At 44.7% G+C, this 107,346-nt stretch overlaps 1 protein-coding gene and 1 long non-coding RNA gene across 2 annotated transcripts; both read right to left on the reverse strand.

Annotated features, from left to right (window-relative positions):
• Positions 1 to 15,455: 15,455 nt before the first annotated feature.
• CLIC4 (chloride intracellular channel 4) lies at positions 15,456 to 78,541 on the reverse strand. The gene is made up of 6 exons (XM_047871564.1): positions 78,292 to 78,541; positions 45,286 to 45,395; positions 34,573 to 34,698; positions 28,507 to 28,613; positions 19,710 to 19,891; positions 15,456 to 18,980 (listed from the first exon to the last, which is right to left on the reverse strand). The coding sequence occupies exons 1-6, from the start codon at positions 78,361 to 78,363 to the stop codon at positions 18,816 to 18,818; spliced, it is 762 nt and encodes a 253-aa protein (XP_047727520.1). The 5' UTR covers positions 78,364 to 78,541; the 3' UTR covers positions 15,456 to 18,815.
• Positions 78,542 to 87,103: 8,562 nt separating this feature from the next.
• On the reverse strand, positions 87,104 to 94,697 carry LOC125173340 (uncharacterized). Its single transcript, XR_007155000.1, has 3 exons — positions 94,582 to 94,697; positions 94,152 to 94,262; positions 87,104 to 87,193 (listed from the first exon to the last, which is right to left on the reverse strand). It is a non-coding gene; the product is annotated as an uncharacterized LOC125173340 (long non-coding RNA).
• Between the last annotated feature and the right edge of the window lie 12,649 nt (positions 94,698 to 107,346).

The following is a 107,346-nucleotide window of genomic DNA, read 5'->3' on the forward strand; positions in this document are numbered from 1 at the left end:
CGTTAGAGCCACTCAGAAGCCAGCGCCGAGAAGGGCGGACCATCACCGTCTCTGACCCCCGGAGGAGCTCAGATGCGCAGCTCGTGACACCCGCACCCCCGCACCCTCAGGATCCTCCTCTTGGAGTAAGAGACTCTAGAGAAGGATGTTCCCTGCTGCATTTTGCATAGTCAAAAAAAAAAAAAAAAAAAAGGAAATCGCGTAACCGTCCACGAGTAGCGGATCAGAGGCATATAAACTGAACAGCTGCGTACCTGGGGTCACGGACGTGATCGTACGTCTATGACGTTCGGGTGAAAAAGCAAGTTGACGAGCAACACGTATGATCTGTTGCTCTTAAAAGAAAACTCTAGATATATATGATCACTGTGTACGTCTAGAGAATGATCTGGAGGGTGGCCCGCTGAACTGTTCGCGGTGGTTACTTCTGGAGAGTGAGAGTAGGTAAAGGAAGGGAAACTTTCACTTTCGGGTCAAACGCATCTGCATTTTTGGGATCTGTCCACAATTCTAAAGAGCACGTCTCGGGGCACTTGGAGCATTTCGAGAAGCATAACAACAATGTCCAGCACTCACGGGCACCTACTACGCCTCATGCACTGTTCTCAGGTCTTCATGCCTGTTAACCCACTTACCCCGCACACATTATTCTTATCATCTTTCCAATTTAGAGACCAGGGAGGCACAGAGCAGTTAAGCAGCCTGCCCAAGGTCACACAGCCAGTAAGTGGGGGAGCTGGGACTTGAACCTGAGCAAGTGCCACAAGCCGACTATATCCCCCTCGGAGGCGTATCTTCATGCCTTCTTTGAAACCCTCGCAAAGCTCTCAGGGGGCCTCCTTGCCCGACTCCGGTAGTCCAAGAGCAGCCGAGGAAGCTGACCCACGAGGGCCCCGGCACTAACACCATCTGGGGCTGGTCGGAGGTCCGTCCTCTTCTAAGAGGGAGGCAGTGAGGGCACCAGAGGAATAAAGAGGATGCACTCGGTGTAAAATCCTGCGATCTCCGAAGCCGTCTCTCTTTCACACGTACCTCTGGTGCCACACAATATTCGTCTTGAAAACCAAGGCCCTGCTGCTCCTTTGACAGATGAGGAAACTGAGGCTCAGAGCCAGGAAGAGCCCAAAGTCGGGATGAGTTTTGGCCAGGGCCTTTTAGCGGAAGGGGGGAGAATAAAGACCAATCCCGTCCTCCAGGGGCTCCCGGTCTTGCTCTCCGTGGATGGTGAGGACCGAGTCTTGAGTCCCGTGGGCCTCACCTGGGCGGCAAAAGGTGAGCCGCCTCCAGGAAGGCAGCTGGAACCCGATGGCTCCCGCCCCCCGCCCCCGCCCCCATCCTCAGCATCGTTGGGGCCTGGACAGAGGTGTCACAGTGCCCCCGAGCCACACCTTAGAATTCTGAGAATAAGAAGTGACCCAACACCCCGGAGGAGACACGCCCAGATGTTAGCAGGGGCAGATCTGGGGCGTGAAATTGCGGGTAATGTTTATTTCCTTCTTTGTACTTTCCCACGGTTTCCAAATTTTTATTTGGTGACCGTGTATCACTGTGATCATTCGAAAAAAAATGCTGTACTCTCTCTCTCTCTCTCTCTCTCTCTCTCTCCCCAGGAGAAACCGAGGACAAATCACAGCACATACTTCCATGTGTGACCCTTGCTAGAGAACCAGCATTCGTGGATGGCCCACTCTGCAGGGTGCTGGGACTGCTACGTCCCTTTAATATCCACAACCACTCTGGGAGTCGGCTGTCAGGACCCCCATTTGACAGGTGGCTATCCCGAGGCACATGATGGTCCACGACGCATTTCACAACCCAGGTGCCTCTCCGGGCACCGTTGTACCGTAACGCACAACGGTGACCAATGGCTAGCATTTGCCATTCCCTTGATGACGGAAGAACATTTTGTGTTCCGCATGCACTGTTTTGTCTGGCGTCACGCACGCCTAATGTAGATAAAGCTACAGCGGACTCAGGCTCCCCTTTGGCTGCCAGCAGCCCTGAAAACTGGAGCCACCCTTTCGGAAGCAATAGATGACGATGGGTCAAGAGCCCCAAGCACGTTAAGGTCCTCTGACTCGGGAGTTCCTTTCCCAGGGACGGGTTTCTAAAAGGGCTTCAGCGGGAAGAGGAACCTGGGTGCCTAAAGAGCTTTGTGTCCATATTAACGGCAATAAGCAAACCACTTACAGCACAACGATGTTTCAGAAGACGCCATAGGACCTGACCTTCTGCAGGGGGCAAATAGAGTAGCCATAGGTGGCAGCAAACCCCCCCCCAAAAGGCCCCACAAAGGCCCCTGCCTCCTCGTCGTCACTTGCGAAGTCCCCTCTCCCACCGAGCAGGGCTGACGTGGTAACGGAGAGGATATTGTGGCAGTGACCACAGGTGGCTTTCAGGGAGAGGCCGTGAAACACGTTGCAGTTTCAACCTCAGTCTCGCGATCGATCACTCACTCCGGGGGGGAAGCCGGGCATCGCGTCATGAAGAAACCCAAGCCCCGGTCGAGCCCTCAGACGATACAGCTGCCCACCTCAGGACCGCCCAGCTAAGCGGCTCCCAAAATTCTTAGCCCGCAGAAACGACGAGAGAGGAAGGGTTGCTGCTGGGTGTCCGCGAAGCTGGAGAGATCCTGGCCAGGCAAAGGATATCAGATCTCATTGTCTTCTCAGCCCTTTGACCTTTCCCCGAAACCCTTCCATGGAATGGTTTGATCACGAAAAAATAAAAATAAAAATAAAAATAAGTAAGTATAGGTTGTCACTTGACGTCACTGGGTTTTGAGATAACTTGTCCCACAACAGTGAAAAAACAATACCCCATGCAGGGAGCCAGAGGGGCTTGGTCGGTTAAGCGTCCGACTTCGGCTCAGGTCATGATCTCACGGTTCATGAGTTTGAGTCCGCATTGGGCTCTGCGCTGACAGCGTGGAGGCCGCTTTGGATCCTCTGTCTCCCTCTCTCTCTGCCCCTCCCCAGCTTGTGCTCTCTCTTTCTCTCTCTCTCTCTCTCAAAAATAAATAAACATTTAAAAAATTTTTAAAAGCAACAATGCCCCATGCAGTGGAATACCAGGCAGCAATGAACGTGAACCAGTCGGCTACAAACAACAATACGGGTGAATTTCACAATGTTGAGCAAAAGAAGCCAGATAGCAGAGGACATTCTTTGTGATTTCATTGATACGAAGGTCAAAAACATTCAAAAACGGGGCACCTGGCTGGCTCAGTCAGTGGAGTATGCTACTCGATCTCGGGGTCGTGAGTTTGATTCGCCAAGTCGGGTATAGAGATTACTTAAAAATAAATAAATAAAACTTAAAAAAAAAAACAGTCAAAATTAATCTATGCTATCAGAGTAGTGGTTCTCTTTGAGAGAGGGAGGGAGGTTAGTGACTGGGGGTCACTAGGAGGGGGTCCCCAGGTGCTGAAAGCAGTCTACTTCTCCATCTGGGATGGTTTTTTAGTTCAGATTATAAGTGTGGTTAGTTTGCAAAATTTCATCAGGCTGTCCATTCGTGATTTGTGTACTAGTCTGTATGTACCCTATATTTCAATACAAAAATGTTTTTTTTAATTTTTTTTAATGTTTATTTTTGAGAGAGAGACAGAGTGCGAGTCTGGGAGGGGCAGAGAGAGAGGGAAACACAGAATCCGAAGCAGGCTCCAGGCTCTGAGCTGTCAGCACAGAGCCTGACACGGGGCTTGAACCCATGAACCGTGAGGCCATGACCTGAGCTGAAATCAAACACTTATTGGGGCGCCTGGGTGGCTCAGTTGGTTGAGTGTCCGACTTTGCCTCAGGTCATGATCTCACAGTTCGTGGGTTTGAGCCCTGCGTCGGGCTCTGTGCTGACTGCTTGGAGCCTGGAGCCTGCTTCCAATTCTGGGTCTCCCTGTCTCTCTGCCCCTCCCCTGCTCAGGCTCGCTCGCTCACTCTCTCTCTCTCTCAAAAATAAAGAAACATTAAAAAAAAAAAAATACAAAACACTTAACTTATTGAGCCACCCAGGCGCCTCAATACAAAAATGTTTTAAAATGATCATTTTAGGGGCGCTGGGTGGCTCAGTCGGTTGAGCATCCGACTTCGGCTCAGGTCACGATCTCACAGTTCGTGAGTTCGAGCCCCGCGTCGGACGATGTGCTGGCAGCATGGAGCCTGCTTGGGGTTCCCTTTCTCTCTCCCTCTCTCTCTCTGCCCCTCCCCCACTCGCGCAGTTTCTGTCTCTGTCAAAATAAATACATAAACCTGAAATGCACTGTATAAAATCTCTGAGCAGGCTCTATTCAGAGAAAAGGGCAGAACCCTAGGGGAGCCTGTACAGTTATCTTCATCCCACAGCACGCACATGCCTCGGAAGGCAGGGTGGAAAGGAAAGGAAACGTTTGTGTTGGGAAGCAGGGACCCTGGGCCATCGTCAAATCTTCAACTATTTCATTTAAGAATGCATTATACTGTGGTGTCAAAGGAATGAACTACAAGGCCAAGTGGTAAAACAATTTTCCGCAGGGTGTCTAAGCAGACACTAAAATACAATCCTCTAAGGAGTAAGCTTTTCAGTCACCAAAAATCCGGCCACCCAGAAGAGCTCCTTCCCAGAGATTATACAAATCGTTCGAGCGCGGTTTCTCTAAGCAGAATCGGTTATTACAACTACCGTGTTAATGAAAGGCAGAAAAGCGGAGGCCTACTCGCAAGGTTCGTGGCCCAGCGGGGATTGGCGGGGAGTCTCGCCAAGAGGAGAGAGGAGGAGAGAGGAGGAGAGGGAAGGAGTCGACGACATGCTGGGCAAACAGAGCAGGAAGTATCACTTTGCTGTGATGTAAGGAAATAACTGCCTCCGGCGGGCCCGGGGGATCCTCCCAGGGCTGATAGCAGCAGAATCAGAACCGAAACATCACCCTCAAATCCCAAAATGGCTGCAGACTCACAAGAAAGTAGGCGAGAGTCCTCAAGTTTCACTGAGCTGTGAACTTCGGGCTTGGCGTAATAGCTTTCCAGGACGGGTCACCTCCCAGCTCAGAACTGTCAGTGGCTCCCCTGCCTGTGACCCTACCGCACAGCCCTAACACGGGTCCTTGGTCCGGCCCCAAACCACAAGTCCGGTCCAGGCACCCACGAATGGGTCACCTCTGGCCTCCAGGCCAAGCCCCCTGGTATCCCTCACCTGGGAACTGCCCTGTACATGGGAAGGGCTGTCTAAGCTTCAAAGCTGTGGAAGAAACCACAGAGGAAATGTCTGACAGATCCGTGCTACAAAAAACAACAACAACAACAAAAAATTCTGGTGTGATTAAAAAATATAAGCACAATTAAAAGACAAGCGACTAGAGGGAATATTTGCAGCGAATACCACAGACAGATGGTTAGAACCCTTAATTTATGAAGAACCCACATAAATCAATAAAAACAAACACAAAGACACTCATGGATAAAAAGGCAAAGGGCATAATAAGAAGCAAGTGGCCCATAAACGCTGGGAGGGGGGATAAAAGGACGCTCAATCTATCTAAAGGCCTAAGAAATGCAATTAGCAGTAAGATACCATTAAGTGAGCCAAGACACTGTCCCCTCCTAGCTGGAGCACAGAGATGGCATTAGCCCCGGTGTTGGGGGTCGGGGGGTATAAACTGCTGAGATATTCCCTGCAAGCCACTGGGTGATATCTATCAAAAGCCTGAGAGGCGCCTGGGTGGCTCAGTCAGTTGAGCGTCTGACTTCGGCTCAGGTCATGATCTCACAGTTTGTGGGTTCAAGCCCCGCGTCGGGCTCTGCGCTGACAGCTCAGAGCCTGGAGCCTGCTTCAGATTCTGTGTCTCCCCCTCTCTCTGCCCCTCCCCTGCTCACGCTCTGTGTCTCTCTGTCTCTCAATAATAAATAAATGTTAAAAAGAAGTTTTTTTAAAAAGCCTGAAAAAATGGTCCTCCTCTTTGTCCATATGTATGTTTTTAAACCACGTCCTTAGAAACTTCCCAGAAAATAACTTGCTCATATGCATCGATCCTCTGGAGATGGTCATACTTTTGGTTCACATCTCTGATTATTTCCCCCAAAACGTAGAAGCTGAAATACAGTCAGAGATGTACGTACAGAGATACCCACGGCGATGTAAATGTGTAATAACGGAAAGCTGGAAACAACCTCGACACCCTACCAGTCGGGGAATAAGTGAGTCAATTATGATGCATCCGTGTGACGGAAAGCATTGGGCAAATAGCCTTATAATGATTGAGCGTTCCAGATGATGCGGGAAATGCTTCTGATATGATAGATTTGTGATGGAAAGTAAGCTGTAAAATTCTTAAAGAAAAAAAAAAAATCCTGACCAATTGGTGGGAAAACACACCATGAATGGGTTGCCTCTGGTGGTGAATTTGGGGGAAATTTGTGTATGTGCTTCTCTACTTTTCTCTGTACTTTCCAAAATTTCTACAGCGAGCAGAATTACTTTGATAATCATTTGAACAGTTAAAAACCTTTTATAAACGTATTTGCTATACTATTGATTTTCCTGGCGAAAATCAATTTTCCCTTTACAAATCAGAACAAGGTAGGCTCAATAAATAGGCAGGAGTGAACGAATGAATAGTGCTTTTAAGTCTCTTGTGAATAGTTTCTCACCTTCTGCTTTTATTGCCTGGTTATTTGTGTTTATGTCTTTTCTCCCCTGTGGTCCTGGAAGCTCCTGGAAGGCAGAAATCACGTGTCTCCATTTATTCACCATCAGCCAGTGCCTTGCGCCCAGGAGGCACTTCAGTTATTTTTTTTTAATGAATGGGGCATCTCATACACTTAAGCGTGTTTTAACAGAAGATAAAGATTCTGGATCCCGATAATTTATTTGTTAAAACCCATTTCTTGTGAAGTCAGGGAACTCCCTGAGAACCAAGCAGAGGGGATCAAGATGTGTTTCTAGGGGCGCCTGGGTGGCTCAGTCGGTTAAGCGTCTGACTTCGGCTCAGGTCATGGTCTCACCGTTTGTGAGTTCGAGCCCCGCATTAGGCCCTGTGCTGACAGCTCAGAGCCTGGAACCTGCTTCCGATTCTGTGTCTCCCTCTGTCTCTGCCCTGCCCCCATCCACGCTCTCTCTGTGTCTCTCAAAAAAAAAAAAAAAAAAAATGAATAAACGTTAAGAAAAAATGTTTTAGAAAACTTACCCAAAAAAAGATGTGTTTCTAGAGGCAACTCTGGGTCTGCCTGGTAGTCACCACCTTGTCGAGACCTGAGAACACTGTCCTAGAGGTCCCCACCCTGCAACTAAGTAACTAAGGAGCGGGGCACGACCCTCATCCTTGGTTCCTTCATTGATGAGCCAAGGGTGCTGGAGTATGTCCAGGTTGCCCTCACCATCATCTTCGGAAAAGCATCTGATAATGAAAGTTGAGTCAGAATATCAAGTTGAAAGGTATCTTTAGAATACGGCAAGAGTTTGGGTTTTTGTTTTGTTTTTTTTTAATCAGGGTGCTGGGGGTGGGGGGGAGCTCAGGGGCTGAGCATCCAGTCCTCGACTTTGGCTCAAAATCTTTCAGCTCTGTCAGCACAAAGCCTGCTTGGGGTTCTCTCTCTCCCTCTCTCTGCCCCTCCCCGCCCCCAAAACAATAAACTTTTTCTCAAAAGGCTCTTTTGATAATCAGTGAGTGGGGCTTCCCTCCAGTTTATTTACATTTTTATCTTTCGGTCCAATTTGAAAAATAGTTACCATAGGCAACCTTAGGAGTCTGCTAAGGACCGTAGGGGTCTTGGAGCATCTGTAGAGACGAGGACCGACTTCTCTGCAGTCAACTGTTTAAGAGAATGACATGACCTCGTAGACCTAACGGTGTTTCCAGGGAAGGGAAGGCGGAGGTACCCAGGCCTTTTCGCCTCCTGCGGCTCCCTTGGTGGGGAAACTCCCGTTCTTCCTCAGCAGGACGATTTTGCTGGCTTACAGTGACCTCTGCAGGCAGCGGGCAGTTGCACGCCTATTTCTGAGCCGAGGAGGTGGAGAGGCCAGGCCCCTTTTGCTCTCCGGGGAGGCCCCCAGAGTCCCGCCTCACCCTCTGTCTTTTTCACAGACAACAAAGCGCCAGTGCACTGGGCACTTAAGAGTTGGAACCTCTCAGCTCCGCGTGCTCGGCGCCCACCCGACTGTGCTCCGGGGGCTGGAGCCGGGCGTGGTACAGCCGCGAACCTTCTGGATCCCACTGGAGAAGTCCACCTAGGGGAACTCTGGGCGGCTCCATCGCCGGGCCAAGAAATCAGCCTTCCCGAGGCCCCACCTGAGCCCCTCCCAACGCAGGGGAAGTGACAGCATCGAACTGAGCGCTGTAGATAAATCTCGGAACCAGATGGCCTCTATCACATTCCTGGACATGTGACCTTGAGCAAATAATTGAACCTTTCTATGCTGAAGTTATCTTACCAAAAAAAAAAAAAAAAAAAAAAAAGTGGGGGGGGGGTTATTAATCACCCCTACCTCAATAGATTGTTGACAAGATTCAAAGATTCGAAACGCTTATTTATGAATAAATATATACATTTATACGTACATTCGGGATAAGCTTTAACACAGCAAACGGGCACCTAGTGTTGAAGGAAAATTATTTACTCTCACTTGAGGATGTCCGAGGAAGAAGAATCGCTTGAAAAAACCGAAGCACGCCCATTCTTCCTGTATGAGACACAGAATCAGAAACGTCGCCGGCTGTCCCTCGTTTTCCCGAAGGACGACCCCCGCGGCTCTCCTCACTGGAGGCCACTCCTCCGGCCGGGGACGGAATTTCTCCGGGCGGGCCTGGAACCCTGCACCCCCTCCCGGGGACGACGACGCCCTGGGGCTCTCAGCGCGGCCCCTCCTCCGGGGAGCCTGCCCCGCGCCCCCGCCCCGCGGCCGCACGGTCCCCTGCGCCGTCCCCTGCACCGCCACCTGGCGGCTCGCGGAGCCGCGTCCCCGCGCGGCGGGGAGGGGGGAGGGGGCCCCCCAGGACCGGCCGTGGCAGCATCGCTGGGTCCCCCCGCCGCACCCGCCTGCACCCGCACCTGCTGCGGTCGTGGCCGAGGCGCTCCCTGCAGCCTCCCGCCTGCCGGCCGACCGCCAAGGGCGCGCGAAGGGCTGGGGTGCGCGGAGATCGCGCGCTCGCGGGCTCTGCCCCCGCGGGGAGCGGAAGCCCTCGGGCCGCCTGACTTGCAAGCGGGGTGTCCCCCTCCCCGGGGTGCGAGCGGGGCGGGGGGTGGGGGGGGCGGCGCTGCAGGTTAGAGCGGCCGTTCGGCACAGGAAGGAGGGGCGGAGGCCGGAGGTGCCTTCACGGCGCGCAGCAGCCGGGACAGATCTGATAAAGAGGAAGGAAGCCAGCGACGCGGCGGAGCCGAGCTGCCAGCTCCCCAAACTGACGCGGGTCTGCAGCTGCCGGGCGGTTTGCAGCCCGGGGAGCGACGGCAAGGGGGCCTGCGCCCCCTGCTGGTCCTTCTAGATCAGCACCCAACGGGCGCCCCGAAAGCCAGCAAGGGCAAGGCTAATGTTGCCTCCAGCACGAGGCAGTAAGCCTTCCCGGGAGAGGCAGGGCCTGTCGGGCCGGGGCCCTCGACCCTCTGCTCCTCGCCGGAGACCTGCCCCAGAGAACAGACAAGAATAGATTTGCTCCTGCTGGAGCTCTGCTGACCTGGCAACCCAATTACCTTGGCTGGCGGGACTCGGGGAGCCAAGTCGACGCTAATAAAAGCAGGAACACTTGTACAGATTGCAGCTCACAATCCGCCTATTGCTACGTTCCTTGGGCTCTAATTCTGGCTCTGTGACTTAATAGCTGTGTGACCTTGAGCAACTCTCTTAACTTCCCTGTGCATCAATTTCTTCATCCACAAAATGGGAATCATAGTCTCCATGTCATAGGATTGTTAGGGAGACTAAGTGAGTGTATGTAAAGTGGTTAGAATAGTTCCTGGCACATAATAGGCACATATGTTTGTTAATTTTTTTTTAAATTTCAGTGCAGGTTTTGGTCTTACTTTGCACTTGCTATCACTGGGATTCTCCTGCTTTCAGTCATGTCTACTTTAATTCTGCTGTGGTCAGAGCACATACTTTGGAGGATTTCTTTGAAATTCGTTGAGACTTGCTTTATAGGCCAGCATATGGTCTACTTTGCTGAAAGCAAAGTACTCGAAAAGCAAGTACTTGAAAAGAATGCGCGTTCTGCAGTTGTTGGATATAGGGTTCCAATGTCAGTCAAGTCAAGTTGGTTAACTGAGTTATTCAAATTCCTTATTGAGTGGGGTGGGAGGTTCTGTTCTTCTATCAGTTATGAGAGAGCTATGATGAAAATCTTTGATTGTGATGGTGCATTTGTCTATTTCTTCCTTTTAGCTTAGTTAACTTTTGCTGTATGTATTTAAGACTGTGTTGTTAGATGCATACAAGTTTAGGACTTTGTATCTTCCGAGTAAATAAGCCTTTCATTATAAAAGGATACCCTAAATGTCCTGTATTATAAAATGTCCTTCTTCGGCTCTAGTAATACTTTCTGCCTCAAAGCCTGCTTTGTATGATAAATGCTTATGTCTGCTTTCTTTTGATTAATGTGTCGACAGATTGACTGTTCCACCCTTTATTTTCAACCTTTCTGTATCCTTACAGTGGGTTTCTTGTACGTGTCAAATATTGGGTTTTGACTTTGTTTTTAATCATTCAACACTGACTTTTTTTTTTTTAATGTTTATTTTTGAGAGAGAGAGAGCATTAGCAGCGGAGGGGCAGAGAGATGGAGACAGAGGAACACTTCCCACTTTCTGATTTTTAATGATTGTTTAGTGCACTTATATTTAATATAATTACTCATGGTATATGGTTTACAGCTAACCTTTTTCTATTTTTTCAATTTGTCCGATCCTTTATTCCTTTAGTCCTCTTGTCCTTTTGTTGGGATTCATTGGCTTTTTTAAAAATTCCTTTCCCCTTGAATCTTAGATGTTTATTCTTGTAATTATCGTAATAGCTACCCTAGGCATTATAAAACTTATCTATGGTTTTGTAGTTTTCTTAAATCAGTATTTAATGTAAGGATCCTACAAGTACTTAACTCCACTTTCCTACTACACCTCCATCGATGTTATATATTTATAATATATAACCAGCTATATGCTGCACGTTATCTATTTTACTTCATTACATTTTACTTCCGTAAGCCAGTTATATGTCCCATAAAATATGCTTCTGCAGAATATAGATATGTAAATGTTTACTTCCACAGAAATAAAATATACGACAGTGCGTATCTGCAAGACGTTGTTGTTAAGTAGTCAATATTCTTTTCCATTTGCCTACAGAGTTTACCATTTCCATTGCTTATTCCTCCTTCTGGTTCTGTGCCTCAGTCTGGGGGTCATTTGCCTTTGGGCTGAAGTACTTCTTTCAGTATCTTTGGTAGCATTGGTCTGCTGTTGCCAAATTCTCTCGGCTTTTGTCTCTGTGAAAATGCCTTTTGACTTAGCTTTTGAGAATACTTTCACGAAAGTATGGAATTCTCCGTTGGTAGGGTTTCCTTTCCTTTCCTTTTCTTTTCAGCAGTTTGAAGATTCCCCTTTCTTCTGGCTTCCAACATCTCTGCTGAGAAGTCAGCTATTAGTTTCATTGTGACTCCTTCAAAGGTTATGGGTCATTTCTCTCTGGCTGTCTTCAGGCTTTTCTGCCTTTGGTTTTCAGCAGTTTGACTAGTATTCTATGTTGTGGTCTCTTTGTTTTGATTCCTTATGGGGTTTGCTGAGGCTAATGAATCTGTGGGTTGATGTCAACAAGTCTGGAGAGTTCTCAGCCATTATTTCACCCAATATTGCTTCTACCCCATTCCCTGTGACTTCAATTACACCTATCTTTAGATTGTGTTCTCTCTCGTGTTCTTTCCTTGTAGATTTGTTTTTGCATTCTTTTTACTGCCTTGCTTCAGTTTTGGTTTTTTTTTTTTCTGTTGACCTACCTTTGAGCACTAATCGTGTCTTCTGCTGTGTTTATCCTATTGTTTAAACCCATAAAATAAATTCTTAATTTCAGATTTGTGTTTTTTAGCTTAAAAAAAACCCGTGTTATTGAAGCATAATTTATAGGCTGTAGAATTCCCCCATTTTAGGTGAACAAAACTAAATGGTTTATACAAAAATTCTTTTTTTCAGGGTGCCCGGGTGGCTCAGTCGGTTAAGCGTCCAACTCTCGATTTCAGCTCAGGTCATGATCTCCTTGTTTCATGGATGGGTTCAAGCCCATCGTCGGGCTCTGCGCTGGCACCACAGGGCCTGCTTGGGATTCTCGCTCTCCCTCTCTCTGCCCCTCCCTGCTCACTCTCTCTTTCCCTCTCACAATAAACAAACAAAACTTATTTTCATTTTTTTTCCTTTTCCCTTTTAAGAATACATTTTGGATGACATTTAAATTGTTCTTTTTAAAAATTTTTTAACGTTTTATTTACTTTTGAGACAGGGAGAGACAGAGCATGAACAGGGGAGGGTCAGAGAGAGGGAGACACAGAATCTGAAACAGGCTCCAGGCTCTGAGCGGTCAGCACAGAGCCCGACGCGGGGCTCGAACTCACGGACCGCGAGATCGTGACCTGAGCCAAAGTCTGCGGCTTAACGGACTGAGCCACCCAGGTGCCCCTTAAATTGTTAACTTTAATTCAAACACAAAAGAAAGCCAAGTGACTAACTCTGGCAACAAAGCTGCCAAAACGCTGATTATCCAAAACTTCAGCATGGCAGAGCTGCCTCCATGCACTTTAAAAAAATTGAGATATAACTTACATACCACAAAGTCCACGCTTTTATTTTTTTTTTTTAATTTTTTTTTCAACGTTTTTTATTTATTTTTGGGACAGAGAGAGACAGAGCATGAATGGGGGAGGGACAGAGAGAGAGGGAGACACAGAATCGGAAACAGGCTCCAGGCTCCGAGCCATCAGCCCAGAGCCTGACGCGGGGCTCGAACTCACGGACCGCGAGATCGTGACCTGGCTGAAGTCGGACGCTTAACCGACTGCGCCACCCAGGCGCCCCAAGTCCACGCTTTTAAAGTACACAATTCGGTGGTTTTTTTATATTTTAGTATTCACAAAGTTGAACAACCATCACCATCATTTAGTTTTGGAACACTTTTATCACTCAAGAAAGAACACCAGACCTGCCAGCAGTCCCTCCCCATTGTCTCCTCCCCCAACTCCCGGCAACCCAGTAAGATTTCCCTCTTCTGGACATTTTGCATAAATACGTGGCCTTTTGTGATTGGGCTCTTTCACTGAGCATAATGTTTTCAAGCTTCATTCACGTTGTGCCTTGTATCTGTATTTTTTAATGGCTGCATAGTATTCCAGCACATGAACACATAGATATATAGAGATCTACAGGTTTGGGTTTGTTGTTTTTTAACCATTCGTCTGATGATATCTGGGTTGTTTCCGTTTGGGGGCTATTATAACTGACATGAGCATCCATGTACAAGATGTGCAGTTTTAATTTTCCTGGCTAGGAAACCTAGGAGTGAAATTGCTGGGTCATATGGTTGCTCTATGTTTAACTTTTTGAAGAACCACCAGGCTGTTTTCCAATGCAGCTACACCATTCTATGTTCCCATCAGCAATGTATGAGAGTTGTAATTCCTCCACCTCATCGCCAACACTTAATAATTGTCTGTCTTCTTGATTATAGCCACACTAGAGGCTATTTTTTGTGGTTCTAATTTACACTTCCACAATGACTAATATTAAGCTTCTTCCGTGTGTTTATTGGCCATCTTTGTATCTTCTTTAAAGAGAGGTCTATTCACATCCTTGCTCTTTTATTATTATAAGAATTCTTTATATATTGTGGACATTAGACCCTTATCTATAATCCATATTTGGAATAGTTCCATCATCTTAAAGATCCCTTATGTTTGTTTGCAATTCCCATTCCCACCCCCAGTGCCAGGCAACCATTACGTTCCTGTGTTTTGAGTAAACCCCTCCAGCTAATGAAATGTTGTCTCCTAAATATGGTGGGATTGTGGGAGATCTCATTCTGCCTTTTGGAAGCCCTGGGCTTAGCTTCTAGCATGCCCTGGACAGCTCTGGAGTTCAGCAAGTGTCCTGTGAGAAATCCAGTCATGTATTTGGGGTACCTCAGGTTTCCAGTGTGCCCTGTAGACAAGAGCCTTGTGATTTTCATTTCCCCAGAAGAACCCCTCTGCATGGGCCAAACCCAGTCCTCAGTCCCAGGCCCAGAATCAGCAAATGCCCCCAGGGAAGAAAATTACCAGACCATCAGTTCACCTCAGAAGGGCTTCCTCCTCTGAAATTCCAATTCATTTAGTTCGTCTTGCTTCCACAGTTTTCTGATGTTTAAAAGTATTATTTTGGTGTTTTTACTAGTTGTAGTATGAATGTTGTGTTGTCGTGACCTACTATAACCTACCCATCAATTACTGTAAGCTTTTAAGTCTTTATATCTTATCAGGCAAGTCTACTAGGCTACCTTCCCTTTTCCATGTATTGGCTATTTGAGGGGCATTAATTCTTCCATATGAATTTTTAAAAATCCATTTATCCAGTTTACACACACACACACACACACACACACACACACACACAGTTGGGATTTTGTGGGAAAATATACTGAATTTATAAATTACTTGAGACTGAATTGAAACTCAAAGACTCTTAAGCTCCCTATCCATGAACATGGTATACCTATCCATTGAGCAGGTTTCTATTAGGTCCTTTGATAATATTTTGCACTTTTCTTCATAAAGAATTGCACATTTTGATCCTAAATAGCTTATAGTTTATCTTTTAAAACAGTTTTATTTTTTGGAATAGGTAATATATTTGCTACAAATTTCTCAAAACTCAAAAAAGTATACACTGACAATTTCCTACCAATTTTCCTGTCACCCAGGTTTTTCCAGAATTGTCACTCAGTGTTACTAGTTTATTAATTTTAATATGGTTAATACTGGTATATAGTAATTATATTTCTTCATTATTGTATCTAGTAAGCTGGCTTAATTTTCTTATTTCTAACAGGTTATTATGGATTTCCTTTATGTGTATGTATCATCTGCAAAGAGCAGCCATTTGGTCACTTCTTTTTCATCCCCTGTTCTTTCTACTGATTTTACTGCACCGGCTAGAATGTTTCTAATAAAATAGCTGTAGAAAGTAGCTGGATAATAGCCATGATAAAAGGCAACCTATGTATGAAATTTGCTATAGGTTCTTAGATGGCTTCACCAGGTTAAACTTTTTTTTTTTTTTTGCCGCTGGTCCTATTTTGCTAAGAATGAGAATTATGAAAGTTCTTATCAAATTATTTTATCCACCTACTGAGAGGACTATATTTTTTCCCCCTTTAATCTATTAAATGTGCCGAATCACCCACTCATGGAAAAAAGTAGTCTCAAGTAAAACACTTTTACCCCAGGTTACTATTTATTTTCATGAGGGGGGGAAAAAAGAACCTTTTATGATAGTGAAAATATACTTTATTTTTTTAATACAATAGCTGCCAGCAATATACTGGTTCTAGAGAGAAAAGAAAATACAAGCATTCTATAATAAGCTTTCATTTGCCTTTTCAAGTAATTCTAAAGAAAATATTCCAATTCTGTTCAACATTATGACTTGGGGAGTTGAAATTTTTTCCATGATAAAAATATAATTTTGACGGCTCCAATCTTGATCATTTGTAAAGGATGGAATAAAAAAAGCCCATACAGTGTATCAATAATGAATACTTCCCTCTCAGAATCAAATACTGACTATAACCAGTATAAGAAAATGGTTAATCAATAAACTTGATGAAATGTGTATCAAAATGTTCATGAAAAAATACATTGCTATTTCTTCCCATTTTTTTACCTTGCAGATATTTTCTAAATGGAGATTTTAAATGTACAGAAATAAAAGCTATCTACATAACTCTGGAGAGATTCAAAACTCAACAGAAGTTAAAATGCCTAAACTCTAGAGTTGATCAACTTAGTGTAAGAATGTCAGAAGTCTCTTAATTGCATACAGATTGCTCAAGAATTTAAACATAAATTGTGTAAGCTGAGTTACCAAGAAATCAAATCTTATATGATTTTCATCACAAAAGCCAACAATCCTAATAAAAGATAGAAGGCTAGAGAATATCTGCATCTACATTAAAAAAAAAAAAAAAAAAAGGAAGTTATATCTGCTGAAATAAAGAGCTTTCCAACTGTTAAACACAAAAATGTCTCAGAATTCCTTGGAAAACAGAGTTTCCATTCAGAATCTAATCTTGTTGAAGGGGAAGGTAAGAAGTTTAAATGAAGGCGGAAATGATTCAGTAGTTGTAGACATAAATATCAGATGATCCACATTATGTCAAATCATACACTAATTGCCATGAAAACTTTTATGTCCTAATATCTCCCAATATCTTAAGCTATGACCTTTCCACAAGTACAAAATGGGATTAAAAAAAATGTTCTAGGATTATTCTCTTTACTAGCTTTTTGTCCATTTGCCAATCTCAATTTTATCTATCTTCCCTGATAAAGTAGTAAGGTCTTTCTACATCAAAATCAGAAGAGAGAAACCTGCCTTCCTTAGGTATCCAGAGGGATAGCCAAGTATAATCGTGGGATAGATTTTTAAAAGACACTGAAGAGAATAAATATCGAAAGTGGAAATACTTCACAACTGAGTTTCAGAATGTGTTTTCCATCGCTCTACTTTGAGGAATGTGCCGCTGTCCTCATTACCCTCTCCTCTGCACCGAGGCCACCATTCACTTGGAAGAACAGACCCCCTTCTCTTGAATCTTTTTCACACTTCAGGCTACGAGGCCCGGCTCAGTATCACCTGAATGCCAACTTACCACTTAGAAAGTAGGTGAGAAGTGGCAGTGTGCTTCCCGGTGCAGATGCGACATTTTCACCCACTGAGGCCATAGAACCTCTCAATGATAACCTGAGTGCTCTTCTTGGAACCAGGTAAGTCATCATCCAATATTTAATTATAAAAAGGTGGGTGCCCAAACTTTCGATCACCAATAAGGCGTTCTAAGAAAGGTAAGGCAAAGAAACTTCCCTGAGCCGAACGGAGACAATATGGAGCTCATCCTTCTATACCAAGCAATTACTGATAAAAATGCAGTACATTTATAAAAATCAGGCTGCTTCCATAACACCAGTGCTTACTGAATGTTACCACATCAAAGTGGGGGGAAACACCGCCACTTTAAAGCAATAATATACTTGAATTTCCAAAAACAGCCTCTGAGAAATAGCACTTCTTAAACAAGTTATGTATAAAAAATTACCAAAAGCGTATTCGAGTCACAGCGATGGTCTCTGGAGCAGTATTTATAAAGTACGTTTTTAAAAAATGAATAAATACATAGCAGACTTTTTGTTTTATTTTTGCCAAGTTCATCCTCCCCTGTCAGAGCACAGACCATCCCTCGTTTAGGACTTCAATCTAAAAAACAAGCACGCAGAGTGCTATCCCCCAGGGCGGCTTTAGAAAAATGTAATTGAAAGACGTACAATGACTGAGATTAGGCAAAACTCGGTAAATGCGTTCTCACCATCACAACTACAATTTAGTCCCAAAGGAGCGAACCATCCTCCAACCCAAAGTTTAACAGTAAACGGGAGTGGAATGGGAAAGCTCGTAACGTGTGTTTTATCTTGTTTTTAATATAGGGTGGAAAGTGCATTGTTTAGATGATCCACATTAATTAAATATGTTTCAGAAACAAAATTCTACTTGCCATTTTGACAAACCCACCCGACATTCCTTCGGTTAATATCTGTGAGGGTTAATCGTTACAAATCGTTGCACTGCGACAGCAAAATCAACTAGAGATCAGTTTATGTAGTGTTGCTCAAAAGATCTACAGACAGCAAGGTCTATGCTTACCTAAAAAGGAGCTTTTTAAATAAAGGAGGAAAGCAATATGGTTCCAAATGAATGGCACTGGGCAAAATACATACCAAAAAAAAAAAAAAAAAAAAAAAATCACACACACAAAAAAAACCAAAACAGAAAAAAAAAAAAACCACAAAAAAACCCCACCACACATTTAGACAGAAGAGCAGGTGCCCACTGGTTTTTCTCATATGGACTTGAGGAAGACCTTGAGAATTATCATCTCTCTCTCTCTCTCTCTCTAAACTTTTAGCTTCTACATAGTGTCAGATGTTACAACTGGTTTGAGGGATAAATGCTTTCGGGCAAAAGTAAAAACCCACGTACAAAATGAAACGGCAAAGTTTGCAGTGACTTTCTGTGGAAGGCTCTCTTCACTGGTGGGAGCACACCCGGGACAGATTATCCCGAAACTGACGGATACGGCGGTGTTCTGATATGGTGGCGATCCCTTCATATACGAAATACTCTAAAATTCCAAACATACATAAATATTCCTTGTACCACGCATTGTGCACCAGCTGGGGGCTGACTGAGGAGGTCACGGTTACTATGTTCACACATCAACACTCAAAGTTCCGCCGTCTACACAAAGTGAACAGACACAACAGTGAGGGTTCCGGAAGGATGGCAAACGACCTCTAAAGTGAAAAGAGCGTGATGGAGTGTCCCCAAATGGGGGGCAGGGGAAGGGGTAGGGGCAGGAAGGGGAGGCAGGGTGAAGAATTTTAACATAATACTGCTTAGGAGTGTGTACTTAAAGACAGCTACTATACCTGGTCTATCCTTGATCCTAATCCTGAATAACTGCATGTTCATGCAAAATAAGATTTCTACTTTATAGGAACAGGAGCAGTCTGTTAGGAAAAGCATGTTCTTAGGGGAAGACGTGCAGTCATCTCTCTCATAAGTGATAGTTTAATTGGTGAGTCTTTTGGCTACGTCGCTATATGCTATTTCAACCTCCTTGTCACTGGGACAGGTATTGGTAAACTCATCCCTGCTATAAGCGTTAGTTAGGTATCTCCAGATGCCAGCCATCCCTTTTGGAATATCAAAGTTGCGATATTTTTTGGCCACCACCTGAAAACACAAAGAGATCGAAAGTGAACATTTATTTTCCATGACTTATACACCAGACATATCTCCAGTTTGGGGACAAACTAATTCCAACAATCTCTGAGAACTGCTTCTATTGGAGAAGAAGTCACCTTCATCCTAACTAGAGTTTTAAATAATGACAGGACTACACATGACATCAAAACTTCAGTAGTGTCACAGTGACCGTAAACGCCTGCTCTGGGGATCCAGGGAGGAGACAGCCAAGTGTCATTGCTCGATAAATACCTTAAAGTGCACATGCTATTTTAGATGTCCGTTTTCCTTGGTCTTGACCTTTACTGCACAACTAGTGCTTACTCCTATTCTAGTTAGCACAATGTCTTACACAAGAAATGCTCACTCAGTAAATATTTTTTGCTTTGTACCAGATGATCACAGAACAGAATTTGACAATGTAAGTTTGTGTAGCAAACTCCAATTCCAAGTTACCTGCTACCTTTTTTAATTTTTATGCAGTCATAGGAAAAAATATTCTTCTTTCTCATATGCCTCAATTTTAAGACACAATTTTCCATTTAATTAACTCTATGGCATTTCAACCGTTGCCTAAATAGCATTAATTTCTACTGTTCGGGGGTTCCTGGTCATATACAGAAGATCGAGGAAATTTCACACACAAAGAAAGCGCTATCTCAATAAACAGAGAAGAGCCCCCTAACTGCAAAGTGACACCACATCCCATAGACCTACCTTGACAATGTGCAGTTTGGGAAGCAGGTTGCAGTCAGCTAATGTCATTTCATTGCCATCCAGAAATTTGCGTGTAGAAAACTTAATGTCCTCCATACTGTTCTCATCAATTTCATCAGGGAGGGGAGAGTTCAGATATTCATCCAGTTTCTGCAGGGTTTTCAAGAGACCCCTCTCCAATGCTGAAAGAAAGATGGGGATACTGTAAGAAGGAAAACCACCCGAGCCCCAAAATAGAAGCGTTACTCTTCCAGCCCGTAACTACTTTATCAAATGCTTACGCTGACACGAAGCACTGTCGAACTAGACAGACAAGGTTCCTGCTCTCCTGGAGCTTATTTACGTGGGGCCAGTATGAGACAAACAAATACATTTGTTCAGATAAATACAGAAACAAGCGGGACAGTTTCAGAAACCAGAATCCGTAAAACTTAATAACTAAGCGCCCCACTTACAAACACACTGTGGCCCAACACAGTTGAGGTTTAAACCAGAAAAGTGAGTGAGAAAAGGCAAAACCTATTAATTCAAATCTAGGGAATAAAATCTTGCTACAATGGAGATTCTTGCCCTGAATTTCAACGCCTGCTTCCCCAGGAATATTTCGATTTATCACCAAGAAACGTGTTAAGAAACTCCAATACAGACAATCCAAGCAGAAAACCCGAAGTTTTTGCACTGTCATGTAACACACAAGAAGCCAAGAATAGCACGTTTTATAATAACATGGAAAACACAGAGGTCAGATTAGTGAGTTCAATTTATACTGAATCAGGGGGCTCTTTAGCCAAGTAGATTAAGATGCTATGATTGTTATAATTCAGAAATTAAGTGAGACAGAGCCACCCCTGTATACCTGATCAAGGTTAAGGACCTTCAGCAGAGGGGGTGGGAATGTCACCGGAGAGGACTGTGGAATAACACAGACAGGTTTCCTATTATCCCTTCTTATCCTCTGCCTTCCCAATCTACCTTCACCCCCCCCCCCCCCCCAACCCTGAATGGACGAGCTCACACTGATGACTACAGTGCTTGGCCATAAAAGAAAGTTAAATACCCTGAGGTGACAATCAATACGGTTGTATAAGTTTGAATAAACTTGGTTCCATTAGAGAAAAAGACCAAGTTTTCATATGCTACATATTAGGTATTTCACCAGCAACATAAATATGTCCTAACCCAAAACGTCTTCTTCCACATTAGTCCCACCCACTCATCCCTTGGTCCCTTCCTAGCAGTCCAGATAAAAGATGTCAGTCTTAGCTGGATAAAAGGGGCTGTAGACATAAAAAGGAATAAATGGATTTTAGAGGTACTTAGGAGATAAAAACCAACAAAGCTTGGAAACAAAACTGTACATCGAGAAAGGACAGACGGGTGCCTGAGAGGCTCAGCCGGTTAAGCATCCAACTTCGGCTCAGGTCATGATTTCGCAGTCAGTGGGTTCGGGCCCCATGTCGGGCTCTGTGCAGAGAGCTCGGAGCCTGGAGCCTGCTTCACATTCTGTCAGCCAGATGCGGGGCTCAAACTCAGGGACCATGACATCATGCCCTGAGCTGAACTCACGGACCGTGACATCATGAGCTGAGCCGAAATCGGATGCTTAACCAACTGAGCCACCCAGGCGCCCAACACTTAAAAAAAACTTTTAATAAATAAATAAACATTTTTTTAAGTTACTTTATTTTGTTTTTTAACGTTTTATTTATTTTTGAGACAGGGAGAGACAGAGCATGAACAGGGGAGGGGCAGAGAGAGGGAGACACAGAATCAGAAGCAGGCTCCAGGCTCCGAGCTGTCAGCACAGAGCCCGACGCAGGGCTCAAACTCACGGACCGCGAGATCATGACCTGAGCCGAAGTCAGACGCTCAACTGACTGAGCCACCCAGGTGCCTCAAAGTTACTTTAAAGTCAGTATCTGACAACTGCATACCTTGTAGTTTTTAATATGTTTTTTTTTTATACTCTACCTGAAACGTTTTCTTTTTTAATATATAATTTATCACCAAGTTAGCTAACATACAGGGTATAGATACAGTATGCTCTTGGCTTCGGGAGTAGATTCTCAGGATTCATCACTTACATACACACTCAGTGTTCATCCCAACAAGTGCCTTCTTCAGTGCCCATCACCCATTTTTTTAATATGCTTTTTAAAAATATATATTAGTTATGCTCAGTATTTTAATATGAGCATTGTTAGATTTTTTAGAACTGTTAAATTTTTTTTTTCAACATTTATTTATTTTTGGGACGGAGAGAGACAGAGCATGAACGGGGGAGGGGCAGAGAGAGAGGGAGACACAGGATCGGAAACAGGCTCCAGGCTCCGAGCCATCAGCCCAGAGCCTGACGCGGGGCTCGAACTCCCGGACCGCGAGATCGTGACCTGGCTGAAGTCGGACGCTTAACCGACTGCGCCACCCAGGTGCCCCTAGAACTGTTAAATTTTTTAATTCGGGGCTGGTTTATATTAAACTAATAGTCTACTAAATCCTGAACTCCTTCCTTCTAATTCTTGTTATTCAATTAATACGTTATTCTTGTTTCCCCAACCACACTATTTTTTCTTTGAAGGTGAAGTCCGTGTCTTATGCTTCTGTATATCGTCTAAAATTTATGGCACTCTAGTCAAGCACAAATTAAATGCCTGTTCAACATCTGCCCCAGACTGAGAAAGGCTAACAACGAAGTATAAAAGTTTAGAGTTTCTTAAATGTCTGGAGAGGGTTCAAAAGGAAATCATGTGAAAATATAGAATAGATACTTTTACAGTCAGACAAGTGGAGATATTTGTATCTATTACATCTTTGTGGGAAGCTGAAAACAGAGGCAGGAACTGCGTATTGCTAGGAACATTAGAGCCATTTTAAGATGCAAAGAAGAAACGGTAAAAATTTTTTACTTAGGTAAATATCAAATTGGAATGTATGTATGTCAAATGATAGGGGACAAGCTCCAGAACAAAGAACTACCTATTTTATTAATAAAAGGTCACTCCAGCCATAGCCGGAATGAAGTTAGTTTATTTCTTAGAGCAAACAGTTAAGCAGGACGGCACTAGAACCCAGTAAAATAAAGTTGAGGAGTTAGCAGAACTCAATTGCAACCATGGAAGTGACAAGGAATTAAGCCATTTAAAAATAGATCAAAAATACAAAGGCAATTAATATAACTTTTTGATTACATCCAAGTTATCACCATGCACACAGTCATCTGAAATGTCAAATTTATAAATTAACAAGAGAATGAAATGTGAGAAATAGGCGGGTTATAACGTGAGGAGTCCAGGGCTTGATGGAAAAGTTTTCACGGTTATACTTAAAAGGGCTGGGGACGGGCCAGCAGAATCTCAGGACGGTAAAAAAATAAAAATAAAAATAAAAAACAAAGATTCAATATGCTTCCTATCAAAATCAATGAATACAGAATAAATACACATTAGATACAATGACTTGTTCTTTGATGGGTTTATAGTGAACAGAGTCACCGCCTCTATGGAGGAGAATACTGCCTGAATTCAAACACTGAAACAATGTCTCCAATGGCACTTGAGGGGAATGACAAGTCTGGGCAAGTCTATGATCTCCAAGCTACTCTAAATTCATCCTTTTCCTGAACTGGTTTTCAAATGTATCCAACAGAAAAATAAAATATCCTAAATCTACAATATTTGGAACATAATGCTTATCGTCCCAGAGATAATAAGGCACAGACTACACTTAAGAACCTAGCCAAACATTACAATTACTATTCTTTCCATCCTTTTGGACTTAGTAAAGCATCCACAATGAAGTTGAACTGCTGGACCTCATTAGAATGTGATTATTCATTGAGAATCTCAGAAAAAAGGGTATAGTAATGAAAACAAAGAATGCTGAATTACTTTGATTCCATTTTTTATGAGACAACACAAGGAAGCCCAACAAAACAAAGAAAAACAGAGTTGCTGAGAGGTACTACAGAGCACCATTCAATAAATATAATGAAATTTTGAAGACAAACCACGAAGGAATCTAAAGTTAAGAGAAAGAAAACGTCAACATTAACCACTAGAAGGCAATAGCAAGCCATGAGAAAGTAGCTCTTGTCTTAGCACTGTTACTCTCTGATACCCCTGCTGTGGTAATTCTGGTATCTCTACGAAGGTATTTCAAAAGCTCTCCAAAAAAAATCAGTACTTAATTACAATAGAGGCCATACAATTAGTTTTAAATTAATTCTGAAAATCGAAACACCCTTTCTTGCCTATGAAAATATAGCAAAAATTTTCACACACACACACACACACACACACACACACACACACACACACGCACGCACACATGCCAGGGTCAGAAGTGTGGGGAAATGAATACTCTCACACTAGTGAGAATATAAACTGGTGCGGACTTTTGAGGAACAAAACCTTCTGACCTATTTAGAATGTAGCACAAGGACACTGTGACTGGCATCACTGTTTGTCATAATAAAAAACAAAACAAAAAACTTGAGACAATCTATATGACTGTCAACAGGGAAATAATTAAACAAAAATCCTTATTATGGAACACATTAAGCAACATTTCTAAAAACTGAGGTAGATCTATGATCTCCAAGCTACTCTAGATTCATCCTTTTCTTGAACTGGTTTTCAAATGTATTCAACAGAAAAATAAAATATCCTAAATTTACAACACTTGAAACATAACGCTTGTTATGTTTTTTGATATGGGAAGACTTCTACAACATAATATGTGAAAAAGACAATAGCAGAATGTAAAACACACATAAATACATACTCATATACAATGTTTGCAAAATTACATAGAAAAAAGGATGAATACTAACTGTTGGGGAAGAATTTATATAAGGTTATTAAGAAGGACAATGAAATTCCATTAAATTTATTTCTAAACTATTGTAACTTTTTTAGTAAGCATACATTACTCAATCACTGTATAATTTGAATGAGTAAATGCAAGGCAGAAAGCATGAAATGTAACACGATCATGCTAATTTCAATAAAGGGTAACTGACACAAACAATTTTTAAAGGCCAAGTAGAAAATAGGGAGTGGTAATGAGTATTTAAAGATGATTAGATCTATAATTCGGTTACACAGTTACAATGGTAAACAACCACCCTCTGATTCCAAACACTTCTGGGGGGGGGGGGGGCACAGCCAAGGAAGAGGGGAGGAAAGATGAATTTTGAATAAAAAGGAACTAATTAGAACTTACAGGGATCCCTTGCCTCCATTTAAAAATAGGAATTTGGGGCGCCTGGGTGGCGCAGTCGGTTAAGCGTCCGACTTCAGCCAGGTCACGATCTCTCGGTCCGGGAGTTCGAGCCCCGAGTCGGGCTCTGGGCTGATGGCTCAGAGCCTGGAACCTGTTTCCGATTCTGTGTCTCCCTCTCTCTCTGCCCCTCCCCCGTTCACGCTCTGTCTCTCTCTGTCCCAAAAATAAATAAACGTTGGAAAAAAAAAAATAAAAAAAAAATAAAAATAGGAATTTGGACACTATGAAATATGCCTCAGAACATATAATGGCGGGTTTCATCACTGCCAATTCATTGAGCTCTTAAGAATATTATAAATATCAGGGTGCCTGGGTGGTTCAGTCAGTTAAGCGGCTCTTGATTTCGGCTCGGGTCACGATCTCACAGTTAGTGAGATCAAGCCCTGCATCAGGCTCTGCGCTGACAGTTCCAAGCCTGCTCGGGATTCTCTCTCTCCCTCTCTCAAAATAAACATTAAAAAAAAAAAAGAGAGACTATTATAAGTACCAACACCCTAATAAATTACCTATTAAACAGTTACATTTGGGAACTTAATAATTTATATAAATTAATGAAATCCCAGAACTGAAGAAAAAAAAAGTGGATCTGCCCAAGTCCTACCTAATTCATTCCCATGAGAGGAATGACTATTAACTTCTTTTAATGCTTCAAAAGATTACACAAATCTTCTCCCAATCAACTTGGACATGTTACCAAAAGAATTAACCTTTCTCTCACTTCCTTCCTTCCTTCTTCCTTGCTCCCTTCCTCCCTCTCTCCAGACCTACCATATTTCCCTTTATTGTATTCTTTAAACCCTATTTGTTTATTTTCTACCCAATCTAAGTGCTGACCCTTCTCGTTCACTGGCCCAATACTGCAGTGTCTAGACATCTAATCCCTCACTTAGAATTAGGTCTTAAAATGTCTTAAAAATGTTCAAACATACTGAGTTTTGTAAAATACTTAATAGGCTGGTAAAACTAATCAAAACCTTGCCTACCCCGATTTACTGTGTAAAAATGACAAATTCATCTCCACGTAAGCAGTTTATAGTTTGGGGGAAGAAGGAGAAGCACTAATTTCTTAGGCTTATTTAAGGCATTTTATTGCACTAAACAGACAGATAAGACATCTGAAACATGTATACACACACACACACACACACACACACACACACACACACACACTCAGTAAGCTCCATAGTAATTTGGAATACTGTTTTCTAAAGTCCCAGGGCAGTGACAGGCCCTATGGGGGAAGGTTGCTTGGCAACTGGAATTCTTATTTACCAATAGGTAATTTAATATAAAGCCTTCTAAGTTATGCACTGTCTGATCCATTATGTTGTTTGTTCTTAGTGGTTACAATTCTAAGGACAGTAAGTGTAGGTGGCTACTTAAGACAGTAACAAATTGATAGGAAAAAATAGAATACAAAGTTATACTTAAGTGAGTCACTTTCTCCCCTGTTCTCTCCCCTCCATCCCATCCCCCAAAGCAATTGTTTGGCATGTGCGTGCGTGTGCGTGCGTGTGTGTGTGTGTGTGTGTGTGTGTGTGTTTAAGCAAATTTATTTTTTCCCCTTTCCTCCCCACCAAGTGTCAAAAGAAATTCAACCACCCTCCAGTTTCCAAAGGCTACGTGGAGAAATAAAAACATTATGAATTTAACTCTGAGAGTTCAAAGAAATGTGGGCAAGAGCATCTGCATATAAAAGGGCAGTTTCACGGAAAGAAGAGTCACCTGGATAAAGGAAGGGGACAACAGAAGATACTGTGTGTGGACAGGAGGGGATCCAATGTAACTGTTTACTTAGTATCTAAAAGGCTTAGACTGAAACATCCATCAGAAAAAAAGCCAGTTACTTAGGAAAAGTGCTCCCAAACCCAAGGCAATTACTGGAACACATTTAATAGCTACAAGCCAGGGCTGGACACTAAGACTGTTCCCTCCCTCCCTTTGTAGGAAAACATCGCATGCAGTGAATATTATCCCAGAAACCATTGAAATTCAATACTAAATTGTAAACTGCTGCAATTTTAAAATTTAATAATAATAATTTTTTAAAAAGCCTGAATAGCTTGGAACTCTGCCTACTGAAATAACATCAGAAAATTAGCAAGTGTTTCAACTTTTTAAAAGATGTTTATTCTTGCTTAACCAGCACTGTTATTTCCCCCCTTTGGTGTTCTTGTTCATTTGTAGCCATAAACTTCTACCCAAAAGAACCACACCCGGGCTACCAAACTGTCTAAAACTGCGATGGATTCAAGTGTCTTTAGGAGCTGGCGTTTTGGGTATTGTGATTACTTTTAATTAATAAACACTAACGTTCTCTCCACAGAGTTTTATCCAGACAGAACGATGCTGGATGCTTTGACGCTTCTCAAAGAGAAGAAAAAGAAAAATTACTGAATGGTGTAGTTAAGACAAGGTTCATTAAATGGGCCCTCTTTCAAAAAGACCTCCCTTCCCCATATATAGTTTCGGTAAATGAAATAAGATAGTGTCCTTCAATAAATAAAAGAAGGAATTTGGGGGCACCTGGGTGACTCAGTCGGTTAAGCGTCTGACTTCGGCTCAGGTCATGATCTCACGGTCCGTTGAGTTCGAGCCCCGCCTCGGGCTCTGTGCTGACAGCTCAGAGCCTGGACCCTGTTTCAGATTCTGTGTCTCCCCCTCTCTCTGACCCTCCCCCGTTCATGCTCTGTCTCTCTCTGTCTCAAAAATAAATAACGCTAAAAAAATAAAAATAAATAATAATAAAAGAAGGAACTTATATCTGTACTACCCTAAACAATACTCACCGTGAAAATATGACTTAAAACTAAAATCCTATTTCCGGATGCAAGAAATTAGGAATTATACTCCCCAGTATAAATGCCCTCTTAAGAGTCCCTCCCAAAATTGCTCTTTAAGGATAATTATCATAGAGGCGCCTGGCTGGCTCAGTGGCAAGAGCACGTAACTCTTGATCTCAGGGTCATGAGTTCAAGCCCCATGCTGGGTATGGAGCCTACTTAAAAAAATTTTTTAAAGTAAAAATTAAAAAAAATTTAAAAAGGACAAGTATCACAAAAATCCATCCAGGCTGACTTTAGGCTGCCAGCACCCAAGAATAAACAAAAGATTTAGCAATAATTTAAATGAAGTTAAATCAGTCTATTCCAAACCACCACAACCACAGAATCCATGGTTTCTGATGCACCGTTAAGTCTTTGCATAGTTCCCCTTCATGGTAACTTCTCAGAAGACTGCGAAAACAATTTGTTCAATAAACATTTTATCACACATCCACTATATGGCAGGCACTGTACCACTAGCCCCAGACAGGAAAACGACAACCTCTAATCAACTTGGAAAGCCAGTTTTTAATACTTAATGGGACTATCTGGACTCCAAAGTAACCATTTATAATCACCGTATATCGGGATTTTTCGGATTTATTCGAGGGGGGTTTTTGGTTTGTTTATCTGCAGTGGTAATCCAATCGTCTGTGGGGTTGTTTTGTTTTGTTTTTTTTTTTTTTTACCTTCATTAGCCTCTGGCCTTGAATTCTTGATATATGCAGAGAATTTGGCAAAGATGTCCATTCCAGCAGTATTTGATTCTGGGTGTTTTGGTGAAAGCTTCAAGTACCTGGCGGGAAAAGGTGATAAAGGATTAGAAAGGTCCTCCAGAGATCTGTTAGCGCTGAGTTCTCTCAATCCACAAACCATCGTGCTAGCAGTTACTAGACATCTTCTAACAGTTATGACTCTAAGAAATGCCATCATCTGTTTTCTATGGTATTTTTAAGACGTGTTTTTTCCTTAGGAAACAAAGCTCTGCACAGTGTTTTTGTTCGCATATTAATATTCTTGGCAAGCAAAGGGCATCCGCGCTCACTTCCATTTTATAAATTAGAACGCTGGGGAAACAGTCTGCTTGCTCGGAGGTGGGTGCCAAGCCAATGCGGGTCTTAGAAAGAGAGCTCCAGAGCAGCACTGTCCAAAAGAACTTTCTGTAATGAAGGAAGTATTCTATATCTGAACTTCCCAGTAGGGTGGCCGCTAGTGATGTGTGGCTGGCTATCTGGACAGGAATTTCAAGAAACCAGTGTTACGTCAAGTTAAAAAGTCCCCTCCTCCGCTTGCGCCAGCCACATTTTAACTACGGAGCTTTCTCAAAACAGAGATGCCAACCAGATTCTTGGTGTGTGCCCTGCCCTGAACCACCCCATGCAGCAGTGCCAGAGAATCCCAACAGCGGGAAAGATCAGGCATTTTGGTCAAGACAAAAACAGCAGGAAGCGGACCACTCACTTCAATCCCACGCTTGGGATTTTCCAAAACCTTCCCTGTATTAGACATTGTAAGGGTGGCACTGGGCAACAGGAAGAGAAGTTGCCCGTAATTTTGCTAACAAGTGTTCTGTTGTGTTGTTACAAAGTTGGTCTACTTTGACATGACACATAGCTTTAAACACACACACACACACACACACACACACACACACACACACACACAGAGATGTGTATTTTGCATATTTAAATCCCAAACACACATACTCAGTGTCCATTTCTTGCTCAAATTGGAAAATACATGTGAAAAGGCTCAGCTCCTCCCTCTTCCCTTGGGCGGAGTCGCACGCACACAGGGAGTTGGCGGCCACAGGAATTCAGACCATCAGCACCCCAGTAGGAAGACAGATTCATCTCCTCAAAGGCCCTGCCAAATTTCCCTGGAAAGTGGGCCTGGGGGAGTAAGACTTTGGAAAAAATCTGACATGAAACTACGAACTTCGGTTTCCTCAGATATTGTAGGATGTGGTCTTTCCACTTCTTTAAAATTAAAAATGAAGGTGAGGTATTTTTAGGTAGAAATTTAATTTACTTGCAAGCTATAGTTTCTGGTTAGCTTTTATATTCATATTTTTTTACATCTGCGATTCTGAAATCAAGGACAGGTACATCTAAAAATCTGGACAGAGGACTACATGGGTAAGGAGATTATAAAGTATCTACTGAATACTCACAGGCTCCATTTGTCTTTCATTTTATTAACTCTCAATTGTGAAGCTTAAAGATTTCTCTTATAAACAGAAATATTTACAGAACAAATTCTTCAATGAACGATGAATTTCATACAGTATAATGTATACTACATTAATAATATATAATAATTTTTTTTTCCCCTCTTAACTATAGAAAACCTTACCCTCTCTTTCTCTCTCTCTTTTTTTGCCCCCGGCTTTGGGCTGAAAGAGTTAATTCCAGGTTCACCTCCCTGAAGTCCCCTCGAGTATAAAAACAACAGCCTCCAGTTTAAATGTTTTTACTACCTGTAATACAGTAACTTCATTGATTCATTCCAAACAAAAAATAGCGCAAGGAACCTACGTGCCTCTTCAATACATCTATGTTTTCCTCTAGCCAAGTTTCCATAATTATTCTTCTTTACCCCACCCAATATTTAGCTGTACCTACTTTTTCTAATAAAGTTCACTTCCTAATTCTCAAAATAAGAGGCGTGGAGGTAGGCTTAAATTGTAGATCATTTACATATTCATTACTCACATATATTCATTTATTCTCATTATTATGGGCCTGCACTGTCAGGCATTATTCTAGGTGTAGGGGATATTATGATGAGCGCACAGAGGCATATTTACTAAAGACCTATTTTAATTAACAGGGAAGAATGAAGAAGGATTTGCAATCAGCATATCCTTAACCATATGAAAACAGATGCTATTATGATTCTTAAAAAATAAAAACTGTCCTCTAAAGCAGGTTAGGCATACCCTACTCTTCTCCAAGACAAACCATTAAATTTGTACTATTTAATCGATAGAATACTTACAAGAGACCACCTCAAATTCTCATTTTGCCTAAAAGAAAATTCTATTCCAGAAAGCTTACATTCTTGGTCCCCAAATCCCTAGACTAGTTAAAAGTATTGCCAAACTAAAACCCAGGTTTCCTGTCTCCAAGTATTGTTTTTGCTTTTGTTTTAGGACAGATTGGGGTCTCTGAAAGATAAAGCAAATTCTAAACCAGGAGGTCCAAAATCAGTTGCCAGTTCATTTTGCATTTCCTCAAATACTGGATTTTAACAATTCATCATTATTCACTTTCCCAAACAGCTTGATAAAGCAAAACTTCGACTGAGAACCTTCATTTCAACATTTAACAAAAAGGAAGGCAAGTAATTAACAAAAGGCTACCTGTCAGCAACACCACGGGGATGAGCATCCAGGGTACAAAGACTTTCAGATCAGTCCTTTATTCTGTATTACATCACAGACTGTGAATGGTAAGACTAGCTAAGAATACTCCCATCCTTTTAGGAAAGATCTCAGGCATTTGCTTTCTCATGTGAATATAAGAATAAAGTCTGAGTATACAACACATTAAATTATCCCTGTAAATTCAACTTTCATTGTATTTCTCACTTTAAAAAAAAAAAAACAACAAAAACAGGATTAGGGGTGCCCGGACAGCTCAGTTGGTTGATCGGCCAACCTCAGCTCAGGCCATGACCTCGACAGTTGTGAGTTCGAGCCCCAGGTCGGTCTCCGTGCTGAGAGCTCAGAGCCTGGAGCCTGCTTCGGATTCTATGTCTCCCTCTCTCTCTGTCCCTCCCCTGCTCTCTCTTGCTCTCTCTCAAAAATATACAAACATTAAAAAAAAAAAAAAAAGGATTAATAACCCTTTACAGAGCTCATCTTCAAAATTATCTAACTTCCCCTATCCTTCTATTTTTTTTTTTAATCAGTAAGTTAGCCAAGTATACCGGTCTGCTTCAGTGAAAACTCCCAAGTTTCAAAGCTTTTTTGAAAGCTTTTTTGGCAAAGTAGTTCCTTAATTCAAGCAAGGGGAATTAGTTATGTATTTATAAATACTTTCCCCAGAGGAAAAGAAAGAGAAAGTTTCTTCTACGTATGCTGGTTACACAGACCAGAAAAAAAAAAAAAAAAATTCTTGGATTTAAGCTCTTCACTAGTCTCTAAATTCTAAACAACTCTAGAACAAGCAGTTGCCTGTATTTATATTTGTCATGATCGAATCAGAAGTGCTCGCATAAAAACACTCTGTTCTCAGTACCATCAAATGCCAAAAACATGTTATTAGAAATGCTAGCTTCTGGTCTGCCAGCTTGGGCAACTCCTCTGCCTTTTCTCTTCATCCAGTCTAGAAACACGAAGGCTCTCAATCAGGGAGTGAGGAGGGTCAGCAGTAGTTAAGGACTAAAGACCTTCTTGTCCTTGAGGGGAAAGGCAGTGAGCCAGGGCAGTCCCTGAACGCCCTAGAACACCACAGGAAGGGAAAGGGATGCCCGTGGTGGTCCGGGAAAGAACTTCCTTCCTCCTCCTGCTCATCTTCCAGAAACAATTGTGCCCAACAGAGACTCTGCTGTTCATCAGCACCTCACAGTAGGGGCCGCGGGGCCCAGTAAGGGGAAGCCCCTGCCCATCCAAACGTGCTTTTCAAATGCATATACATAAAAACTCATCATGGGGCGCCTGGGTGGCGCAGTCGGTTAAGCGTCCGACTTCAGCCAGGTCACGATCTCGCGGTCCGGGAGTTCGAGCCCGCGTCGGGCTCTGTGCTGACAGCTCAGAGCCTGGAGCCTGCTTTGGATCCTGTGTCTCCCCCTCTCTCTGCCCCTCCCCTGCTCGCACTCTGCCTCTGTCTCTCAAAAATTAAATAAACATTGAAAAAAATAAAAAAATTTAAAAAAAGAAACTCTTCAGAATATAAACTACAGCATAAAAACAAGGAATATAATGGGAATAAGGCATGGGGATTAAAGAGTACACTTAGGGGGCCCCTGGGTGGCTCAGGTGGTTAAGTGTCCAACTCTTGATTTCAGCTCAGGTCATGATCTCACACTTGTGAGATCGAGCCCTCTGTTGGGCTCTGTGCCGTGTGAAGCCAACTTGAGATTCTCTCTCTCCCTCTCTCTCTCTCTCCCTTTCTCTCTCCCTCTCTCTCTCCCTTTCTCTCCTCCGCTCACTTGTGCACATGCACGCTCTCACTCTCTTTCTCAAAATAAACATTTCAAAAAAAAAAAAAAAAAGAGTACATTTAGCATGATGAAAAAAAATAAAATGATTTTTAAAAAATACCCTTAGAGAGAATTCAGCACATTGTGAACCTTTTAGGACAGAAAGATCTCCAGATACTTTTTTTTTTCTTTACTGATTTTTTTTAGAAAGTTTTCCAAGTTTTAAATTATTTAAAGTGAAAGAAAAGACCATCTCTGGTTAGAGTATCTCTGTGAACATGCCCAAACAAAATGGAGCTGAAATTTCTGTATATAAAAAGCAAAGTGAAAATGTTTATTTTCCAGGTCTGATTCAAGAAGCTGTGATGTCTCACAGAACACTGAATGCTAAGAAACTTGAGTATTTTTGATATTAGTTCTACTATTATCTATTATCTTAATGTCTGTTCCCTCTGAGAAAGACAACAAGAAGGAATGATGAAAATCGTCGCTACAGTTGTGGAAAGCCTAGACTGCCCATCTCTCTCCTTCGTTCACCTGCAGGATGCCACTTTTTGTTCATTAAAGCTTAAGCCAGGTATTGTCTCTTTTCTAAAGCCTTTCCTGCCTCCACTCACTTCCCTTCACCATGCCACCACCCCCCCTCCATCCATAAGGGACCGCGCTTCCTGAGGGTAGGAACTGTGTCTTACTCACTACTGTATTCGGAGGGCTTTGGCTGTAGCATAAATGAGCGAGTGAGTTCTGAGGAAACAATTGTTTTAGAACCCTCTGACCCAATAATCCCATTCCTGGGAAATTTATCTGGATATGGCGAGTAAAAGTCAGATCAACTAGCAAGAAAGCCCCAGGCCAGAAGAAAAACAGTTCTGTTTTCAGGATGATGGCACCAGAAAAGTCTAAAAGAAATCCATAATGCATTGAACCTACGCCAGGATTATAGTAGGATGCAACACTGCACGTGTGCAATGCAGGTAACTGTCACCACAGTCCATCTGTCCTTTAAGTGTACCTCACATTATAGGAAATATAGTTGAGTACTTCAAAATCATTAACCACGTGGGCTAATGTGCAGGGCCTGGAAATCTATAACGGCTCAAAGAAATACATAAATAAAAACTGAATCCCAGGGACACAGTCTGAAGAGTCAATTCCCTTGGGTGACAGCTTTAGACAGCTGCCTTTAAAATGCCCTGATGAGGAATCCCCCAGCAATGTATTCCACACGCCTGCTTAGCCATTCTGGCTAGGTTCCATCTGAACCTCTCTCTCCATCTCTTCTCCTTCCCAAACTTCTCAGTTTGGGACCACTACCCCTCAAATAACCAGAGCTAACCTAACGTAGCTCCCACGTCTCAAACCCACCTTCAGTGTGTGCTCTTATCTAGGCTTATTGGCCGAGCCAGAAGCCAGTTCTGACAGAAGCCAGTTCTGACCTCTGTGGAGCATGAATTATAATGAATGAAGGGAAGCCCAGCCACTGCACCTTAATGCTTGCTGTAAGAGTTTGACCCCAGGACCATCCAGAGAAAGGGCCCCAAGGGACAGAAAAGACCAAACTTTAAAGAGATGGCAATACTTCCGTGCGCATTTTCTTTGATACTCACTTGGGAGGGCATAAGACTTCTTCGAGAAATTCTTCAATCTTATTTACATCCGTTTTGACTTCATTGTTGAAAGTTATAAATGGTGGGTGGGTCCCAGGAGCCAAGTTCTGCAGGTCAGCAGGCTTCCTGTTGGGCAAAACAGTGGTCAAAACTGGATCATTTTCTACTCTGGGAAGGCAACAATACTTTAAATACTCAGAGTGGTTCTAAATGTTAAAGTATGTAAAAACGAATAAGAAATAGTACTTTTTCCACTAAGTACAACAGCTGCACTGCTCTTCTAAGACGACGCGAACCTTCACAAAGCACAAAATTCATGGTAAGAAAATCAGAAATCTTTGATTTTTAACTAAAAGACAAGTCCCCCATTCTCACTCCAAATTTAACGGAAGTGCTTATTAGAAACAGTGGCAGAGGGGCGCCTGGGTGGCTCAGTCGGTGAAGCGTCCGACTTCGGCTCAGGTCACGACCTCACAGTCTGTGAGTTCGAGCCCCAAGTCTGGCTCTGTTCTGACCGCTTAGAGCCTAGGGCCTGCTTTGGATTCTGTGTCTCCCTCTCTCCCTGCTCCTCCCCCACTCGTGCTCTCTCTCTCTCTCTCTCTCTCTCTCCTTCAAAAATAAATAACATTTCAAAAAAATTTCAAAAAAAGAAAGAAACGGTGGTAGAACTGAGAGAAAACGGTCTCTAGTCTCAACTCTGGCACCCACTCGTGTAGACATGGCGTAAACCATAACCTTTCTAGGTCTTCCTTTTCTTTTTGTAAAACACGGAACAAGAGCAGCTGATTCATACAGCCTTTTCCAACTACAAGATTCCAATTCAGTGCTACCAATCTTCCACTTTCCTAGAAGTCCACTCTCAGCGAGGAAAGAGATCACCAGTCAAAAGGACTTCAGTACGTAAGAGATAGCATAACCAAAAGTAAGATGCAACACAGAAAGGGCAAAACAGGATAGCGAACAGGAAAGGCCTAAAATACGTATTAGATGAGAATTTTGTCCAAATTCATTAAAAAGCCATCAACAAGTCACACAGGTAGGAGTCAAAAGAAATTGATACACGATAGATAAAATAAGTGGACACGTGGAAAAATGTAAAAACAAAACAAAAAACCAATTACCAAAGAAATTCAAGAGGAAACTATGACGACATTTCCTTCCTGTTAATTAGGGAAAACTGAAAATACACAGAACACTGATAAAGACGGCAAAATTGGATACTTACAGCTACTAATACCACAGAACACTGGTACCACCCTATTAAAAATCACAGTGGCTCGCCTGAACCCATCAGCGAATCCTAGAATCAATAATATGACCCAATACAGTGTGATCCTAATGACAAAATGCGGAGCGTACATCACCATCTATGAGGTACCCTTACAAAAAAGTTGACCCTGAATCTAGAATCAAGTCTCTTACGGCAGCTGTCTCTTAAAATGTGGTCTAGGGGACCCTTTCACCAGGTGGTCCATAAAGTCAAAACCATTCTCATAATACTAACACGTCACTTACTTTCTTCACCCTCATTCTTTCATGCCTACAGAGTTATCCATAGACTACCTGGTGTGTGATGTCACAAGGTAACGTATACAGAAACAGATAAGAGAATCCGTCTTGTATTAAGGCAGACATTAGAGATGTACGAAAATGGAAAGCAATGCCACTCTTCTTTTGTTTTGGAAAATACATTTTTTGAGACATATTTTTTGTGATAATAATAGGTTCATGATTGTTCTAACTAGTAAATGTTTTTTAAATTTCTCAGCTTTAATTTCTAATACAGTAAAGTTGACAGATACAACCTACACAATTGAAAGCTCTTTGAGGTCCTCAAATAATTTAAGTGTATAAAGGACTTCTGAGACCAAAAAGTTCATTCGCAGGAAACATGAGGAGCTGCTGAACAAAGTTAAATGATACCACAAAGAAGCCATCAGCCAAATACAGAATTTGGGACGTTCTGCAGTTCAGTGGAATGGATTTCCACCAGTCAATGGCATGAGGGGAAAAAGTCACAAATGGGGGTTGGAAAGGACTGTTGCAGATTAAGAAAAATTTAAAAGACATAACAACCAAATGTAATGAGTAGAATTTGTTTAGATCCTGATTTGAAGAAAGCAGTCAAAGAAAAAAGATACTATGGAGACAACCAGGGAGATCGGATCATATGCTGGGGACTAGATGTGATAATGGCAGTGTGGTTGGGTAAGAGAATGTCCCTACTATTTGGAGACATACAGTGAAGGGTGCAGGGTTGGAATAACAGTGGGATTTGCTTTGAAACTTATTAGAAAAAATAGGGACACAGCAAATGGGTAAAATCTTGATAACTGAGCTGAAGTTGTGGGGAAGTTTATTCTATTCTTCTGTATGTTTGAAAAGTTTCACAATTAAAAAGACAAACCTTAAGAAACTTAAATGTTAAAAAAGCAATATATTGCTTCAAGCAACTTTTCCCCCACATACTATTATAGCCCTTCCCTATCACAAATGCACAGAATTTAAAAGGATATCTTTTGTTTTTAAAGCTCACCCTTTTTTTTTTTTTTAATGTTTATTTGAGAGACAGAGAGACATGGGCCCAAACCCATGAACTGTGAGATCATGACCTGAGCCAAAATCAAGAGTAGAACACTCAACCAACTGAGCCACCCAGCTGCCCCTTAAAGGATGTCTTTTAATGCATCATGAAGGTGAAATACTTTGTCACTGAAAATAATGTTTAAAACAGAGTGTGCCCCAACGTCTCATCCCAGCTTATCAATTTCCCTTGGTCTTATTCATATTCCTTCTCTGTCCCTCTCCTTTTTTTTTCTCCCTACACCCCCATTTAGGTTTAGAAAGCACTTCATCTCCTTCATCTCCTTATGACTACATTCCAAAAACAAAGAGACTTATTAATGTCTGCTTAGTCCAAATTTTCTAACTCCAAGCCCCCTCAACCCAAGCTCTAGAGCCCATGTCCCTTTCAAGCCAAAGAAAAAGAAGACGTATTTTCTATGACTTGTGTAAGAACCGAAGCTCTAAAAGAGGACTTTTAAAAGTCAAAATCTGATTTGATGTGCAATTCTGATTCCTTTCCTGTGCATACTTTGGTCTGAAAAGGTAAAGCTGAGCACAAAATGACTGGAATCACGAAAGCGGAGCAGTCTTCCGGCTGCACACATATTTAAACAGCGGTGGACCCTGTGAGACTCCCGAACTCATGTAAGTATCCAGGTCGGAGCAGGTCCTTTTCCAGGTGTCATTTCTTTGGTTTGTTCAGTTATCCCTTTTCACGCCTCACCCTGACTGACCATCTGTTCATCTGTGATCACCAACGGGCCCGGCAGGTCCACGACCGTGTCACCTTTGGTCTTCAAGCCCCCTCACGTTCCAGCTCACAGCTCACGACTGTTCCCAGCTACCCTCCATTTCCTGCTCAACTCGGGAAGACCCTGTACATTACCAACGGTCCAGAAACCCTAACAGTTCAGGGTTTAAACAATTTATTTTCAAATCTCAACATTTTAAAGTTAAAAAAAAGACTTGTTTTGTTCCCACGTTATAAAACCTATCCATCCGCATTTTTATGACTAGCGGTCGATTAATGCCTAAATGTAAGGTAATAACAACATACGTCTGTGTGTTTCACAAATAATTTTTTCATGAACAGGGTAGAGTTAGACAAAGGGGAAGAAAGGGACTGATGCTTTAAAACAACATGGAGGGAGGGCAGCAAAGTAAGTAACAGCTATTACTTCTATAATAAATTGTAACAGCTTTTAGCTCTCCAAACAAATTTATTAGAGGAGGGACAAAGTTGGCATGGCAGAGAAGAAAGAGCCAAAGACTGAATCAAAAGGATGTGGTTAAAGTCTCAAATTGAATAGTTATGCCATCCATCCACCAGCTATGTGACTAAGGAAATCACGGCCTCTGGATTTCCTCCTCTGCACTGCGGACATAAGCCCTGCTCTGCCTGTGAAGATCAAATCAAATAAGGCCTATGAAAGTGAACTAAACCAAAGTACGCAAAGGAAATCCATGACGGCTTTCAGTAGCACACTAAGCATTCTGCAGGAGATGAGACAGGCGGTTTTTAAACTCTACTTGAGTCTGATGGTTCAGAACCGGTTATGTAGCATTAGCTGACTGGTAATAAGAAATCTGATTAATAGAGGCTTATAAGTAAAGTGAAACCAGGCACGCGACTACCAATTTTCTGTTCATGTTAGGGACTAGTGGATAGTCCGTTTTGTTTCTGCCAAAAGCCTATCTAGATTTTGAAAAACCAAAGGTGACGAAACTATTTTCCAGGATTAAGTGTTGACATGAAGGAGAACCATGTTAGGTCCTTACCCCAAGTGAAAGTAAATTTGAGAAGAAACTTGAATGCCTCTCAACGGAATAGCGGACTTCAAATAAATGTTCAAGTTGCAAACACTGAGGTGACTTAGAAGCTTTATCAGGTCATCAACCAAGCAGAATCTCCCCTGGCACTCCAAGGCCTCAGGTGTTGTTTGACCCACCAGGTTCACCTTACAGATGCTCCACAGAAACTTAACATTTCAGAAGCGCAACGTGACAGACATGAAACTGAAACACAGGCAACGGCTAAACATTTCAGGCCATCCTTGGCTTATTTCATAAAAGCCCTTTAATAAATACTCAACGATTCATTCAAGCCCATTCAAATGTTTTCCTTAAGTGACATCTAGAAAAAGCAAAGTGCATATAATTCGTGCTTTAAGAGCACAAATACTCTTCAATGTTTGAGGTGTCTTTTCTTTTTTTTTTAATGTTACTTATCTGAGTAGTCTTTTTTTTCTTTGTCATAGTAGATGAACAAACATATTCTATTCTCTCCCGTTTTGCTTCTAGATGAAGAAAAGGAAAAATAAAGAGAAACAAACGAATACAAGAGACAGAGGAGGAACCTCATAGGACCTAATACTTTAAGCAACTTAAGTGGCTTAACTTCAATTGAAAGTTAATTCAGTACACTTGCAACAATTGGAGAACACCGGGCAGGTGACTCAGGTCCAGCTGCTTCTTAGAAGATGAGCACAGTATAGTCCTAGGACACTGGAGCCGGTTCTTAAAGGTGACCTATCTGTAACTAGCTGACTCCACTAAACGGAGAAAACAAAAATACTAAGTATGTAGACCTTATATTCTTAATTGAGTTCCTTTTGAAGGTACTGATTTTCAAGACATAAAATTCATCCATACAAATCAAGAGAATATTGAACACTGTATGTATGGCAAGTATGGGGGAAAAAAGTTAACACCAAAAATCCTTGGTTTCAGAACACTGTACTCCTATTAATTATTCTTCTCTATGTTTGCTTTAGTCTAATACTAAAGTCACCAACTGAATGAATGAGTCATGGATTCACCAAAACATACACGCCAAGGTCCCAGTTACTAAGCATTTGCCTATGTGTCCCAGTTCAACCAGTTAAAGGATTTTCTTTTGATTAAATGTGGTATGCTGCTAAACCTTCGTCTACTTTAGTGTCAGTCTGTGGAGCAATCATGTTAAAACAAAACAGCACCCACGAAATGGTTTCAAACCCAACTTCAATAATTCTTAAGAGAGTTCATCAACACAGTTTATAGAGTTGATGCTAAGTTTAGAAGAACATCCACCATTAATCCATTTTTCTAATTCAGCTCTTAACCACCTCAACAGGATTTACCATCTTTGAAGTCATTTTGAAAAAGAACATAAAGACGTGGCAGTGAAGCTCTCTCTCTCTGTATGACTGTCCGTGGCTGTCTCTCTCTCTCCGTATTTCTGACCCTTCCCCCCGCTCAAAACACTACACATGGGGTGTACATATGATTCATAATGCGTTCATGAGACACACATCTTGATTTGTCGTGGTAACAAGGGCTTCGTGTAGTTCAAGTCAACTTTACAAAGGGAAAGAATGGAGTCTGTACCTTCCTGACTGGCCAGTAGCAGGCAATGGATGATTTCTCTAAAAGGCTGGCCCGTTCCATTCCATTTAGTCTCTCTGCATGTGTCATTCACACTGTTGTCACCACCTGGAAACCAAACTGATCTCTCAACTTGCTGAAGACAGTTTATAGAAGGGTAGAATCACAGAGACATGATAACAAAAGCAAACTACCTGAAGAATCTAGAAATCAGATTTTGTTCTGAGTCTATAAATGCCTCTCAAGAATACGCAGAACTATCAGTTTTATAGCTCCGTGGTAACTTGTTAAATGATTACAAAACCGTTAAAGTTTAAACTGTCATAATAATCTTCCAAAACTTTATGCTATTATTATGGCAACTTACAAGTGAGTCTTACACAGTCCCTTATGAATGGTGTATCAGCATGTGAAGCAGAAGGAAATCATTTATGACAATGCAAATGATAGGCAAGTTTCAGAGTTTACGGTGGAAATGGGAAAATGGAAACATGTATTTCCCAGACTTTTTTTTAATAAATTTTTTTAAATGTTTATTTATTTTTGAGAGACAGAGACAGAGCATGAGCAGGGGAGGGGCAGAGAGAGACAGAGACAGAATCTGAAGCAGGCTCCAGGCCCTGAGCTGTCAGCACAGAGCCCGATGCGGGGCTTGAGCTCACAAACCGTGAGATCATGACCTGAGCCAAAGTCGGATGCTTAACCGACTGAACCACCCAGGCGCCCCATATCTCCCATGATTTTTAAAAGCAGTCTTCTCCAATTTATTTATTTTCTCAGAGAACATCACAGAGGAGGGATTTTATTCACTGGTAATATACCACCACTTTGACAACAAAAAGCTAATTTCTAGGGCGCCTGGGTGGCTCAGTTGGTTAAGCGTCTAACTCCTGATTTGGGCTCAGGTCATGATCTCACGGTTCATGAGTTTGAGCCCCACGTCTGACTCCGCTGCTTGGGATTCTCTCCCCCAGCCACTTCCCTGTGTGCTCCTCCCGCACGTGCATCTTCTCTCAAAATAAATAAGTAAACTTAAAAAAAGGTTCATTTCTTAACGTTATCATTTCTCCTCTCATTCCCCAAAACTAGAAAAGCTTACCTAACAAATATGTGACAAAATATGGCCACACTTAGATATATCCAAGTCAGGGTCTCAGCATGTGAACAGGGTGTGTGTGTGTGTGTGTGTGTGTGTGTGTGTATGTGAGAGAGAGAGACAGAGACAGAGACAGAGATAGAGAGACGGGGGATGGGGAGTCTACTGTTGTCATTCTTCCTTCTTTCTCCTCCCCTTGCCTGCCTCTCAGGCTTATCTGTGCTCCAAAGATGCTAATCGTTGATTTAAAATTTTTATAATTAAGTATAATGAAGGTAGCAGAAGTCTTCAAAGATTTTCATCACTGCCACAAACCTGTCCAGCCAGTATGATATAAGACAATGAATTCTATTCAACAGAAGTGTCTGAAAATGGTTTGATGAGTAGTAAAAAGTACCCTGAACAGTGTTGAGGACACAGTAGACACTGGGGAAATCTGATTTTTTCCTTCCTTTTTCCTGAATTTAGAAACAAGGTAACTGACCTCCAGAGAAGACGAGGCATCTTGCCCGAGGTCCCACGGAAATAAGTGACAGGGCTCTCTCTCTACACGGAACCAGGTCTCTATCCCTAATCCATTGCTCCCCATTTGATGACATGTGATAACACCTTTAAATATGCTCCCAATTTTAATATTTTCGTTTCTATTCATCTGAAGATCTTGCTTAAATGGTGGCTGATGTAAAGCCCAAATTCCTTCTGAAGCCTGAGCACTTTTTTTTTTTTTTTAATCTCCAATTCTGCAATACAATTGCAGCATGAACAGAAAATGAGGTTTAGGAATGACTCCCACTAAAGCATTAAGGCAGCACTGGCAGGCAAGCCGAGGGGGATTGTTCTAAGCCTCACAGGGGCTCATGAATACCACCAGCACAGTCATTAACATCAATTGAGATTCAAAGAGAACGTGTCATACACTGCCAGAACGAGAAACTGGCTTGTTCTTATGGATGAAATGTCACGGAACAATAATTTTTTCAGAGCACAGAGTGGGCCCCGAAATAGCTCTCAGTTGAGTCCCACTGCTCTCCACTGGTTTGTGGGGCGGTCGGCAGTCTTCACCGAGGAATTATAGACAATTACCGGGAAAAGCAGGGAAATCAGCACCGTAGGCATTTTCTCCCCCGCAGCTTTTTAGAAACGGTCCTGTCTAAAGTTTTTAAAGTTAAGAACATACTGTGAGAGGTACGTTGTTTTTTGGTTTTTTTTTTTTTACTACAGGATGCTTGATTCCTCCGTGACAACTTCATTTCACAACGATGTTTTGAGCCAGCGTTCACTCTCTTTAAATCTGACTCAAGACTTTAAGTGTCTTAACTCACTGAAAAGGTCTGGAAGGATAAAGACCAAACCTAGATGCGACGGTATCTGTGAAGCGGAAGCTGCTGACCAGGGGCTGGAGGTGGCACGGATTCGTTACCAGGTACTCCTTATATATACATGTATAATTGCCCTTGAGAAGGTTTTGGATGTACTGTAGACCCAAGATTTCTGAAGGAAACTACGAAATACAGGCTCCAGTGTCAAGTGCTGTTGGTTTCACACAAAGCCTAGGAAAGAAACAGACATCTTCTCTGGGGGGTAATACTCACTAATGAGGGAGCCTTGAATCCCTCAATCCTACTTGCCACGTGTCACTTTCCACACGCAGCGTATATTACTCTGAGACACATACACATCCGCAAATATCAATCCACGTACAGAAATAATGCCGTCAAGAGTTTGTACAGGAAGAGTGAAAGAGCCATTATGAGCTCACTTCCTTTCCTGAACCAGACTCCCTTCGTTTATGGCACTGTTGCCGGTCTGTGCCACAATCACGCACTGTGTTGAGCTGCTCAAAGAAGGCTTTTTCGAAGCACGGCCGCCAACTCACTTGCTCCAAGCCAAAAATGGAATAGGAGAAATCCGTGTATTTTAAGACACAGTAAGGGTGTGTGCCTGGTAGCATGGGCTATTTTTAGAAGTTACACTGGGAAACTTGCTTTTTGAATGCATGGGGGGGGGGGGGAACAGTCATAGAAGGGGAACTACTTGAATTATTTCATTCTTCCAACAGCTCTGTCCAATATGAGGTGGCACACCTTTGAAACAGACTATAGTTTTAACTCTTACCGTCCCCAAAGGCTTACCTTACCTCTGCCTTCATATACATAATTAACGGGTTCCTGGACGACTTCCTGGATTATTTTCAGTAAATAAATTTTAAGACTCCAAAATCTCAAATAAGGGCACTGGCAGTAAGTAAGTAAAGAATAAAGTTTAAGCTACCGACCGAAATACAGGGAATGCTAGCCTGGAACTAGAAATGGGATGATAAAAGTCTCGCTTTGTGATGCCCAGAGGGATAACATGCCTGACTTCTGCCACCCATGTTTTTTCCTGGATGCTGTTCGTGACTGATAATGCTTAAAAAAATGAGCAACAAGCCATGTTGTTGCATGTGTGCAAGAGGCATACATTTCCACTGCCCAATCCTAGATTTCCTTTTGTTATAACTGTTCTTAACCCTTGATTTAAATCTCTTCTTTTTGGGGCGCCTGGGGGGCTCAGTCGGTTAAGCGTCGACTTCAGCTCAGGTCATGATCTTGCAGTCTGTGGGTTCGAGTCCCACATTGGGCTCTGTGCTGACAGCTCAGAGCTTGGAGCCTGCTTCGGATTCTGCATCTCCCTCTCTCTGTGCCCCTCCCCCACTTGTGCGCTCGCGCTCTCTCTCTCTCTAAGTAAACATTAAAAAAAAAATTCTTTTTTTTTTTTTTAATTTTTTTTTTTCAACGTTTATTTATTTTTGGGACAGAGAGAGACAGAGCATGAACGGGCAAGGGGCAGAGAGAGAGGGAGACACAGAATCGGAAACAGGCTCCAGGCTCTGAGCCATCAGCCCAGAGCCCGACGCGGGGCTCGAACTCACGGACCTGCGAGATCGTGACCTGGCTGAAGTCGGACGCTTAACCGACTGCGCCACCCAGGCGCCCCCAAAAAAAATTCTTTTTAATAAATAAACCAATCTCTTCTTTTCCCCTAAGTATGAATGTTCTTCACGTCGAGCCTATTTGCTGAGGAAGAACAGAGGGGCTCCTGAACACAAGGAGCCTATTACCTATCAGGGCCCTTCCCAGTCCTCTCTCCACTTGGGCCTGTGGAGGCAGAGTTAGAAACAACTCTTCACCGAGCAAGAATAATCACAGGGCCATGGATAATGGCTCTTATTTCACAATTATATTTAACCAAATGTGGTTAAAATCCTATTACAGACAGTTCCCTGTAAAGGAGAATAAATAAAATAGCCCACAGTCGTATTCGTCCTCCTAACATCCCACTCTTGTCTTGAAGGATCCAGATAATATACACCATGAGTTTAGCACCTTGTAAATGAAGAAGCTGTCTGCTTAGAAAGTTCTTCATAGTTCCACGTTTACACTGGAAAGTCAAAGATCCTGGTGCTGGTCTTGAAGTTAAGAGTAAGGATACAGTAATTTCCTAAAAAGACTGAGTGGCCAGTAAATGCAATTTACTGATATTGTGAGTTATCCATAATACTTACACAAGTTAAATTTGTCCACAAATCAGCTGAACTTTAATAAATGTATTTCCTTTAAAGAGCATATACATACACAGGGAGGGGAGAGGCTCAAACTGAAAACACTATACACTCAAGTTAATTTCCAACCACAACAAAATCTTACCTTTTCAGGTCCACGGTTGTGACACTAAATACAACTCCTTTGAGCCACAGAATCATGAAGAGCCTCTGGGAAAAGGGGCAGTTTCCTATGCTCTCACCATCACTCCCAGCCTAGGAAACAGAAATCAACATCGAAAACCAGGGTCAGAGGGGTGACATTCAAAACAAAAGACTTTCTTCTGACTTATAATCAGGGGTCCAAGAAGATAGCAAAAGTTGCATTACAGAAGGAGTGGAAACTCAGGTTTCTGTTATTTTGCTCTTTCATTTGCCTCCTCTCTTCTTAAAGATGGCCAGTCTACTATAGCACCGTCCTAGAAAATTTTCTGCAAGGGTAGAAATGATCTGAATCACCACTGTTCGACACAGCAGTCGTTTGTGACATATGGCTAAAATGACTGCTTAAAATGTAGCTAGTTTGAGGCTTTTCATTTGCTTTTAATTAACTGTATGAAACGTAAGTCATTTCCTGTTCTATGAGACAGTATTCTTTACAAGGCAACATAAAGAGGGAAATTCACAGGTGTGTCTATTTCCAAAAAGTTAAAATCATCACCAACCCCTCCTCCTTTAAAAAACACTCATTATAAAAATCCCATATCCTGTTTTACATATTCAGGAGCAAGAGAATAACAAGATATCTTCATAATAAGCTATTTGTAATCCTACTTAATGTGAATGGAGCAGCTGATGACTATGACTTCCCCAAGCTCAATGATGAGGTAGAATTTTCCTAAAAATCAGTGGGACAAATCTTTAATTCCATCACATGTGCCCCCAAGTTTACAAAGCAGGGACAGGGGAAGAGGAAACAGGAGGGGGGAAAGAAAGCATACTGGAAGAGAACATTCTAACACTTGCTAGGGAGAAACACAGTCCTCTTCACCACAAAGGGTGGAAAAAGCCAGAAATAACTTTCGACAACTCATTCAAAGATGAATGATTCAAGTACTATTTATTATCCTAAAGTAACTCTCAAAATATTCAGAAGCCATTTCAGTAAAATGCTACATTAGTAAAGTATTCCTAAACTAATGGGGAAATAGGGTGGAGTAAAAAAAAATAATAAAGTCGTTAACCGATTAAACACAACACAACTAACAAAACACACGGGTATAAAAGGAGGATCCCAGAACCCTTCCCTCATCAGCATGGGAGAGTTACAACTAAGCTTGGTTAAAAAATAATAATAATAATAAAAATCATTCTTTTTTTTAATTTTTTTTTTCAACATTTTAATTTATTTTTGGGACAGAGAGAGACAGAGCATGAACGGGGGAGGGGCAGAGAGAGAGGGAGACACAGGATCGGAAACAGGCTCCAGGCTCCGAGCCATCAGCCCAGAGCCTGACGCGGGGCTCGAACTCACGGACCGCGAGATCGTGACCTGGCTGAAGTCGGACGCTTAACCGACTGCGCCACCCAGGCGCCCCTAAAAATCATTCTTTATCAGAAACAAAACATATACAGAATTGTAACCAGACTGACTCATGTTAATTTCTAGTACTGCAACTTGCACAGATCTTGACTTCCTGCAGAAGGTCTAGTTCTTAAACTTTAAGGTGATTAAGAATAACCTAAATAAGGGGCACCTCGGTGGCTCAGTTAAGCATCCAACTCTTGATTTCAGGTCAGGTCACGATCCCAGGGTCGTGGGATTGCACCCCCGTGTCAGGCTCCACACTGAACCTACTTAAGATTCTCTCTTGGGGCTCCTGGGTGGCTCAGACGGTTAAGTGTCCGACTTGGGCTCAGGTTATCATCTCACGGTTTGTGAGCTGGAGCCCGGCATCAGGCTCTCTCCTGATGGTGCAGAGCCTGCTTGGCATTCTCTCTCTTCCTCTCTCTCTGCCCCTCCCCCACTTGTACCTTCTCTCACTCTCAAAATAAATTAAAAAAATTTTTTTTTTCTCTCTCTCCTCTGCCTCTCTCCCCTGCTCTCACACTCTCTCTAAAATGAAATTCAAAACAATAATAATAACCTAAATAAGACAGTTTGGATAGAAGATTTCTGGGCCTGATACCCAGAGATTGTGGACTGTGATTAAGAAGAATGCTTGGGTGGAGCCCAGGAATCCTCATTTTGTTACAGGCACCCAAGGAGATCACACAGCAAAGCACCTGCTAGTCACACTGAGAAACACTGGTGTGGGAAGGGTCAGGTGATATTCCTTGGACAAAGCAGAGTCAGTTCATAAAACTAAGTCATCCAATGATACAATGTAACAAAATGGTACACAAAGCTGCTTTTTTGAGGATGCTGGCTATCCCCACACACAGAGAACACTGATAACATAAAAGTGAGTTTATCACAGATAATAAAAAGTTAAGGTATTCTCTTTCTGTATATGTTGAGGATTAATATTTTTACACAAGGCTGTGGCTTTAGATACTCAAATTTTATTATCATTCTTGTTTTGTTCTGTCTTCCCCTCCTGGTTTTAACATGCTTTTTAGTAACTACAAGAGGGGCGCCTGGCTGGCTCAGTCGGTTAAGCATCCTACTCTTGGTTTCCACTCAGGTCATGAACTTGCAGCTTGCGAGTTTGAGCTCTGCATCGGGCTCTGTGCTGACAGTGCAGAGCCTGCTTGGAATTCTCTCTCTCCTCTCTGCCACTCCCTTGCTCGCTCTCTCTCTCAAAATAAATAAACTTAAATATATAACTACAAGAAAAAGTATACCAAACTTCAGACTTCCTAAAAAAGCAGTATAGTTTGGTAGCCAAAGAACAAGTCTGACTCGCTTTGTCCTATTCCATTTGTTTAATCTACGAAATGAACTATAATTTCCCAAAAAGTCTGCCATAGGAGTGTAAAATTATTAAATTGGTAGAGAAGTTGTAATAAGGATGTTACATAGAGCCACTTGGAAAGACATTCAACCAAAGGCAAGCCGGATGTAAGCAGCGATTGGCTACAGATCAGAAACACCGCACCATAACCCCTATGACAGTCCGCAGAGCATATGCGACAGTAGAGACAGAAGCACCCTGGGACGGGGACGCTGCGTGAAGACCCAGTCAGGACACGAATGCCCCTCTGCCTTCGCGCACTTACCCCCCTCTCGGGCATGTCTAACGCTTGTTATGCATCCCACACGCCTTATACGATTCTCTTATACAAACACAAATAAAAGTATGTGCGCTCTTTAAAGCAGATCTGAAAAACTGCTTTTCATTAACTAAGGCCAAAACTCAGGACAATTCAAATGAGAAATATTGCCAACTACAAGTTTTTCTGAGCTTTTAACAGCATAAGATTGGGAGCTACTAAAAGGATGTTTTCATCAAGTATACATACAGTGAAACTGGAAAAACTCGGATTTCTAGAAGTCACAAGTCAAAGACTTCCTCCTTTAATCCGTGTTGTAATAAAATTCCATTTAAACATTTCAAAAAAATTCATTCAAGTTAAAGGATCAAAATTACACTCTTCAATATGAACTACGTTGAACATAACCTATTGGTACAATGGACTGAGGAGGACATTGTGGTATAGTGGAATGCATTATATGCTGGAGATCAAGATACCTTTATTCCATACCCAGTTCTTTATTATAATAAAAATTAACACATAGGTATATCTAACAATAGCATCTAAGAAAGTATGTTTAAAAAAAAAAAAACTTTGCTTTTTGCTGCTTCTAACAGTACATTCATGATGTTAAAGATAAATAAAAATTGAAACACTACAGAAAGTCAGAGTTCCTCTACCTTTGAAACATTCACTAGTTTGTTCCTTATTCTCCTGAATTTTCATTTTCTATGTACATACTACTTTTCTTTTTCCAATATGTGATCGTTGGGGTGCCTGGGTGACTCAGTCGGTTAAGTGTCTGACTTTGGCTCAGGTCATGATCTCACGGTCTGAGTTCGAGCCCCGCGTCGGGCTCTGGGCTGACGGCTCAGAGCCTGGAGCCTGTTTCCGATTCTGTGTCTCCCTCTCTCTCTGCCCCTCCCCTGTTCATGCTCTGTCTCTCTCTGTCTCAAAAATAAATAAAACGTTTAAAAAAAAAAAAAAAGGAGCAGTTCTGCTTAACTTGCTATCTGGGGCTCCTCTTACACACTCACTATTGCTCACCCTTCCCCCTCCAGGCCTCTGTTGTAATTCCTGAATTGCCTAATACCAGTATTTAATCAGAAACTTCCATATTAACTCCTACATTGCTAAATAGGGGTCAGTGGTAGATGCCATAAATATTTTAATGTTTTACTAATTCAAGGTTAAGGAATGGCTCACTTAGAAAACCTAGTTTAATCAGTTGTTAGCATAGTCATTTTAAAACACCCAAGAAGGCAAGTTTGAACTCCATTCCTCCTTTGTGACTAAGGGACTGGGGGGAGAGGGGGGGCCGCAGGGGGTGACTAGGGTAAGAAAGACCAACTAGGAACTTAAGGTAAACCTGTGCTCCTGACCATTAAATTATTTTCCTTGACATACTTTCTAAGGAATGTATATAACAATATGCTGCTAAAAGAGTAAACTTAAAAACCTTAAGGCTTCATTTACCTTTACTGTGGATTCTACCTAAATTTGCTATCTGAATACACTAAATGGCTTGCTTTGATTTAGATTAACTTAAAAGTCTCAAAACAACATGATAAATGGGCAAAGTCACCTGGTTTCTATTATTCATTTCTTCAGAGATTTTCCTAAACACATGCTAGAACCAAGGTTTAGAGTCCTGAGGTTTAACAAGCCTTCACTCGTCTACAGGGTCTGCAGAGCATGTCAGAAACAGGGTTCAGAATCAGACATCTGGGGCGCCTGGGGGGCTCAGTAGGTTAAGCGTCCGACTGAGGCTCAGGTCACGATCTCGTGGTTCACAGGTTCGAGCCCCACGTCTGGCTTTGTGCTGACAGCTGGGAGGCTGGAGCCTGCTTCCCATTCTGTGTCTCCCTCTCTCTCTGCCCCTCTCCCACTCACACTCTGTGTGTCTCTCTCTCTCTTCAAAAATAAACATTAAAAAAAAAATTTAATAAAATAAATTAAAAGAAAGAATCAGACATCTGGATTTTGAATCCTGACTTCACTACTTATTAGATGTGTAATCTTTAGTAAGTTACTTAACATCTGTGAAACTGGACTTCCTATGCCATGTTATTAGGGGGTCAAGTCTGTTAGGGTACACACAGTTCTTGGCACATGGTGAGAGTTTAGTAAATGTTACTTGACTTTCAAGACACTTCATGCACAGAACTCAAGCCCTAACAACAGGTTTTTAAGTTGGAGCACTTAGTCATTAGAATCTCCAGTCACTTTATTCTTCCAGAAAATGAGAGAGGGAAAAGAATCACAGAACTAAGTCTACAAATAAAGCCAAAGGATACGGAGTGGAACAATTCCTGTACCCCAAGCTCTGGCGATGTAAATAGAGCAGCCAATGGCAGGGCCTGGGAAAGACCTCAGTTGCTACCATTTTCTTGTTCAGTATCACCAACTCCTGAAGTCCACCGTGCAATTTAGAGAAGAACTGATTCGTGTGAAATTACATGAGGATACCCAACTACCAGGGTTAGATGAAACTCCAGGCTAGGCTGAGTTCACATAAAACATTTACCTTACTGAAAATGAACTCTCTACTCTCCCAGAACAAGCTCTTTACATGTATTAAACCTAGTTGATCCTTGCATTCTCTAATTCAGCAGAGGACGGTGGTTAATTGAGAGCCAGACTCACACAAAGCCACCACTTCCTGTGTGACTTTGAAAAAGTGACTCAACCTCTCTGGGCCAGTCTTCCTCGGGCATAAAATGGAAACAATAACAGGACCTACCATTGGGTTGTTGAGGGGAACTGAATGAGATAACACACCAAAGGGCTCAGAACAGCACAACTGCTCTAAAGTAAAGACACTGGGAGGGAGTTATTCACTGCATACCTTTTACACTCTCACATTTTTTGATATTTGTACTATGCACATGAATCTTTCATCTTAAAAAAAAAAAAGAAAAGAAGCAAGGCGGGGTGCCAGGGTGGGGGTGCCAGGGTGGCTCAGTAGGTTAAGTATCCAACTCTTGGTTTCGGCTCAGATCACGATCTCGCAGTTTCCTGAGTTCAATCCCCACACTGGGCTCTGTGCTGGCAGCACGGAGCCTGCTTAGGAGTCTTTCTCTCTCCCTTCCTGTGCATCCCCCACTCACGCTCTCAAAATTAATAAAGAAAGTTTAAAAAAAAAAAAAAAAGGCAAGCAAACAAAAGCCTTCCACCCCAAACATATGAAAATGAAGTAAAGCAAAAGCTACAGAATGAACGTGGAAAAGTTCTGAAGATGAATGACAGAGATGTGACAGAACACACAGGAGCAGCATTCTCACATCTCAGGCTACGGAAAAGCCCACAAGTGCGTTTAAAATGCAGATTTCCAGGCCTCACCTCCAGACATTCAGATTCAGTAGGTCTCTGGTGAGGTCCAGGAATCTGCAATTTTTAACAAGTGTGTCAAGCAATTCAAATTCTGATGCATTTGGTGGGCAGACCACATTTTGGTAAACACTGACCCAGAAGAAAAATGTGCCAAGAAATAAAGACTGGAACGAAGTTTACTCCACAGTTAGACTTTGAATTTGAATTCCTCGTGATGCCTTTTGGACTCTGCTCTTTGTAGGCCAGCAACCTGGTCACTATTTGTTAGAGGCAGTTTGGGTACATAACAGCCGCCTCCCATATTTTAAAGGAATGCTACGCTATCTGGCCTCAAACCAGGGCATATCAAGACTTAAACGAAGCCAACCTAAAGCCCTTTAGAAACCGAAACACTCACATTCAAGAATATTCTTAAAAAAAAAAAAAGTTTATTTATTTATTTTGAGAGAGACAGAGACAGAGAGGGACAAAGAGAGAGGGAGACAGAGAATCCCTAGCACAGAGCTGATGCAGGGCTCAAACTCATGAAACCATGAGATCATGACCTGAGGCAAAACCAAGAGTCAGATGCTTAACCTACTGAGCCACCCAGGTGCCCCAAGAACATTCTTATTTACACAAACTAAGAAGCAGAAGCAAAACAAGGTAACAACAATGTTTCTAAGGGTTTGTCTTACAGCCAAACAATGTCCAGGAAATAATGGTGTCAGGAGTCCTCTATAGATCAAGTCCTTTATGCTGTGGGATGGTTAGATCTGGTTTAAAAGAACTATAATTGTAATTACTATATTACATTACTAGATGATTTGACTTCTCAGGAGGAAAAAAAAAAAAATTCTACTATAATGTTAGGGACAAGGACCAATACCTGAACTGAAAAACAGAATTGGGGATGGGGGGCGCCTGAGTGGCTCAATCAGTTAAGCATCCAACTTTGGCTCAGGTCGTGATCTCGCAGTCCATGAGTTCGAGCCCCGCGTCGGGCTCTGTGCTGACAGCTCAGAGCCTGGAGCCGGCTTTGGATTCTGTGTCTCCCTCTCTCTCTGCCCCTCCCCAACTCATGTGCTCGCACGCACGCGTGCGCTCTCTCTCTCTCTCTCAAAAATAAATAAAAAACACTAAAAGAACAGGTTGGGTTTTCCACTTAGAAGCCATGTAACTTTACACTAGGCAAGTCACTTAACGGCTTTGCCTTTAGTTTTCTCTTGTAACGGGCAGTCCTAGCGTAGGGGTTTGGGGGTGGAGACTGAGTTACAGAAGCTGGAAACTACAAGGTTGTGATACAAGAATATATTCCTACGCTTAGAGAGCACAATGTATGGAACTTCAAGAAAAGGAGCAAATGATAAAGCAAATGGAGTAACATATTAATAGGTAAACCAGGTAAAGGATGGTCTTTGTACTGTTCTTATTCCTGCAACTTGAAAGTTTGAAATTATTTCCAAATTAGTGGTTTTTAAGCTATTCATTTAGTTTCCACTTCTGTCCTAATAGTTTCTAACTATAACTCATTTTTAATGTACCATTTATATATTATCTCCAAGGGTAGATAAAAATCAATCTTTTTAAATTAAATTTTTTTGCTTTTTAATCATTCATCAACCGTACGAGGACCGACACTAAATCCTGGAGATCCGGTGCTGGATAAGAAAAGACTGTCCCTACATTTGTAATACCTATGGTCTACAAAGCTGAATCTGAATAATTTAAGAATGTTAGAACACACTAAAAAATGAAAATCAAAATAGGATACAGTGAAACTCAAAATACATTCCCCAACCTTATCACAACTGAAATAGCACTTCAACATTTTCTCAAAAGTGTCATAAACATCCCCCAATAAATCACGGTTCTGGGAGTTTCAGTTTTATGGGCTTTTGCCATGGCTGCTCCTCTGCGTTGGTGATTCAGCTTTTAACAGGAGACTTGATGTTCTTTTGCTTTAGTCTAAATCACTGAACTGAGAAAGCATTCAAAACTGCACAAAAACATGTCTTTTCACTTTATTCTCAAATACAAAAAAAGGAGGGAGCAGGTAGAAGAATAGACAAATTTATCATACTTTACCATCTAAAATAACCTTCTAAAATTTACAGTTATTACTAAAGTCATCGAGATTCAAAGTTACTTGAAGGCAGTTGGGGGAAATCACCGAAATACACAATTCAGCCCACTGTTTTAGCTACATGTCAGGGTTTAATGATAAATCTTCCTTTTTTAAGCTGCTTCTTCTACCCACAACGATGGAGAGTGAAACCTGTTGAAAGGCAGACAATTCGTTTTCCAGTAGTTTCTAAGGCTATTTATTTCCTTTAGTAAATCACCACATTACGATTCAATTATCCAATGTAGCTGATAGTTTAACTTAAGATAAAAAAAAAAGCCTGTAAACATGTACAATTGTCTTTAAAAATGAGGTCTTTGACACAGTTCTCACTTCTTCCTCAAGATGATTTACCAACCCGTGTCCCTGAGGACCCTACACCACGATTCCGTTATCCCCTCCCGTTCAGCCTGTACAATAAGGTCACGTGAATCAGACACTTTTGTGACTCAAATCACATCATCTTCCACAAAAATGCCCACTGCCACACCTGTCCTTCAGGTGAAGCTCAAGCCTCACCTTTAAGAAATCTTTCTAGATCACTCTAGCCCAAACCAGTTACCTGTCCTCTCACCTTCTACTCTGGCTTCTCAGACTCTGATGTCAACACAAATCATCAGAAGATCATGTCAAAATGCAGCTTTGGCTCCAGGAGATCTGGGGTAGGGCTCAAGATTCTCCATCTCTTACAAATTCCAAGGGCATAGCAAGCCTGTGCCACTTACTTAACAATGAATACTGAGTTGCCTTGTGATCTCTTAAAGTGTATTATCAGTTTCCTATTTGTAACTCAGAGGCTTTCATTGTTAGCAATCAATGGAAAGCCAATAAATAGTAAAGCATCTGTAGCAGATGAGGTCCTATGGTAAGATGAAAAAAATGTATGCCATCTCAGTGAAGCTACAGGCTAGCTCAGGAGATAACTGTGCAGGGATATGAATAGGAAAGAGGGGCACCTGGGTGGTTCATTTGGTTAAGTGTTGAACACTTCTTAAGTGTTGGACTTCAGCTCAGGTCATGATCTCGAAGTTTCTGAGTTCAAGCCCCACGTTGGGCTCCGTGCTCACAATTCAGAGCCTGGAGCCTGCTTCAAATTCTGTGTCTCACTCTCTCTGCCCCTCCCCTGCTCACCCTCTGTCTCTCTATCTCTCTCAAAAATAAAAGAAACATTAAACATTAAAGAAAGAAAGAAAGAATTCCCATTTTTGATCAGGTATCCATTCTGTCCTTCCCCCAAGGGACACAGGGGAGGATGACCCAATCCCCAATACTAGGGAGTAAATCCTGACTAATCCTAAGCCAGTCATGATAGCTCCATTCCTCTTGCCAGTGATTAGTGGCAGACCTGGTGACTAGCCCCAGGTCTGGTGGGCAAGAGTCTCATGAGAAAAGTTTCCTGCTCTTAAAACAAAGACACCAGAAGAGGAAACCTTGAATGTGAAACCTCTGGCTGCTGTGGCCAACTTGACGGTAGCCAGAGGCTGCAACCAACCCCAAAAAAGAGCAGAACTGAGAAATGCAGATTTGTGTGGCATAAACAGCTAATATACCAAGTGAAAAACTGTATACTGCAGTAAGTGCCAAGAGGACAGCAAAGTAGTAAGAGTAAGGGTAGAGAGCGCCGACTTTGGATGGTCCTAAGAGCTCTCTTAGAGCTAAAGAAAGACAAGGAGTCCGCCATGCAAAGCGCCAGCATGAGTACGACAGAAAGTGGTATTGGCAGGGGCCAGATCCTGAGTTTCTAGACCAAATTAAGGAGTCTGAATTTTACGTTTACAAAGGGAACAATTTATTCTCCCATGTAACAAATGCTGGCCCAGTGCCTCTCGCGCAGAAAGAAACCACTGCACACGATGGTTCATCAGCAAGGTCTCTGGAAGCAGCGTGTCTGGTTTGATATATGGGTCCTTCTGCTTAACCCGCTGTGTGATATTGGTACCTACTTAACCTCTCTGGGACTCAGCTTCCTTATATGTCAAATGGGGAATAACACTACCTCATAGTTAGGAGATTAAATGAGTTAATATGACAGTCTCTTAAAACACTGCCCAGCATCTGGTTAGTGCTCAGTAACAAAGTATGTGCTAAGTAGAGAACAATTTCCAGACTTCACTGAGCTTGGGGGAAATGCCAGAGAGCAGGGTAACGGGATACCACTGAAGGGTAGGGGCATACGAGGGCAACATCCAACTTCCTTTTTAAGACAATAAGTAACACTTGCTACCATATGGAGAGCAGGTTGGGGGCACGGAGCTGGTGGAGAACGTACACTGGGAGATTCAGAATGTAGCCTGGATTAGGGGCGCCTGGGTGGCTCAGTCGGTTAAGCGTCCAACTTCAGCTCAGGTCGTGATCTCATGGTCTGTGGGTTCGAGCCCCGCCTCGGGCTCGGTGCCGTCGGTTCGGAGCCTGGAGCCTGCTTCGGATTCTGTGTCTCCCTCTCTCTCTGCCCCTCCCCCACTCACGCTCTATCAAAAAAATGAATAAACGTTAAAAAAAAAAAAATTAGAACGTGGCCCGGATTCAAGGCAATGGAGCTGGAGAGAAACGCGTGGATTAAACTGAACCAAGAGGATACAACCCTAAAGACTTGTGGATGGATGACCTGCATGTGGGAAGTGAAGTCAAAAAAGAAATCAAAGAACTAGATTTCTGGTTTGAGGAACTGGGTAGAGGAAAGCCTCAAGATAGGGGTGGGGGTGTGCCTTTACTTTGCTGGAAGACAGAGCAATCCCTCAAGAGATGACCATACAACTACCACCACGGCTTGGAAATATTTCTCAAGTGTGAAAGGCTACAAACCAAAACTGACCCTGTTGACCTCAGGACACACTTGGGGGGGGGGGGTGGGTTATGACTTGATACACTTCTGCACTGCTTGGTTTCTCCTTTTTTTTTTTTTTTCTTTTTTGGATTTAAGAACATTCTAAAAGAAAATGTTCAAAACGTTTACCCATTTTCTTCCTGTCCCTTAACCACTGCCAACATACGAAACTGCTTAAAGATGACAGAACTTCTTTAGAATTCTTCATATTGCTTGAAAAAATGCTGAATGCAAAGTAATCGGGAATTAATGACAGTTGAGAAAGATTCTATTGAGGACATCTGTTCTGTTACATATTGGAAGCATATGCTGAAAATGAAAACAAAAGTTCTAATCTATACTCAAATCAAATCTGAAATGTCTCAGCTAGAATCGTTTGCTAAAACAAAGTGTCAGATATACAGTGACCAGACTTTACATCTAAGCACAACACAACTATAGCAAAAACAAGTTCTGCTGCAATGTTTCATTTACATTCACCCATCAAAAGCCTAAGATAGGAGGAACAAAGTCTTATTATCTCTTCAGAGAAAATTATATGCCACATGTAATTAAAAATACTAAATGCCAAGTCAGGAAAAAAAAAAAAAAAAGACGACCAAAAGTAGAACCCCTTTTCCCATCTGGATCAAACTGGATTCTACTCCCCACAGGAATCAAACACAACAAATGAAACGTCACAAAGTGGCCTACGAACAAGCTAACAGCTACTGTTTCATTTAGCAGCTTCTATCTCACTTGAGATGCACTATTATGAAAACGCTTTATATATAGTAATTCTCACAATAACCATATGAAGTTAGGTATTATTTTCCTCATATTTCAGATAAGGAAACAGACTTTGAGAAGCTTAAGTAACCCGTCTTAGGTCCTACAACTGAGGAGGAGCAGAACCGAGTTTGATGGCTGAGGTCCATGCTATTAACCATTCTCATAATTTCTTACACCAAGGTTAGAAAGAGACGCTGGACTCCTACCTGCTTAATCTCATGATTTTGGGGTACAACCACCACCTCACTCATATGCACATTACTACCAAGATAAATCCCCTGACTTACAATCAATACAATGTAATCGACAAATTTCATTTCAAATTTTCTAGGAGCCATTTTTTTTTTTAATTTTTTTTTTCAACGTTTATTTATTTTTGGGACAGAGAGAGACAGAGCCTGAACGGGGGAGGGGCAGAGAGAGAGGGAGACACAGAATCGGAAACAGGCTCCAGGCTCTGAGCCATCAGCCCAGAGCCTGACGCGGGGCTCGAACTCACGGACCGCGAGATCGAGACCTGGCTGAAGTCGGACGCTTAACCGACTGCGCCACCCCGGCGCCCCTAGGAGCCATATTTTAAAGAGTAAAAAAGAAACACGTGAAACTACTTTAAATAATATCTTACTTAACTCTATGTATCCAAAACATTATTTCAACACGTAAATGACACAAAAAAATATTACATTCTTTTCTTTGTACTCAATCTTTGAATTCTGGTATATATTTTATAGTACATCTCAATTCAAACGAAACACATTTCAAGCACTCAAAAGCCACATATGGCTAGTGGCTCTCACACTGGTCAGCAGACGTCTAGAGAAAAAGCCTCTGAATAACCAACACCAAGGTCACCAAGACCACATACTAAAGGTCATGTACCTGAACTCATCAAATCAACATTCAAGCTCTCAGAAATGATTTCTTCTTATTCCAAACAAATTTTAACAAGTTTGTCTACCTGACTTACCAAACTACAACAGATGACAACAGAAAAGTAAAGGAAATGGACTGCATGAACACAGCTGAGCGGGCAAAGGAAGAAACAGAAAACACACAACATAAATACACAAAGGCATGCACACATAAAAAGGAGACCTAGGTTCAAAAACCGTAACAGTTGATGACACTTAGCAAAAAGGCAAAAACAGTCTTCCCTACCTCAACAGTTCCCCAGGACATGGCAACATTATGGAATTCATCAGAATGCTGGCATTAAGTGGCAGTTAAATTCAGCATTTTAAGGGACACCTGGGTGGCTCAGTCGGTTAAGCATCCAACTTTGGCTCAGGTCACGATCTCACAGTTCATGAGTTTGAGCCCCAAACTGGGCTCTGTGCTGCCTGTGCAGAGCCTGCTTGGGATTCGTTCTCTCTCTCTCTCTCTCTCTCTCTCTCTCTCTCTCATTCACTCAAAACAAATAAACTTTAAAAAAAACAAATCAATTTGAAAACTCTCTGTACCATCTTTGCAATTTTCCTTTAAATCTAAAACTACCCTAAAATTATAAACTTACCTTGAAAAAAACAATTTGAGGGGCGCCTGGGTGGCTCAGTTGGTTAAGTATCCAACCTCGGCTCAAGTCATGATCTCACAGTTCATGAGTTCGATCCCAACATTGGGCTCTCTGCTCTCAGCACAGAGCCTGCTTCAGATCCTCTGTCCTCCCCCATCTCTCCCCTCCCCACTTCTCTTTCTCAAAAATAAATAAACATAAAAAAAATTTCTGAGGGGTGCCTGGCTGGCTCAGTCAGTAGAGCATGTGACTCTTGATCTTGGGGTTATGAGTTCAAGCCCCACATTGGGTACAGAGTTTACTTTAAAATCTTTTAAAAAAATAAAAAGAAGGGGTGCCTGGGTGGCTCAGTTGGCTAAGTGTCCAACTCTTGATTTTGGCTCAGGTCTTGATCTCACAGTTTGTGGGTTTGAGCCCCACATTAGGCTCTGCACTGAGAGCATGGAGCCTGCTTGGGATTCTCTCTCTCTCTCTCCAAATAAATAAATAAACCTTTTTAAAAAAAAAAAAAAAAAAAGGAAAAGAAAAAGAAAAAGAAAAAGAAAAAAAACAGTTTGAGGCTTCTGGTATGGTCAAATAGTTCCCACAAATCAACCCTCTACCCCGATAACAATGATAACTTCCACACAAAAGCAACCACTTGTTGGGGCGCCTGGGTGGCTCAGTCGGTTAAGCAGCCGACCTCGGTTCAGGTCATGATCTCACAGTTCGTGGGTTCGAGCCCCACATCGGGCTCTGTGCTGACCAGCTTGGAGCCTGGAGCTGCTTCGGATTCTGTGTCTCCTTCTCTCTCTGCCCCTCCCCCACTTGTGCTCTGTCTCTCTCTGTCTCTCAAAAAATAAATAAATGTTAAAAAAAAATTTTTTTAAATAAAAAAAAAAGCAACCACTTGTGGGCACTGGAGAGTAAACAAAAGCAGCAGACATCGGAGGGGAGCTGACACTTGGAAGAAAGGAAATACGCTGCACAATTTTCCCCAATTTTTATCTTTTAATCATGTGCCATGCAGGGCAGCTAAAGCTCCAAAAGGTTCTGCTGGCTTGAAGAACAGCATTCAAAGCACCACTGGAAAATAAGGCAGAACACCATAAAAAAGACAGCGGGAGAACCAGAGCCCTAAAATCTGCATAAAACTCTACCTAAATCTCTAGCTAATGCCCAGCACACACAGGCACAGTACAGAATCCAAGCAGAGCAGCTCACAGAACTGAACTGAAATTTGAGCTGCCACCCATCATGGGGGAAAGAGTTTTGCACTTTGAGTTCAGTTCATTCCTGCTTTAAAAAGAAGAAGCAAAATCCATACTCTTCAAAGGAACATAACCAAATCCAAAGCTTCTACAACTTGCCATTCACAATATACAGAATGCAATCCAAAATTATTCCCAGGAAGAAAACAGGAAAACACAACCCATTCTCAAGAGAAAAAGATAGTCACATAATCATGACACACCCTCTGTTGACCCAAATGGTACAATTTGCAGGCAAGGATTTTCAAGCGGTTATTATCACTATGCTCAAGAACTTAACAAAATATAGATGTTCATCATAAAGGAAGATAAAAAATTTCAGTAAAGACTGAAAAGAAAATGGAAATTCAAGAACTACAAAATATACTATCTGAACATTTTTTAAACCACTACATGGGCTTAACAATAGAACAGAGAAAAGAAAGAGAAAGGTTTATGAATGAGAAGACAGATCCAAGAAATTAATCAGAAGAATTTTTTTAAGGTGAAAATATCAACAGTCTCAAAGACCCATGGGAAAATATCAAAAGGCCTACATTTTTAATTAGAGTCTCAGAAGGAGAGAAAGAAAAACAATGGGGCATAAAAATTTTCAAGAAAAAAATGGCCAAACTTTTCCCAAATAAAGACAAATCTACAGATGCAATAAATTTCATGAACATCAAGATTAATATAAAGAAAGTGACAGCGAGGTTAATCACAATTAAAATGCTAAAAAGCAAAAAAATAAATAAAAAAATAAAATAGTTGGGGGAAAAAAAACACACTGCATACAAACAATGATTGGAATGACAGTGGAATTTTCATCAGAAATAACAGAGGCCAGAAAATATGGAACATTTTTTAAATGCTTAAATAAAAATAACAACAAAAATCACCCCAAAATCTTATATCCAACAAAAATATCTTTAAAGAATGGAAATAAAATCAAGGCATTTTCAGATAAAACTATGTAGAATTTGCACGTCTGACATTTAAATAAGTGAATGGAATATAGAAAACTAACTTGTGCTTATTAATATTGTCATGATTATCTCAACTCAGGTCTTGATCTCAGAGTTGTGGGTTCAAGCCCCTCGCTGGGCTCCATGCTGGGCGTGAAGCCTACTTAAAACAAACAAACAAACAAACAAACAAACAAAAAACAACAAAGATACATTCACTAACTTCCAGAGTCTTCCTCTATCAGCTGAAGACAAATATGTTGGGGTTGGGGGGAGCGGGGAAGGGAGGGGTGAAATTCTTACGCTAGCTAGTCAAAATCCAGCAGCCCACTTTCACTAAGGGCTTTAAAATACACACCCTGTAGTATCAACTACATTCAGAAAGAGTCCTGAGAGTAAAAGAAAACTTCCTCCCCCATCTGTGTATGGCAGCTACCTGATTTTAGTGGATGAGAGGTATTTCTCTTCATCAACAAGTTCCCAGACCTAGAAATTCCAGTAAGAGTTCAGAAGTAGGGTCAAAAATCCAATTTCTCCCTTTGTAAAAAATATGAATTCTCCATGAAGTTCTTTTTTAAGAGATTACACTTTAGATAAACAAAATAAAAATAAAGAATTCAGAGAATAAATAAGGTATGTGAGCGACTTTAACAACAGACTTACATGATACGGTTATGCACAGGATATTGGCTATAAAGATATACATCACAGTACTGCTTAACAGATAAATTTTGGACCTGTAAATGACTAAGAACAGTGGAATAATAATGATAACAATGAACAATGAAAAAGTGCATTCATAAAAGTGCTACAGAATTTTAACGTAAAATATTAGCAGTCAATAAACATATGAAAGAATGAATCATTCTCTGGTATTTTATTTGGTATTATCTGTGTTTAAAGTTTTCACTAAAATATCTTACAAAATAAAATTTTTAAAATTATATATACCCAGGGTGCGTGGGTGGCTCAGTCAGTTGAGAATCTGACTCCGGCTCAGGTCAGGATCCTGTGGTGTGTGAGTTTGAGCTCCACATCGGGCTCACTCTGCTGTCAGCATGGAGCCCATGGCGGATCCTATGTGCCCCTCTCTCTCTCTCTGACCCTCCCCTGCTCACGCTCTCTCTCTCAAAATAAATAAAACATTTTTTAAAAAATTACAAATAAAAAAATAAAATTATCATTCAACAATGTACCGTAGCTGCAAAAGTTAACATTTGGGATTCTTGTCTATCTTCCTGGCTAGCCTAAAATCAATATCAAATAACTGAATAGTACAAGATAGCATGTTTATTACTGAAATTTTTACTTGCTATTTCAACACACAGGTGCATTAACTATGATAAAGGCAAATTCTAACTTACAAGAGTTCTGTATCTGTCTTATTTTAGACATACAAACAAAACCTTCCCTTTATCTTTTAAGTAGCTGATTTTCAGGTAGTTCATTTGGAAAATAGAACATACTTCTGGTCAAAGAATTCACTCATGAAATATTCTTCATTTCTTGGACAAATTGCCCTCATTGTCACTGAGAATTTTTTATTTAAAGAGAATTTTTATTAGCTCCATTTGTATTTGTTTTCTGATAAACTGCATCTAATTATGAGAATTCAATTATCTGGATCAGACTTTGAAATCTCAGGTCTCAACTTTCTGTCTGGACCTAAATACCCAAGACTAAGGCTACTCTGGCATATAAAATACATCTGGACTAGACTGGACATCAGTTGTAAGAAACACGCCCACTTTACAGATGAGAACAACAATTTGAACCTGGTCTTCCAGTTATGTAATTTGAAGACTCTAGGCCTTTAAACCCATCTGTTATTAAGCTTAGATCAATGGCTATCTAGTGAGCCCTAATCATAAAACCCAAATTACAGGTCTCAAGCTCAATAATTGAATACTATTTTTATCTCTGGCATTTTACCATGAGGTAACACAGAACCCAACACCAAAAACAGATTTAAAATTCTCTTGCATTCATCTATCCCCAGACTACACATACCAATTTGCCCAAAAACTCTTATAGATATTTACTGAACTAGTGAGTTTTCCCCTATACAAAGATTGTGTTGGGTGGAAAATATGAAAGATGAAGTAAACAGTCCCTGATCCTTGACCTCCTAGAATTCACATTCTGGCCCGCAACAAAGATATGATGAGAAATGACTGAGATGAGGGTCAGAAACATACAAACACCAAATGTTCCAGACAGACAGGAGGAAGGATTAGCTCAGCTGAGGGAGGCACAAGGTCAGAGAAGGAGCTAAACCTTGGAGGGCATTTGGTTTCAGGAGCTAAAACCCTTGAAATTATATGTTAAGCTACACTTTTTACAGAGTTTGGTGTACTCCAAAATATTTATAATGAAATACACCATAAAGGTGCATGCATCGTTCTCTCCAGAAGCACAGCACATTCCTAAGTGCCTGAATGCGTCCGCATGCTTGCCAAGAGCTCTGAGGAGGAGCACAGAAGCTGCAAACAGTTATTGTCAGTAAGAATGTTTTGGGGGGCTTTTAAGAGTCTTTATTTGTGAACAACGTGTGCTCTGGCCAGAAACAGATTTATTCCTTCATTCTGCTCTACAATATCTACCACCAACCAATCAGAAGAGTCTTAATACCACTTGACCACACAGGGATCTGATTTCATGGTTAAAAACCGAATAAACCCAAGAAAATACTATGTAAGACAGACGCTTCTTACAAAAAGATGAAAGAGTCTAGCCTCACAGTAAAAATACATGTGAAAAAGACTTAAGGTTAAAATCACCGAAGAGAAGAGAAGAGAAGAGAAGAGAAGAGAAGAGAAGAGAAGAGAATTGGGAATAGGAAAATGACAACAGGGTCAAGAAACTAAAGAAACGAACATATTTACAACCTCCCTCAAAAAAGACATAAGCAACTATTCTTTCTACAGAAAGCAGAATGTGTGTGTGTGTGTGTGTGTGTGTGTGTGTGTGTGTGTGTGTGTGTGTTTTAAAGAAAGATTCCTTATAAATGGTCTGGTTTTTCTTTAAGGGACAAAAGAAGACAGACCACAGGATTAATCAGTTTCATAGCCTTTTAAGTGAGCCAAAAAAAAAAAAAAAAAAAAAAAGCGAAACCAAATGAAACAAACAAAAAACCCCAAATCCAAAAGCACTGGCTGATCTCATTAGCTTTGCTTAAGAAACTTTATAGATGTGACTTCACTCCTGGATTACACTTCTATATTTAGTTTATACCTAATATGGATAAAGTCCCGAACTAACAGTCATTTCCTCTCTCCACAAAAAGAAACTTCCTTGCTTTTTTTTCTATTAACAATGCAAAGATTACTGTAGGCTCCTCTAACGGGAGAGGAGGTTAAAAAAAAAAAAGAAGAACACAAAGAAAAATATTAACAACTTGGTATGTTACTTCTGTTAAACTCAGACTGCTTGGACACATCTAAATTGTAAAGCAATCCTAAAATCAAATATGTGATGTTCCAGTCAAGTTCCTTAACAAGTTTATGAATAAACCCTTTACAGAACTTTACAATACTAATTAACCAGGCCCCCAAAATGCACAGAGGTGAGGTAATGGAAATTTTAGTTTCCTTTCAAATTTAACCAAGAGAACTGAAAGAAACCAAACTCATTTAACGAACCATCTAGACTTGCTGGTTGTCAGTATGTTTTAGAAATACCCTTAAACATTCTCAGAATGTTTTCTTTTATTTTTTTATTTTTCAGGGTGACTGAATACAGCAAAGAGTGAAAACAAAACTACGTTAGGTAAACATTCAAGTTTCAAATAAAGAAAAAATATAAACACAAAAGCTCTTAGTGGTTAAGAGTCAGGCTCTGGATAACAAAGACCTCCGAACAAATATTTACTAGCCCTGCAGCCACACACAAGCAATGGCCTCTCTAAGCTTCGTGTGTAAAATAGTATTGATAGTACCTATTTCAGAGTTTATAGGAGGATTAAATTCGCTAACATGTAAAGGGCGTGGCACACCGTGCCTGGACCAGAGTAAATATACACTGCTCTCCAATATCTTATGCCTCTTATTCTGACTTTAACAGAAAAACAAAAACTTACTGCTCATTTTCATGTATCAGTGTACTCTTATACAGGAATAAATTAAGTGGTTTCAAGGAGCTTAAAACCCTATCATAAAATGAAGGGTTTTAAAATCAGTTTACGATCCTTACATCACCTATTAATTACAGCCATGCTAAAGTTTTATCATCATCCCATTGTGGTCTAAAGTGGAATTAAAAAACAACAACAATAACAATCTTAGGGTCTAGAAATAAACTAGGAATTAGGAGACTTCAACTCTCTCTACTCTTACCCCCTTAAAAATTACTAAGCATAAAACCTGTCAATCTACACTAGCTCAATTTCTTCTGCTACAAATTAAATAGAACCTAATCTCTCCTAAACATGTCTGTATCTCCCATAAAGAAAGCATTAGATAATGGGGCACCTGGGTGGCTCAGTCAGTTAAGCGTCTGACTTTGGCTCAGGTCATGATCTCGTGGTTCGTGGGATGGAGCCCCATGTCAGGCTCTGTGCTGACAGTGCAGAGCCTACTCGAGATTCTTCACTCTCCCTCCGCTTCCCTCCCTCACGCTTGCTCTTTCTCTCTTCCTCTCTCTCTCAAAAATAAGTAAACATTAAAAAAAAAAAAGAAAGAAAGCATTAGATAAATGTCAGTTAATGCATGACCAGTTCAACTTTGTAAGTGAAAATGTAGTAGCACAAGGCACTATGATACCAAATCCATAATTCACAGAACCACTAGACAGATTCAATAAGCCACAGATTATTCCTCCACTTCTTTTATGCTCTCACAAAAAATGGAAGGAAGGAAGGAAGGGAGGAAGGGAGGGAGGGAGGGAGGGAGGGAGGGAGGAAGGAAGACACTCCTACTAATAATAACCTCTTACAACTTTAGCTACTAGTCCAGAAACAGCTGCTGAGGCAGAGTCTAAGATGGCCGAGTCCAATCTGAATGTCCTTTAGTTATCTAGAAAGTGTCAACAGGATCATGGTTCACTTAATTCAGGAATAAATTTGAGACTAATCTTGAATTTTTTTTCTAATTATATCTGCTCTTCTGATAAAGAATGGAAAGTTCTCCACCTATTTATTTGTAGTAGCAGCCTGGCAGATGCTTCTCTTAGCAACATCCTGGAGATTGAAACCACATGTGTTGAACAAATAAACCACCCATGAGCCAGGAGAGTCTTAACTCAGCATGCCAAAGGCCCATGTAATAATAATAAGCAAATAATGCTTAGTATATGCCAGACCTTAAGTGTTTTCCTTGTATTAATTCTTGTAATCTTTACAAAAGCCCAAGAAGTAGATGCCATTACCCTAGTAGAGACACTAAGGCAGCTAGCGAAAGGCAGAGCCAATATCGACACAGTCCACATGAGTTCCAGAGACGATGCTCTTAACCACTATGCGACGACAACATAAAGATCCAGTCTTCCAAACGACAACTCATTTGCCTACTTGCAATATTTATTCTAACCATCTTCAACTCTGAAATAGACTATTTAGTGCCACATAGAAAATACAAATGATACTTCAAGTCGATAATCATCCCCTGGCTCTGACTCTGGGCTCTCAAATCTCAAATATTACCAAGGATAGAAAGAACATTTACAAGCAACACCAAAGGCAGCACTATAATCTAGCACAGGGGTTCCTGCTCAGTCATCGAGACAGTGATGGCGACTCTTCAGCCCTCTGGCTGTCAAGCCACATATTCAGGGCCAGGACGCAGTCACGGACTCTCCCCTCGCTCTTTTTTATTGCACGAGGGGAAAAAAGTAAATCTGTTCACTTCCACCTAAAATAAGAGTCATTCTGAGGCACTAAATCAAAACAGCCATAATGCACTGAGCCCAGTGATCTGCATCACAGTCTATTTCTCTGGCTTCTTGTTTGAAAATTTCTGTGAATTTCATAAGCATTTGCTTTTCCCCAATCACCTATTTTATATCTTCTTTTCCCACCAGCCTCCTCTGGAATCAACCCTGAGCACGGGGGTTGGGGGGGGGGGGGGGGGAGCTTCTGTATACTCCTTCAGCAAACATTTTTTATGGAGTCAACACAAGTAATGCAGTTAGCCCAGTGCCTGGCACATAGAAAGCACCCATACATGTTTACATTATTTCAACTAAATATGAAATAATCTTCTACATATTTATTCTACCTCATGCATTTGGGAAATGCAACCCAAAAATAAGTCAGTGGTAATAAGCACATCTATTCTAAATATACACAAAACAGACCTTCCTCACTGAAAAAGGCCTCCCAGTCGGTGAATCGGGAGACTCTCAAGGGAACTATTTTCCCCTCCAATATGATGATGTAGTGTTCTTTCCAACATTATAGCCCTTTCAGCTCATAAGTTTTAGAAATGCCTCCCCTTAAAATGTCTCCTCTTCTGACTACCAACCTGTTCCTTCCGCATAGCCAGGTCTCGCGTTAGAGCTGGCATTACACGTGGGCTCTGCTGGTACTTTTCTTTTCTCTCTTCTACCCACTCTGCTATGGCTTTCCCACCAGGACTCCACCAAGGCTGCTGCTGTGTTGCCAACGACTTCCAGGCAATAAATCAAACAGACATTCATCTTACTTGACACAAATGGTCACTCCCTCCTTCTTAAAAGCCTCTCCTGGCTTCTTTGGTACCCCACTCTTGTAGCTTTCCTCTCCCCACGCTGCCTTATTGCAACTCCTCCCTGTTCTCCTTTTTCAGCTTCTCTATTACACAACCCCTAAGTGTTGAAGAGTTTCTTAGAACTTGGTCCTGGGCATTTTTCCCTACTGCTCCTCATTCACCCAGTGAATGGTCTCACACTTTAAATACTATATAAGCAGCTATATGTAACAAGTCCCAACTTTCTCTACCCTGCCTAGACCTTTTTTTTTTTTTTAAGTTTGAGAGAGAGGGCACGCATGAGTAGGGGAGGGGCAGAGAGAGGGAGAAAGAGAATCTCAAGCAGGCTCTGCATTGTCAGCACAGAACCCAACACAGGGCTCGAACCCATGAACTGTGAGATCATGACCTGAGCCAAAATCAAGAGTAGGATGCCTAACCAACTGAACCACCCAGGCACTACAACCCCCAGACCTCTTTCTGGTTGTGGTTGTTTGCTTTAACATTTTATTTATTTTTAAGAGGGAGGGAGAGAGAGAGAGAGAGAGAGAGAGCGCACGAGCGAGCGGAGGAGGGGCAGACAGAGGGAGACACAGAGTCCAAAGCAGGCTCCAGGCTCTGAGCTGTCAGCACAGAGCCTGACACGGGGCTCGAACCCACGAACCAAGAGATCATGATCTGAGCCAAAGTCACATGCTCAACCAACTGAGCCGCCCAGGCGCCCCTAGACCTCTTTCAGAACATGAGATCTGTATATCCAACTTTCTACTAGACATATCCACTTGACATCTCTGTCATCCCAGACTCCAGAAGGCAAAACATGAACACTGTCTGCTCCTCCTCCTCCAATAAAAAGCACCGCTCTCAACCAGTGAATCTGATTAGAAACTCACATGCAACTCCTTTGCTAGCTTCCTATTGACTCCACCTCCAAAATGTAACTCAAATCCACTCTCTTCTCCCCATCACCACCCTAATCCAAGCCATCATCATCTGTCTCGACTACAATGACCTCCAAATAGGTTGCCTTGTTCCTACTCTCGCCTCTCCGCATTTCATTTTCCAGAGTGGGGAGACTACGTGTATCAAAATGCACATCAAACCGTGGCACTCCGTTGCTTAAAATGTTTTGAGAACTGCTCTTTTTACCAAGGATAAAAGTCACATGACCTACAAAGACCTCCATGATGTAGCCCATCTCCATCTCACTCTGCACCTCAATTCTGTTCCCTCTATTCCAGTCACACTCTCAATTTGTTGAGTATTTCCAGCCTTTACATGCATCGATTCTTCCAGCCTGGAATCCTATTCCCCTCATTCTTCTCTTAATTACTATTCGTCCTACATGTCATTTCTCAGAGAAGGCCCCACTCGGCTTCCATCTAAATTAGATTTCCTGGCATTTCTTCTCAAGAAATGCCCTATTCTTGTCTTTAATGTAATTATATGCTGTCTGTGTTTGTGTATTTCTTTAACATAAGCTTCTCCCACTAGACAAAAGATTACAGGAGGTCTTAAAATTTATCATGTCAAAAAACACACTCCTGATCTTCGCCCGGTCAGAACTAGCTCTCCGCAGCCTTCCCCGTCTCAATCAGTGGCAACTTCGTCATTCTGTAATTTCTTCAGAACAAAAATCTCCTAATCAGACTACTTCTCACCTTAGCCCAAGCCACCAATCTCCTGCCTGAATTACTAAATAGCTAATTGGACTCTCTGCTTCTGACCATGCCTCCTTCTAGGCTATTCTCCACAAGGCTAGCCAAAGTCCTGTTAAATCAAAAACAGCACCCCCTATATTCTGTACTCCGTACCCTACTCGAGTTTTCTTTCCAGCACTTATCACTAGTGGACATAATTTATGGTCTGCCTCCCCCAACTGAATATGAAAGCCATGAAATTCCTTGATGTAGCCAAGGCCCCCCAACAACGACCTCACTATCTGTTACGTTGACTGAATGAAAAAGTGACTGAATGAAAAAGTAACAATTTATTCCTCTGGGCAGGCAGAAATTGGAGGTGGGGTAGGGGCTGGAGAAGTCAAAGATATTTCAAATGAAAGAAACACCAGCAAAAGTCTTGCGTGGAGACACAGAAGTACAGGGCATATTCAGGATGAGTCTAGCTAGAATTTGGGGTAAATTTACAGCTGCTGTGGGAGATAAGACTGGAAACCCAGTGGGGTCATGATGTGAAAGGCTCTGCCTGCCAGACCAAGGAGCTGTATCTAATTCAATAAACAACTAGAGAAAGTGGCTCCATTTAACGTTTGAGGCAAGAAGTATCAGTTTCATTTTAGATAGATTAAAAATTACAGAATATTAACACATACCTAAGTTACTGAGGGAAAAGATTCAAGTTTCTTTAAACAGCTAATAATATACCATACTTAGTAGGTTCCAGAGTACTAAGTACCTTTCATCTGTCAGCACACAACATAAACATGTCACTCGTGTCTAAGTCAGTTAGTTACCAAATAAATCATTTCTTAAGGTCTTAATTCAACTGCACTTTAAAAAGCACAAGCCAAAAAGTCGCTATACTGTATATGAAAATGCCATCATCAACCAGGGCTCATTTACTCACCGTCTAACTCTGCATCAGGGGATACTGGGAGCTCCTTAAAGAGCAGAAACCTGCTCTCACGCCTTTATGTCTCCAGCACTGACTACAGAGAATGTATTCAATTAACGTTTGCTTTTACTAATATCTCTATATTGTGCTGGACCATTTCCAGGCAAAGATTCTATCTTATATCCTCTAGCTGTACAATTGGTACCCACTACAAGATTAAAGAGGAAAATTAATACTAAAATATAATTTGGATTTTCAGAACAGATTTCTCCTAAAGAGCACAAAGGGGCAGGCTACCGTCAAGCCATTTAATCAGTATCTTTTCTATGAGCAATTCTAGGTATTGGCAAATTTCACAACAAAAAGGGCTTGCTTACTTGCAGCAGAAATCAGAGTAAATGCTCTTTTAGGGTCATTAGAAAGATAAATCCAGATACAATCTGAGTCTCTTTGGAAAAAAAAACTAAATAAAGTATATTTCCTTTAAATCAACTCACAACTCAATACATGTGACATACTATTTTTCACTCATCCAAGTATTCTGCTGGCATGAAGAACATTAAAATGCTCTCATCAATAATTCTTGCAAGTTTATGGAAAAGACTATGATATATAACAAAATAGAAAGCAGCCATTTCCAGAAGGAAGGGTTTTATTTGGTAACTTTTTTAGTGATTTTATTTATTTAGTAATTTTATTTTATGTGTGCTTTCCTGTGTTTTCTAGGTTGTCTACAGTAAACACATATGGTTTGTATAACTGGGGAAAAAACACATTTTTTTTTTTTTAATTTGAGAGAGTGCGGCAAGCAGGAGAGGGACAGAGGGAGAGAGAGAATCTTAAGCGTGAGATCGACATGGGGCTCGATCTCATGATCCAGGGATCATGACCTGAACCAAAATCAAGAGTTGGGTGCTCAAATGGACTGAGCCACCTAGATGCCCCCCAAAAAAACATTTTTCAAAGAGCACATTACGTAAAAAATGAATATACTAGGAAGCAGAAAGGAAATGGCATTACTTTCCAAATTTCGGGTCAATATTTAAACTGAAGCAGACAAAAGTTAGATACTACTTATGCTAAGTGATTAAAAAAACAGGATTTGCAACCAAGGGTACTGCCGAAAACTACAAAATGTAAATAAAGCTTGTGTTACTGATGGCTAGCCACAGTTTTTACACGACTTAGTGAAGGATCAACAGCCCTAAACACTTTCAAGCCAAAATTCTGGATCCCCGTGTTAACTAAAACATGCTGTGCATTAGAACCGCACACTCTTCCTAAGCATGTGTCTTTGAACACTTTTCAATTCTGTCTTGGGCACCTGTATGTCTGAGGCTAAAATTTCATTTCTAAAGTCCGAACACCTTCCTTTTCTCTGTCAGTCCACTGTCACGGACACCCCACCACGCTGCCAGCTTCCTTGGGAGCGCGACAGCCTCCTTCAGTTCGTGTTCAGTTTGGTTTTTTTTTTCAACGTTTATTTATTTTTGGGACAGAGAGAGACAGAGCATGAACGGGGAGGGGCAGAGAGAGAGGGAGACACAGAATCGGAAGCAGGCTCCAGGCTCTGAGCCATTAGCCCAGAGCCCGACGCGGGGCTCAAACTCATGGACCGCGAGATCGTGACCTGGCTGAAGTCGGACGCTTAACCGACTGCGCCACCCAGGCGCCCCTCGTGTTCAGTTTTTAAAGAGCTTTCCCTCTTGTCACCTACCACCAGGTCTCCGCCCCCAAAATAAAGGAACCGGTTCTTAGCAGAGGAAAACAGTGGCAGAACTCACATACCCTTAAAAGTTCTTAATTACTTCAGCTTTCACCTAATTACTTGCTGTTCTATTCTCCAACGTTTGCTCAGATTCTCTTTCTTCTCTCACTCATACAAATAAATAGCTATGTGGCATGGTGCAAATTATTGCAGATGACTGACATGTTTATAACTCTATCATGAGAGCTAAATCCTTTTCGTAAGGATGAGTTATTGCACATGTAAAGCTGGAATGATTTGATCACAAAAAAGAGAAGCGGGGGGAGAAATCTGCTATACCCCTTACTTAGGGCCACAATGTATTTCAACTTCAAGAAAAGCAAAAACAAACAAAAAATCCAGGAGACAAAATATATGCATGATGAACTCAGTTCGGTATCTGGCTGTGGTTCTAATATTGCTACTTCTTCAAAACATTAACCATTAAAGTTTAAAATACTCCTAGTCCACCTCTGGCACAACTTTCAAATACTGTCTTGCTTATCTATGTTAAGTTGTTATTTTCATAAATTTAAACGAATACAGTCTCCTGGTTTTAAATAAAGGTGGGGGGGGGGGACCACAAACCAAACAAGGCTAATTGATATTCCTTATACCAATACTCAGTACTGAGCACTGAGGGATAAAAGCCAAGTCTCAATAGACAAGAGGATTAAAAGTTCCAAGAGAATTCACAAACCGATGCCCTGAATTAAATTTAGATTCCTGTTAATTCATACTTGGATGGTTTGTAATCATGACCTTGGTGTTATTTTCCTTGAGAAACTCCCTTTCCATTCTCTACCAGAGCCTCTGAAATGAGCAAACTCATCTTAACTTACCCCTAACTTGATCAAAATCTTAATTAAGGCTTTAATCACACTTCCCATCCTGCCTCGCACATTTCCCTTTTATGGACTCACTAATTCCCTATCCAGGAGACACCTGACATGAGGATCCACAACACTAATGAAACAGGAAGTGGGAAAGTCTTGCTCACCATCCTTTTACTGGCTTCCAGGCATCTCTGTAAGCATCCTTTCAAACCAACCAACTTTCAGTGACAGCCAGGTCCTCCCCACTGCCTCCTTCCCATCATGATTCATACTACGTACAGCTTCTCACGTGTCCAGTCCCCTGCCTCAGCAGTCTCCTGTCTCTTCCCCATTTGGGGCCCCATTCTCTCAGAATTTTACAGTTAACCAGAATCGTGACCTTGGCCTTTGCCGAGAGCAGCACTGTTCAGTCTTCAGGAACAGGTCACACGACATGTAAAAAGAATACAGTTCTCATTCATTTCTCTCTCCTGAATTTTCCCCTCTGGAAACCTCAAAGGAATGGCAAACCAGTTAGATCCAAGGTGACACCGTCTTAATGTTGAATTTGTTTTTGTTCAATTATCAGAACAAAGTTCTCCGCATCACTTCTTACAGAAAACATACTTGATGTGCGTTTAAAAAGGAGGTTGAGGGGCGCCTGGGTGGCGCAGTCGGTTAAGCGTCCGACTTCAGCCAGGTCACGATCTCGCGGTCCGTGAGTTCGAGCCCCGCGTCGGGCTCTGGGCTGATGGCTCTGAGCCTGGAGCCTGTTTCCGATTCTGTGTCTCCCTCTCTCTCTGCCCCTCCCCCGTTCATGCTCTGTCTCTCTCTGTCCCAAAAATAAATAAACGTTGAAAAAAAAAAAATTTAAAAAGGAGGTTGAAGACCGCCTTTGATACAAAATATAAAGAACTCACTCTATACTGGCAAAACAGTTGACAGTTTGCCCGTCTGTATACTCAACTACACCCTCCCAAATGCCACTGAGAAGTTGGTGAATAGACAGCAATCCAAAAAATAGGGAAGTGTTGGAAAAATAAACAAGGCTGGAGAAATTTTATGAGCAAAAACCTAAATTAGGTTTCAATAGTCTATCCTTGGGGTGGGTGCCTGGGTGGCTCAGCTCAGTCGATTAAGTGTCTCCTAATTTTGGCTCAGGTCATGATCTCATGGCTCATGAGATCAACCGCGCTGACAGTGCGGAGCCTGCTTGGGATTCTCTCTCTCCCTCTGTGTCTGCCCCTCTCCCACTCGTGCTCTCTCAAAATAAATAAATAAACATTATTAGGAAGGCGGCTCAGACTACCCTAATTAATACACAGAGATTAGCAGTTAATCCCCTCAGCAACCCTATAAAATTGTTGTTATTATTACCCTAATATTAGAGGTCAGGAAACTGAGGCACTGAGAACTTAAGAAACTTGCCTGATACATTACGAGAAGCCAGATTCAAGCCAAGCAGTCTGGCTCCAGGGTCCACACACACTGGAGACCCTGCCAAATAGCTCAAAAGAAACAGTTATTCCTGTGTGTTATGCCACCCTGCACCAGATTAATTTTTTACAACCACCACCCCAATCCCAGCAGTTTAGCGACCATTGCCAACAGTGACTGTCCCAGTTCAAAATCGTACACCAAGTTTAAATTCCAGCCCACAAAACTAAACTCTACAAAGGGACTCCTTCTACGCTGAGATCAGAACTACCATCGCAGCAAACCAAAGCCACCAGTGCGGACTGGGGAGACAGCAGGGCCAACAGGAGTTGGGCTTATACAAGCCAAAGAAAAAGAACAAAAACCCAGTCTCTTCAATTTCTCTCTTTGCGTGATTCAATAATTAAGATTTTTACTTAATACAGAAATCTTGGTTCCCAAATTCTGAACATGGCCAAGAAGAAATACTGGTGGAAAACACGGAAGACACAAGAAAAGACTAGAAGTACTACCAACTGGAGGGGGAAGAAAAGTGAATAAAACCACATAGGGTTTTGGAGGCAAAGGACCAAGGTTTGAGACTCAGACTATGAGTATCTAAGTAAGTAGTTCCCAATTCCAAAGCACATCAACACGTATACAAACAGCAAAGTGCTAAGAAAAAAAGGAAACAATCTCATTTCAAACATTCAAACCGTCTTATGTTCCAGGCACGTAGAAAAATAAAGAGACAGACCTTATCTTAAAAAGAAACTTAAGCTCTATCTAGTACGGGAGATCTGCATATAAATACACACATACAAAATGACACCCAACTAGCATTTATTTTCTGCATATCAGATACTGTTCTAAGTTTATTACGTGCTCCATATATCAACTGATTTATTCCTATGAGCTTGGTCTATTAATATCCTAACTGCACAGATGAGGCACAGAGAGTTTTAAGTAATGTGTCCTGAGACACACAATTAGTAAGTGAACAAATTGGATTAGAAATTTTCATTATATTCAAATTATAAGGGACCTTATGCCTTTGCTAAAGGGTCTGAACTTCTTCCTGTTGATTAGTGGTTCCCAACTGGTGTTGGTACATCAAAATATACATGCACCAGGCCCCTCTTGGTGGGGGAAGAAGGCCCTCCCACAGTTGGGAGGATGTCCTATCCTCTGCGTGTTGGGGTCAACAAACCCAAATGGAGAACTGCTTTTATACAGGTGATGAGGAGCCTCTAGGCTCAGGGGCAGACAACTCCAAAAACAGAAAGAAAATGTAGCTGTGAGTCCAGTCACACTAGCTGGGAAGGTCCTGGCCTATTTCTCTTAAATTTAAATCTACCTAAACGGGTAAGCTCAATATCCTTTTCACTCATGTGTCTGAAGTGTAGATAACAGTTTTTGGCTACACACTCGGATACCTCCTGGCAGAATAATTAACGCTGTTTCACATACCATGCTGAACAACCCTGGCCTCTGCCCCCTCACTGCTTTCAAAATAACTATACCTACAAGGGTATCTTCCCCCATTTGCATTTCCCATATATAGGTTTCAAGAAGAAATCAAGAGAACCGTTTCCCAAAAAAGAAGAAAAAGAAGACTCTTTACCACCATTTACCCGGCCCTTTTTTTCCCCTTTGATTTTTTTTTTTTTTTTTAACATTTATTTATTTTTGAGACAGAGAGAGACAGAGCATGAACGGGGGGAGGGCCAGAGAGAGAGGGAGACACTGAATCTGAAGCAGGCTCCAGGCTCTGAGCTGTCAGCACAGAGCCTGATGCGGGGCTCGAACTCACGGACCGTGAGATCACGACCTGAGCTGAAGTCGGACGCTCAACCGACTGAGCCACCCAGGCGCCCCTTTTTTTCCCCTTTGAAACTATCCTGGTTGATATCAGTACACCGCTTTACCTACGCGGAATCACAGGGCAGCAGAAAACAGCTCACCTCTTGCTTCACAAATGAAGGAAGTAAACAACTTCCAGTTGGGAAAACAACTGCCCAGTGAGCGCAGAACTATGACTTGAACCCTGGGTCTCTGCCACCAAGTCCTGGGAGACAGGCTGACAATGAGTGGTAAGCGGGACTCTTGTAGGTGGATCACAACCTTTTTTATTTTAATAGTTATGCATAGAAGAAATATAATCACCACACCTCACCCACCGTTTCAGATGTTACTGCAAGTTTTATTTAGTGAACAAGAATACACGTCCAACACAAACACGGACAACCGGGAAGCAGTAAGGAAGTAACTCCAGCTCCAGAAACAAAGTGACATGCCCCTCTCCTAACTGAAGGGTTAAATTAATAGCAGGCAGAGCACGAAGCCTTGATCTCTTCCACTCTAATTCATACACTTCATTTCTTTTTCTTGTCTTGTTGTATTGGCTAGGACCTACAGTATAACGCTACAAAGAAACCATCACTGATAGTATCCTTATCTGATTCTAAATTTAATGCTACTTCTAAAGTGTCAAGGTTAAGTATCATGGGGTTTTTTAGAATTTAACAGATACACTGTTTTTGGAGTCGAGGGGAATTCCTTCCTATTCCTAGCTCAGGAAAACTTTTTGAACACTGATCTGCGACCCACCCTTCACCCTTCTCCCTTCTCCCCACTCCATGCTGCCTTCCACCCTCTTACTTTGTCTTATGTCAGGTTCCTTCCTACATCCTCGGTGCTTCAAAGTTCTAGATCTGCCCCCCAAACGAACAGAATATTTGAGGATATTCTGGGGGTTCTATACCGGTCTGCTGTTTCAGTTCCCCAAACCAAAATGCTTCTAAACCCTGTCACTGAAAGAAAATCCTAAAACAAACACTGTTCGGATCATTTTCCCCTCCCATCTCTCAAACACACCCTTCGAAGTGTCCCCTTCTTTAAAATAAAAAACTCGAGGGAACAAAAAAAGGAACAAGATTCTTCTAGATTCCTATTAACTTTCCAATTCACAGCCTGGCTCTGAAGAAGTCTGCTTAAGTAAGTGACTAAGAGAATCTCAAGGATTTTGAAGTTTTGAGGGAGGCAGCTGGAGCCAGATGTTCCTCACTTCTACTCTCCCTCCTTTGCTAAAATGAAAAATAGTAAAAGAAAAGACGAAAGAGACAGGGGTAGTATTTGTAAGCAAGTAAGGTGGTGGTAGGATATAAACACCGAAAAGACCAGAGGGGAACACCAACCCTTTAAAGCCCAAGCAAGTTATAAACTCTCTCCCTCATCAGTTTTTCTTTCAAAACAAAAGGGCACAATCTTTCCCGAGGCAGCAGCACCGAGCGGAGCAGCCAAAATGTTGCATCATACAAACCACTCCGAGTTTGAGCAACAAGAAACCCAGATGGTGGTAAAACACCTAAGACAGGAAAACCCAAGTTGGGAATCTCGGTCTTTCCCGGAAGCCCAGGAATGTCTGCTTTTTTTTTTTTTTTTTTTTTTTTTTAAGACCGCATCGAAAATTAAAGTTACAGTTTCAAGCCAGCGGGAAGCGAAATGCTCTTTGAGAAAGCGTTCCAAGAAGTTGGGTCCATCATCTCCCGACTGGGAGGCTGCGGCCCCGGCCCGGGTTGGGGGGACCTGGAAGCGAGGGTGGGGTGGGGTCGGGCCGGCGCCAGGGCGGGAGCGGGGCTGGGGGCCGACGGGGCCCACCCCCGCCCGGGGCCCGGAGCGCAGCCGCTCTTCCCACCCGGACGCGGGACGACGGTCTGGCGTCGGCCGGAGCCCGCGCAGCTGGAGGCGGTGACCGCCGCCCCGCGTGCGGGCTGCCGGGGGTCCCGGTCCCGCCCCGGCTCCCCCGACCGGCCTGGGCGGCGGGAAGGCGCGGGTGGGCCCGAGACAATGGGCTGGGGGCGCGGGAGCAGCCTCTGTGGGCCCGGGAGGCGGGCGCCGCGCGGGGGCGCAGCAGGGGCTCCGCGGCCGGGGAGCGCCCGGTGCGCAGGGACGCCGCCCCCCGCGGTCGGGCGGACGGGCGCCGGGGGTCGGCGCGGCGGGACGGCGGGCGAGCGCTCACCTTGACGAAGAGCTCGATGACGGGCTCTTTGTCCTCCTCCTTCAGCCCGTTCAGCGGCATCGACAACGCCATGGCCGGCTCGACTGCGCTCAGCGGACGGCGGCGGCGGCTGCTCCTGCTCCCGGGTGACTCCGACTGAGGGTTCCCGCCGCGCTGCGCTGCGCCTCCCTGGACAGCCCCGGCGTCGAGCTCGCCTCAGCCGCTGATGCCCAGCACCGCCCCACGCCCCGCGAGCGACTCGGAGGCGGCCCCAGCCCGAGCCGCTTCAAGCCGCGGGGCGGGGCCGGGGGCGGGGCCAAGGCCCGGCGCCTCCGGACTCGGGAGGAAAAGAGCGGCTGGAGCTGGGGGGCGTGGCCTGCGGCTGGGGCGGTAAGGCCGCTCAGGCTCGGCGGGTAGGTGGGCGGGACCCCGAGCCCCGCCTCCCGAGGGGGCGGGAGGGAAATTCCCCCGGGGGTCGGAGCCTGACACCGCCTCCCGCCGCAGCGCGGGCGCGTCCTCGCAGCTGCCGCTGGCGCTCGGCCAGGTGACCTCATGCCTTGGGCTGGCCTGGGGAGGCGAGGAGGCGCCTCCCGCTCTGTCCCGCGCTGCAGCCCACTCGACTCACAGCCCTTTCCCCCTTCCCCGCAGCGGCCACCTCCCCAAGTCCTTCTGTTAGGCGGAGCTGCCTTCCGGAGGGACAACTTTTCGGAAAGTTTTCATCCCCTTAGAAACACCTTTTTTTTTTTTTCCTCCTCCGACTTCTTCCTTTTTCCTTTGACTCTCCTGTCACTTCTGTCTCGGGAGCCAGCATATTGACAAATATTTATGAGGCCCTCGTGTGTTCCAGGCCCCCGGTGGTGAACAGTACGGACAGGATCCCTCTCCTAGAAGCTACAGTCTGGAACTGCAACCCCAGTGCCGGAAGGCTAGTAAGGATTCCCAAGCCATTGTCTGTGTTCCTCCTGCCTGGACTGATTTCTCACCCCCGTTCACCTGGAGTGCATCAGAATCACCTGGATGCTACACTTGGCCCTGCTTTACCCATCCAATTCTCCTTCTCCGGGGAAGGGAGAAATTCACATTTTAACAAGCATCAGGACAATTTTGATGTAGGTGGTCCTCAAACTGGAAACACTGTCCTGGGTTTTAAGCCCCTGGAGACAGAAACTGTGATACTTTTTTTTTTTTTTTTTTTTGTAGAGAGAGACAGCACGAGCCGGGGAGGGGTAGAGAGAGAGGGAGACACAGAATCCGAAACAGACTCCAGGCTCCGAGCTGTCAGCACAGAGCCCAACACAGGGCTCGAAATCACAAACCGTGAGATCATGACCTGAGCTGAAGTCAGACGCTTAACCAACTGAGCCACCCAGGCGCCCCTGTGATACTTTGAGCCAGGCAGAAGGTATGCACCCAGTCCAGGTTTCCTACTGTTGAACACTTGGGGAAAATGTCACCCCCTCTGGAAAGAGTTACTTGTTCCCTCTTCTGGCTTTAGGTAATGCTTGACTCACAACTACTTCTCACTTACCAGGTTAAGTTGAATGATGAAGGCCAGACGTGGGAGGTTTGTCTCTCTACACCCTTAGCGTATTAACACACATTGGTGTTGGAACATATTGAATGTATGCATGAAAATATAGTGAAACCTGCAGCTTCTTCCTCTCCCAGCTGGTAGCAAGTTGCTCAAGTGTTCTTGTAGGGACTCTGTTAAAGAGACAGTGTACCCCAGAGGTTAGGAGCACTGCTCTAGAGTCAGAGCCTCAGTTTCACTATGGCGCGGTGGGGCCCTGTTACCAGTCTTTGCCTTTCCATGTGTGCTGCTCAGTCAGTGGTGGCTGTTATCAGAGCCTTGGGCCTTATACTGTCCCTGTTCCCCCCTGCGGGCAAGGATGGCGTCATGTTCAACTCCAACTCCCTCCGTGACCAGCTCGTTTGTTGGAAAGGACTAAATGCTAGGAAGCTGCCCCCCGAGATAGGGACTTGAACCTAAAACAAACTGGAGTGCCTGTGTGGACTCTGAACTGAACCCAGTGTTAGTTTTTCACAAAATTATGAACTGAACCAAAGTTCCCTTCCCGCCGCCCCCCTCCACCCTGCCGGAACAGCAACCAAAATGGACCTCCAGTTCAAAGCAGTTCCAAGTCTAAAAGGATCAAATGGCACTTCAAAGAAGGCCCCAAACTGTCCCTGGGGCCAAGGAACAGTTCAAGACATCCTATTTTCTAAGGCGTGCCTGAGGGTTTGTCGAATTCAGTTTGAATCAGCGAACATTCCCTGTGGTGTCTGTTGCAAGTCACGTGCTGGCATCCTAGCACCAGGATACAAGGAGATGGGGAAGGCGGGGAAGCAGGAGAAGACCAGGGCTCTTTAGACTTCCTTGACTACACTCAGCTCTTACCTGAAAGGAAACCATTCTCCTCCTTGGGACGCTGAGGCAGCGACAGTCTCTAAGACCCAGACCCTGAGCCTGTGCTTAGAAACCCGGTCATAGTCACTCCTACCCCGGCCCCCCCGCCCCATTTCCACCCCATAGGCTCACAGGGATGGGTAGAGAGGGGGTGAGTAGGGATGTTTCTGCAGGGAGGCTCCCTGAGCACATTGTATTCAAGTCTCGTTTGCCAACTGTGAAATGTATGCATATTTTGCATTCTGTACTCGTGTTTGTTTTGGTAGCACACACACAAACCTTAAAGACGGGTGGAGATGTGCTCTCTTTCCCACCTCCCCCCACACCCTTGTGACCTCATCTTAACTGCTCTCCCCTTTGCTCTCTACCCCAGCCACACCCACCTCCTTGCTATCCCTTGAACAAGCCAAACGCACTGTTGCCTCAGGTCCTTTGCGCTTGTTAATCTACCTCTGTGGGACATTCTTCCCCCAGAATTCCCGCAACTCCCACTCCCTTGCCTCCTTCAGGCCTTTGATCACCTGTCACCCGCTCAGAGATCTCCCCAAGTACCATCCTGTTTGCCAGTGCAAGCTGTTCCGTTCTATCTCACCCTACCCCCTGCCATTTCTCTCCGTAACACTTACCACCCTCGGTCATACGTTTCACTCACTTATTCGCATATTGTCCGGCTCCCCCAACTAGACCGTAAACTCCATGAGAGCGGGGATTTTTGTTCCATGTTGTTTATGGCTATATTTCCAGCTCGTAGGACTGCTCATGGTACGCAATAAAAACTTATGGGATGAGTGAGTGTGCCCTGTTGATCTACAGTTTCCTGTACCCCTGGCTTGCCCTTTGCAGGGTCCTGCGTGTGCCCAGCCTGAAAAGCCAGGTGGTCTGTGTTTGTTACGATTGCCACTTGACGAGGAGTCAGGTTTTCCAAAGGACCAGATGGCGCCTCCAGAAAACTTCCCCGAATGACTTCTTCTTCCCTCCTCCCACTCTTGATTATGTGGCGTTATTGACTGACGGGCTCAACCCCCTTTCTATAACTTTCTAGATAGTAGACAGGGGTGCTATGCACGCGGACTCTGGGGCCAGACCGTCCGCTTTCCAGTCTTGCCTTGTCGTCGACTAGCTCAGCATAACGTATTTAATCTCTCTGCGCTTCAGTTTCTCATCTGTAAAATGGACCTAAAAATCAACTTGGGTAAGTTACTCAAGTACGTTCCCTCGTCACTACAGCAGACAATATAAGAGAACCTAACTCCTAGAGTCACTGTGAGGATTAGGTGAGACAACATTGGTGCAAAGTATTTAGTTAAGAAGCATCTAAGAAATGTTAGCGATTGGGGTACCTGGGTGGCTCAGTCGGGTAAACATCCGACTCTGGGTTTCGGCTCAGTTCATGATCTCTGGTTCGTGAGATCGAGCCCCAGGTCTCTTGGGATTCTCTCTCTCCTTGTCTGTCTCTCTCTCTCTCAAAAATAAATGAGCAAAATGAGGGTAATTACAATACCTGCCTCATAAGGTTGTTATGGAGATTATACAGGTTAATAAATGTAAAGCATTTGACACAGTGCCTGGCGAATAGTAAGTGCTCAGTAAACACTAGTGGTTATGAATGCTCTGCTCTGCTTCCCTCAGTGCCTGGCATATGATGTAGGATAATAATCATCAGACTAAGTGAAAGAATCAATCACATAAATTTCAAACATTGCTTTTTAACTTCCCACCTCCTAAGTTCATATTGTTCTTTCTCTCACTGCACGTATAATAGGTGTTCAATTATTCTTCGGTGATGTCAATCAACCCAGCTATGGAAAATCCCAAGGCAGCTTTGAATTTCAGCTATGTCCCCATAATGTGAATTAGGTCCTATAAAATCTCGCTAATTGCACTTAGCCATAATTCTGGCTAACGTTTAACCTGAATGCTGTGTCTATAGGAGCAGCAACCTGTCCAGCCTCTCTATAGATCTGGGCTCACCTGGAGGCATCAAAGTCACTCCACAAACACAGGAGCTGGACACAGCCTTTCCAGGCCTTTCCAGGCTCTAGGGATAGAGTTCCAGTGTGTGGGTCCAAGGACGGACATGTTCATCCTGGCCACAAACCCCAGTAGATGGACCTTCATTAGGAAAAGGACCACCCAGGTACCATTTGAAACCAGGGTACCGTGGAGAAAACTGAAGTTCAGAGAAGTTAAGCAGTTTGCCTAGGGTCACGCAGCCAATGAGTGGCAAAGCCAATAATCAGACCCAGATCTCTTTATCCATGTTGCCCATACCCTGGCCAACCATCTGCTTATAATGCTGGTCTTCAGGTTCTTAAGGGTGTTTAAAAAAGATAGTACATAGGGGGCGCCTGGCTGGCTTGGTCGGTGGAGCATGTGACTCTTGATCTTGGGGTTGTGAGTTTGAGCCCCCGTGTTGGATGTAGAGATCACTTAAAAAAAGAAAGTCAAATCCAAGGGAAGAAAGCATGGTACATAAAGTTTTTAGCATGGTGTAGACATTCAAAAACTATCATCTTCGGGGCGCCTGGGTGGCGCAGTCGGTTAAGCGTCCGACTTCAGCCAGGTCACAATCTCGCGGTCCGGGAGTTCGAGCCCCGCGTTGGGCTCTGGGCTGACGGCTCAGAGCCTGGAGCCTGCTTCCAATTCTGTGTCTCCCTCTCTCTCTGCCCCTCCCCCGTCCGTGCTCTGTCTCTCTCTGTCCCAAAAAAAATAAATAAAAACGTTGAAAAAAAATATAAAAAAATAAAAAAACCAAAAACTATCATCTTCTGCTTCTTCTGCACAAACCCCTCCTCAACTCAATTTCTCCTTTGCCTCATGGTCCTGAGGTCAAAAGGTGTTGCATAACAGGTCTTGGCTCAAATTCCAACTCTGCCACTTACCAGTTTAGGCAAACAGTTCCACCTTATTGAGCCTCAGTTTCTTCTTCTGCCAAGGGTCGGAGGCTTATGTTGAATCAGGGAAGGCAGGGAAAGTTTACACAGATGTGAGAGACCATTATTCATATTGAAAAGAATTCACTAACATGCTCACAGGATCTACTGGGTTGGCTGCCTTCAACATTACTTCCAGAGAAAAACAGCCTAGAGGAGCACAAGAGGGGGGAGGGGCAGAGAGAGAGGGAGACACAGTATCGGAAGCAGGCTCCAGGCTCCGAGCTGTCAGCACAGAGCCTGTTGCGGGGCCGAACCCACAAACCCACAAACCGTGGGATCATGACCTGAGCCGAAGTCGGAAGCTCAACCGACAGAGCCACCCAGGAGCCCCAAAAATTTCTTTTAGAAAGAAATAAATAGTTGAAAGAGCATTCTGAGTGCAATTAAGCCTAAACTTGGGGACAGTTGCCTTTCCATTTCTGCAGTAGGGACCTCGAGCAGGGCGTGCGCTTTCACAGTCTAGGTTTCCAGCCCGGCCACAGTTCAGTGGGAGAACTCACGTCTCCTTGCTTCGCATCTCTTTTCCACTGTCTGCATCCAGCTCCCTCCCTGCAAGGACTGATCTTGAGGGTGGTGATCTAGCCTCTGATCCTGGCCCCAGCACACTCTCTCTCCCTCTCTCTCTCTCTCTCTCTCTCTCTCCCCCCCCACACACACACAGTATTAAAACCATTTGGGTGCAATGCACATCTGCTTCCCTGGGAACAGAAACCCTACCCTCAGCCCCTTCCTGCCCTGCTGGCCTGGAGACTGTCTCGTCTTGGGAAAGTTACAGGTTTCATTTTGTCACTTGGAAGCCGCAGCAGCCAGGAAGGGAACCCGAGTTGACTTGGAGCCAGGGCCTTAATTGGATTGGATCCCTGTGGAGGCCATTAGCCTCTTGCTGCAGCTTGGCAGGGAGGAAATATTTCCTCCCTCACCCCAGTCCCCACTTGCACACGTCCCAGCCAAGATCTTCAGTGGCCTACCACCCAAATAAGGTCCTGTATTAAGTTTCCAATTATTATGATCCTCCTTTCCATTCGAGCAGCTTTTTACTGTTTCCAGGCACTAGCAACCGCCGTGTTAGGAGGAGGCTCCTTTGATCTCTTCGTTCAGTTATGCCATATATTTTTATTGAGGGCCTACTATGTGTCAGGCACCTGCTCCAGGCCCAGGTCAGACAGCATCTTGGCTTTCCCGAAGATTACATTTTATTTGCGAAGACAGAGAATAAGCCAAGACCCAGGACAATTTGCCTATGTCAGGAGGTAATAAGAGCTACCATGAAGAACAAAGCCGAGTAAGGGGATGGGGAGGGGTGCTGGGGGCAGGGAGGAACAGCCTCTCTGATAAAATGGCGTTTGAGTAAAGACCTGAAGGAGGTAGGACAATATCTGGGCAAACAGTGCTCTAGGCAGACAGAACAGCAAGCACAAAGGCACTGAGGCAGGAATCTCCTCAGAGTATGGAGAAATGGTAAAGAGGCAGCTAAGAAATCCCATGTCTGGACAGTTTGGTGACTTGTTTGCTGACCAATTCAGTGGCTTTTACCCACTCCTCTGCCTAGTGAACACTAAAGACTAGCAGAGGGTTTAGAAAAATTTCTTTAGCTGGGTAACAGAAATCATCCAGGATGATAAATAACAACCCCCCCACACACACACGATACATACATATATATACATATATATATATATATACACACACATTCCACCCAAATGGATGGTTTATGTGTGTGTGTGTGTGTGTGTGTGTGTGTGTATAAAAGTACTCCTCATTAGAAGACAGAAGTAGCATTTTTTAGCTGAGTACTATGCTTGTAACACTGCACATTGGGCTTTCAATAGGAGGAAACCGTGACTCAGAGAAGACATGTGACTTGCTTAAGCCCACACAGCCAGGGGTTTGAATGCGGGTCAGGTTATATGCCTGTCTCCTCTGTAGCCCGTGAGCATGGTGAGGGCCCATCCATGTCTGTCCTCTTTACCCTGGCACAAAGCACAGGGCCTGGCCCGGGAGTCGATGCTGACAAAAGTGCTGATTATGTGGCTGATGATCTCTATCTTCAAAGCCTGTTCTGATTCTAATATACCACTTGGCTTCCCCATTAAAATGTGATCCACCTAATCATTGAACTATTCTGCAGCTGTTAAAACGATTGCTTGCTTAGGGCAGCTGGGTGGCTCAGTCAGTTAAGCACAGGACGCTTGGTTTCAGCTCAAGGTCACGATCTCGTGGTTCACGAGTTCGAGCCCCACGTCAGGCTCCGCGCTGGCAACGTGGAGCCTGCTTGGGATTCTCTCTCTCCCTCTCCCTCTGTCCCTCTCCTGCTCACACACTCTATCTCTCTCAAAATAAATAAACTTTAAAAAATGATTGTTTGTTTAAATGAGACATAGTTCATCCATAGAATGGAATAATACACAGTCATTGAAATGATGTTGAGGGTTGCTGAGAATAGATCCACGGACAGAGTCTGGCCACCAGGGTGATGGCATTCTATCTATACCTCTGGCCTCCGCTCAGTGCCACTGGCTACTCTCTTAGCCCATACCCCACTCCTACTTCACCCAGGCTCCAATTTCCTAGTCAACCCTAACACAGCAGCCCGGAGGCTCAGAAATGATAATAGTGATCATCACCATCGTCATCATCACCATTATTATTAGATAGGACACTATTTGGGGAGGTTTACGGGACACTCAATATGCGCCTGATTGAGTGGGTTACAAATACAATCTCATTTAATACCTACAACCTCATTTAAGACCTGCCATACCTACGACACGAGTGGAGTATTCTTTTTTATTTAAGATGTTACTTTTAAGTCATCTCTACACCCACCGTGGGGCTCGAACTCACCACCCCGAGACCAAGAGTCACGTGCCCTGCCAACTGAGCCAGCCCGGTGCCCCTGAGTTTGAGTATTATTAGTGCTCCCCATTTTGCTGAGGATAAACTGAGGCTTAGAGAGATTAAATCACTTGCCCAAATCAATCAATCAATCAATCAATCAATTTGAACCCAAGGCTCTTCTGACCGTAGATGGTGCTTTGCTGCACCGTCCTTCCTTCTCCCACCACCCGCAGCCATCTGTGTTCAGCAGTCTTCCCCTAAACGCCTGCTCTGCCCTCTGCCCTTTGCCTCAAGAATATGGCTGTGACCTTCAACATAGACAAACAGCTCTGACCACAGAGGGTCTCCACCCAGAGCTTTGTGGCCCTGAGTCAGATGAGCAGCTCGTTTCCTACTGTCTGAAGGTGCCGAGGATGCCAAGCGGTTGCCCCGGGAGAATCCCAGGCCTGGGTAGCCTACTCCCCGGCTGTTTCCTTGCTATATAAGAGCAAACGTCGACAGTCCTCTCCAGCCATACATTTGGACTTGAATAAGGACGTCTCTTGTCCATCCTTGGGCATTCACAGTTCATTTATTTGGTACTTTGAGGCCCGAACAATCAGTCCTTTAGATCACAGCTAGGTAGCAGAGGGGGCGTTAAACTATTTGAAATTCAAGCAGTCAGCTGTATTTTTTTCAAAGCTGAGACGTGTCCTTCACGCTTCCCCAGTGCTGAGCCGTGCTCGTGCTCGTCGGAGGAGCCCTGCAAAAGGGGAAAAGGAAAAGCAGCAGGCTGATGTTTTCGCAGCTGCATCCCACACCCTGGGGGGCCACCTTCCTCGCTTGCTGGAGGCTTGGTGATACCTGCTGGCACACAGAGCTAATGTAATGTCCACGTCTGGACAGCCAGGGGACGGTCCCCAACAGAAGGGCAACAGCCTTGCCTGAGCTGATCACAGACATGGCCAGGGACCTGAGGGATGAGCCCAATACTATTTTCTTCTCCCATTTGGTTTACCTCTTAGTTTTCAGGTGAGATTCTGGAAGGAATCCTTTCTTCCCCTGCCATTCTCTTCAGCTGCTGGATACACCCCACCAGGGCAAGGACCAGAATCCCTGGATTCACCCAGCGGGGCTCCCACAGGAGTGGGCATGTCCAAATGCCACAGAATGCTGATATAGGCCCCATCCCAGTCCCTCAACAGGGGAGGGCGACAAGAACAAGGAAGGTGAAAGGGGGCCGGGCGCCTCATCCTGCTGATCAGAAATAAACACTACAAGAATCAGCAGGAACAGGATATTTACATGACCTTAAAGTGTCCCTACAGATTGCTTATTGCTTGCAAGGAGGAAAATTGTAACTTCTACGGTGGAGAAAAACCAGACCACCTCTTAACTGTTGCTCGAATTGCGCACCACTCTCTCCAGGCAGACAGACATGGGCGGAAGGGGTGGGGGGGGGGGGGGGGGGAAGTGATGCATACAGTATCAGTTTTGCAAATATTCCAGCTGAGAATGCGCAACCTGTATCTAGTCAAGGAGACATCAGACATACCCAAATCGAGCAACATTCTATAAAATAACTGGTCTGTATTCTTCCGAATACCAGCGTCGTGAAAGGCAAGGCAAGGCGGCTTGCTGTTCCTGACTCAAGGAGATTAGAAAGACACGTCAGGCAACTAAATGCAATGCGTGAACTTGGCCAGATCTCGTACTGGAGGGAAAAGAAGACCGTAAAGAACATTCCTGGGTCAACTGACAGCATCGGAATACGGAGAGTAGATTAAAGTATTATGTCAATGTTACATTTTCTGGATTTCATAGCTGTACTGTGGTTGAGTAAGAGGATATTTTTGTTCTTTAGAAGTACATAGTGGGGCGCCTGGGGGGCTCAGTTGGTTAACTCTCTGGGTCTTGGTTTTGGCTCAGGTCATGATCTCGCGGTTCGCGGGTTCGAGCCCCACATCAGGCTCCACGCAGACAGTGCCAAGCCTGCTTGCAATTCTTTCTCTCTCTCTGCTCCTTCCCCATTCGTGCTCTCTCTCTCTCTCTCTCTCTCCCTCTCAAAATAAATAAACCTAAAAAAAATCGCATACTGATGCGTTAAAGGGGAAAGGGGCATCAATGTCTGCAATCTGCTCTCAAATGGTTCAGAAACAGTAATGTGTATTCCATAATTATATGTATCTATCTATATGTCTATATATCTACCCATCTATCTGTCTCTATTTACCTATCATTAAAAGAGAGAGACAGAGGGAGAGAGAATAAACATGGCAAAATGTAAAAAAAAAAAAAAAAAAAAAGTGAATCTAGGTAAAGGGTATTTAAGAGCTCTTTGTATTATTCTTGCAACTTTTCTGTTAGTTTGAAATTATTTTATTTTTTTTTTGTTTTTATTTTTTTAACGTTTATTTATTTTTGAGACAGAGAGAGACAGAGCATGAACGGGGGAGGGTCAGAGAGAAAGAGGGAGACACAGAATCCGAAACAGGATCCAGGCTCTGAGCGGTCAGCACAGAGCCCGACGCGGGGCTCGAACTCACGACGGTGAGATCGTGACCTGAGCCGAAGTCGGACGCTTAACGGACTGAGCCACCCAGGCGCCCCTGAAATTATTTTAAATTAAAATAAACATCATAGGAGTTCAGAGGGGGGAAAAATTGGATCCCCAATTGAAATCCAGGGAGTTCTTCCCCTCCTCTTTGAGTGAGTAACAGAACATTCTATGACTTCTCTCTTTGAAGGACTTTTTGTGGGTTCGTTGGTTCCTCTTTTGCTAAGAGCCAGGAAAACACTCTAGTGCTCTTAAAGACTTTTTTCTTTTTTTTTTTTAAGTTTATTTACTTATTTTGAGAGAGATAGAAAGAGGCAGAAGGAGAGAGAGAGAGAGAGAGAGAGAGAGAGAGAGAGAGAGAGAATTCCAAGCAGGCTCCACATAGTCAGCTCAGAACCTGACAGCTTGAACCCACGAACCATGAGATCACAGCCTGAGCCGAAACCAAGAACCAGATGCTTAACCAACTGAGTCACCCAGATGCCCCTAGCCCTCTTAGATCATTACCACTGGGACCACCAAGTCTGGCCATAAGGGATGGGCTTCCCAAGTGGGCCAGGTGAGAAGCATGGGGAGCACAGGCACACCCCCCTGTCATTCCAAAGTGAAAAGGCAGAGATTCTGAGCCTCTGGGACCCATGTGGAAAGTAAGGAGAAAGAAAAGGCTGCACATGATTCCTCCACATGATGACAGAAGCCTAGCACCCCACCTCCCTTTGTCTCCAGTGGGGCTGAGAATCAGCCGAACGAGAAACCACCTTTTTTTTTTAATTTTTTTAATGTTTTTTTACTTCTTTTTGAGACAGAGAGAGACAGAGCATGAGCAGGGGAGGGGCAGAGAGAGAGGGAGACACAGAATCCAAAGCAGGCTCCAGGCTCTGAGCTGCCAGCACAGAGCCTGACACGGGGCTGGAACTCACGGACTATGAGATCATGACCTGAGTTGAAGTCGGATGCTTAACCGACTGAGCCACCCAGGCACCCCCCAGACGCAAGGATGTTTAACATAGATATAAACTGAGCACCTGCTATGTGCTGGACATTGCTCTAGGCCTCATGAATGCCATAAAAATAGAACACAAGCTCTCACAGAACTTCCATTCCAGTGGGGAGTCAGGTTCTATTAGGAAGAGACAAATAGATACATAACATGTCAGGAGGTCACGTTCTGTGATGGAAAAGTAAAAGAAGTTAAGGGGATGGAAAGTTTACCCATCTGTGAAATGGGGTATCTACAGGTATCTCACTCACACCCTCATCACAAGGATTAAGTGAAGTCAAGTATAGAAAATGCTTAGGGGCTCCTGGGTGGCTCAGTCAGTTAAGCATCTGACTTCAGCTCAGGTCATGATCTCACGGTCGGTGAGTTCGAGCCCCACATCAGGCTGTGTGCTGACAGTTCAGGGCCTGGAGTCTGCTTCGGATTCTGTGTCCCCCTTTCTCTCTCTGTTCCTCTCCTGCTCATGACCTCTTTCTCTCAAAAATAAATAAGTATTAAAAAAAAAAAAAAGTGCTCGGTGTTTAAGACAGAGCGTTAAATACTTTACATGCTTTGTAAATGCTCAAGAAGTGTGTATTTGTTTGAATGGATCATTTCGTTTATTTAACAAGAATCTCTTGAGAAGTTTTTAACGTGTACTAGGCCCTGAGTGGGTACCAGGGTGATATAGCCCAACTGCGGCGTTCAAGCTCAAAACCGTCTAGAGGGGGAGACAGATAACAGGCAATTCCGAATATCACGTGATGAGAACCAAGCCTTATCGAGTGCTTACCCTGTACCAGGCACTATTTTGAGCATTTTATCCGTGTTGAGTCATATAATCTTTTACAACAACTCTGAGCTTAGCACTCTTTCACACATGAGAAAACCGAGGTTCCGAGAGGTTAGGTAATTAGCCCAAAGCTACAGGCATTGCAAAAGGGGCAGAGCTGGGATTCTGAACTAGGGGACCCCAGTGTGTTACGGGAGCCCCGAGGAGGCCCCTGACAGGACTGATCAGGGAAGGCTTCTTGGAGGAGGGCCCATCGAAGCTCAGGTTTGCATCATGGGTAGATATTAGCTGGGCAGTTGGGGAGAAGGACTGTTCAGGTTGTGCGTGGGCCCGAGGGGAGAGAGAGAAGGCTGTTGTGCTTCCCAGCTATTAGTCTGAGATGAGGAAGCGGAGAGGATGAGTCTGGACAGTAGGGCAGGGCTGGTCAGGGAGGACTTTCTACCGTCCGAAGGAATGTGGCCTTTCTCTTTGGTGTGGAGGTGCAGTGAGGAGCCGGTGAAGAGGCTGCCTGTCCTGGTGGGGGTCCACCAGGTTGAGTGGAGTGGGCAGGGGGCACCCCCACGGTTCTGCTCCCTGAGCTGGTAGGTGCCCACTTTGATAGAAACAGCCACCTGGCCGGGGGACTCCTCATCGGACCCGGGGTCTCTCCAAAAGGGGGTCACCTAGGGGCGCCTGGGTGGCGCAGTCGGTTAAGCGTCCGACTTCAGCCAGGTCATGATCTTGCGCTCCGTGAGTTCGAGCCCCGCGTCGGGCTCTGGGCTGATGGCTCAGAGCCTGGAGCCTGTTTCCGATTCTGTGTCTCCCTCTCTCTCTGCCCCTCCCCCGTTCATGCTCTGTCTCTCTCTGTCCCAAAAATAAATAAACGTTGAAAAAAAAAATTTTTTTAAAAGGGGGTCACCTAAACAGCCAGAACAGGGGTACTGGGCCAGTTGCTCAGTCAGTTAAGAGCCTGATTCTGGATTTTGGCTCAGGTCATGACCCCACGGTTTGTGGGTTCGAGCCCCGCGTCGGGCTCTGTGCTGACAGTGCAGAGCCTGCTTGGGATTCTCTCTCTGCCCCTCCCCTGCTCTCTCTCTGTAAAAATAAATAAATAAATGTTAAAAAAAAAAAAAAAAGAACCAGAACAGAGAATGAGAGGGGGAGCCCATAGCTGGGTCCCTGAGATGGCAACTGTGGGACCTAATGGAAATCTGGGGCTTGGGTCTGGTTGATATTCTTTTTTTTTTTTTTTCAACGTTTTATTTTTATTTTTGGGACAGAGAGAGAGACAGAGCATGAACGGGGGAGGGGCAGAGAGAGAGGGAGACACAGGATCGGAAACAGGCTCCAGGCTCCGAGCCATCAGCCCAGAGCCCGACGCGGGGCTCGAACTCCCGGACCGCGAGATCGTGACCTGGCTGAAGTCAGACGCTTATCCGACTGCGCCACCCAGGCGCCCCTTGAATGTTTATTTTTGAGATAGAGAGAGACAGAGCCCGAGTGGGGGGAGGGGCAGAGAGAGAGGGAGACACAGAATCGGAAACAGGCTCCAGGCTCGGAGCCATCAGCCCAGAGCCCGACGCGGGGCTCGAACTCACGGACCGCGAGATCGTGACCTGGCTGAAGTCGGACGCTCAACCGACTGCGCCACCCAGGCGCCCCAAGGGTCTGGTTGATATTCTTGACTAAAAATGAAACAAAGCAAAACTTTCTGAGGGCCCCTGGCTGGCTCAGCTGGTAAAGCATGTGACTCTTGATCTCGGTTCTAAGTTTGAGCCCCATGTTGGGTGTAGAGATTACCTTAAAAAAAAAAAGAAAATCTAAAAAAAAAAAACCCACAAAACACTTTTTTTGGAAAGGTTATGCAAGCATATGGTAAGATAAGTAAATAATAATTCAAGCAGTCCCATGGAGCCTAAGCCCAGAGGCACCCCCCTCCCTCCACCTTGGTCTCTCATTTCCCCTCCCCCCAGCCCTGCGCTTGACCATTTTTCTGGACTGCCTTCCAAAGACATTCTATGCATATATGCACAGGTTTATGTAGATGCGTCCCAGGGAGGAATTTTAATAATGAATCTTAATGTTCTTCTTTGGTGGCGGCGGGGAGTCCATTAAAAAGTAAAATATGTTCATTGTAAAGAACATGGGGGGAGAAAAAACACAAAAAGGAGAAAAGCAGAGCAAAAGCTGAGCCGCAAAGGCAATCACCGCTCACGTTTTCAATCACCCCAGGATTTCTGCTTTCATAAGAAAACCAAGTAACCTTTGAGGCACCGCCTTCCCTCCCAGCTGCCCCCTCCCAATGGCATGATATTTGGAATCATGCAGATTTTTATTACTTCAGACGAGAAAACGAGGACTGGGAGAACTAGGCCTGTGACGCTAGATCTCCCGGCTCTAGAGCCCCCTTACACTTCGGGGCCCCCACCCTTTCCCTGTCTCTCAGGCCTCAGGAGGGGGGTCACCTCCCTGCCCACCAGAGACAAAACCTGGCTTCCCGCCTTGGTCTGCCATTCTCTCCTCCCGCCGCTGGGATGGGGACCCGGTGAGGGAGGGACAAGGAGTGTTACGAGCCCCGGCTTTGGGGTCAGAGTGCCCTTGGCCAGCTCTGTGACCTTAGGCAGATCACTTAAGGTTTCTGTATCTCCCCCTCTCTCCTGCCCGAGTAGTGCTTGCCCATGGCATGCACTCAATGCTTTTATCATTCCGGTGCTCTCGGCCAGAAGGTGAGGTGGATAGGAGCCCGTTCCGTGTTCTGAGGGCCATGTCTCCACACGCCCTCCCTCCCTCCCAGGCTACTCTGCCCCTTAAGCCCCAACTTCCCAGAAGCGTATAGCTCTTTGCTCATGCCGTACCCTCTGACCCTCTTCGCAGGCTTTCCAGCCTGAGGAAATCTTCCTCAGACTCCAGGATTCAGAGGCGAAGCCTCCAGGGATCCTCCCACAAATAAACCTCCACCCTCAGTCCAAATAAACCTCTTCCTCCTCTGGATCCGGCACGACCGCACAATGGACGAACGCATTGTATTCAAATGATTTGTGTAACCCAGGGATCCCCCCCCAGACCCTCCAGTTGACAGGGGTCACTAGTTCTTTAAAGTTGCGTCCACAACCGCTTTATGAGTTCCCAGCAGATCCCTCCTCTGGCCAGCCCCCTTATTCTGGGAAAGCTTGCCCCAATATCAGTTCCAAGCATGCAGGCAGAGAAGGCAAAGCTAACCAGCTCCTGGCATTGTTTCAGTGCCGTTACTGGTCCAGGGATGACCGCATGACACAGCTTGCCCAGTCAGACTGAAGGGAAGCCCTTGGATGTCCCGTTTAGGGGCACAGCCTCTTCCTCTTGCCGGAAGAGTAAGGAAGCATGTTTGTCTAGGGGCTGCGGGCAGCCATCTTGTCATCAAGAAGGTAGCTAACCTTGGACCGGATCCAACGTGTAGAGTCAGAGACAGAAATCTCCTGGGTCCTTAGGCCACCGTCGAACCACTGAATCAATCCATCCTGAGGCCAGGAATGCTCCGGGACTTCCTGTTGGTGAAATAATAAATTACCTTAATGTTTAAGCTTGAGTCGGGTGTCCACATCACTTCTCACACCACAAGAGCTCAGATTGAACTTCTCGAGCACTTACGACGCATCAGGCACCGTTCTGAGAGCTCTGCATGCAGAAATTCACTTAGCATTCACAGCTACCTTCATAAGTAGATGTGATCCGGGTCACAGCTAATAGCACAGTCTCTGGACCGAGACCTCCTGGGTTTTCATACCTCTGCTACCGATTGTATAAACTTAGCCAGCTGCTTACGCTTCCTAGTCCTCAGTTTCCTCATCTGAAAATAGCACCTACCTCATAGGGTTGTAGTAAGGTTTAAAAGAGGACAATCCAGGGGCGCCTGGGTGGCTCAGTCGGTTGAGCGTCCGACTTCGGCTCAGGTCACGATCTCGCGGTCCGTGACTTCGAGCCCCGCGTCCGGCCCTGTGCTGACAGCTCAGAGCCTGGAGCCTGTTTCGGATTCTGTGTCTCCCTCTCTCTCTGACCCTCCCCCGTTCATGCTCTGTCTCTCTCTGTCTCAAAAATAAATAAACGTTAAAAAAAAATTAAAAAAATAAAATAAAATAGGACAATCCACATAAAGTACCTGTATCAGGGCCTAGTACCTAGTAAGTGATGAAAAACTTAGTCTTTATGTTATTGTTCCCATTTTGCAGATGCAACCAAGGCTCAGAGAGTCTATGACAGGACCTAAGTTTACACTTGCAGTAAGTGTGTCAAACCCGCATCATCTATCTCTACGGTCTGCAGTCTTAACTGCAGGGTTCAAAGCCCCAGTGCCTGCCTGGGGAGAAAAACCCAGGAGACGTGCAGGTTACAGGCAGTCCGTCTCATCGGCCTCCCAGGACCGCATCCACTGAACTGGCCATCTCCAGACACGTCTAGCGCCCCAGGGGTGCTGTCCACACCCCCAGTTCCGGTCGTGGAACACCACCGCCCACAAAGTGGTGGGAAGGCTGGGGTGTGGCAGGCGGTCTGGAGGGTTAGCGGTGACAGTGCGGGGTGCCACCACTTAACAGCTGAAGTTTGATTGTTAAATAGCCTTCTTCTTAAAAGCCCAGCAAACATTTCCGCCCCGGGAACCCTGGGACTCTACACAGGCTGCCTTTTTCTTCAGGCTCCGTTTCTCTGCTCCCATTTTCGGTGACAAGTCTCCCCTCCTTTGCTCACAAGAAGCCTTCCTCTCACGGGCAGGGAGAGGCTGTGGGCAGGGAGAGGGCAGTGCCGCTCACACCCGAGGTGGCCATCGGTGTACGTGGCCACCCACGCAAAGAGCCTCATCTTCCCGGAGGAATGCCGTGGCCAGGTCTTAATCTAGCATTTCTCCCCCTGCCAAGTCTGTGAGCGTGTTGGCATTCAGGCCTCTGGCTCCGGGGCCCAGTCTTCTTGCAGGGAGTGTCCGAGGAAGGAAGACCCAGCTAAGGCACTCCTGGCCCTTCCCGACTCGGCGGCTCGCCCCACCTCCCCAAGAGGCAGTCCCGAAGCCGGGCCTCTCGGCCTTTCCTGTTCTCTTCCCAGGCTCCGGAAGAACAACAGGATGTGAACTGCGCCTGAGCCGTTTTTGGACTTGACCGAGTGGCAGGTGTTGGCAGGCCGTCCGCAGAGGCTAAGGCTCCTTGCTCAGTTCCCCGCATCCCACCGCCAGCCCCCACCCGTCACCCCAAAGGTGGGAGAACCCCGTCCCGGGAGATGAGTAATGGATGCCCACGGATGAGTGGGGTCCACGGTGCACCCCAACTCCCGAACAGAGGGGACAGGGAGAGAGAAGGTCAGAAGGTGGAGCTGCAGCCAGATGACCTGGGTTTGACTCCCCCGGCACAACTCTCTGCCTCAGTTGCCTCATCTATAAAAAACAAAAACAAAACGGCGGTAACAATAGTCCCTCCCTCCAAGACGGTGAGGAGTAAATGCTTTAATCTGTGTAAAGCACTCAGAAGAGTGCCTGGCACGTAAAAAAGCGCTAGGTCGGTGTTTCATGAGAAAAATAAATTCAGTAAACATTTAAATGTTGATTTATTTTTGCGGGGCGCCTGGGTGGCTCCGTCGGTTGAGCGTCCGACTCCGGCTCAGGTCACGATCTCGCGGTCCGTGGGTTCGAGCCCCGCGTCGGGCTCTGTGCTGACCTCTCGGAGCCTGGAGCCTGTTTCTGATTCTGTGTCTCCCTCTCTCTCTCTCTCTCTCTCTGCCCCTCCCCCGCTCATGCTCTGTCTCTCTCTCTCTCTCTCTGTCTCAAAACTCAAATAAAACATTAAAATAAATAAATAAATAAATAAATAAACTTCGCTGAACAAGTGGTAAAATTGAGGCACGGGGAGGGGCAGGCTGTCGCCCAAGATGTTACAGCCGGAGGGTAACAGCAAGCGCTAAAGCTTCGGGAGCGCTTTCAGTGCCCCAGACGGAGGGTTGTTTCATCGGTGTTTTGTTCTTGTCCCCAGTGTAGAAGTGAGGAACTGAGCACAGAGAGGTTGAGTAACATGCTCAAGGTCAAATTGCTAGGAAGGGGTAGAGGCAAGACTGACCCCCAGGCAGCCTGGCTGAGCAAACAGCAGGACAAAGCTAATAATTAACTGTCGTCTACGGAGAGCCCCCAGAGGTATTGCAAAATACGTCATTTTCTCTCATCCTTACACCACCCGGCGAAGTAGGTACCATTACTGTGCCCATTTCACAGATGAAGGAACTGAGGCCGGGGGAGAGTATGCAGTCTGCCCAAGTTCTCACAACAAGGCCGTGGCAGAGCTGGGGTTTCTAAAAACTAGGCTCTCCCGCCTCCCCAGCCCTCTTGATTTCCAGCAGCTTCCCCCCCGTCTGGCTGGAGCCTGTCCTGTTGCCCTCCGTCCCTCCCGGGCCCCGGGGCAGCGCGTGCAGAGAATGCAGAAGCCACTGAACCACAGTCTGGACAAATGCGCATTATGAGTACGGTCCGTCTGCCAAGTGGAGAGAGAGAGCCTTAGAATGTAGCCAGAGCCAAGCGGCTGCTGTTCGGGACCAGCCGCAGCCCCGCTCCCTGCAGCCGGACCCCAAGATCAAGGATGCTCTGGGACGACTGGACTCCGCCAGGCTCGGAACACCCACTGGTAACAGCGGTGCTCAGCTCGGCTGGATCTCCCACACACATCGTGCCAAGCCTGGGCTTCACGACGACCTAACGAAGAAGGTTCTGGGAGTAGCGCCATCTTGCACGGGGCAGGACAGTTGAGCGTGAGGAGCATTGACTCTGGAGCCAGACAGCCCGAGTTCCAACCCCAGCCCTGCCACCGCCTGGCCGTGGCCTCAGGCAACTCTTACCCTCTCTGGGCCTCAGTTTTCCCATCACTAGAAGAGGACGATGAGAGCACCCGCGCCTCCCAGGGTGGGTAAGAAAACACCGTGAGGACACGGGAAGCACTTCGAAGAGTGCCCAGCACACCAACAAGCACTATGTGTTTGCTATTTTAAGGAAACCGAGGCTCCAGGAAGTCCCGTGACTCGGCTCACCTCACTCAGGTGCCACATAAAAGAGCCAGGACTTGAACTCAAATCCATTTGACTCCCGAAGCAGCCCTTTGTCACACGTTGGGGGCAGAGTCCCTCGATGGATGAGCAGGGTTTGGGGTTGAAGGAAGACAGACATGTTAGGTTGACATGGGAATGGGCCGCACAGCTGCCTCGTAGTAGAGCCAGAGAAAGGGCCCCGTCCCCACAGCGCCAAACGCTCAGCCGCGCCCACCCCGCCTGAAGGCAAGTCAGATCAGTCCAGAAGAATTCCTTGGGCACCTACCGCGTGCCACGCCAGGCACTGGGCACTGAGAAAAGAAAAAGATATCATACACAGGTCTCGTCCTCCAGAAACCCAATAATCTAGTGAAGGAGATGAGTATACAAACACACAAATCACAATCAAGCAGCCAAATAATGGTTCCTTAGTGGACAGGAACAAAGAGCAAATTCTCTTTTATTTGCGCCTGGGTGGCTCAGTCGGTTAAACGTCTGACTCTTGGTTTCGCCTCAGCTCATGATCCCGCGTGTCGTGAGTTTGAGCCCCGCGTGGGGCTCAGCGCTGGCAGTGTGGGGCCTGCTTGGGATTCTCTCTCTTTCTTTCTCTCTGCCCCTCCCCCGCTCACTCTCTCTTGAAATAAATACATTAAAAAAAAAAGAAAAAAGAGGGGCACCTGTGTGGCTCAGTCGGTTGAGCATCCGACTTCGGCTCAGGTCCAGCTGACCAGGTTAATGAAAGGGGAAAAGCGAATCAGCCCCAAGTAGAGAGCCCAGCAGAAGTCACAGAGTACATGGGGCGTCTGGGGGGAAGGCAAGTCCAGAACAAAAAGGCAGATGGGAGCTCAAAAGTGGTTTGAGGCCACAGTAGGCAGGGCCTCTGTATTGGTCAGAACTCCTGGGTTGCAAGAGACAGAAAGCCCAATTCCAAGAGGCTTAAAGGAAAAGGAAACGTATTGACCTCAAGAAACAAACAAAACAAGGCAGCTTATCTGCTTCAGGTACAGCTGGACTTAGTGAGCTCAAATGATGCCACCGGCACCTGGTCTCCCATCTTCCTGATTCTCCCTGCGTTGGCTTCATTCTGGAGCAGGTTCTTTCCAGATGGAGGCAGCCCCAGGCTGACACCCTCGCGGTTCCAAGCCCAGTGGAAGGAAAGATTCATTTCTCCCAATGTTCAAACACAGATTCTGAAACTGGATCTCCCTGGAGCGGTTTGGGTCACGTGACTACGCCGGAACCCGGCACTGTGTGGGGGTGGGGTAGAATATTCTCCTTGGCCAGACGGGGGCCTATGGTTAGGTGTGAGCCCCACCCAAACGGCAGAAACTGGGGGTGGGGGAAAGGTGGCTTCCCAGGAACTCAAGGATTTGGAAATCAGAAGGAAGAGGAACAGGGGCCGAGTGGGCAAAGAAGGCAGGGCAAAGACCCTGAGGCCATGGTCCTTTGGGCAGTGGGCAGCCGGCGAGGGCTTTAATTCACTGAGCGGCTTAAATTAGATTTGTGCCTTGGGAGTGAAGAAGGGGGAGCGAAGGGGGGCAGACATGCTTGAGGGAAGACGTAAGTCCCTTTAAGAGATCCTGGAAGCCTGGGGCAGAAGGCATGGAGAAGAGGCCCAAGTGCAGAAGACACCTGGCTGGGATGCCCCAGTTGTTACTGGAAGGGCTTTTCAAGGACCAAGACCACGTTACCCTCTTGCTATGGGCCTGCAGATGCCAGCAAGAGTGTGGGCTGAGGGCCCAGCCTCCCTTCCCCCCAGAACTCCATGACTAACTCTCTCCCTCCATCTGCTCCCACACTTACTCAACCCCCCCCCCCCCACACACACACACCCCTACTCCAGCCCCGGGCCCCAGAGAATCTGAACTCCTGTGGCCCCAGTGCAGGGTGGTCACCTTGACATCAGGTGGCCGTGAGGGGGTGACTCAGCACCTTCACTTCTCCCAGCCTTAGCAACCCCTTCCTTAGTTTCTGACCTCCCACTCCATGCCCCTGGGGCCCGGGACACCACCTCGAGGGCTATAGGCAAGCCAGCTCCTCTTTGTGGTGAAAGGAGCCATTGTGAGATCAGCCTGAGAGCTGGCAGGCGCTGGGCTGGTTCACGTGGCTCTCCCAGAGGCCCTGGGTGCAGCCATTCCTGTTCTGACCGCTTGGGCCTTTCTAGAGAGCAGGGAGGAGGCCTAAGGGGGCTTGGGCTACCACAGGGCGCTTCTGGGCCTGCCTTAGCTAGACCCCAAGTATACGCTAAACATTCTGGTTTCCATCTGCCTTGAGTCTGAGGGAGGAGCCTGGAGGGCAGGCTGGCTGCTGGAACCTTCAGAAACTTGGAACAGGCAGGACTTGCCAGCTGGCCCCCAGCAGATCTGGGGCCTTCGCCAAACTGAAAGCCGTGGTGTGCTAGACCAGGCCAGAAGCCTGGTCCCCAGCAGCCCAGCCAAACTTGGAGAGCTGTGGAGGGAAAGGCAGGGCAGCGAGGCCGTCCAGGAAAGGTTATGAGGTTTGGGGGTGGGCGGTGAGAAAGGAAAGAGTTTCTTACGGTGTCAGCCCAGACTGCCAGAGACCTTCCAGACTGGGCCTGTGGTGATGTGTCATAACAGCTCACTACTATTTCTTGAGTACTTTACTAAGTGTTGGGCGCATTATCTCATTTAGTCCTCCTAACAACCACATAAGGCCGAGGTTATCCGTCGAGCTTTCTTGTACAATTGTACAGGTTGTTCACTGCACAGGGGACCCAGGCAAGGGACGGGTGAAGGCCTAAACGCACCCAGTGCTGTACTCACCAGCTGTATCCCTGCAGACCTGTGTCTGTACAAAGGTCCCATTCCCCTTACGTTACAGCTGAGGGAAGGCAGGCTCTGAGAAGACGAAATGACTTGTCCGAGGGTCCCATAACTAATAAAACACAGAGAGGGGCGCCTGGGTGGCTCAGTCGGTTGGGCGTCCGACTTCGGCTCAGGTCGTGATCTCATGGTTCGTGAGTTCGAGCCCCGCGTCGGGCTCTGTGCTGACGGCTCGGAGCCTGGAGCCTGCTTCGGATTCTGTGTCTCCCTCTCTCTCTCCCCCTCCCTCACGCTTGTCTCTCTCTATCTCTCAAAAGTAAATAAATGTTAAAAAAAAAAAATTAAAGAAAACAACTAATAAAACACAGAGGATTCAGACTCAAGGTCTGTCTGACTCCGAAACCTCTCACTTAACCACAACACTCTCTGTGTCCAGGCCTGTTCACTTATACCCCTACCTTCCTCTTTCCTTAGGACCCAACTGCTCCCAGTCTGCAGTATGGTGGGAGGCAGGACACCTGGGTCACACTCCCAGCTCTACCTCTTATCCACATTTCCTCTCCACACCTCACTCTCCTCATCTGTAAAGTGGGTATGTCAGTTAGAGCTCTTTAGGAGTAAGCAACAGAAACCAACTTGGGCGGGGGAGGGGGGCGGCACTTGGGTGGCACAGTGGGTTGGGTGTCCGACTCTTGATCTCGGCTCAGGTTGCGATCTCGTGGTCCGTGAGTTGGAGCCCCGCTTGGGATTCTGTCTCCCCTTCTCTCTGCTCCTCTCCGCCTTGGGCTCGCTCGCTCGCTCTCAAAGTAGATAAATAAAACAAAAAACAAAAAAGAAACCAACCTTGGCTTGCTTCAGCAACGACGGCAGCAAAGGAATGTGCTGGAAGGATCCGAGGCTGCCTATAGAGTGGAGGGAGGAGGTAAACCAGGCCTAGGAAAGGCCAGAAATCTTAGCCACTCAGGGATCCAGCAGTGGGGATAGGGACGAGTACCTTTAGATTAGTTCTGGAAGTAATCAACCAGGCTCCGTTATCGGAAGGGGAGTGGTTGTAGCAGCCCCAGAAATCTCATGCCCACCTCAGGGAGGAGGACGGCCTGTTGGTAGGGACAACCTGAATCAAGTGAACTCTGGCTGGGGAGAAGCCCCTCGAAGGCAGCAGAGCAGCATAAGACATACGGAAGCATCATGGATCCCTGCCCTTCTTATCCAGTCATTTCTGACTTTGCCCCCGACTGGTCAAACGTCCTTGGGCAAGTCACTTTTCCTTCTGGAGCAGAACTTTCCTCATCCATAGAAAGAAAGAGATTATCTTTAAGGCCTTTAGTAGCCCATCCCAGAGGAATTTGGGATGCGAAAAGATATTTCTGGGAGCAATTCCTCAACCCGAAAGAATGAATCAGGAACAGTGGAATTTCAGGCTTCCGTGAAGATGGTATTGGGCGGGGTTCTGTTTGTCACACCAAGTGGAGACGCCCTCGCGTCCCCTGGGAGGCTGAGCGGGGAGAGGCGTAGCACAGGCACCGTGCCCCAACCTCCTGCCTCCAGGACTTTGCCACGAAGGGGCTCCAGAGTTTCTCGCTCAGGGGCAAGGGGCGGGTCACTTTTGAGATTTCAGCCACTGGAAGTTTCCAGGCAGAGGAAATACAAGCCGGCCGACAGGAGACAGGGGGCCTCTGGACCGCTCGTGTCACAGAGCCTTTGTTGAAGGGACACACGGATTTGGGACAGTGGACTGAGGCACTGTGGGAAGAGGGCATCAGTTCTCTCTGGGCCTCGGTTTCTACCTGTGTCAAACGGGGATGAGGTCACTGTTGTACCAACCTCCTGGGGCCTTTCTGAGGGTCAAATAGGAAAATACGTATGAAAGGAAACCTGAGGTGGGGGTGGTGCCTGGGTGGTTCAGTTGGTTACTGTGCCTGACTCTTGATTTTGGCTCCGGTCATGATCCGGTGGTTTGTGAGTTCGAGCCCCGCATCGGGCTCTGCACTGACAGCACGGAGCCTGCGTGGGATTCTCTGTCTTCTCTCTCTCTGCCCCTCCCCCCACACGTGTACTCGCTCTTTCTCAAAAAATAAATAAGAAAGAAAGAAGAAAGAAAGAAAGAAAGAAAGCGAAAGGAAGGAAGGAAGGAAGGAAGCCTGAAGAAACATAGGGCGCCCAGTTGCTGAATAAGGACTTGAACGTGAGCTTCATGGGCCAAGGCCTGTATCCGCCTCGTTCCCTGCTGTATCCTCAGTGCAGCTTCGTGTCCAGCATACAGCAGGTGCCCCCAAATCATTTGTCGAATATTACCAGCTAACACGTCATATGGACTTATGTTGTAAGCACTGTTCTAAGAATTTTCCACGGATGTACTCCTTTAATCTTGACGACCACACGGGTTCTGTTGCTGCCATCTCCATTTAGAGGTAAAGACACTGAGGCACAGAGACTGAGTCACCTGCCCACGGCCGTGCCCTCGTAAGAGGGGGAGTGGGCTTTGAACCCCGGGCGGTCTGGCTCTAGGGTCTGTGATCTTACGCCTAACTACACCTGCCTGAATGGCTAACTCACAGAGTAAATACATGAATTAATGACTGTGGGTATTTACGAATGAGCTCGGGGGTTCAGACTTCTCAGAGCTTTGCTTTGGGAACGTGAGCTGAAGCTCCTCTCTCTCTCTCTCTCTCTCTCTCTTTTTATTACTCTGTCAGCAGGTTCTGGTATTTACGGAAGGCACATTGCAAAGGCAACGCCGTTCGTCCCCAAGTGGTCTTATCACCTTCCTCCGAACCTGTTCACCCACCCTCTCCCTCCCCCCAATTTCAGCTCCAGCTGTCACTGAGGACAGTTGCCCAGGACAGAAACTTCCGAGTCACCGCTGACACCTTCCTTTCTCTCACCTGGACGGTCTCTGGGCCCTCCTCAAGGTCACAGCAGAAACCTTATCTCATACCGAGTCCATCCAGATGTCATCCAGGCATAACGACTTGCTGAGGCCCCCCCTGTGTTTTAAGCTTTCATGAAAAGTTGGCTCCCCTAGTGGAGCCCGGGTGGCTCAGTCGGCTGAGCATCCGACTTCAGCTCTGGTCATGATCTCACAGTCTGTGAGTTCGAGCCCTGCATCAGGCTCTGTGCTGACGGCTCAGGGCCTGGAGCCTGTTTCAGATACTGTGTCTCCCTCTCTCTCTGCTCCTCCCCTGTTCATGCTCTGTCTCTCTCTGTCTCAAAAATAAATAAACATTAAAAAAAATTTTTTTTTAAAAGATCGAGGTCACTTCTTTTTTTTTTAATTTTTTTTTTTTTTTACATTTATTCATTTTTGAGAGACGGAGAGAGACAGGGCACAAGTGGGGGAGGGGCAGAGAGAGAGGGAGACACAGAATCCGAAGCAGGCTCCAGGCTCCGAGCCATCAGTACGGAGCCCGACGCGGGGCTCGAACTCACAAACTGTGAGGTCATGACCTGAGCCGAAGTCCGACGCTTAACCGACTGAGCCACCCAGGCGCCCCAAGATTTAGGTCACTTCTCTGGTATTCTATTGGTCAAGCAGTCACAGAACCAGTATTCAAGGGGAGGGTCGGAGCATTTGGGGGCCACGTTTCAGAGCCACCACCCCTGATCTCTCTGGGGACCCTTGTGGAGGGGTCGTTTCTCCTCGTTCACTCCGCAATCCCTCCTTTTCTGTACCACCTTCTTCTGCTGGATTTAACACCCTGCAGCTCTCAACTCCCTTGAAAGCTCTTTCTACTCCACTGGCAGCCCAAAGGTCAACGCCCCTTGCTCTCGATTTTTCCCAAGGTCACGTGTCGAGATGCAGGAGACTCGTACTGACTCACCGATGGGTGATTCACGCATGATGGGCGAGAATCCCTACGCTGCCTGCGGCTGCGTGCGGATGATTTCTAGCCGCCCGTCGGCCCTCTCTGCCCTCCAGTGTCCTTCAGCCACCCTGGGGCCCCCATCCTCCCTCCTGCCTGGGCTGCATCTTCCCACCAGGCTGCTAAACCCTCCCCCACCCTCAACCCACTCACCTCGACTCTTTCAACTGCCTCTCTCAACTCCACACCGTTTAGCACCCTGAACAATGAACTTCTCAGCCCCTTCTTCCCAGTGCATCCCAGCTGCACTCAGGAAGGGCTCTCTTTCCGCAATTACAGTATCTTTGTAGCCAAGAGAGCTGCCGAACACAGGCGGGTCCCTCCCCTAAGGGGAATCCAGCTACCAGAATGTTCCCCCTGCTTCACTTGGATTTGGAAGGGCCCTAAGAGAGCCTCTCACTCAACATCCGACCCCCATTCCTTCTCCCATTGGTCACAGACGTGCCGTAGGGGTAGTGTGGCCAATTGTGTGTGGGGACTTCTGGTTAAGGTGGAACGGCCCCCTCTGACTGCAGTGCCATTAACTAGCACCTTCTACAAGCAAGGAAAGCCTCTAATCACTTCCATGCTACATGGTAACCACCAGCTGCACATGTCTATGGAGCCCTTGAAATGTGGCTGGTGAGATGGAGGTAATGGACTTGAAACTTTAATTGATTTTAATTAATTTTCATTTCAGTAATCACGTGTGGCTAGTGGCTACCATGTTGGACAGCCTAGCGTCAGAGTCTTTAATATTCCAGTAAGTGTTAAGTGGTTTTTCCCAACATGTTTACCAAGGATTCTCTCTCTCTCTCTCTCTCTTTATGGAGTGCATTTAACTCTGTTTGTTTGTTTGTTTGTTCATCTGCAGTTTGGGAAATGCTCCTCTGGTCCAGTCCTTATTTGGCAACTGATCCCAGGGAGCAGAAGGGACTTTCCCAAGGTGACACAGCAAGTCAGTTGCCCAGCTGACACTTGAACTCAGACCTCTTCTCTCTCCTAGTCGAGCTTTGCCTCTCTGGCCTTTTGACAGCTTTCAGGGCTGAAGCCAAAAGAAAGGACAGACATCGAGTTTGCTTAATGTTCAAGTCTGTGACAGGACCTCACACATCCTTTCAATAACCCTGTCGGGTGGGAATTAGTCGCCCCAATATACGCATGGGGGAACTGAGGCTCAAAGAGAGGAAGCGACTTGCCCAAAGCCATGTGTGTGGCCATGCCTGAAATGAGCAGAGCTGCGTCCAAAACGTGCAAGCAGCAGGAAAAAGGTGGGGAAGCGCCAGGAAGGAGAAGAATAAGCCTCCAAAAACAATGAGCAGAGAATTGGGGTGGGGGCAGGAGCCCAGGGAACTGGCCTAAGCCCAGAGGAAAATCAGGATAAGCAGAGAAAACGTTTGCGTAAACCAGAGACAAAAACGACCCCGACCATCACAGCGCAGGGATGGGCAGGCCTCTGGTCTTGGGCGGCCGTTCTATAGGTTGGCTGGCACCCAATGGGGGGGTGGCCGGGGCAGCTGGTGTGAATGCTCTGGCCAACAGGGGCTGCTCTGACAAGTTGGCGAGTGGGAGAGCCAGTCGGATCCTCTCTTCTGTGGGCTTTGGAGGTGAAAAGTTGTTTATAGCAGCCAAAGACACAGAATGAGCCAACGGTTGGGCAGCCTTGACCTAAACCTGTGTAAACGCTGCAGTCACAGACTTGAGCAAATGAGCAATGGCTCGTTGGAAAGAAAGGGTGACATAAGAGCCTTCCACGAGTAATGAGTAATTAGGGACAATGCATAACATTGTGCTATGTGGGTAGTAAAAGCTCCATCATGGAGATTATTCAAGACTTCTTTTCTGGGAAGATGGGGGCTGGGATGGGATCTAGACCAGCTGAATGGACTGGGGAGGCATCACTTCCTCCACCCTTCACATTGATCTTAGAGAAGCCGAGCCTGCTCCCACAGCCCTGGTCGTGGGCGGTGGGCGGTGGCCCCCTGCCCCCGGGGTGGCTGCCAGCCCCAGCTGGTCAATCAGGTTTATTCTTCTAGAATTTTCTATTGAGACCTAGACACCGGCCCCCGCTGAGTGCTTGAACTGAGGAGACCCAAAAAGCTGGGCTGGAGACAGCGGGGAGCCCTTCCAAAGCTAGTGGACAGGGGCAGGGGTAAGGGGTGGGGCGTAATGGCATTTCTTATTTTCTGGTTTTGTTTCTGGCCCCTTGGGAGCTCTGGCTGCAGTGCCTTGCCCTGGCCTCGCTCAAGGATCCTGCCAATATCCCCCACGCCCCCTCCCCCATTTATGCCTAAGTGGGCTGGGCTGAGCGGCCTCTGACCCTGCAGCTCGAGCAAGGCCTATGTGACCTTGTGTGTCTGGGTGTGAAGGGATAGAGTAACTTTTGTGCCCGTGAGAGCCCATGTGCTTGGTGAGGGTATATCTTTGTGGACAAACCACTTTTCTCTGACCCCCAGTCTTCCCACTTGTGTAGAGGGGTTGGGGGAGGAGAGAAGAGGCTCTTATTTAAAAAAAAAAAAAAAATTAATGTTTATTTTTTCAGAGACAGAGTGGGAGTGGGGGAGAGGCAGAGAGAGAGGGAGACACAGAATCCAAAGCAGGTTCCAAGATGTCAGCACAGAGCCCGACGTGGGGCTCGAGCTCACAGACCGTGAGATCATGACCTGAGCCGAAGTAGGACGCTCAACCGACTGAGCCACCCGGGCAACCCCCAAAGGGACTCTTCTGATGGCCAGCTTTCTGTTGCCAGGCTACGTGCCCTAGGAAAACCGCATTCACTCATTCATTCTGCAAACGTTCACTGAATACCTACTATATGCCAAGCATCGTTCTAGGCAGCAGGGATGAAGCAGTGAAAAAAACAGACAGAAACAAACAAAACCCTTTGTACAGATTGCCCTTAGTTTCCTTATCTGGAAAATAGTTGAACCAAAAACTCTTTGAGGTAACCCTAGGCTGTA

The sequence above is a fragment of the Prionailurus viverrinus genome, chromosome C1, assembly GCF_022837055.1.
Source record: "Prionailurus viverrinus isolate Anna chromosome C1, UM_Priviv_1.0, whole genome shotgun sequence".
NCBI lineage: Eukaryota > Metazoa > Chordata > Mammalia > Carnivora > Felidae > Prionailurus > Prionailurus viverrinus.

Excerpts from the sequence above, each read along its gene's own strand:
- CLIC4 (XM_047871564.1), bottom strand. The coding sequence starts at position 78,363 with ATGGCGTTGTCGATGCCGCTGAACGGGCTGAAGGAGGAGGACAAAGAG. Across the intron at positions 34,699-45,285 it reads ACAACCGTGGACCTGAAAAG|GAAGCCTGCTGACCTGCAGA; the intron begins GTAAGATTTTGT and ends TTTGCCCAACAG. Across the intron at positions 19,892-28,506 it reads AAGGCCAGAGGCTAATGAAG|CATTGGAGAGGGGTCTCTTG; the intron begins GTAAAAAAAAAA and ends TCTTTCTTTCAG.